Consider the following 144,179-nt stretch of genomic DNA (forward strand, 5'->3'; position numbering starts at 1 on the left):
CAAGACAATACTGTACTAGAAAAAAAAGAAACCCTCGTGCGTGGTGGTTGACAATGTCCTTCTTTTTGATCCTCATATAGGAGGATGACAGAGTGTCAGCATTTACCATCCTCTCAATCTTAAGAGGGGGCCGATGCAAATATATTTGAATTTCGGAAGGACCTTTATAAATGTCGCTTTAAATGTTGGAGCAGCGCATGCAAGAGGGACTCGGTGCATCCGACTATTATTCGGAGTAAGTGTAGACAGCCTGCTCCCTGCGATGCTGATCAACGCGCGGCTTAAAAACAGAAATAGAACGTGAACGGCCGTTGGGACCAGCGCCAGTCACGCGCACATCTCGTCACCTGGCCCATCAAGGAGGTCAGTTGGATGAAGCATTGAGGGAAATCAGCTGCAAATGAATTTTACGCGACACATATCACATACCTGGGAAGATAATCGGCAGACAATGCAATTCTCCGCAGATTGAAAGGCGTTATTAAGTATTATGATAGCAACTGCACGTCTGACTGTACTCTCAGCCTGAACAGCAGAACCAGCTGCCGCCAACAATTGGTGACATTAATTGCTCGCGCGCTTTCTTTACGGGGAAGTTAGCAAAAGCAGTGGCTAGGAGGCAAACTACTAATATGAATATGGAAATCTACCTCTATTCATCTACCAGATTTTGTGAAAATGCTTCTTTAACCGGTGTAGTGCTAGATTGTACTGTGGATATCCATGACTAGTTAAAGGTTGAATAGCAAGGCTATTACGCAGTTGGAATTATAACAAATTATGGGGAATACTTAACTGTATGATGTGAGGCTATAAGAAGCTTTAATTCAATGTAAACAATGTGTTGTTCTTTATCTACATCCACTTTTTTGAGCCCAGAGTAATCTGGTAGCTATGACTTCTGAGCAGTGCACAAGTCCTAAAAACAAGCATTTGCAATGCAATAGGTATCGCATTTACGCAAGTTTAAGCTATTGGCATTGTAAATGACAATGCCTTTCATTTATGTTTTAAAAACCATAACATAAATGAAAGGCATTGTCATTTACAATGTCAATAGCTCAAAATCGCTTAAATGCGAGATTTATTGCATTGCAAATGCAAGGCATCATGGACAACAGGGGGCGGGCGGGAGAAGGCACGGACAGCGGGCGGGTGGGGGACGGGGAAAGAGAAGGCACTGACAACGGGAGGTAAACAAGGCACGGCAACAGGAGAGAGGGGGAGGTAAAGAAGGCACCAAATCACGTTGTGCCTGCAGTAAGAGAAACTGAATAAAGAAAAAGGTGCTCACAGGCTAAATAACACATACCATGAAACAACTGAAGTAAAGGGGCCAGTCGCCATGGGAGGTGGCAAAGGAAGAGGAGGCGGTACTAAGGAGGGACTAACAAACCTATTTTCGAATCAGAAGCCAGCATTTAGGATTGACAATGACACAAGCCAGTGGCAATATGGGCTGAGAGCGGACTGGGCTTCTATTCGCTACTCCACCACAACAAGTCTCACAGAGCAGTGCATGCGTGCTGACTCAGGCTCAACCTAAAAAGCAGTAGTTGCTTAAACGAAAGGGCTGCTGTACCACCACAAGGGCATAAATCAAACTTAGAACATGTATTTCTAGTCCCACTGAAACTGTAGTCCGAAATAAAGGCAGAGCAAGAAAGTGGAATGTCTACATTTCGCAGCCTAGTTACATTTCAGAGATCTGTCCAATCAGAAGTCAGGAATGAGAGAAGTATCCAAGTGACACGCAATCAATGGGGTAGAGTTTTCAGATAATACACGTTACTCGGTGAGGTAATGTAATCCAATGTATATGTATTGAACTGAAACAAATATCGGAAAAATATTTTAAAAAATGTATTCAAAATTGTGTCTTGATAGTTTGGTGGACGCACGGACCAAGCTCGGATCTCTGTTTCTCTGACTTTAGACTACTCAATGTCATCTCACTCTCCAACCAATGCCATATGAAGCTGTAACTACAATTTAGGGATAAAGCAGTTTGTCCCTCTCCCTTCATGCCACCTCATCTGAGGACCACCCATACCTCACTTTGCCCTAAGACACACGTCATCACGATCAGGGTTCATATTAACTGCCCCCAAATTGTCTAGCGATGGAGCCCTATGCATCCACAACCAGCTGACGAAGAAGGCCAGACACCTTCACCCATCTCCCCACATACTACTCTCTTCTATGGACCAATGAAAGTGAAGAGCAACAGACTTCCTGGTGTTGTGGCGGGATGGGATTGTAACCATCCATTGGCGTAGTTTATTCCTAACATCACTTTCAAGGGTAGTAGTTCTTAGTTTCCACTGTCCACACCAGCTTCTGGATATTTGAAAATAGTAAAAAGACTTTAACCAGAAGCCACACAAACCTACTTGTTATTTAGGAGAACTACTGCTAAATGCAGTTGTCCACTTGTATTCATTTTCAGAGTGGATTAGTGATCTAGGTTTCTAGGTCCAAAATAAAAACCTTCTAAAAAATCCCAGTTAAGGAGTTCTCTCGAAAACCCTACCCAGTTACCTTTAATTTGTCACTCACTTCTTCAAAGCTGCAGATCTGAGGCATACATTGCTCTGGCTCTCTAGGTCACCCTCCAAGCTATTTATGCTTGGTCTTTAAGATTGCCTCCCAAGGGCAGCCACCTTTGTGCTCAGGGGTCACTCGGTCTGTTGTATGCGAGCTGTACATCTGAAAGTGAATCACATGTGTAGGATAAACATTTCAACTATTCACTCACTAAAAAGCTGCACCGGGTTCCTCCTAGGCCACACCACCAGTACCATTGATATCACAACCTTAATGGTCAGTGAAGGTTCACTATAACAATCTCGAAAGTAGTGACAAGCCACTACAATGCAACAGTCAGAGCTTCTCAAGTTGGTGCATCACCGACAAACAAGGATGGTACATTATGAGTCCTACGCAACCGCACAGTTGATGGATGATGCACTCGTGTGTATAAAGTATATAAACAACCCCTGCGCACAACAGTCTGCACAGAACCGGTCCATGCATCCTTCCCAATGTCCTCTCCTGACCACTGCTGCTGCCGCCTAGCATTGCCATAATGCACCTCAGACTAGTCTAGATCCTACAGGGTACGGGCAAAGGCCGAGATGAGTCCCCTTCACATAGTACTGACAGCTCTCTCCTGAGGTTCTAGGTCGCCCTCAGTCTGGGGATACCTCTTTATTCAAGTTGGAGAGGGAGGTCTAAATTGGCAGTTTTTACAGTCCCATATCTCCACCCAACGGATTTCATTAGTAGGCCTATAGCACAGAGACAGAGAATAACCAAGCAGCCAACCTTCTGTGGGCCCTGCCGTTTAGAAAGGATTGCTTCTTTTGGAATAGTAAAACAAACTTGGTTTATTCTAGACCCTCTACCCGCATGGCTCCAGGCAGCAGAGTGCAATTCTCTGTTACTTTGGAACAGAAGGAAGTTCTAGTGAAGAGTAGACAGCGGAGACGTCATTGTTTTTCCGCTATGCAAGCAGGGTGTGCTGTAGGCGCTCTGCAGCGAGGGTGTAGTATGTGCACAGGCGTTTCCAGCTCAGGATGCCCCCTGCCCAGGAGGATTCACGTGCTTCCACCAACAGAAGTGGGATTCGCAGCAACCGGTCCAGTGCACTGTTTGCATGCCTGCCCCTGTGCCTGACGTAAAGATCAGGCACAGCGTCGAATCTGCTTCATGCTAATCAAGGTGTTGAGAAGAGATTATGTGGGCGAGAGCTGTGTTCCAAAGTTTGAACCACATAGCCACAACTTCCTAGTGTGTATTGAGTCTCCATCGGGTACTAATTAACCGCTGCCTCCTAAGTTGCCTGACCCTTAAAGGAAGGCCACATTTTTTCATAGTAAGTTTGCAAGGTTTCGTTTTCATACATGATGTAGCCTTCTAACAAGATGGCTTACTTACCCTGCGTGGTCATTTCTGTCTTTGTCTCTACAGGAGCCTGTGGGCCCACCTATCAATTTACAGCCAGCTGCGTCTTGCTCCTTTCAAATTTGTAATTACCCTCAAGGTTTCCTACCTAATTGATACATTCCTTCTTACACATCACCTTATTACTTCTTTACATTTCCATTGTTGATAGGTGCCACTCCCCCTACCTACCTGTTCATCTCGGTCCTGATGAAGACCCCCCCCCCCAAGGCACAAATTACCTGTATATCCATAGGGGCTGTAACGTCGACATGTTTTTTCTACTTTGTCAAGCCTAGGTGTCAGAGAATATTTATCTGTATCTGCATTTACATGTATGATTTTTCGAATGTATGTTGGCCAAAGGTTTTTGGCTGGATAGGGTAAAATTGATATTTTCTGATATATATAATGCACAAAACCATCCCTTTCCCCTTCACTAGCACGACTCCTCCCCATACGCTTGTCACTTCACTTTCTGTACACCAATTTTAATGCAAAGTTTGGATATGTATGGTCCTCTGTATAGGATTTACTCCTGTGTTTTTTGAGTATGTGATGAAATTAAATCATAATCATTTTTTAAACCGACATGGTGATGTTCATTTTCTATCAGTCTTTCTAGATTTAATCTATCAATGTTTACTATCTTTTGTATAAACTGGATGCCACTGTGACACTGTTTTTTATACCACAGAGGAAAAAGACAAGGCTGTTCTCTCTTTCCCTTGCTTTATGTGATTATGTTTGAGCCCTAGGCTGTATAGCTGAGGGTGGATTCCCAGACCAAAGGCCTGAGGGTGTGGCTCTGTATGCAGATGTCGTCCTTGTGCTCTTGAGTGACCTGGAGAGGTCTGGGCCAAGGGTTTTACAGATTCTTCAGATTTTTGGTAATTTCACAGGTCTTCATGTAAATAGGGCCAAGTTAAATGCATGATTAAAACTAATATAGTAAACATGTAAGTTACACTAAAATGTTAAAACTTCAGTCCCTTCTTCCTCCACATTAGACTCAAAGCAAACAATAATATACCAACCCCAAACACTATCAGCTGTGTAGTAGCTGTTTTTAGACTTCTTAGAGCCTATGCAAATGTCCTGGCTCCCAATCTTAAACACAGTGGTTTGGTCCATTTTCTTCTCGTAGCAGCATATGCTGAAAATAAAAAAAAAACAATATCTTCTTCGGCATTCAAGGTGCATAAAGTGCAATTAGTTTCCCTCTCTGTATTCGGCCATGAGACCACCTAGCTGTAATCAAATTGATCTGCAGGGTCTCAAAACGGAATTTCATAAAACGTTTCTTTGTTAGCTGGGGTTGAATTTCATTAAGATAACATTTCAAAAGTGGCAGTGACTTAAAACGTAAAAACTGTGAGGAGAGTCTTCCCAGTTAGGAATCCAAATGAGCATTATTTGAAACAAATTCCCAATAAGAGCATTTTAGCTCTTTCTTAGAACGAGCAGTCAATGAACCAGGGTCAGTAAAACAGCTACTCAAATCCAGTTTGCAAAACCAGGTCCGCACATAGAGTAACCAGGGAAAAGGGAGCTGACTGTCTAGTTCCATGAGCTCCTCCAGTCCTTGTCTGTAGGGGCTAAGTTCTTGCGAGGCCCAAATTCCAATCCAATGTAATAAAAGTCTCAAGGCAGCTAAATGTTCAAGTCTCTTGATGCCAATATCATAGAACAATGGAATCAAAGGTGTATTGTTGGGGAGACACTATAGCATCTCTATTGTTTTATCTTCTCATACAACGCAGACTCAAGTTCTCCCTACCCCTTAGTTCTGCTCCTTAAAGGGCGGCTGATTGAGCCCTTCACCTATAAACCTACAATGCTGGGGAAATCCCCTTGGACTTAGTAGCTTGATGCTGTTTTACAATTGGCACAGAATTTTGGAGTAAAAAATCGTTTTCCTTCTTTGCCTTACTTGAATAGAAGTTTTGAATTGATTGTTATTCCAAGGTAACTAAAGCTCGACAAATGCTCCAATAGATGTTGGCTAATAGAGATGTCTTTCTAAAAACCCTTATGCGGCCTCATGGTCATATATTTGGTCTGACAAGAATTTATTTAAAGACCCTTCAATCTGCAGTAATTACTAAAACAGTCAAGTAACCTTTGTAACCCCCTCGAGGTCTGTGACAATAAGATGATATCATTGGCGAACAACAATGCTGATCCTAAATAATTTAAATGAATCATAGTTGCATTTCTGTAAGCAATGAGCAATGCCATTAACATATAATGAAAAGAAGGTGGGTGCCAGTAAGCACCCCAGTCTCACACCCCTCATAACGGAAATGGCCTCCGTAAGTTCACCACCCGGACCCCAGGGGACTTTTGCATAGTTGTCTTGGTGGAGCTTGATTATCTGTGCCAGAATTTCATTGGGTACTCCTTGTTGTCTTAATGGTTCCCATAAGAGGTCGCTTGGCACAAGATCAAAAGCAGCCTTCAAGTCAATGAAGGCTATATGCGGATACCCCTTCTTCAGTTTAACATATTTCCAAGCTATACATGAAAGCCTTAACACCTAGTCAATCGTGCTGTCTTAATCCCACCTGGAACAGAGAGAGGATGTAAGTCTCATTCTTCCAGTCGCTAAGTTTATCTAATATCTGCTTTGCATAAACTTTTGCAGGATATAAATTCAGCTGATAGGCCTATAATTGTCCGGATCTTGCTTGCTACCTTTTTTATGGATTGGCATAATTTCAGCCCCTTTCCAAGAGTTAGGCACTTATGCTCCAGAGGCCACAGCATTGAATGGCAAATTTACATATGGCACCCAAACTTCCAGGTCATGTTTCAGAAGATCCTCTGGTATTGTATCTGGCTCAATGCCTTCCCTGCTTTGATCAAATCTATGGGTACCTTAGTCTCTTCTGTACTAAAGTATAAAGTAGATACTGTTGCTTGGTTTGAAGAAGCCTGGTTGCGGGGGCGGGGGGGTGTTCAGTGGCATTAAGAGAGTGCTCTGGTGCCCTGGAGTACAGTTTCGAAAACTGTCTACACCAGGTATCTCGATCCAGGTAATGATCTGTATTAGTGTTACCATCTTTGCAGCCATGTGCTTTATTTTCCAGAAGGTGGTATGGTCTTTAGTTCTGGCTGCAATAATGAGGTCATTCTAATTTGCATTATCCCAACTCCTTGCCCCCATATTAAGCGCCTTCTTGTATTCTGCCCCAAGGTGCCTTACTTGTTCCATACATTAGCCTTAAGTGCCACTATTAATCTTCTCTTGGCTAACAGACAATCTTTATTGTACCAGGGAGTATTCAACAGATTACTAGGAACACCTAAGTTGGTCGCAATACCTCTAGGTAAATCTTCCTCCTCTAATAATGCTTCCAAACTCGCTATGGGCTCAAATCTACAATTGAGATCTCCATCTATGAAAACAGCTCCACCAGCTCACAAGGTCAAGGGTTCTATCTAGCGGACCCATCACAGGAGACTCCACAGTGGACAAATGGTCTTAAAAAGCTATACGTCCACTAAATTGGGCGTTCTTATTTTTAGTCCTAGGATATCTGGCAAAGGGATATTCATAAAATCTATGGTTATTTTAAAATTAACTTTGACGCACACAACCAATCCACCAGAAGGTCTCCCTCATTTAGAGGAAATTGCACCAACGTTAAATGTCCTATATCCCAATTTGTGTGGAGGCTCAATAAACCAAGTCTCTTGGAGCATACACAGATTATATTTTCCCATGTAATCCTGCCAGTCTGAATCAATCAATTTTTGCTTTAGCCCCACATTATTTCAGGAGATTATTGAGACATGTGGCACTCATGACTTACGGTGTGAGTGTCAGACGTAAACTCAACTTGATTGCTCCATGGGAATTTGGCTTAAGGTCGCTTTAATATCTACTAGTAACCTGCCTTGTTAGTCAGTCAGCCAAACCCAAATTGTCAGTAGGTTGGGAAAGGGAAAGAGAGTTGTGTGCTTCTGACTTTATCCCCTGAAAACTCTTTGTCACCCTATTAACTTTTTATGGCTTAAATCTTATCCCTGACTCTGTAGGTGGATTAGTCTGTCGATCAAGATCTATCAGATCATCCACAATGCACTGATTTCTAGCTGTATATCGTCAGTATCCCCACCAACGTTCTGTATATGTTCAGCCTTAACTATATCAGATCGAACTATAGATAAGCATTGGCAGTGGTGCCTGATCCAGTGGAACGCTTTGTTCTTAAGAGAGTCCTCATCCTCTCATCCACCCGATTTTAGTTTAGGAACGTTGGTCATATATATCTTATGTTCTCCACTTCTTTGTAATCGACTGTTGGTATGCACTATTCGGTGCTGGATGGGTACATATCTATTGGCTGTGTACAATTGTGTTCTTAATGGTCTAATGGGCACAGGCCTTAGATTCAAACTTCTTCCAGTGTCCACAGGGCGATAGAAATGAGCTAGTGGTCAAATGGACGTACTTGCCCCAAATATATCAGAACCCCTGGACTTATCCGGCACCTTTGTCGGCAGCAATCTCTCAGTGGTTTTGGTCCTGCATTCATGTTCAACCTTCTATTTTGAGTTAAATTACCTATGTATGTGTGTTGTCATTTGTGGGTACTTGATTGGCTGAAGCTTTGTAAGAGTGAGGTTGATACAGTATGTGTGATCGCTGATTAGATATTTTAGCAACTTGATCTTTCTCAGTGTTTATAGTGGTGCATTTATGAGTTGCACCCTTAAGTCAAGCCCCTGTATTGTTAGCCTGTATTATTCGTTTACCGATTCATTTTTTTAAAATCTGCAACCTCTTTGGTCAGATTCCAGTCGAAATTTGCTTTTGCATCAACATGCCACTGATCCTCGCTAAGATACATTAACCAAATTGTAATAACCAATACATTTGTTTCAAAAGATTCAATTTCTGACAAAGCCAATCTATTTGTAAAAAATTAGTTTCAAGATAAAAGCAGATCTGCACATTTCAAGCTGCTGGGGAGATGTGAGCTTTGCTGCAGAGGGAGAGCCGTGCAGTAAGAATGGGTGAGGAGTAGGGTTTGGCACCACAGGACACTCTAAATAGCTCTTTCAGCATGAAAAGCAGCAGCAGAGAGTAGTCAGGGCCCATCCTGCTGTCAATACTGTGGGCTTCGAAGAATGGACCTACTCATTAACATAAATGCAGACTGCAACAACGAGAAAGTAAAGTGGCTTTTGGGTAAAGTACAATTTGGGGTGATTTGGAGACAACAAGGGCAGCAGTCCATTATGTAAAGATGGCGCAACATTTTACTTAAAATTTAAGCCTGGGCATAGTTGCAGAGTTTTGCTACTTGGAACTCCACAAAGTTACAAATAAACTCAGCGAAGTTCCCACGAGTGGCAGGGTGCAGTGCGAACTGCAGTTTGTGCTGGTATTTCTGCCGCTCTGGTTGAAATTCTAAACGAGCGGCAGCTCACGCTCGCAAAATTAGTGTTCGTGATTGCAAATCTACCCCTCGCGAGCAGGGAAAAAACTCCGCTGCACATCGCAAAGCGGAGTTTTCTTCACTCTGCAAGCTCCGCGGAGTGCAGAGTGCAGAAAACTCTGCAAACTCCGCGAACGGAGCGAAGTTCACCGCCCAGGCCTACTTAAATCCTGTTGACCGTTTTGAATTGATACCCGGTGTGGCATCACAATATTAAACTATTTGGTGACTCTCGCTTTTGGGCGTGTTTAATGCTGCTGAATGCATAAATTCCCAGAGATACGCACTTCTTTTCAATTGGGGCTCCGTGTGGAATAAATGAGAATTCTTCAATAACATGGATGGAGTTAGAACCCATGCTGCTGGAGTATAAGGAGCGCACCTTTTATTCTGTTTGGGAGCGAAACATTCCCCTTCTCCTCCTAGTTGCCCAACAGGTGAATACTTGCGACACGAGGAAGTCCAGAGCAGTGCTTGGAAATTACCTTTTACTGAGAACGTACTTACTGACGCACAATAATCTATATATATATAAAAACGAATGTTTGTCCGTCTGTCTGTCTGTCTGTCTTTTTGTCCTTTATGCATTACTACACCATTCATCCGATCGCCATGAAACTTTGGGAAGTTGTTGAGTACACTCCCGCAAAGGTTTCTGGCATAAAAATATTTTAAATATCGGCCTGCAGGGGCCTCATAATCTTTCGAATACTGATGTACGCACCAGACGGAAAAACAACAAATCGTGTATCCACAAGCACTCGAATAAATAAATAGATTTAAAACACCATTCATCCGATCGCCATGAAACTTTGGGAAGTTGTTGAGTACAGTCCCGCAAAGGTTTCTGGCATAAATTCTTTTTAAATATCGGCCCCACAGGGCCCTTATAATCTTTTGAATACTGATGTACGCACCAGACAGAAAATCAAAAAATCGTGTTTCCACAAACACTCGAATAAATAAATATAATTAAAACGACACTTTGAAATGTTTTTCATATTAAAATGAATAAGTTTCAATAAAAATGACACAATGTAAATTGAATGTTATCATAACGAGTTTCCTTGAATTTCCTTTCTTCGGAGATCGCAGCAACGCGTGACGGGTAAGCTAGTTATGTATAAAAAGCCATCTCCAGCACCTGATGCAGCTAGAACACTGTCCAGTTTGTGTTTTCAGTTCGTGCGAGGACACAAACGTATTCAGAACACGTGCAGCAGTTCAAAGCTAGCTATAGACCTATGTGGGGAAACAGTAAACATGCACAAGTCATACTCTGTTCACGGGAGTCCCTCTCTGCTGCATGCCTGGACATCTGGACAAGAAGCCTCTGGTGTGCCCTTCTGTGCACGTGCTGCCGGCGCACTGCACCCGGACACTTATATATACAATTCTGAGTGCGCAACCTCGTCACCCGAACCGGTGCACCTAAGGCAAACTAAAGGGGTAGTTAGGGACAGACATACTTCTACAAGTACAGGAGCAGTCACCATCTTAGAGACAGAAGTGGTGGAGAGGAGGGAGGGGGGTCTGGCCGACCAAAATATTCTCTCAGTGAAATCCCGGGAAAGAGAGCTTAGCACACAAAGGAGGGACATTTACAGAAATGCGCAAATAACAAGCCAGGATTTCTAAATGCCATATGAAACAATAAATGGCAAATGATGGGTGTTTCAAACCCCACAGAACAGATACAACAGGTAGAAGCTCGACCTAACAAGCGTTAAGAGGAGGATAGTGCAGCACCTCAGGCAAATTAATCATATTGTAGTCCCATGTTGACTGGTAGTAGTAAATCTTGCTGTAATGTTGTTTCAGATTCTTTCAGATTGAGAATGCTATACAGACATTGATTTACACCAATGCTAATTTTCCATTCCCCTGCATAAGGATAGTCAATATATTTTCTTTTTTCTTCCCAAAATGAAGTCATCATTGGTGTCAAATCCCACAGGGGCATACTGAATATCCCTTAATTTCTAGTCAGATTCAAAAGAAAGATTTAGAAATGTGCAATTGCGCTGTAACTCAGTATTAGTACAATATATTTATGACCTGTAGGTGGCATCAAGGACAAAGCAAGACTGCAAATTATATAGAATTGCACCACCCAATAGTCAAAAGATTTCACCTTCACAGCTGCAGTACTGTAAAAGAGAAGTGAGGAGGAATTTCAAGTATTTTATTATGATTTGGAACTCAAAGAGGTCCATATAAATACAAGCAGAAACATAAATAGGATAAAAAATTACCCATAATAAATAATACAAAAGGAAGCCATTCTGCATCCAATCATACTTCAATAAGAAAACCCCAAGGTCCGTAAAGGTGCAAATGCGCAATTGAGACAGTCAAACAATATAATGCAATTCTAAGCAATACAGACAACTATGCATTCTTAATACAGTACAATAGATACATAGTGCAAAATGGCACGAGCAAACTTAAACACAGGAAAAGGAAAATTCATTCAGCTTTACAAAGTGAAAACAAACACAATGCTTATATTACATAATCTTTAAGGGACCAATATTGCCCTATTTCACAAGGAAACTTTCAAAAGATGTTTCTGTAGTCCTGAAGATTAAGCCTTCCCTCGGTCTCCAAATCATTTGTACAACTGACTCTATGAGAATGGCGTATACTAAGGGGTGATGAGTTTAGGAGTTCATTACCCCTTGTGAAAGTGGTCCACCAGGTCCCACACTGGTTAAAAAAAAAGTAAGAGGAAGGAGGAAAGCACTGGCAATCTCCAGTACCTTAAAGAGGCTAGAGATTATAGTATCAGAGTTGTCTCTGTAGGTAGAGAACTCATTTGGGAATCCCAAAGGGTTGTAAATACTGCCCTCACCCACTCAATGAGTGGCATGCTTTATCATAGGGCCACTATGACTGCCTGACGCTGACCAACGTGCAGGCAGTAGCGCAAAGAAAAAAACAGAATATAGAAAAGAAAGAATTCGACAGCTAGGGATCCCTAACGCAGAGAAGAAATCTAAAACTATCTAAGTGGGTATCCAAAACCTTTACTGTGGTTCCCACTAGGCAGGATTAAAAGAAAATAATACACTGGGTATATGGGAAAGTAACAACACCATTACCCTGTCTGCTGTATCAACATGTTTCTGTCGTAGATTGCCACGCGGTTGGGTCGTGGCATTCATCAGGATACAGATCCCTAAAGAAATTTTTAGTAATGTTTCCTCCTAGTCTGGTAAGGGACTTGTAAATGGCTATACTTGCCCTTTCTGTAGACACACACTGTCTGCGTACCCGAGTTTCATCAATGATGATCCTAACTTGGGGACAGAGTGGGGACACCGTCCTATAGTCATACTTACCCCAAGGTATGGGTGTTGAGCCACTCTGATCCCTCCAAATGTCAGTATGTACTCCCAGACTCCATGTTACATTCAGGGCCCGTACTTGCATGGCCATACACAAATAGTGATAAATGCTGTGATGAGGACTTGAACAGGACTTTCAAAAAGTAGTGGTACAACATGAAATGTAGAAGTTGAAAAACAATTGCGAACAACGGCGGACACATTGAAATTGACGTAATGACACCACCTCTCTCCTAAGGTGCTGGCATCCGCACAGCGAGCATAATTTAAACAGGAATGCCTCCCGACAACTAGAGCCGCCCTCAGCAAAATGGCAGCCTAGATTGTCCCACCGGGATTCCTTGAGTTGCGTGGTGTGTGAATGAGGGGGAGCAATTGTTTCTGTTTAAGTTCAAAAAGTTTAATATTCAGGTTTCAGGAACAGCATCAGTAATAAAAGCACAATAGCAGCACACAAAAAAAGCACAATACAGTTTATATCCAATGTCTCACACACTCGGACCAGAAGAAGCGGCGTACTGACACCACCTCTCTCCTAAGGCGCTGGCGTCTACGCAGCGTGCATCATTTAAGCAGGAATGTCTCCGACAACTAGAGCACGCTGTCGGCAAAATAGCAGCCTAGATTGTCCCACCGATTCCGAGAGTTGCGTGGTGCATGATTGATGGTGAGCGATCGTTTTTTGTTTAAGTTAAAAAGGTTTAAAAATCAGAAGTAATTAATTGCCTGATATTTGTAGACGTCCCTCCTCAAAAATTGGACTGGCTGATTTTAGTAGAGACTCGGGTGGAACATTTTATTTGTATTTTTAATCCTTATCATAGAGAGAGTTTCCAGATGGGACCAGGAATAGTGGAACCAGATTTTATGGATCAAGTTATTAAATTTAGTGAATCAATTTTAGATGAAGAGGTGGAGGCTGATATTGCACAGGGTTCCCGTCTTAAAGCCCCACGTCCAGACGGGACTCCACTTGATCTTTTTAAAGAAAACGTTGCCTTGTGGGCGCCTCTCATGACAAATATACTAAAAGATGACATTGTTAGCCCCCTTCCAATGTCATTGAAAGAGACAACAGTGGTTCCTTAAAAAAAGGGGATAAAAATAACCCAGGTATTATAGGCCCATATCATTAATTGATTCAACGGTTAAGATATTGGTGACGGTTTGTTTAGCTCGGCTAGAAGACTGGGCCTCAAAGAACAATTTATTATTAAATACCTACTATGGTTTTAGACGAGGTATGGGCACAGTAGAACTGCCTCAATGTGTCACTGATTGTTAGCAAATATACTAAGTCCATGAAGTACTCAGTTCATCTTGCCTTCATGGACTTATCTTGCACATTTGATTCTGTCAATCAAGACAAATTGTGGTCCATGCTGGGAGTCATGGGAGTAGAGCCACCTCTGGTTCTTTTATTACATAGGGTCCACTCAATTACTATAGTGAAGATCCGACATGGTAACAATAAGGAGACAACACGGTCTATATTATCCACAGAAAGCACCAAACAAGGGTGTATCCTTCCCCCATTTTTATTTCTCATTTATATGAACAAGTTGGAGGCTTACCTGCAATAGAAAAATATTGATGTTGTCAAGATTGGAAGAAGTTTCATTGCATCACTTTTATATGTGGATGATGCTGTCCTTATTGCAAGGACAGCAAACAGTCCCCAGAAATCTTTGGACGCTTTAGTAGGTTTTATGGCCTCTTTGGATCTTAAGGTAAATCATAAAAAGTCATTTGTAATGGTGGGTGGCCCGAAAAGAACAAAAACGAACGTATTTGTGCTCCAGGGGAATGAGATTGAGAAGGTCAATAATTTCTCTTATCTGGGAATTGTTTTTAATGCTGAACTAACTTGGGATTCACTATTAACATTAAGAACTCTGCAAACAGCAAGAGTAGTAGAGGCACTGTCTAGAGTTGCAGCACAGCTTGGCCAGAAGCCAGTGAAAGAGCTACTAACTCTGAACTGGGCAAAGTGTTTATCAATCACCACTTATGGGGTGGGAGTGTAGGGTTCTGCTAATTAATGGTCCCATACAGTGCTTCAATGCTCTTTTGTCATCCTGAACTGGGTTTAGAGCCAGTGAATTAATGAGTAGGTCTTGCCCCCTTATTGCTATGTGCTAAGATCTGGAACACACCAGAAATAGATTTGACTAGAACCATTATATTGGATTGCCTGGCGCATGCTAACGTTCAAAGTATTCCACGGTTTATTTATCTCAGGAGTATGTTTTTGAAGCTGGGTTTGAACAAATTCTTCCATAACCCTATAAATATTCCTCATCAAGCCAAAGCTGTTATAAAAAATGCCCACGGTACTTCAAGAAATACATGTAATTTACAGGCACTGAATCGGTTGAAATCAGTGGGCCATTTAGATTTAGCTATTAGGTCCCATCATCCCCGTTTTTATCTTATTAACCTGATGAACTATCTGACGATATTTCATCTTTCCCTGGTCCATTTTCTGGTGGTTTTTCCACAGCAATGAACTTGGTCGAATAACTTTTATCTCTGTCCTTGTTTCAATCTTACAGCCCAGAGAACTTTGCACTTTATTCTTTTTTGTCCATTGCATAAATCTGTTAGAGTTAAATACCTGTTTCCAATTTTAAAGCCTTTACGGCCCTATTCTTTTATTGCAGGTTATAGGTTTTTATTTGTTTGGATTCAATGGACATTTGCTATGAAATATGATTAAGATGTTGGTACCACACCATATATGGTTTGATTTAAAATATAAGTGGCGATTGTCAAACACATTTTTATTTTGAAGATTCTTTGTTTTAAATGTTTTATGATGACATTTTGTAGTGTGTGCTTTTATGATTTATCTAAATCGAATAAAGCTCGATTAACTGCTTCACAGAAGCCTTTATCAAACTGTAAGAAAAAGCACTCAATGTCCAATTGACATACTGTCATTGGTCATTAGGTAGCAAAGGAATACTTTTACGGATTTTATTTATTCCTAAATGCTAATGTAATTTAATTAACAGGCAAATGCAATTATTTAGACAATTTCAGACAATATTAAAGTATTTTAAAAATAATTATAACCATAATTCAAATACTGTTGAATATAATATTTTGACATCGAATTCATTCATTTATCGCACCATCGGAACCTGGTTTATCAAGTAATAATATAACTGTATATAGTAAGTAGTTTCTAGTAAGTGACTGAATGTATAGGTGCTCCTGTAGCTGTTTAATTAGGGTGCAGAGAGGGTCTATGCTTTTGTAAACATGTATATCAGTTTCTTTGGGGGTGCATACTCTATGTAGTATTTCGCATAGTGGCCTACAAGCTCTCAAGTAATTAATTCAACTCAAAGGAACATCTGTCAATGTCTTAGGCACAAAATGGCATTCTTTATGGTATACCTACAGAATATCTTAGAAGTGTGTTATGTGCATTAAAGAGTGGGGTTGACACTTCAGAAACACCTATAACATGCCAAGTGAAGTTTGAAGGGACAGTGCACAGACAGGGTCGGCACTAGTAGCCATCACCTATATAGAAATATTATTTCTCTGCATGGTTGAGAAGATTGTGTCAGTATTTGCCTACATATCTGAAAGTATAGAATTAAACCTCTAATAGTGCCATGAGATGTTTAAGTAAGTGTGCTGATATGTAACTGCTTGCTATAACACCTCCATGGCTGTCTAAATGTGTATGTAAGTGGCTTCAGAAATACTTCAGTTCATGTGTTAGGCAATACAGAGCTACGAAGATGTGACTGCAAATAAGTTTGAGTCTGCTGCATGTAATTAATAGTTTCTGGTGAGTGACCGAATCTATATGTGCTTCTGTAGTTGTCTCAATAGCTGACAAAAAGGCTTTATGTTTTTCTGAACATGTATCTTAGTTGCTTTAGGGATGGCATACTCTACATAGTACTTGGCATAAGCGCATCCAAGTGGACAAGGAACTTAGAGAACTGAAAAGAACATCTCCCATTATTTAAGCACAAACTAGCATGCTTAGCACACCTACATTATCTCTTGCATGTGACTTGTGCATACTGAAACGTGGATTCAAGATTTAACAAACAGTTTTAGCATGGCACATCAAGCTGCAATTGAAAGTCCACACACAGTACCTTTACTACCAAGCTTCATCCATGGTTGATTGAGTATTTCTCTACATGAATGAGAAAGTTATGTCAGTATTTACGAACATATCTGAGGAATTGTGGGAGTAAATTTGTAACAGTGTCATGAGATGTTAAAGTAAATGTGCTGGTATGTGACTGTCTATTTTAGTATCTCTATGACTCTTTAAATATCTATGTAAGTGGCTATAAAGAAACACCTCAGTGCCGGTGTTAAGGAAAAGAAAGCAACATAGATGCGACTACATCCATGTTTGAATCTGTTGCATGCGCAAGTATTTCTGGGTAAGTGACTCAATGTATGTGTGCTTCAGTAGCTATCTGACAACGCAGGTTAACAGATCTACAATCCCTACATTCTAAAGAAAACCACTGTTTAAGAACAGCACATCATATATACACATGTCAATATGTCAACATCTTCTAATGCCCTGCTAACAAAAAGCTTAACTCTTAATCAACAGTTCTTTTACTACCAATTACACACTGTAGTAAGCAGCAAATGTACAACCTACTAATTCAAAGCAACAGATTGTGAACCAACTTCTCACACACCTAGTCTGCAAATCAGTCATACTGTCATTCTCATACACTTATAAATCATCTTACTCCCCTGTTGTTAAACATATAAAGCCACTCACAAAACCACTCATGCATTATCTCCTATAGCACCAATATTTTCTCAATAATATTTGATTTTCTCTTATAATATTCACACATACACATATGCCTTTTCGATCATTTTGTTTCGCCAAATTAAATGTAATTCACATACCTGAAAATTGAATTAGTTAATCAAATATAACTTTTGGGTTTTATCAGATTGATACTATCCTGTCAGGAAATGTAATACTAAGCATAAGAATGGTGCACCACTTTCACACAAAGCAACCATTAATGGCAGCATTTTCAAATGTGCATCCTCTGATAGTGCGGAAGGCAACAAATAAAAACATATCTTTCCATTTTTATTTTGTCACTCCATTCCTGAATGGTTGGTATGTACTAACTCTTTCATACACTTTTATAAAGAAGCCCAATATGTGTGAGTGTTTTGCACATTTCTGACACTGGCCAATACTTGGACTGCATTTGGGTATTAGTTGTGGTACATAGTGGCTCTTTTCTCTCTGCTGGCCATCTTGGGAGACTTGTTTGTTATGAAACTCCCTAAACTCCTCATTAAGTTTAGCATCCTCAGTAAAAAACTTGATATCATCAAGATGGCAGTCAGATGCGCTACACCTGTGGCTTAAAATCATAATGTTAGCACTCTAGTTGTTCATCAGAACACTGTAGTAAACTGCTATATAAATAGTCATATTCAAAGCTCCTGTGGGAGTTAACATGGGAAATCGCATTTTTTAAAACCCTCTTTTTCTCGTCCCCGCTTGCCTCATTACACCAAAACTTTCCATGCACAATAAGACTCACTATGACTCACTATGACACTTTTTTTTCCTTTTTTTTTTCCTCATATACCATTATTGGAAATCTTGATGGGAAGCTGGCCGCCTCTATACAGTTGGTCATCCTGGTCCAGCCCTAGTTTCGTATACCACTGGTAAGATAGCAGGCATGATCCCTCAAGTAGCCATTGCTTTCCCAGTTCAACTCCATTTCACACCATGATTTTTTAGGGGCCCTGTGTTACTTTGGAGGCAAGGGAACTATCAGTGCTCCAGATAAATCATAGGAAAAGGAAAAAAAAGAAACCATTTAAATCATAAAAAATCCATTCACTTATCCTGCCAAGCCACTAGGGCTGCCCAGGTCTTAACGAAACTTGTAGGATCACATACCATATCTGATTTACTTGTAAGAATAATATGTTTTAGACAAGTTGAAAAGGAAGAGGGGATTGGATCCTTCCAAGCTCTGCAGATTTCACGCCTAGCTAGAAGAATAACATAAAAGACAAATCTCGTACGAGATTCATTTACCCCATATTCCATGCACAGCCCAGAAAAAATGGTTCTTGTGTTGAGATCCAAGGGTACCTGAAGGACTTCTTCCAAAAATTCCTGAATCTTGATCCAGTATTCTCTGATCTCTATACAGTCTACAAACATATGGACATCGTCCGCTGCAGAATATTTACATCTTGGACAATGGTACTCCAAGTTAGAAAATTTAGCCAATTCTTTTGGGGTAATGTAGGCCCTATACATTGTGTACAGGTGGTTCCTTTTCAATGTTGCAGGTTTTACCACTGATTGTAAGGTAACAAAAGAATCAGACCATAGATCTTTAATATTCCCACTATTTGTGTTTAGAACATTACCCCATAGCAACTATGACACTTTTTTGGACAGTTTCGTGAAGATTTGTCAAAGGACGGCAATATATATAGGCATGTCACAAAACACTTTTTCTATAGAAACGTGGTGCTAACTATAACTACCTACTGGCAACTGCCAGTAGGAATGTATATATATCTATACTACTATTATAAAGAGAGAGCTGAAACCTTTGAGGCGGGTAAACTCAAGAAGTACAGCACCAATCACAACACCCAATACAGCATTGTAAAGGGGAGTTGCAGCAGATGGACATAGGCTATACAGCTGCCCACCATATACATTAGAAAGGTCAAAGTACCATAGGGGTAAAGTAGTCCCTTGTGGGCGTTGGCGTTGTGCTGTCAGCGATGGGCATGCAGCGTTGTCAGAGGGGGCGAGGCATTCACTGTGCGCGCACATTCACGATCCGTCGTTTGTGGGCGTGCAGCGTTGTCAGAGGGGGCGCAGGATTGACTGTGCGCGCCCATTCACGATACAACGTTTGTGGGCATGCAGCGTTGTCAGAGGGGGCGTGGCATTGACTGTGCGCGCCCATTCATGATCCGTCGTTTGTGGCTGTGCAGCGTTGTCACAGGGGGCATGGCATTGACTGTGCGCGCCCATTCACGATACAACGTTTGTGGGCGTGCAGCGTTGTCAGCGCGGCTTTCCAAGCACGCCATTGACTCGGGAGAGGCATCTCCAAACAACAAGGTGCGCCGCATTCACGGACCTTCACATTGAGGCGGAATTACTGCTATATGGTCAGGAGAACACATCACGGACAACGTGCAGCGTTGTCAGCGCGGGTTTCCAAGCGCGGCATTAACTCGGCAGAGGTGACTCCAAACAACAAGGTGCGCTGCATTCACAGACCTTCCCATTGAGGCGGAATATTCACAGACCTTCCCATTGAGGCGGAATTACTGCTATATGGCAAGGAGAACACATCACGGACAAAGTGCAGCGTTGTCAGCGCGGCTTTCCAAGCGCGGCATTCACTCGGCAGAGGCTTCTCCAAACAACAAGGTGCGCCGCATTCACAGACCTTCCCATTGAGGCGGAAAATTCACAGACCTTCCCATTGAGGCGGAATTGCTGCTCTATGGGAAGGAGAACACATTCCGGACAACGTCGGGACGGGCTGCTAGTATATATATATATATATATATATGCAAAACTACATGGTTACAACCACAGGATGTCTTTACTGTTGCAGCAGATGCAAAGCCTGTAGGAATGGAGAAAATCATAAAGAGGTAGTTTTAAACAAGAGGATACACTTTATAAAAGGTCATTACACATGCAAAAGTGATTATGAGGTATACATGTTGAAATGTGGATGCAACAAAGTGTATGTGGGCAGCACCACTCTGCAGGTGCACAAAAGAATATTACAGCACCTGAGGGCAATTAAGAACAATTACACCAGTTAGGCAGTAGCCAGACATTGCCAGATTAGCCATAATGGAGATATTAAAGAACTGACTTATAGCGAGATCGACAGAATCAGGGTAGATGAAAGAGGTGGTAACTGAGAGGAAAAATTAAGGATCATAAAAACCAATTATATTTTGGCTTTCGATAATAAGGAGCTGAGAGGGCTGAATGCAGATGAAGAATTGCATGTACATTTATGAGTTCTCTTAGAGTAATGCATATTGTTTTAGAATAATCAGTACAAGATTGAGTAGTGACTTTCTCTAAACTGTCAGTAGCTTCTGTTAGCCGCTTTGGTTGAAATGTTCTCTAAGTAGGACTCTACAGTGAAATGTTTTTTTTCCATTTACAGGGCAGAAAGAGTTGTAATATTTAGAGTAGACTGAGAAGAACATTTAAATCCATGTTAAACTACAGGACCACTGGGGCGTGATGTCTGCAGCAAGTGGTATGGGTACTCGACAACTGGAACGTATCCAGGGCATCAATTTAGTATGCATTTTTGTACTACAGCTTAAGAGTGAAAAATATTTTCATTCTATTACTACATAATAGGTAATTAGTTATTTGTGTTAGAGAAGACAATTATTTTGTTAATTATTGGTTGGTCGTTATGTCTATACGTATACATGCTTTGAATGAAAATGAGGGGGACTAGCCCATTTGGGTGGAAAACTTTGGGGATAGTAGTTATAACTACATTTCCAACTCTACCTTTCCATTGAGAAAATGTGCCCTGGAATGTGTATGGGAGCATAAATACCTTGTTCAAAATGGCATTTTGGAATTTTGATGAAGGCATAAGCCGAAATGCGTCTAGTGAGACCGCTGTTGTGACCTGTTAAATAATCTTGAAGAAGCATCGAGTGCCTGGCCCGCCTTTATCCATGGGAAGGGATTGTGTTAATATATATATATATATATATATATATATATATATATATATATATATATATATATATATATATATATATATCACTAGTATGAGGCATGCTGACGGAATCACATCTGTAAATACTTTTTTAGCTCGGAGGAGCGCCCTCTTTAGGGATCATAATACCATGCTGGAAGAGATGTTAAGGATTTGTCTAGAAAACAATGTGTTTATGTACAACAACCTGCTGTACAGACAACTGCAAGGGGTAGCAATGGGGGCCAGTTTCTCTCCAAGTTATGCCTGTTTGCACATGGGCGCTTGGGAGGAACTGGTCCTCAGAGCAAAATATGATGATTTTTTCAGGACACATGTGATTGCTTGGTATCGTTTCATTGAAGATTTATTTGTTGTGTGGAGAGGGATACAGGAGGAAGCATTGAATTTCGTATCCATGCTGAATGATAACCATTGCAATTTGAAATTCACTGAAACACTCAGTCAAACCAATGTCCCCTTTTTAGACACGGAAGTCTATGTCCACAATAACCAACTAGAGACTAGACGATTTCGAAAGGCCACCTCCAGGAATACTATTCTTCATGTGGGTAGCGGTCATCCACCACATTTAATTATGAGTATTCCCTATGGCGAGATGTTATGCCTGAGAAGAGTCTGCAGTAACGACTATAACCTGAATCAAGCCCAGGAAGTCAGTAAAAATCGATTCCTCGAAAGGGGCTATTCTAACCAGATCATCAACAAGGCTAGATTTAAAACTATGCTAGTTAGCCGTGAAGCCCTACTTAAGCAATATGATGTCAGTACGGTATCTACTGCAACCACTATTCCTGAACACCCTGTGACGCAGACCCAAACCATGAATCAGGTCACTCCATTTAGAGTAATTGTAGGTTATAATAGACAACACAGTGAACTACGGAGGATCATTAACAGAAATTGGCCCATCATTCTCAATGACCCTGTCATTGGAGCAACTCCCCACAAAGCCATCCATTACGTTCAGCAGGGCTCCTTCTATGAGGGACAAGCTGGTTAACACCAACCCTGAGGTTATTGGAAAGACCACTTGGTTGCAAACCAATAGTGGGTTCTTTAAATGTAAGACATGTAAATCTTGTACCCACGGGATCAACAAAAAATCTTACACTGATGGTTTTGGCCCGAAGGAACATCGGATTGACAAAGTACTCACGTGCAAAATGGAGTTTGCTGTCTACATTTTGAGGTGTCCATGTTCACTTAAATATGTAAGTAGTACGAAACTTGCTGTACATAAGCGAATTCTACAACACCTTAGGGCGATTACTAACCAAGATAATACATATCCTGTGGCTAGGCACTTTAGAAAACACCACCAAAGTAACAACAAAGGTCTTAAATTCTATGTAATTGATGCAGTAAGTGCCAGTAGACGGGAGGCAACAGGGAGTCAAAACTCGGCAAGTTGGAAACCAAATATATACTCCAACTCGACACCAAGCAGCCAGGGGGGCTTAACTTTACAGAGGACTTACATACTAGTCTGTATTAGGTTTGAAATCATTGGCGACTTTTTATTCATGTGTTGTTATACATTAGGTGTTGTCGTATACAGGTATTTTAACCGACTGATAATATTTATTGTTTTATTGATAAATGTGTTCTAATACATATCTCCCTTACTGTTTTCAGCCACCAGGCTCATTGCGGGCATACCCATGTAGCTACATGGGAACTTTGAGTATGCAAAGAACTATTTCGATATGATGGACCATGATTGAAATTTATGAAGACTGTCGATCCTGGATCTATGTCTTTTCCATCTATGAAGTGTTTCTGATTTGATTTAATTATTATTCTCAATGCATTACTGGATCAACATTTCTTTTGTTGAAGCTTCTCAGAGTCACTGTCTCAGTTATTGATTTACATGAGTTAGGGTTAGGTATGACTGGGCTCAGTCCACCGTAGGCCCCGATAATATTATGTGTTTTTACTAGTATGCACTTTGGCACTTTATCATTGCACTGTATAGGTTTTAGTTGCACTTCTTAGTTTTGACATGGTGCCCTGCAACTGCGGCAGTAATTAGCAATTTCGTATGGGATTTAGCCCGAAATCCAACCTAGGATGGTCAGGATGTAAATATATGCTATTTTGCACATGAGAGAAATATATTCATTTTTCTTTTTGGCTAATTTTGCACTATGTAAATCTGTATATGCTGATTTTAGTGTGATAACAATGATGTTTTCAGCCAAATAACTTGACCTGCTCTTATATGGATATTTATATGTATATCTATATTTATATATATGTTCTATATTTGAAACTATATATTGTATTTATTTGCTGCTCAGTTTTTACTCTGTCTTCAGAGTCTATGCCATGTGACCTAGGATTGTGTATGGACGGGCACTTTAAATATGGGTGGTTTATATTCACACGTTGTCATGTGAACAAGGCTCCTTGGAGCCGAAACGTAATGGCGACAGGAATTGCACAAATAAAATAACTGCATTTTGAAACTTTCGTCCGTGTCCGTACCTTTTGTGCTGAGGACGACGAGCAAAGCACAGGTTTGACGGTGTTATTCATATATATATATATCTCGTTTCACAAAGTGATCCAGCAGAACATGAGAGCGCTCAACAGCGTGTGCTGCGCTCAGGGGTCGGATCCAGACCCATATATTGATTTTTTGCGCAAAAGGAGCTGCACAACCAGGATATATTTCAAAAGCTTTTTATTAGAGCTTCACCCCACCAACGCGTTTCAGCCTCAACAGGCTTTGTTCACGTGAACAAAGCCTGTTGAGGCTGAAACGCGTTGGTGGGGTGAAGCTCTAATAAAAAGCTTTTGAAATATATCCTGGTTGTGCAGCTCCTTTTGCGCAAAAAAAATATATATATATATATATATATATATATATATATATATATATATATTAATATATATTACCTACTGGCGGTCGCCAGTAGGTATATATAGTTAGGATTTTTTCTCTATGGGATTTTTGAAAATTCTATGTCTAATAACTTTGGCGTTTGTGGACGGAATTGGCTGAAATTTTCAGGAAAATGGCACATTTTGTTTCTGAGCAGCCCTAGAAAATTTGGGGGGGGTTTGTCAAGGGGGGGCCGAGAAAAAAGGGGGGTCCCAAAACGTGTTTTTAACATTGAGTTTTCCATAGGGCGGTTGGCCTCACTTTTAGCCCGAACGGCTGAATGGATTTGCACGAAACTTGGCAAAATTGTAGGGACTGGTAGCCCGATGTGCCTTTGCTAGGTCTCAATATATGTGCTTCAGTGGATTTTGAGAAATTAACGTTCAAAAACAAGATATATATCTGTAACAGCGCTCCGCTTCGCGGAGATAAAATTATCTCTGTATTACCTAGCTGTTGCTAACACCAGTTAGCGACGGCTAGTAGGAGATAGCGACCATCTTGGGCCCCACTTTGCATGTGAGTGATATTTATCACTAATGACATGCAAAGTGGGCATGCCAAGATGTTAGCGACTGGAAACAGTCGCTAACATCGCTATCTTTTATTACCAACTTTTGGAAATATTCGCGATAAGCGCGAATATCTCCAAAAGCTACCACCTGCCCTGAGCAGTTCTTAGCCATGTTATCCAATGGGAGGTGGATAACATGGCTAAGAGCATTAGCTCGGTAATGCATGAATATCGCTGAGTTTTCAGCGATATTAATGCATTGCGGTCGTTTTTTATCGTATTTGCGATAAACCTTGATAATAGCAAGGTTTATCTGCGATAATTTCTGAAGATGCTTAGCGGTAAAAAATTCGTTGCTAAGCATCGTTAGGGATAAATATCGCTTAACTTTGGTAATATGCCCCAACGTCTGTTAACGTTCGATTCGAAGGAAATCAGGAAGTGTTGAAAAACATTGTCTGCGCCATCTTGCCTTTTTTCAAATGCCACACTTTTGTCGTGCACGGCAGTCATTTTAGATGCCTTGACCAGACCCACTCTCTGCACGCTGTCGATCCTTAGCATGGCTCCCCACCCTCGCAAGGATCTCCCCCAGGCAGTGGTCACCCCCGCTCTCTGTCTTATGCATGGGTAATAAACCACCCCCCATCTGCGCTGCTCTTCCCTGAGAATCACACCCTGTGCCCGCCCGACACCTCCCTTTTGCCCTATTCACTACCGCACCCTCTGACACTCCTTTTCCTCTGTGTCCGATTGTCCAGGCCGGTTCTAGGGTATCAGCTAGCCCTGCAGATGTAGTTTATGGCCCCAGCTGTAAAGAATCACCCCTCTTCAAAGGAGTTATAGTAGATCAAGGCCCACACTCGATGAGATCCGTCACAGCAGACGCGTTCCTATTATCTGAAAACCATCCTGTATTGTGATTGGGGAGGGGACCGAGCCTGAAGCGGAAGATTCCAGGGATGACTCTTTGTACATCAAAGTTTTTACAATTATGTGTCACATTAAAAATATATAGCACTCCAACAAAGTAGTAAGATTATAAAACTTTAATAACTTATAAATATATACAAGAAAACAAAAACAGTAATAACATATAAACATTTTTAGGGAAAAACAACGAAGTAGCGGTCGGCTGTGCGAATAGTCCCAACGCAGCACAACGTCCAGATTTCACTGATTTCGGAATCCGGCGTGGGGCGTCGCGGGGGGTGGGTCATCAGTAGCAAACTGTTGTGCGAATAGTTCCAAGGCAGCAGAACGATGGCACCAAGGTGATGTCCAGTAAGTTGCCGCACTGGTTTTGGTATCCTACAATGCTGCTCCGAATAACGGCGTGGGGCGCCCCGGGGGAGGCGGCGTGAACGGGCCTCTCCAGGTGGAGTCTCGTCTGTTGTAGTGGGGCGCCCCTTTACCGTTTCAGTTGCCATTCCGTCCGCTTTTGGTCCACTGTGTCAAAAGCCGCAATTCAGCTGAGTTGCGCCCACTCTTGCGGTGCAGCGATAGGCGGCTGTCACAGGATTCTCAAAATGGCGGCAGGCTGTTTCCTTTTTGGGCCTGGTCCACTGAAATGGCCCTGGGACACCTTGGAAATCGGACGCTTGTCTGCTAGGTCTTGGACCCCATTCTCGAAAGCGTCCCCTCCGCCTTGAGGATTCATCAAAAGTTTTGGGGGCCCCCGACTCCTGCAGGCTTCTGGTGGGGAGCGGCTGCCATGATTGCTCGCGGAATGACTACGACGGAGCCACGAGATGGTGGTGCTTTCATGGTGACGCCAGCTTCAGTCTGAAACATCCAGAAACAAGGTGGGGCTTTCATCGTTTGGGGAAAAAAAAAGTTTTCATCCAATGAAAAGTGTTGTTTTTAGGTCATATGATCAAGCCTTCCATCATTAGGAAACCAAAAGTAAAATGAACCAATGAAAAGTTTTATAAACAAGTCACATGACCTGTTATGCGGCATAGGGTATAAAATGCGGAGAAAATACGTTGGCACGTGAGGCGGCGTCAGTAGCGGACCGATGTGCGAATAGGCCGAAGGCAACACAACGCGCCAAGACCAGGATGGCACCGAGGTGGTGTCCAGCAAGTTGCAGCACTGGTGTGGCCATCCTACAATGTTGAAAGTCGGCGTGGGGCGCCCTGTTGGCCTGTGAGTTCGCGTCAGTAGCGGACCGATGTGCGAATGGGGCCAAAGGCAGCGCAACAATATTTTCTGAATAGAAGACACCACAAGGCGCTGAGATGCCAAGATCCGGATGGCACCGAGGTGGTGTCTAGCAAGTTGTGGCACTGGTGTGGCCATCCTACAATGGTAAAAGTCGGCGTGGGGCGCCCTGTTGGCCTGTGAGATGGTGTCAGTAGCGGACCGATGGGCGAATGGGGCCAAAGGCAGCGCAACAATATTTTCTGTATGGAAGATACCACTAGGTGTTGAGATGCGAAGATCCGGATGGCACCGAGGTGATGTCTAGCAAGTTGCTGTACTGCTGTGGTCATCCTACAATGCTGAAACTCGGCGTGGGGCGCCCCATTAGCCTGTGAGATGGCGTCAGTAGCGGACCGATGTGCGAATGGGGCCAAAGGCAGCGCAACAATATTTTCTGAAGAGAAGACACCAAAAGGCGCTGAGATTCGGTTACCACCGAGGTGATGTCTAGCAAGTTGCCGCACTGGTGTGGCCATCCTACAATACTGCTCCGAATAACGGCGTGGGGTGCCCAAAGGGGGGGGGGGGAGGCGGCGTGAACGGGCCTTCCTAGGTGGAGGCTCGTCTGCTGTAGTGGGGCGCCCCTTTACCGTTTCAGTTGCCATTCAGCTGAGTTTCGGCTGCTCTTGATGCTACAGCAACAGGCGGCTGCAACAGGACTCTCAAAATGGCGGCTTGTTCTTTGGATTTGGGCCTGGTCTACTAAAATGGCCCTGGGACACTTTAGAACTCGGACGCTCGATTTTTTTTTTCCTTTCCTGTACATGCAAAAAAATGTAAATGCCCGGTACGTTACACGCTTCATCTGCCACGATGTACTCTCCAGAGGAACCGAAAAAAAATATAGTTATGGTAACTATACCATGCATCGTCATATGGAGAGGTGGCACCAATTAATTATAGTGCTGCATAAAAGAGAGATTTGGAGGAGAACCCCCGACCTGCCAGTACATTCATCAAAGAAGTGGCACTGACAGCATCAGAGGCAAGGGAAATGGTCCCAAATATTTAGAACTTTGGAAAGATTAAAATGACATGTTTAGATTGTGGCAAATTAATTTTATTAAAATGTGAGGAGATGCATTGTATTGTCACATGAATGATATCATCAGTGATGTGGTCATTGATGTCAAATGAGATGTCATCAGTGATGTCATCAGTGATGTCATTTGAGATGTCATCAGTGATGTCATCAGTGATGTCACTGACCATGTCATGAATGATGTAATATGTGACATCATCAGCAGTGGATTGCGGGTGCGCGATATATAGTTAGTGCAACTAACTATATATGGAATTTCAATGGTTTTGTGTGAGTAAAATAAGGTTTTTTAAATGCTAGTTCCTAACTATATATGGTCTATAACCTATGGTTTTTTCAGTGAATTTTCAAGGTTTTGTAAATGCTAATTCCTAACTATATATGGTCTATAACCTATGGTTTTTTCAGTGAATATATATATATATATATATATATATATATATATATATATATCCAAGTAACGATCTCGAACCTCCATCCAGTGGCGAACAAAGACCAGCGAATCCCAAAGTAAGGCAAGATGTTTATTTTATTGCACCAATTTTCAAAAAAGCACACAGCGGACTGACGCGTTTCGGGCGGATGCCCTTGATCACAGTGAAATGCAAATCTAAAAGCCTTATTCTTATATGTTGTGAAATACACCATGTGATTAGTGAAAATAGACAACATACTATAGAGTAAACATGGTTCCCCTAATGGACATTGGAAAGGTCACTTGTAATTGGAAATTATTCCAAATCGGTTCCACATTGGTCATTTAACATATTGTTGAATAAATTCAGTAAAACAATATATGTCTGCATAAATGCAATATGACTGTTAAATATGACAGGCCCGGTGAATACAGTACAAATTGATCAAAAGACATTGTATGAAAGCAGCATGAATAATACGTGCAAAATATCGCATTATGTAAACAGTTGTGCAAAGTGCAAATAGAATGGCATGTGTTAAAAGTAATGATATAAATACTTAAAAACCACATTGAAATATCAAAAATTTCTAAAAACCATTCTTTCCATTGTTGAAATGTGCAAAATGTCGCAATGTAAACCAATCATTAAATACAATGTCTCTTATTTGATCTGAGTACTGTCATGAATAAATAAATCCATCTGCATAATGTTTTTTGGGGACATCTTAAATAGATGGCAGCCCCATAGTATTGTAGGGCCCACAAAAAGAGGGGGACCTAAACTGAAGAGGATAAATCCACATGGTGGAACCGAAAATAGTGTAGGGAAAAACTAAGCATAATTGACCCTATAGAAGTGAAATGTGCCCATACAGCTGGATTTAATAAACCAAATCTGTATACCCATGTGATTCAAAAAAGTACAATTGAAAAGGTGATTTTCCAAGAATAAAATAGATGTCATGGATCATTTCAGTTAGTAATGTTACACCATAGTATCTAATCGGGTACAGGAGGTCCCGAACCAAGGAATAATAATGTTGCAGCATATACCCCCAATGAACCAGGCTGAGCAACCCCTCATTCTTCATAGAGCCCTATAAAAAATGGTAAAGATCCTCTGTCGTATTGAGCCCGTTAGGGACCTTACTGTCTAGTTCCAATATGGTTTTGGATTCAAGTTGGCGAAGCATTTTGTCCCTGTCACCACCTCTTCGGGGTTTAGGTACAGAGGTGAGTACAAAGTAGGTGAGACACTTGAGATTGTTATCGTGTATACTTTTAAAGTGTCTCGCGACAGGGTAGGGACTGTCATTGTTGACAATTGCCCGGAGATGCTGCAATATTCTGGCATGCACCTGTAGCCTGGTGCTGCCAACATATCTCAGGCCACAGGTGCACCCCAGAACGTATACAGCATATTCCGTCTTGCAATTGTAATTTTCCCTAATGGGCAAAGGAACGGCACTGAAAGGGGTGCTGTAATGGTTCTTGTTGTTATGCCGAATTTGCATGCTCTGCAACTCGAACATTTGTAAAACCCCGGCCGGGGTTTAAACCAGGATGTACTTTTGGGGAGTTCAGGAAAAGGGTTAGACACTAAAGTCCGCATAGAAGGACCTCTGCGAAATGTAATAATAGGATTGCTGGGGAGGTGGGATGACAGAACTCCGTCTGTCTTAATAATAGGCCAACTCTTAGCAAGGATAGCCCTAATTTTTCTTTCCTGACAACTAAACAATGTAATAAACCTGATGTTGCAGTTAGCTAGATCTGTATTGCTGTTCGTAGTAGAGGATTTTGGCAAGAACAGTGATTCTCTAGATTTTTGTTTAGTTTTGTTTATTGCCATGTTGAGGATTTTTTCGTTATATCCTCTGGCCTTAAATCTAGTCACTGCATCAGAGGTGCATTTATCAAATTCTTTTTCATCATTACAGATGCGTTTCAGACGAAGTAATTCGCCATAGGGTATGCTATCTATGACGTGACGTGGGTGGGAACTACTTGCGTGAAGCGTTGAGTTCCCGGCTGTGTCCTTTCTATGGAGGGTAGTTGACAATTTTTGTTCTTGGAGGAAACCCTGACATCTAAAAAGTCTACATAATCTTTGCTGATATTAGATGTAAACTTTAAATTTACAGAATTGATGTTAAGGCCTGAGATAAAAGATCTAGCACTCTCCTCATCGCCCTTCCAAATTAAAAACACGTCGTCTATATAACGAACCCATAAAATAACATGTTCCAAAAATGTTTGAAAGTGCTACCCCATGAGGACCCACCTCTCCCACCAGCCTACGTGTAAGCACGCCTAGCTGGGGGAAAAGCAGGCCCCCATGGCAACACCTCCCTTCTGTAGGTATACATCTTTCCCAAAGACAAAATAATTGTGATGGAGACACCATGTTACAAATTCTAAAATCATTTTTTTATGGTTATAACGATGGAGAGGTCTTGTACCCAAAAAATATTCTAGTGCTCTTAGACCTGCTTGATGTTCTATGCTCGTATATAGAGTTTCTATATCCAGAGTTATAAAAAGCAAATTTGATGACCATGGAATGTCTTTGATTTTAGTCAAAAAATCCCCAGTGTCTTTGATAAACGTAGGTAGTTTAGTCACCAGTTCTTGTAGGAAATAGTCAATAAACTGCGCCAAATGTTCTGCCATACTGCCAATTGCAGAGATTATTGGTCTGCCCGGAGTTGGTAATGTACCCTTATGTATTTTTGGTATTAAATAAAACCTGGGCATGATAGGTTGGTCGACATTTAGGAATTTGAATTCCTGCATTGATATCAGTCCTTCTCTTTTAAACTTGTGGAGCATCTTTTTTAGGGAATCTCTAGCGTGTTCATATTGTTTTATGTTAGAGATTTGGTAACAAGCGATATCTGACAACTGTCTATTGGCCTCAGCAATGTATTGTGCTTATGGCCAAATCACTATGTTTCCCCCTTTGTCGGAGCTACACACAATATTCTTGTGGTCATTCTTAAGTTTTGAGATAAGGGCCCAATATTGCTTTTCTTTATGACTTTTTATCCTTTTCCGATGTTTGACTTGGTGATAAAGCTTTTTTAAATCAGATGTAACTACCTCATGAAAGGAATCGATGGAGTCCTTAGGCATGATTGGCATGAAACATGAAGTAGGCTTGAACGGGCTCATGCCTGAACCAGATTGTGTAATATCTGCTTCCACAAGTTCTTGTTGTGTGGTCAGGTTGCAATCCATTTGGCTATTGTCATTACCCATTTGTTGCAGAGTGAGCAAAGTTCTTGCATCCCGGGCTTGAAGTGCACTCATAGATGTTTCTGTGGTTGTTGCCATGTTGTTATCGAGACCATCTTTTATATTGAAAAATGTGCGTAGCTTCAATTTGCGTATGTATCTAAAAATGTCTATTCTGGTGGAAGCATAATTAAAGTCTGTCAAAGGACAATGCGATAATCCTAGGCTGAGTAGTTGTTTTTCAGCTGCAGTTAGTATTGTAGTTGAAAGATTAACAATTGTTTTATCCTTTAGTTCTTTTTGCGCCAATATTGATTCCTCTTTTTGTTTTTTTTGTTGCTGTTTACATTTGTGTTTGTTCCGGCGCTCTTTGCGTCTTCTGTTGATTCTGGCCCTTTTTGTTGCTGTTGTTGACGCCGATTGAGAGGGCGCAGGGTTTGAAGGCGCGCACTTACTAAAAAATCAACTTCTTCGCCCAGGTCGAGCACCATTTGTGGACCTCCGGTAGCTGTGTTAGTCGAACTGCTGTCATCCGAATATATACTACTATTGACTGAGTCAGTGTCGCTAACACCAGGGGCAGCTTCTGCCTGAGCATCTTGGTGATTGCCCACTGAGGTAGATGGTATGTTTGTGGGTGCAAGTTTCTGACTCATTTTCATTTGTTTGGCACTTTCAAATTTACGTGCGAATGTGTAAATTCTTCTTTGCTCGTAATCATTCTTATCGCGAGCGAATTTGTAGGCCTTACGCGCTTTGATTTTATCTTCATGTTGGATTAATCGTTCCTGTATTGCTTTTTTGGAAGACGCTATCATGTCATTTGGTTCAACTTTTTGCAAATCTGTATTGATTTCTTCCAATTCCTTAAGCAATTCCAAACGATCAATCTCCGCGTATTCAATGAGTAACTTTACCAGATTGGCTGATGCATCCAAATTGCTTTGGCCCCATCTTTTTAGCATTTCGGGATGTGGTTTTTCGTAGCTTGATGTCAGGAGAATTCGTAAACCTCGAGGGACACGACCTTCCTCTATGTACATCGACTGCGATTTATGTTCCCACCATTTAGTACACTCGCTACGCATACACTTTTCCATGCGCTTTAGGAGATGTTTTATTTGAGCTTCGTTTGTTGAGGCAGCCGCCTGAACGCCCGATGTTGTGGCAATACCCCTGTTGGTTACTTTGGGCAAATTGTTGAATAGCTCCTTGGAAGCGGCCTCCCGCCCTCGTACTATGTCTTCCGACATACTGCCGCTGTCACTTTAAGAAAATATAACTTGTGGTGCGATATATGTTTCACAATGGGATATATCGATTGTCCTTAATAGCCCCTTGTTTGTGCCTCAAGTCCTCCCCACCGCCTGAAATGCGAGAACCGACAAACACTCCACTTACTTGCCGCTGCTCTATTGACTGCTTTCCGGTCCCGTACTGCTTTCCGGCAAGACTCCGAGCGTTGAATGCAGCGCGGCAAAAGTATATGTGAGTGTAGGACTTGGCCCTTTCCCCAGAATTTTTCGTTTTTTATTCCTTTAATTTAGGGTGCCCCCTATTGTAACAAAAGGGTATAGGCCTTGTGTAGTGAAGAAAGCCCTGTGTATGTCAAACTAATGTTAAGGTGCAGGTGCTTACTTCCCCTAACATGGCCGCCACTGACCCCTGCTACTGCAGCGTGGTCTTTGTGGGCGCATTCTAGTAGTCAGGAGCAGGCTAGAACCCTCAAACAATGTATCCATACTAGCCTGCCAGCCTGTCCATAGCCATAATGGTGGAACCTCCTAGAACCTCCTGGAACCTTCTGGAACAGGTGAGGTTGCCGCAACTGCCACTGCCAACTGTCAACTGGGACTAAATAAGGAAAGGGAGGGAAACTTTCCTGTCAGACTGAGGGAGCACAGACCTGGGGGAGAACCTACGCAGGAGCTTTAGGCAGTGGGGCCTAGACAGGGACCTATGACACTGGTAGAGACAGAGCCTAGGTGCTGCCTATCAAGTGTTGAGGGATCCTGAATTTGCCCCCCTGACCTGGCCCGGCGGAAGGGGAACCCCAGGTCTGCTTGAAGGGAACTAGCGGAGGAGACTTGATATCAACCATCAACTTCAACATCACCCCCCTTTCAAGGAACCCAGAGACTGCCATTTACAAGGGCGCAAGAAATATAAAGCGCCAAGAAGAAACCAAATCACCACAGGACTTTTGAGAAATCAACCAGGTATTGGCGCTGTAACACTCCCTGCGCTCCCCGACGCCACCTGGGATCCCTTTTTCTGGATTGCCACTGTTGTGTGAACTGTCCTGTGGAACCTGCTGATCTGACTCCAACTAATATAAACTGTCTGCTGGCTAAGCGCTCTTATTCCCTGGCGCAAGCACCCTGCACTACCTGTCCTGAGGAAAGTGCTCCACTGAAGTGAATGCTAAGCGCTATCTCTGCGTAGCGCTAGCCTCCTGAACTGCTAGCCTAACTGAATTGCCTGAGGCTTAAGCACTGTAACTGCCTGCAGAAGCGCTAGAACCCTGAAGCGCTATATCTGTCTGAATTGCTAACCTGCACCATCTGAACTGACTAATTTACTTCAGCGTGCTAAACTGGACAGAGCGCTGTGTCCCAGGAGCTATCCCTCCGATCACCTGTTGAAGAGCTGTGCCTCCTTGAGAAGCGCTTATGTCCTGCAGACTGTTGTGCCCTGAAGCGCTATACTCTTAAAGCGCCACGAAGCTCCTTGGCGCTATTCCTGCCTGAAGCGCTTTTGCCCTGATGAGCGCTGACTCTGCCTGAGACGGCTGTTGTGCCTTCAAGCGCTGTCGCCCCCAGAGAAGCACTGCCATTCGTGACCTGCTGACTGAGCCCAGCGCCGTGAAACCCCTGGCGCTAGGCCCCTTTGAAGAGCGCTGTGATGCCCCTACAACTGACACCAGAAAGCCATTACCTGCGCTGTTACTGCGAAGCGTTGTGAACCTGAGAGCTCGGCTGCTGCCTGGGGACCCTTGAGGTACTGTGAAGCGCTGTACATCCAGCATCTGTCATTAACTTCAAGCGCTGCATCAGCGAGGTGCTGTGTGCCCAGGACCTGAATTTGCTGCCTGGCGCTGTGTCAGAAGGCTCCCTGAACTGGGGAATAGCCCCATTGGCCCCTTCAAGTACTGGAACTGGGCCAGGGCCCCCCAAAAATACACCGTGGGGGCCTCAGCTAATAAAAGTTAACCCCTGCCTGGGGTACAGTTGCATGCCAGTTAGTGTAGCCCTATGCATGTTTATGGCTGAGTAATGCAGCGTTTATTCTCTCATGAAATGTTGAGCCTTTTTATGGGGTACTTACCTAATGGAATGTTTTATACTCCTGCCCCAGTGTTCTAACTTCTACCTACCAACAGGGATACTCTTGAATACTGAAATGTTTTATCCCTGCGTCAAGAACTGCAGAGCAAGGAATTGGTTAATTGTGCCTGTCTAATGAAAGGTTTTGTTCCAACCTGAGAATACCTGCTCATGTGCCATTGTCTAACTGGTTCTTAGGCACAGGGTTTAGATATAATTAATGGAAGGTTGATCCCTGCTTGAGGAGAATGTTATTCTGGGTAAATTAAATGTTTAGTCCTACATAAGGGGCTGTTATCTTTAAACTGCAGGAGCTAGGAAAACCTTATTACAGGCCCTGCCGATTCGAGGAGCTTGCTGCGCAAAATTGCTAATGGGGCCTGGGTTCTAATGACCTGTTTATTCCTGATTAAGGAAATGGTTGCATCTGCCAATAGAATGGTTTACCCTCATTCGAGGCACTGTTTATTCCTGCGTTTTTGGAAATGTTATTGCTGAGAAATGCAGTGTTTGTGCTCCTAATGAAATGCATAAGGAGTTAAGGCTGTAGTAACTTTGGAATTGCCTTAAGGAAATGCACATATTACAATAGGCCTATTTATTACTGCCTTATTTGAGGGAATGCTCTGCATAGGCCCAATTAAATGTGCAGGTCTGAGTCATGAAATGGTTGATCTATTATTAAATGTTTACTTCTGCTCAGAGAAAGGCTACCCTGATTGAAGGAAATGTTTGTTCTTACTTGATGAGATAGGTAATTTTGGCCTAATGAAATGTTTTACACTGGCTTCATAGGAAGTTCTACAGCTGCTCAAGGAGAATGTTCTTTCTGGCCTACACAAATGTATTGTAGCTTATAAAATGTGTAGCCCTAATCTAGGAAATGCTTATTCATACTAGGAGTGATTCCTAAAATGGTTATTCCTGATTAAGGAGTGGGTTATATCTGCACAAGGGGTTGATTATTCTTAGTGAAGTGTTTTCTCCCACTTAGTGCTGCATTTACTGAAAGCCTACAGTTACCTATTCACATGTTTACTGCTGTATAGCGGAACGTTATTTCTTTCCTGATTGGAACACTGAAATGTACCACTGAAATGTTGGTTCTTGTCAAATGAGCCGCTTACTCTTGGCTAAGTCCCTGGTTATTTTTCCTGAAATGGTTTAAGGAAATGTTCACCCTTGCTTGGTGAGAAGTGGGTAATATTCCTACAGATCTAACATGATGTAATGTCATTTAGTTGCCTTTTGTGATGTATTCCTTACAGGTGCTGACAAGAAGCAAGGACGGTCAGGCCTGTGGTTATCTACACTTGATATTATCTAATATTCTGTATTTATCTTATATTTAATATTTATTCACCTAGTATTTATTGCCAAGTGTTGAAATACATGTATTTGAAAGGAAAGCTAATAAGGTAATAATACTGTGAATTCTTGATTACCCTGACTCTGCTCAATATATAAAAGTTATTTAATTTTTATACATACTCACTGGAGTGGCGTCACTCATTGCGTGCCCAGTTTTCTGTCTCAATGGTTGCGTGTGCTGTATGGTCGCTTTACACATAAGCTTTCGGATGCCTACCCGCTCGTGCCATGCTACCCTCGGGGAGATGGTGACCCCAGTTCCAACATATTGGTGTCGAGCGGTGGGATCCAGGACCTGTGACCATGCAGCACCCTCCAGTGAGACAGGGTGCACAGCCATTAGGCTGCACACCTATTGCGTGTACAAGCCTAAGTATTTGACCCCTCCACTGTCTAGCCTGTAGAGTGTATCAAGACCTGTTTGACCTAATCCTGTCACCCACGTCCTGGTATCTCTTCCCAGATTTATCTGAGTCCCCACCTGGCATAATGGAGTTTTGTCAGGGGATGGGGGTGCCTGTTGGGCGGAGAACCAGGAAGAAGGAACTCCATACCGCTTTGAGGGCATGGGTAGGAGCCCACCCAGAGGGGAGAGGGGATGGGGAACAGGAGTGGCAGGTCACACCCAGGGAGGCGGGCACACCAGAAGACCCAGGCCTACTCAACATTGTTGTGTCTGACAATGTGCTACCGGGAAGATGTTTTGGGGCAGGGAGTAGAGTATCTGGGGGGTGTGCGTCGTCGAGGATGCTAGAGCATGAGAGGGAGAGTGAGAGTCTTGCAATGGAAGAAAGGAAGCTGGTGCACAGGCTTCAGCTAAAAGAGTTAGAGCTGGAACCCTTGGAATCATGTGTGCCAGGTACTTCTAATGGTGGCAGCGTCCCCGAGGTTCGGAGTTTAGACCAGTCACAGAGTGTAGAACCTGGACTGGGGTTTCAGGTTCAGGAGTTGCCTGACCTGGAGGGTGGGGTACCGGTAACTAAGGACCCTACCGGTGTGACTTCCAGGGGTACCTCTCCGGGTAGGAGGGTGCGGAACCCTGGGAGGGGGTGCGGAGGGAGGAAGGACTCTCCTCTGGCACTGGACCAGCCACAGGGTACAGATCCTGGGTTGGGTGGCCAGGTTCAGGGGTTGCCTGACCTGGCGGGAGGGATCTCTGTAATCAGAGTCCCCCCGGTAGTGACTCTCAGGGATACTACTCCAGTTGGGAGGGTGCAGAACTCTGAGAGGGGGTGCAGGGAGAGGGAGGACTCGCTCCTGTCACCAGTTCAACCTAAGGGTTTAGACTCTAGGTTGAGGGAAGAGTGGTCCAAAGGTACCACAGGCCTGGGGCTACTGTCCCCCACTCTGAGAGAAAGCAAGGGCCAGAGACTTCTGGATTGTCTAGAGGTCAGTCCTGGCCGCATCCCACTAGGGAACACCAGTGGGGTGGTTTGATTGGTGAAGAACTGGCGGATGCCATTGAAGTAACGGGCCTGCATCCACCTTTTTCCGCCCCAAGCAGGGAAGCTCATCAAGGTGATGATCGGTCTACCCTGGCTTTTGGCTGGGGGGGAGACGTGTAGGACTTGGCCCTTTCCCCAGAATTTTTCGTTTTTTATTCCTTTAATTTAGGGTGCCCCCTATTGTAACAAAAGGGTATAGGCCTTGTGTAGTGAAGAAAGCCCTGTGTATGTCAAACTAATGTTAAGGTGCAGGTGCTTACTTCCCCTAACATGGCCGCCACTGCCCCTGCTACTGCAGCGTGGTCTTTGTGAGCGCATTCTAGTAGTCAGGAGCAGGCTAGAACCCTCAAACAATGTATCCATACTAGCCTGCCAGCCTGTCCATAGCCATAATGCTGGAACCTCCTAGAACCTCCTGGAACCTTCTGGAACAGGTGAAGTAGCAGCAACTGCCACTGCCAACTGTCAACTGGGACTAAATAAGGAAAGGGAGGGAAACTTTCCTGTCAGACTGAGGGAGCACAGACCTGGGGGAGAACCTACGCAGGAGCTTTAGGCAGTGGGGCCTAGACAGGGGCCTATGACACTGGTAGAGACAGAGCCTAGGTGCTGCCTATCAAGTGTTGAGGGATCCTGAATTTGCCCCCCTGACCTGGCCCGGCGGAAGGGGAACCCCAGGTCTGCTTGAAGGGAACTAGCGGAGGAGACTTGATATCAACCATCAACTTCAACACCCCCCCCCCCTTTCAAGGAACCCAGAGACTGCAATTTACAAGGGCGCAAGAAATATAAAGCGCCAAGAAGAAACCAAATCACCACAGGACTTTTGAGAAATCAACCAGGTATTGGCGCTGTAACACTCCCTGCGCTCCCCGACGCCACCTGGGATCCCTTTTTCTGGATTGCAACTGTTGTGTGAACTGTCCTGTGGAACCTGCTGATCTGACTCCAACTAATATAAACTGTCTGCTGGCTAAGCGCTCTTATTCCCTGGCGCAAGCACCCTGCACTACCTGTCCTGAGGAAAGTGCTCCACTGAAGCGAATGCTAAGCGCTATCTCTGCGTAGCGCTAGCCTCCTGAACTGCTAGCCTAACTGAATTGCCTGAGGCTTAAGCACTGTAACTGCCTGCAGAAGCGCTAGAACCCTGAAGCGCTATATCTGTCTGAATTGCTAACCTGCATCATCTGAACTGACTAATTTACTTCAGCGTGCTAAACTGGACAGAGCGCTGTGTCCCAGGAGCTATCCCTCCGATCACCTGTTGAAGAGCTGTGCCTCCTTGAGAAGCGCTTAAGTCCTGCAGATTGTTGTGCCCTGAAGCGCTATACTCTTAAAGCGCCACGAAGCTCCTTGGCGCTATTCCTGCCTGGAGCGCTTTTGCCCTGATGAGCGCTGACTCTGCCTGAGACGGCTGTTGTGCCTTCAAGCGCTGTCGCCCCCAGAGAAGCACTGCCATTCGTGACCTGCTGACTGAGCCCAGCGCCGTGAAACCCCTGGCGCTAGGCCCCTTTGAAGAGCGCTGTGATGCCCCTACAACTGACACCAGAAAGCCATTACCAGCGCTGTTACTGCGAAGCGTTGTGAACCTGAGAGCTCGGCTGCTGCCTGGGGACCCTTGAGGTACTGTGAAGCGCTGTACATCCAGCATCTGTCATTAACTTCAAGCGCTGCATCAGCGAGGTGCTGTGTGCCCAGGACCTGAATTGGTGCCTGGCGCTGTGTCAGAAGGCTCCCTGAACTGGGGAATAGCCCCATTGGCCCCTTCAAGTACCGGAACTGGGCCAGGTCCCCCCAAAAGACACCGTGGGGGCCTCAGCTAATAAAAGTTAACCCCTGCCTGGGGTACAGTTGCATGCCAGTTAGTGTAGCCCTATGCATGTTTATGGCTGAGTAATGCAGCGTTTATTCTCTCATGAAATGTTGAGCCTTTTTATGGGGTACTTACCTAATGGAATGTTTTATACTCCTGCCCCAGTGTTCTAACTTCTACCTACCAACAGGGATACTCTTGAATACTGAAATGTTTTATCCCTGCGTCAAGAACTGCAGAGCAAGGAATTGGTTAATTGTGCCTGTCTAATGAAAGGTTTTGTTCCAACCTGAGAATTCCTGCTCATGTGCCATTGTCTAACTGGTTCTTAGGCACAGGGTTTAGATATAATTAATGGAAGGTTGATCCCTGCTTGAGGAGAATATTATTCTGGGTAAATTAAATGTTTAGTCCTACATAAGGGGCTGTTATCTTTAAGCTGCAGGAGCTAGGAAAACCTTATTACAGGCCCTGCCGATTCGAGGAGCGTGCTGCGCAAAATTGCTAATGGGGCCTGGGTTCTAATGACCTGTTTATTCCTGATTAAGGAAATGGTTGCATCTGCCAATAGAATGGTTTACCCTCATTCGAGGCACTGTTTATTCCTGCGTTTTTGGAAATGTTATTGCTGAGAAATGCAGTGTTTGTGCTCCTAATGAAATGCATAAGGAGTTAAGGCTGTAGTAACTTTGGAATTGCCTTAAGGAAATGCACATATTACAATAGGCCTATTTATTACTGCCTTATTTGAGGGAATGCTCTGCATAGGCCCAATTAAATGTGCAGATCTGAGTCATGAAATGGTTGATCTATTATTAAATGTTTACTTCTGCTCAGAGAAAGGCTACCCTGATTGAAGGAAATGTTTGTTCTTACTTGATGAGATAGGTAATTCTGGCCTAATGAAATGTTTTACACTGGCTTCATAGGAAGTTCTACAGCTGCTCAAGGAGAATGTTATTTCTGGCCTACACAAATGTATTGTAGCTTATAAAATGTGTAGCCCTAATCTAGGAAATGCTTATTCATACTAGGAGTGATTCCTAAAATGGTTATTCCTGATTAAGGAGTGGGTTGTATCTGCACAAGGGGTTGTTTATTCTTAATGAAGTGTTTTCTCCCACTTAGTGCTGCATTTACTGAAAGCCTACAGTTACCTATTCACATGTTTACTGCTGTATAGCGGAACGTTATTTCTTTCCTGATTGGAACACTGAAATGTACCACTGAAATGTTGGTTCTTGTCAAATGAGCCGCTTACTCTTGGCTAAGTGCCTGGTTATTTTTCCTGAAATGGTTTAAGGAAATTTTCACCCTTGCTTGGTGAGAAGTGGATAATATTCCTACAGATATAACATGATGTAATGTCATTTAGTTGCCTTTTGTGATGTATTCCTTACAGGTTCTGACAAGAAGCAAGGACGGTCAGGCCTGTGGTTATCTACACTTGATATTATCTAATATTCAGTATTTATCCTATATTTAATATTTATTCACCTAGTATTTATTGCCAAGTGTTGAAATACATGTATTTGAAAGGAAAGCTAATAAGGTAATAATACTGTGAATTCTTGATTACCCTGACCCTGCTCAATATATAAAAGTTATTTAATTTTTATACATACTCACTGGAGTGGCGTCACTCATTGCGTGCCCAGTTTTCTGTCTCAGTGGTTGCGTGTGCTGTATGGTCACTTTACACATAAGCTTTCGGATGCTACCCGCTCGTGCCATGCTACCCTCGGGGAGCTGGTGACCCCAGTTCCAACAGTGAGTGTGTCACTGCAGGCAGGGTCCGTCAACCAAACTTTGTTTTTCACAAAAACAAAGAAGAACTGGTTGATGTTGACGGACTATCTTGAAGGGAGTGGATTCACGACGGAAGCAACCACCTTCCGTGAAATGAATAAATCCAAGTAACGATCTCGAACCTCCAACCAGTGGCAAACAAAGACCAGCGAATCCCAAAGTAAGGCAAGATGTTTATTTTATTGCACCAATTTTCAAAAAAGCACGCAGCGGACTGACGCGTTTCGGGCGGATGCCCTTGATCACAGTGAAATGCAAATCTAAAAGCCTTATTCTTATATGTTGTGAAATACACCATGTGATTAGTGAAAATAGACAACATACTATAGAGTAAACATGGTTCCCCTAATGGACATTGGAAAGGTCACTTGTGATTGGAAATTATTCCAAATCGGTCCCACATTGGTCATTTAACATATTGTTGAATAAATTCAGTAAAACAATATATGTTCCTTTAACCGTGACTGCCTCTGATGAAGAGTTAACCTCGAAACGCGTCAGGTGACGGTTTTGCTGTTAAGACGGAGTGCGTTTCAACTTGCACCAATAAAGGCTTTTTAATGGGGAAAGAAGCGTCTGTGGTTTTGAGTGCGGCTTAATTTTTTGGATACCCCAACAAGCACGATGTTTTGGCCGGCGGTCCTGCCGTCGAGCTAGCACCACCCAAGAAGTATGGGGCGACGGAGCCCGATGTTACGGGGCTCGGTGTTGAACTACAGACTTGGATTGAGGCTGAAAGACACTCCGGGGCTCAATGCGAGCTTTCAATAGAATTTGCAAAAGGACAACCATCCAAGGGAAGTAAAGTTAAGACTGCATCATCCATAATGCAACGTGTTGCCTCATTCAGAGCGGTTTTGCTGTTAAGACGGAGTGCATTTCAACTTGCACCAATAAAGGCTTTTTAATGGGGAAATAAGCGTCTGAGGTTTTGAGTGCGGCGAAATTTTTGGGATACCCCAACGAGCACGATATATATATATATATATATATATATATATATATATATATATATATATATATATATATATATATATGTATATACAAACACAAAAATTCTGCTGCGGAATGGAGTGTGCTGCGACCTGCAAAATACACAGGAGATTATTATCAAAGATCCAATGCGTTATCCCAACTTTTATCACAATTGTCAAGTCACCACCTCCTTTGTGAATGGTCATACAAAATATAATCAAGTGAACACATCTAGTAATAAGTGATCAAAGTGAACATAAAGCACACTACACATATAAATGTACAAAACATTGCATACATATACCAAGCAAAAGCTTTAGACTTGTGGGTCCTCCAGTGGCTAGGAGAGCCTGCAGTCACTCTGTGGAGTGCAAGTAAATCATGGCAATCATAAATATCAATAACATTCATTCTGGGAAAACATTACTAAGTAGGTTTTGTCAACAAACAAAAACTGGCTATGATGTACCTTGTCCTCCAAGACGTCCCCCAGGTCGATTCATTTATAAACTCACACCGGGGCCAGAATGATACCAGTACTGAGTCCTGCGCTGGCTTAGAAGAAACACAAGTCTGGTAGGCAAGCGCGTGGACAGTACATCCTTGCTGCACCCTTAAGACACATTTCCCACCCTAAACGCTAATATATATATATATATATATATATATATATATATATATATATTAAAATACAAACGCCCTTGCGCTCAAGTGGGACACTCGACACTGTCCTCACGGTGTTTACCTCAAGCAGCCCGCTCTCAGTCCGCCCAAAACTGCATTCATGCTCGACGCGTTTCGAGGCACCACGCCTCTTAGTCATGAGCTTAGGTACAGAGGCACAGATAACATCACCTGTGTGCTACTTCCTTTATTTCAGTGTAGTTGCCTTTAGTGGGCGTGGCTCACAGTATTTTTCTGCCAGTATGCTGGTAATCGTAGTCCATCAGGTGAGTTCTTTAGTAATTGCCTACAGTAGGTTCAGTGTCTTTGTATCAATATTAACAGCATTAATGTCCTTTAGTAGGGAGGGGCTTCCTCAGTACGGGCTTGTTTTTCGCATTTGGACAGCGTGCTTCACACGGAGGGAACATTGTCCTCCACAGCCTTTCCAAAAGGTCTGGAAATGGTGCTCCTCTTGTTATCGCGGCTCGGGCAGCCGCGTTCCAATATTCAAAAACAAACGCCCTTGCGCTCAAGTGGGACACTCGACACTGTCCTCACAGTGTTTACCTCAAGCAGCCCGCTCTCAGTCCGGCCAAAACTGCATTCATGCTCGACGCGTTTCGAGGCACCACGCCTCTTAGTCATGAGCTTAGGTACAGAGGCACAGATAACATCACCTGTTTGCTACTTCCTTTATTTCAGTGTAGTTGCCTTTAGTGGGCGTGGCTCACAGTAGTTTTCTGCCAGTATGCTGGTAATCGTAGTCCATCAGGTGAGTTCTTTAGTAATTGCCTATAGTAGGTTCAGTGTCGAGTGTCCCACTTGAGCGCAAGGGCGTTTGTTTTTAATATATATATATATATATATATATATATATATATATATATATATATATTACCTACTGGCGGTCGCCAGTAGGTATATATAGTTAGGATTTTTTCCCTATGGGATTTTTGACAATTCTATGTCTAATAACTTTGGCGTTTGTGGACGGAATTGGCTGAAATTTTCAGGAAAATTGAACATTTTGTTTCTGAGCAGCCCCTGAAAATTTGGGGGGGGTTCGTCAAGGGGGGGCCGAGAAAAAAGGGGGGTCCCAAAACATGTTTTTCCAATGTTAATTTCCATAGGGCGGTTGGCCTCACTTTTAGCCCGAACGGCTCAATGGATTTGCACGAAACTTGGCAAAATTGTAGGGACTGTTAGCCCGATGTGCCTTTGCTAGGTCTCAATATATGTGCTCCAGTGGATTTTGAGAAATTAACGTTCAAAAAAAGATATATATCTGTAAGCGCGCTCCGGGCAGCGCTCCGGTTCGCGTACTTTACGCGTAACGGAACTTCGCGAAGCGAAGCTGATTGGCTCTCCGGTGTCTGTCAACATTCTAAACAGTCCAGAGCTGCCGCCATCTTGTCTCTCGGTAGGATCGAGAGACAAGAGGAGGCCAAAACAAAGGGGGAAATGACCATAAGGGGGCATAGTAGATCCTCCCTGACCCCCTAGGTTTGATGTGGAGGCTTTAAAAGGGCCCCACAGGGGTAAAAAAAAAAAAAAAAAAAATTTGTTTTTTTGCGTGGGCAGCGCCCGGTTCGCGTACCGGGTAGCGCCCCGGGGAGCGTACTTTGTTGAAAATTAGTGAAAAAAGTTAGAGTAAAATAATAATTGTGAGTGATCAGATGTAGGGTAGCTCTGAGAAGAGCTTTTGGGTTTATGGTACATTTAGGTACTTATAAGTAGGTACCAATTCACAGTCTTAAATTCAGAATGAAAACTCTGTTGCCCTCATCTGAGAAGTGAACTCCATCTGCTCTGTAGATATCTTGCATGTAGTAACGCAAGTTATTGTTGTACAGGGAGCCCATTCCATGGTCTCTCATGTAAGCTGAAACAGATTTGTTTACATGCTTCCTCGACTTCTCAATTTGTGGACAAAATTGGTTCGACCACCTCCATTACTGTCTTTGGCATATATTTGAATATACCAAGGCAGTCTGAGGAAAAAGTGCCATTAATTGCTCAAAGGTGTCCTTTAAAAGCATTTCCAGACCTACCCCAGTCAAAGTGCCCAAGTCATTACCTCCACAGTGCACAATTAACAGGTCAGGTTTTGGCAAATGCATAAAGGTTTTCACCAATGGTATCAATTGGTGACATTTTAATCCTCTGTGGCCAAACCACTTAATTTCCACATCTTGTAAATTGAGGTTAGGTAAATTTCTGTTATAAGCATACCTCTGAGCCCAATAGATGTAACTATGTCCAACAATCCAGACAGAAAACATGGTGAGAGAAGGTTCTGCTGCAGTCAGATGAAGTGTGGCAATGAAATGGCAGTTGAAAAAATAAGAGTTTAAAATGAAAAAAAATGAGGAGTTTCTGTGTTAATGAAGCAGTAACAGTGATTGGTGGATTTTGATTGCTGAAAACAGAAAGTTAGGTTGCATTGATGAGTTCTTTGAAAGATGTATTTTGAGTGGTCAATAAAAAATCATTAAATGAAAGATTGCACTGGATATGCAGGTGCACTGAGAGTTCAGAGTTCAATTGAAACATTGTTGTGTGAACTTGCAAACACCAGAGGTCTTCCAAGAGGTGGTTGCTATGCAAAAAAGGCAGAGAGGGCAGAGGGGGGAAAGGTTTTGATTTGAAAAAAGTGAGGGAAGAGTTTTGATTGGGTGACATGAGAGATATGTGAGAAGAATTACAGCATTTCTGTGCTTTTGATAGCTGCAGACTCTGGAGTGCATACCTTTTGCTCTGCTAAAGACAAAGTGGTGTGTTTCTGAGACTGTTTTGAAACTCATAAAGTATTTGCTAAGGTGAGAAAAGATTTATTTAATTTAGATAGAGAATAGTGTGCTTTAAGGAGAAAATTATGAAGAAAGTTGTGTTTTTAAAATGTTGCTTTGCCTCAAGTGTTTTACAAATAGATTTTTTTTCTTTGAGAAATTGTAATTGGAGAAAATGTGAAGTATTAGTACTGACAGGGTGTTTTTGTGCATAGGAGCTGTGGAGTGTTTTCAAATTATGACTTGAAAATCGTTTTTGAGGAAAAGGAATGGTTTTAAAATTTATGACAAGGACATAATGGTGTATGCTTCTTTATAAGGCATTTCAGTGTCTCTGATGTTATTTTTCCCATTTTAATGTAAGACCTTTCCCTGTGGAGCAAATTGCTTGTAAATATGCTCCCACCTGTGCATGGTAAATTTAGATTTTGATTGTTTGCATTACATAGCCATGTAAAAAGTGACCCAAACATGCTGCAAAGGCAATCAAAAAACGCTTTCATGTGTCTTAAGGACATTTTAAGTCATTTCCCCATGTGGAGTGTTTTCAAATTATGACTTGAAAATCGTTTAAGAGGTAAAGGAATGTTTTTAAAATTTATGTGCGCCATATGCCCCCAAATTTCTTTTTCAGGGGTGCAGCAGGGTGTTCTTGAGACACCCCTGCACCCTTGGAAAAATTCCTAATTTAACAGTATCTCTACTTTACTCCCCTATAGCTGTCTTTCTTTTAACATAACTGTCTGTTTCCTTCCCTTATACTTACTGTTCTTTTTTTTTTTTTTTTTTTTTTGGTTCGCTCCCGGTTCGCTCCCGGTTCGCGAACGGGGAAGCGAACTAAAAGAAATAGAGCTTGCCAGAGTGCTAAACATTCTAGCAATTTTTTTTTGAAAGGGGAGGTAGTTCTGAAAAGAACTTTTTTTTAATGTTTTTGTTGTTTTATATATATTTTTTTTTTATTCTGAACATTTTTTCTTTTTTTTGTATTTTTTGAACATTTTTATGTTTTTTTGTTGTTTTTGATGGAGGGGAAACAACAAAAAACAGGCATTGAAAAGGGCTCAACAGGAGCAAAAAAAAAATTACTGTCTGGGCGGTTAGGGCAATTGTGATTGTTAATAGCTAGGTTGATTAAATTAATGCTCATGTTACCACATGACAGCAATGCACCGCAATACAAGCAGGTATGTTTGACATGAGAAAAGTTCTCCTGAATGTTTGGCACAGTTTCCCGTGCCTCTGCTCCTGTCAACGATATTAGTGATGTTGACCTGGCCACAGGAGTTGTTGTTGGGTTATCTTGCATGTCACGTATCTCCGCCTGGCTGTAGTTCAATGGATGCCACCTGGTCATGTGACGATGCATTGTATAGTTTCCGTAGCTATATTTTTTATCAGTGCCTCTAGATAACCGGTCTTTACAAATCAAGCAGGTGACATACCTAGCATTTACTTTTTTTTGCCCTCGAGGGAGTGAAAAAAACTGCCAAATAAAGCTGGCTTTCCGACGGGAAACCCGGGGCACCTCCTGTAAGAACTGTGGTCCTTCGGTCTCCTCTTCCTCTAGTTCATCCTCTTCCTCCTCTGTCTGGCTGATAAACTGGGGAGGTGGTCCTCTCTTCCCATGAGGAGGTGGAGGTGGTGGTGGGGGTGCACCAGCTGAAGCAACTATTGAAGCCATTGCTCAACTATCAAAAATGGTCTTCCTCTCACAAAGATGAAAGTCAGAGTGAGGAAAGAAGGAGGGGTTTTCATCATTTGGGATAAACAATAGTTCTAAACCAACGAAAAGTGTTATTTTTAGGTCACCTGACCTAGCCTTACATCATTATGAAACCAAAAGTGAAATGAACCAATGAAAAGTTTTATTAACAAGTCACATGACCTCTTACGCTTAAGTTACGCGCTGCGGAACGCGCCCCGGATCGCTTCTGGGTCGCTGCGCTTGGCGCCTCGGTTCGCGCTCCGGAGCGCTTCCGGGTGCGCTAACGCGGCGCGTCATAAGACGCATTACGCGGCAACGCGATACGTCGCGCTTTCGCGACGCGCTGCGGATCGCTTCCGGGGAGCTGCGCTTCGCGTCTCAGTTCGCGTACCGGAGCACTTCCGGGTGCGCTAACGCAGCGCGTCATAAGACGCATTACGCGACAACGTGATACGTCGCGCTTCCGCGACGCGTCACGATGTTGATTTCTAACGCGGCAGTTGCGCTAACGGAACGTTTACCGGTTCGCGGACTGGGTCGCGGCATCAAGATGAGCTAACGGGAAGCTTCCCGGTTCGCGAACCGGGAGCGAACAAAAAAAAAGTATTAAAAAAAAAATTATTAATAAACATATAAAAATTTTTGGGGGATTTAAAGAAGAATACATTTTACAGCTACAGATATTAGCTTTTAAAAAACCAATGAAATTCACTGAAAAAACCATAGGTTATAGACCATTTATAGTTAGGAATTAGCATTTAAAAAACCTTATTTTACTCACACAAAACCATTGAAATTCCATATATAGTTAATTGTACTAACTATATATCGCGCACCCGCAATCCACTGCTGATGATGTCACATATTACATCATTCATGACATGGTCAGTGACATCACTGATGACATCACTGATGACATCTCAAATGACATCACTGATGACATCACTGATGACATCTCAAATGACATCACTGATGACATCACTGATGACATCTCAAATGACATCACTGATGACATCACTGATGACATCTCATTTGACATTACTGATCACATCACTGATGACATCATTCATGTGATAATACGATGAACCTCTTCAGACTCTAATATAACCTTAGATACACTCAGTGTAAACAGACACTCATAGACTGTCACTCATCCATGGAGTTACTCAGACACTTAGTCAGTCATGCAAAGAATCAATCACACCTCCATTTCCTCAACTATACAGTTATACACACCTTACTTATTCAAACATATACTAAAACATATTTACTGACTTATACAATCCTGGATACAAGTTCACAATGATCCATACAGCCACTCACACATTCACTGGCTCTTATGCACAGTTATTTATATATGTCAACTCTCACATGTACTGTATTTTACATATGTACTTACTTTAACATGTAGCACTGAGATATCCATTCACTCACCAATACACTCATGCACACAGTCAACCGCCCATACAGCTGTTTCCACATGCACTTTTGAACCCATACATCTAGTCAATCAACTGCTCACACATCTATGCAAAGAGTCATACACCTCCCAGCCACCCACACACACACTCAGTCTCCCATACAAATGCTTGGGCAACCAATCAATAACCCATACAGTTAATCATATAGCTACTGATCAACACATGCAGCAGTTTACAGAACAACAGACATAATGATGCACAAATTAAGACAGTTTAGTCACTAACCCATGCACTCAGTGAGACACATTTAATCAGTCACTCATACAGTCAGTCATGCCCCTACTAAATCCTTCATCAAGACACTTATACATCCACTCATTCTTCAATATGTAAGACATATTTTAACTTTACAGAATTATACAGTCACTGAATGTAGTCATCAGTGATGTCATCAGTGATGTCATTTGAGATGTCATCAGTGATGTCATCAGTGATGTTATTTGAGATGTCATCAGTGATGTCATCAGTGATGTCACTGACCATGTCATGAATGATGTAATATGTGACATCATCAGCAGTGGATTGCGGGTGCGCGATATATAGTTAGTACAACTAACTATATATGGAATTTCAATGGTTTTGTGTGAGTAAAATAAGGTTTTTTAAATGCTAATTCCTAACTATATATGGTCTATAACCTATGGTTTTTTCAGTGAATATATATATATATATATATATCGTCAAAGAAGATATATTTATGCCCACTGGGGCGGTATTGTGAAGATTGCATAACTCTATGGACTTTGTTGGATAAACAGCCATGGTGATATTGTTTATTGGGTTATCATTTAAGAATCTAAACATGTAGGTAAAATTGACTAAAAACAATAGGTAGCCCACTGGGGCAGGACTGTTTCAAGAAAATGATGTCTTTGGCTTCCAAAAACAATTTGATTGATTTATTTCACAATTATGTTATATGGATTATAAAAAGCAAATCAAGTTCTTTTGAAAAACGCTATTGACTTGAAAAAATGCATGGAAGTTAAACTAGAGTATGTTTACTATGTTTATGAAATTGACGTCAATTGAACCCTGTACCTTCAAAAATATGTATAGCACTTTATTGAATCACCCGTGAGAAAGCAGTGAGTTTAACTGCGAAACGCGTCGGGTTTACCCGTTGTTGAAATAAATACCGTTTGAAGAATTGAGGCCACGGTATCCAGTGAGTTTATTTCTCGTGGGACTGGAGTTGTTGGTGGGAGATATATATATATATATATATATATATATATATATATATATATATATATATATATATACGTAACCGCAAAAACAACGATGTAATAATTAAAAATGCAGACAAGGGAGGCAATACGGTGCTATGGCAAACAAAATATTATATCATTGAGGCGGAGAGACATTTATCTGACACCTCTTGTTATTTGTTGTCAACCCAATTTGCCATGACACAGAGTCATGAAAAAACACGCAAACAAATTCATGCATGGAAGAGACTAGGGTTATTGACAAAGGATGAATCCAGCTTCCTTAACAACGAGCATCCAGTCACGCCGAGTTTGTATTTCCTCCCAAAAATACACAAAAAATAAAAATAAATAAATAACACCAACTCCGGGGCACCCCATCATCCCTGCCATCGGAAGCATGAATGAAAATCTCTCCAAAAATGTGGATTATTTTTTGCAACCACATATGACAAATCTCCCATCCTACCTTAAGGACACAACGGACTTCCTTAATAAGGTCATTAATGTGAAATGATGTGCTCACTATTTGTTCCTAGTGATGGATATTGAGTCACTGTACACCTCTATTAACCATCATCAAGGTATAAACGCCTGTGAATACTATTTGAGCAAAAGGGACATTTGTTTTCGGGATCATAACAACATGTTAATTGAAATGATTAAGATTTGCCTTACTGCTAACTTTTTCCGTTTTCAGGGCCATGTGTATCAACAGTTGCGTGATGTGGCGATGGGCTCATGCTTCTCCCCCAGGTACTCATGTTTGCATGTGGGCTGGTGGGAGGAGCGCGAGCTCAGGACCACGCACCAACGTTGGTTACCTAACATTGTCAATTACTGGTGTTTTATTGACGACGTCTGTATAATTTGGAGAGGGACAGTTGAGGAGGCTAACGCATTTGTGAGGGATCTGAATGTCAATGAACTAAATCTTAAGTTCACATCTACTGTAACAACCGATGTAGCAGCATTTCTTGATGTTCAAATCTTTATAAAGAACAACAAAATTGAAACCCGTCTCCACCGCAAATCTACAGCGGGCAATGCAATTCTGCATGCTCGGAGCGCTCATCCAACTCACACCATCAGTAGTATCCCCTATGGGGAATTTGTACGCATTTGCAGAATTTGCAGTGACAAAGACTCATTAGATCTTTGTCTCAAAGAGGCCAAACAGCGCTTCCTGAATAGAGGCTATTTCAATCACACACTGGAACGGGCTCTTCAGAAAGCAAGCTCAATAGATCGCAAAACACTCCTTGCACCCAAGGTTTCTAACATGCTAATCTCTGAATGTACTGTGAGACTCATTACTACCTTTAGTGCACAGGAGCGAAAGATCAGACGTATTATATGTACAGAATGGCCGATTATACTAACGGATGTTATCCTTGGACCAGTGTTGTCAAGCACACCAACAATAACATTTAGAAGAGCGCCTCCCATGCGTGATGCATTGGATAGGCCGGCGCCTGAAAATCCACCCAAAAAAATCTTTGTTAACAAAACAGGGTTCATCAAATGCACCTCTTGCCGTGCTTGTACCTTCGCCAAAAACAGCACCCACTATGTTACAGCATTTAGTGAGACACCGATACCTATTCGTGAATATCTAACTTGCAGGTCTGAATTTGTTGTATACAAACTGAGATGCACTTACAATCTCGAATATATTGGGAGCACCAAGCTCCCGGTACATCAACACATTCTCCAGCATATTGGCGCAATCATTAACAGTGATAACAACTATCCTGTAGCGAGGCATTTTCGGGCGGTGCATGATAAGAAACTAAAAGACTTTGAATACACTGTTTTGTGTTCGGTACCTCAGCCCGGCCGGGGTGGGGACCGCATGAAGCTACTTAGACAGAAAGAATCACATTTCATACTGTCTTTAGATACTAAGGCTCCCAATGGCCTTAATTTGACGGAAGATCTAAGTAATTTTCTATGAACCTGTTTTTCAAATTTTACTTAGTCCTTAATCCTCCTGATGGTATTTTGGCCTGCTGACATACTCTTTATTTTTCATTTCTTAGCTTGCTGCTTTGGTACAATCATTTACATTTAGTCGCCGGCTGGTGTCTATTGTAATTTTTGATTAATGTAGAAAGATTATTGGAATACACTATTTTGTTTTGACATTTCTACATTCTATTTGGATATATCTAGTAAGGCTGTCATTAACGTGTCATCGAGTTTGCTGTGTGCTTTTTTAAAATTTCCCAAAAAATATATAATTTTTGTTTTGGGTCACAGCCTGAACAACTTTGGCCTTCTTTTCGTGTTATTTATTTTTGCAGTTTTTTCCTGGTCACTGTTCGTTTTGACAGCACATTCTTTTATTTAACGCAAGCATATACAAATTTTGAAATTATTGATCCATTTGGTGACTTCTCAACTTATCTGATGTTGTTTATTTCAGTGGTAGTTTATTTAATATGCAATGCACAGTCTATGAATTGGATTTCAATATATATTTGGCATTTTGTCTTTTGACGTGTGTTTTCTATTTATGTACTATCCACTGAATACCTAGGCACTATGTCGTAACATTCTGAACATGTTTTTCAATCAATTTTCATGGAAATTCTTGAAGCTTTCTATTGTCTGACACTATGTCGTTACTTTCTGAAAGTCTCTGTTTTTCTACATGTTATTTATCTTACATGTATGTTGAAGAGTTAAGCTCTAATTAGATTGTCACATTTGTTGATCAATTGCAAGCCTGTTTTGTAAATACCAGTCTGTTTGCGTTTTTATGCATCTATATAAGAGTTAGTCTGTCTATTATGTTTATCAGCAATGCAGAGAGGGCGTGCACTTTTTTCAATTGTCCCACTTTTATTTTTACTATAAATTTTCCCTGTGTTTTTGAGTGCGTTATGTGAACAAGCTCCCGAGTGGAGTGAAACGTGTCGTCTTTTCAGTGAATAAATACGTCATCCTGCAACTCACTTGAGGAGTGATTTTTCTTTTCTCTGTGATTACTACTCGCTACATTTGAAGAGGACAGTTGGAGGTCCATACCTGTTTGGTTCCGCCGAACATTGACGGAACAGAAGTGTTTTTTCATATATATATATATATATATATATATACGTAACCGCAAAATGTCTGACTATTGTGATCAAGAACAGTTTTGTTTGAAGCGCGTAGGTGGAAGAGAGAAGAAGTCCAATAAATCGAGTTTGATAAATCCAAGATGAGTGTGACGTATTTGTGGCACTGTGATAATATAAATATATATATATATATATTCACTGAAAAAAACAAAGGTTACAGGGACGTTATAGTTTGGAAATAGAATTAAAAAAAACCTTGTAAATTCACTGCCAAAAAACAAAAGTTACAGGGACGTTATATTTAGGCTCAGAGTTTAGTCATACAAAACCGGTGAAATTCAGCAGTTATAGTTAACTGATCTAACAATAACTCTGCCCCCGCAATGCACTGCTTATGACTTCACATATTACATCACTCATGACATGGTCAGTAACATCACTGATGTCATCATCTCAAATAACATCACTGATGACATCATCCAGTGACTATGAGTGTTTTTAAAAAGTTTACAAGTGTTAAATATATATACCAAGATCTATTGGTGAATCAGTGCGTATATGAGTGCTTGTATGGTAGATTCATGGGATGTGTGACTGATTGTATAAGTGAGTGACTAGGTGTCTCAGTGAATGTATGGGTGAGTGACTAGTTGTGTGAATGTTTGTATCAGTCTATCAGTTGGTGTCTAAGTGGCTGTATGGGTTTGTGAGTGGGTATGTGAGTGGCTGTATGGGGAATTAATTGGCTGTCTGAGCATCTTTATGAGTGTCTAAATGACTGTGTGGGTATTTGAGGGTGTGTGTGACTGCCTGTATGGATAAGTGAGTAGGTGAGCCAGTGGCTACATGGTTTATTGAGTGTGTGTGTGTATGAGGGGCTGTATGGGCAAATGAATGTGTGCATGTCTGTGTGAGTGAATGAGTGGATATGTCAGGGGTGTATGGGTGAGTAACTGGATATGTGAAAGGCAGTACAGGTGAGGGGTACAGAAGTCACTGTATGGATGAGTGAGTGAATGTGAGAGTAGCTGTATAGGTGAGTGTGTGCTTGTGTCAAGGACTGTATAGGTGATTGATTACTTGTTAGTATCTATATGAGTAAGTGTATGTGTTACTGTATGGGCAAGTAAGTGGCTGTGTGGTTTTATGGGTGAGTGAGTAGGTGTGTGAGTGGCTCTATGGGTGACTTACTCAGTGTGTGAGTGGTTGTATTGGTATATGAGTGAATATGTCACTGGCGGTATGGGCGAGTGAATGGATTTGTGATAGATCTATGAATCCGTGAGGGGTATGTAAAAACTGGTTTGGGAATGTGAATTGGTTTGTGAATGGTTGTGTGGGAGTGGGTGTATGAAAGGTTATATTGGGGTGGGAGTGGGTGCCTTGGTGATTGTGTGGTAATGTCATCAGTGATATCATTTGAGATGTCTTCAGTGATGTCACTGACCATGTCATGAGTGATGTAATATGTGAGGGCACAAGAAATGCATTGCAGGGTGTGAGTTATAGTCAGCTCAGCTTACTATACCTGCTGAATTTCACTGATTTTGTACAAGTGAAATCTGAGCCTGCCTATAATGTCCCTGTAACTTTTGTTTTTTTCAGGTAATTTCTAAGGTTTTTAAATTCTATTTTCTTACTATTACGTCCCTGTAACCTTTGTTTTTTTCCGTGAATTTCTGTGTTTCGTTTTAATGTGAACTAAGATGCCCATCGCAATGCACAGTGGGGTGGGGTTGAATGCAGGGCCTGGCCTGGCATTGGGCTGTCTCCACCCAAGCTTGTTGCTCCTGCCCCCTCCTCCTTGCCATCCACTGTACATGTCCATTACCCTGCTCCCTCAATACAGCTGTGTGTGTCCATTGTTCTGCTACTGTCCTTCCTGCCTGACCTAAATAGTTAGCTTTCTTGCCCATCCACCTCCCTCCTCCCTCTGTTGTCTGAGTCCATGCACCAGCCCCTTCTACCTGCCCTGCATTGTCCGATATGCTGCCACGGCCTTCCATTTAGCTCAGTGTCCCTGCCCACATCTCCTGCCCTCCGTTCCCCAATTCTATGCAGCATAATTGTCCTCCTGTTTAGCCTCTTTGCTTATCTTGCTCTACATACTCTCCTTCCCCCTGCCCTCTGATGTCTGTGTACATGTCCCTGCTCTCTCCATTCTGCCCACCATATTCAATGGACTTGCCACTCTCCTATCTACTCTGAGTGTTCTGTGGAGCTGCCAATGCCCCTCCCTACCTGCCCAGCATGGCTAGATGGCTGCCACCTGTCCTTGACACCTCTACCCTCCCTTTCCAAGTTCCATGCCCCTATCCTCTCCTACCTGTCCTCCATGGTCAATGTTGCTACCACTCTCTTTTGACCTGAATGCTCTGTTGTGCTGCAACTTCTCCTCCTGTCTGCACTGCATGGTCTGTTGTGAAGTCCTTTCCCATACCCTCTTTTGTCTGTGTTTAGTCCCTACTCCTCTCTTCTGTCCTTAATGGTCTTTTGGTCATGCCCTGACTCCTCCCACTTGCCCACAATGGCCTTTGTACTGCCCCAAACCCTCTGCTTGCCATGCATGGTCTTCTATGCAGCCACAACCCATCCCACCTGTCCTGTGTGGTCCGCTTGCTGCCTCTGACCCCCTCCCACCTTCCTCCATTGTCTCTGTGTATGCCATTATAGCAGATATATATGGACTATATATAGACTGCTATATATTTAGGTTATTTTCTCTCCGGTGACCATCTTGGGAGAATTATTTTATTTTATGTGGACCAATCCTAACTAGAGTGTTCAATACAGCTGCCACAGATATAATCCAGAAGACATGGGAAGATTCTATTCTTATACCAGTATTTAAAAAGGGGGATAAAGAGGACCCTAGAAATTATCGTCTGATCTCACTTTTAGATACTGCCATGAAAGTGATGAGTAGGGTCCTGTCGTTAAGACTGGAGGAATGGGCTATAGAATACTCTGTTTTAACCCTGGTGCAGTATGGGTCCAGAAAGCGAATAGGGACCATTGAGCAATGCACAAACTTAGCACTCCTTATCGGCAACTATACCAGGGCAAAGACAGGCTCTCTTTATCTATGCTTTGCCGATTTAAGTAGTGCTTTTGATCTGGTGGACCATAATTTGCTCTGGTCCACTTTAATCTCGACGGGGGCGCCAATAGCTATTAATGGGTTTTTCTCCCATCTGTATGAGAATTTATTTAGCCAAGTTTTCTTCGGCCAACAGGGGGAATACACATCTTAATTTAAAGTAGAACGGGGGATACAACAAGGATGCGTCCTTGCACCAATATTATTCTCCATATTTATTAATGGGATAGATGACTAGCTGCAGAAGATACAGTTGTATGCACCTATGGTGGCAGGCCGTCCAATACCTGTTTTATTATATGCGGACCACGCCGTACTTCTAGCAAGAATTCCGATAGGTCTCCAGAGATTGATGGACGCATTCTAAGCCTTTATGATACAAAAGAAAATGGTTATAAACAATTTTTGTGGGCCCAAACCAAAACCTCTTAAACATTTTTTATTGAAAAAAGCCCCATTAAGACTGTTAATTCCTTTTGCTATCTTGGTATTTCTTTCATGAATAATGGCTCTAGGACACAACACATTTCAAATACCAGAGCGAAAATGAGCAGGGCAACTCAGGAAGTATTTAAATCCTCTTCCAAATTGGGGAACAGGCCAACAAATGAGATGGTGGTCCTATACAAAGCTAAAGGAGCAAGTCTAACCCTTTATGGGGCAGGGCTTTGGGGCCATGTAAAAAGCAAGGACCTGCAAAAACTTGAAAATCTTTTCGTGAAACGCCTGTTATATCTGCCACCATCTGCTTCGAATACTATTGCGCATTATGAGGTGGGTCTTCAGTTTTTAGAAGACTTCCTACTGGCCAGACCACTGTTATTGTGGGACTCTATTTGGAAAAGGGAAGAAACTGATTTTACTAAATCGATTATTTTAGACTGTCTTGAATTGCACAACGCACTTAAAATCCCATGGTTGTTACATATAAATCTGTATAGAACATCGGTTTGGTCTGAAACATCAAAAACCTTGTCCTATACCAAGAAGGAGATCAGAGATACTTTTTTTACAACATAGGTTGGACTTGAGATCTAAGGCAGAGAAAGATAAACCTACTGTCACCCTGTATATTCATACAGCTGAGATGCAAGTACTAGTAACTTTCTGACTTATGTGTTTTACGCTCAGCACTGCTTTGTGCTAATTAGACTGAGATGTAGCATAGTTCACCATCTCGTAGCCTTCCCTAAAATGAGGTCTCATCCAACGGAATTTTTTGTATGTCCATGCGATAATAAAAACAAACAAAACACATTGCACTTTATGTTGTTTTGTAACTTTTATCAGAATTTTAGATGTTTTTATTTAAAACCATTGTTTGTCACCCACAATATTAGGTTACACAAAGCTGCTATGCCATTTTGAGTGACATTAGGTAACCCCCTGGCTTGTTATAGTGTCGCCCTGTTCATCCTGGAAGCAATCAATTTGAGGAAACAATTAAATATTGCAGAATGGAACTGATATGATTCTATCACATCTATAGCTGATGTAAAAAAAACTGTTATGTCTCTTTTCTTTGACGTCCTGATATGAGATTGTGTATGGTCATAACTCAAGAAATGGAATTTTAATACCTGTGGTCTTATCTGTTTTAAATGTAATATGACTGTACTTTTGTGACTACCTTTTGATAGTCAAATAAAGATATTGAAATGAAATGAAAATTACTTATTTGTTATTAAGCTCCCAAATTTCATCACTTACTGAGGTATCCTCAGAAGAAAATGTTTTCAGTTTTCTACTTTGATTCCATCAAGATGGTGTTCATATGTGCCACACCTTTGCCATTAATTCAGAATGTTAGCACCCTAGTTGCTCATTAGAACACCGTAGTCAAACTGCTGATAGGAAGTTAACTGGCAGTCTGCTGCTGGTGTTGAAAGTACATATTTCAGTCTGCAAGTGTTGAAAGTGTGTGCTTCGTGAGCAAGTTTCAGTCTCCATGTTTCAGTCTGCATGTCAGAATGTTTAAATCAAATATATGAGGAAGATATTTGATAACTCACTTGAAATGTGCCCTAATTTTTCTTTCTATAGCAGTAACTATAATTGCTATAACAAACTGAACTTCCTCCTGTTGTACCTTTCTAAATTAAAAGTTTTAAGTTTTAGTAGTGTGACTTAATCAACAAGGCTTCAGGTGTGCCATACTTTTGTCATAAGTAACACTGTTAGGGCTCTAGTTGTCTGCTAGAACAATCTGGGAGGCTGCAGTAAAACACTGTGGAATCATCTGTCAGACTTCATTTTCATAAGGCTTAGAAAGATTGTGTCAATTTACAGAAAATATGCTATCATTTTAGCTTCTGGAGCACCTTACATAACCTCTATGTGGAAATCAGGAGAAAACAGTTTTCTCTTAAACGTGATTCTTGCAATCACAGCTGAAGACTTTTCCACAAGTTAAAATCACCTCGGAACACACCACAATTTCTAAAATTAGTTTGGTACCATCAGCAAATGATTTATATTACAACTAAAATCTATCACCCTTTATATGTTCTCCTTTTTGTTACCCTCAAAACCTGCCATTCACTATAATGCATTTCAATGGGGTGCTCTCCTTTATAGTGGTCATGAGAAGGCTGAAAACACTTCCTGGTTGAAGTGTTGGCAGCCAATCAAATTTCAGTACGCTTTCAGTAGAATTTTGCGCTCTTAGATATCTATATTTTATTAAACTTAAATATCTCTGAAACTACTGAACGGAATTACACCAAATTACGAAAAGCATGCTTCCTAAACAAATATCTTGTTTTTTCTAAATTTCGAGTAATTCTATTCAGTGGTTCAGGCTATAGCTGTGTTCAAAAAATGAAAAATCTTAAAAGACCTAACATGGAGAATGACATGTTTTGGGACCCTTCTTTTTTCTCGGCCCCTGCTTGAAAACATTTTTTGCAAAACTTTCAACACAGCAACTGAACCAAAAAGGAACGTTTTATAAAAAGTTTGTGAAGACTCGTCAAGCGGCGGCAATGTTATTGGCAAACCAAAAAACTCTTTTCCTGTAGAAAACTTTGGTCCTAACTATAACTACTTAATGGCTATATATAGTAGGTAATGTATAGAGAATTTATATGTATATTTCCTGAAAAAAACAGAGGTTAAAGTAAAGTTATAGTTAGGTGAATTTATCAGTGACAACATGAAAGTTTTGAACTAAAAAAAACACAGAAATTCATCACTTATAGTTAGCAGCGCTAACTACAATTTGCGCCCCCACCATGCACTGCGAATGACCTCATCTATGACAGCACTCATTAGGTTATATGACATAACTTATGACATAATTGTGAGGAGCTGAATCTATGTGCGCCTATATTACAGGCAAAGAAAAGACTAACGAACTACAACTCCCAGAAGGCCTTCTGGGAGGGTCCTGACGGATATAATCACGTTTGGCACTAGGAGCGCCGTACGTGATTTTGGCAGAGAAGTTAAGCTGTTTGCTTCAGAGCGGCCGCTCTGAAGTCTCATACTTGTGTACCTTCCCCTTCGGATTCCCGTTTTTTCCTCTGTGGAGGCGAGGAAAGGATTTGTGGCTGGCTTTGACTTCGGGAGTCGGAGATCGCGTTCCGCTTGGCGGAGCGAGAACGCTTTTCGTGCATTTTCCTAGTTGTGGGCTGACGAGCTCCTTCGGGGCCATTTGGATACTTTCTGCTCGGCTGATGAGAACATTGGTGTCCCGACTATAATTCCTTCCCACTTGCGGCTACTGTGGGAACACTGAGAGGCGTCGGCCTGTATGTTCCGCTACATCCTGTTCTCTCTACTAACCGCCACTGCGGTAAGAAAAGTAATCATCGCTGGAGGCGGCCGGCTGTACTTTTCGGAGAAATCCTTATACTCCATTAGAACTACCAGCACAAGCATTCGAAAGGCCAGTAATCTCCCTAGTTGGCTGGAGTGCATGCCGGCTCTGAGACTTTTTGCTTTCATTTGTTGATTTATTCCGGAATAACAAAACTTTATTGCTGATTCAAGCTGGTTGTTATTGGAGTCCTGAGTATATATTTTCCTTTATATTTCTTTGGAGTAGTCAGGAAACAGTAATCTCTAACTCTTGGATTATCTTACTGACCTATTGAGATTCCATTCCTGGTGCTGGAGTTTGCATTTTCATTTGGGATAAAGGGTGTGTGACAGATGGTATGTATAGAGAATAGAAGTGTTCATTTACAGCTCGGGTATGTTAGCTTGTGTGTAAAAATATGTTTTGTATTATAGGTGTGAATACCTTCCCTAAGGAAAGAGAATCATCCTACCAAAGAGAGAGGAGGGGTTAACCTCTGGGACGATCCTTGATTATGGTATGTTTCTGACTCTAGTGAGAATTATATGAGAGTAGCCAGAGAGAGAGGTATTGTATTAATCCTTTGTTTGTTTCGTTACAGGTTGTCCCTTTTCCACTGCTGTCCCTACCCTAACCCTATCCCTCGCTTGATTGCCTTTATACTCTGTATATATATTATAAGTCAGAGTGTGGGAATGTCAGGAGGTGGACCCTTTTTGAGCATCGCCCTGATCCTGAGGAGTCTGTTGATCGTGACAATCATAACCCCAAATTTGGCAGAAAGCTTGATCATGGTCCGCAGATTGTGCTTTTTGTCATTTGGTGTAAATCTGTTCAGTAGTTTCTGGGAAATAAAGGGTAAAACATAATTGCATATCTGGATGGTTGGCTCCACAAAGGACTCAGGTAGTCTCCTGAGCCTTTTGTGCCAATTTAAAAATAGAGCATTCTTATTAGCCCAGTGTGATTTATATCCCTTTGGCCACTTTGCTCCACTGTGAGTCAGACTCCCTCAAGAGCTCTGATTGCCTGCCAGCAAAATGGGAAACATTTTGTTGGCAGCCATTACAGGACTCAGGGATTTAGTCCCCTGTCGGAAGTAAAAAAAGAGAGAAAACATAAGGGGCCATGGAAGGGATACCCCAACCCCCTGGGCCCCATGAATGGACCCAGAGGGACCACCTCTGGGACCAAAAACAAAACAAAAATTGGCAAGAAATGCTGTGTTCCTGTGGGGGTGAGGCAGGACCAGGAAAATGAAAATGGCGGCCGGGCAGCACTCATTCACCATAAGCCCTGGGGAACCCACCCCCAGGGGAGTGGGGCTCAATGGACCCAACGAGCCAACCCAGGGTCAAAATGTGAAAATAAGGGGAAGGGCCATGTGGCCCCCCACCCCGAGCCATTAAAGGCCCCCTGGAGCCCACCCCCGGGGCTGATCACTCTAAGGGAGGGGACCAGTGATTGTTAGTGTTTTCTAAAAGTTACTAAGCGTTAAACATATATACTAAGGTAAGTGACAATGAAAGTGCCTGTAAGGGTGAGTGAGTGGGTATGTAAGTGGTGCATAGAAGAGTGAGTAGGTATGTGAGAGACTGAATACATGAGTGAGTGGGTGTGTGAATTTGTTTACGAGTGAGGGAGTGGGTGTATCCGTGCATGTATGAGTAAGTGAGTGGTTGTGTGAGTATCTGTATATGTGAGTAAGTAGCTGTGTTGTAGTGTAGTTCCTATATTCCCAATAGGCCCTGCGCATTGGAATAATATATCCTATAGATTAGACGTAGGACTGAGGTCAACTAGGTCTCTATCAAATATATTAAACTTAATAGTGAATGCCAGCTAGCTCAGAGGTCACTAGAAACTTTCTCGAATTCACAAGAAGGGATTAGTTTCTGACAACCTCATAAACATGACAACTAACAAGTATTTTTTTTTTTATTCAATCTTTATTGGATAAAATATCCATAAAAGAGCAATTCAATCACAGTCAAACAGGAAAAACAACTGTTATATAAAAAGTCTCATTTAGATTCACAACTAAATTATTATATGAATTCGCTGTGATTGAGACTAATAAGAAACACATAGGTTTGATAAAAAGAAATTCCACGGTAAACAATGTATGAAAAAGCACAGTGAAAATGAGCACTGTCATATTAAAAGTTGACAAATAAATAAACCAATAAGATAACATTTAAAAGACAGTTGGACGGGCATTCAAAAGCAACATCATATTATAATAAAGTGCAATGAGTGTAAACAGTATTAGCCATATAGTGCACATATAGTTGAAAATAAGTACCAGCAGCAGCATCATATTAAGGTAAAGTGCAATTTGGTTGTAAACAATGTCCGCAACATAGTGCAGGATAATTAATTTTGCTTGCGCTTCCACGCCTAAAAGGTGACACCTTGGTAAATCTTCGAGTAGAGAGATGGTAATAGCTATGTACACCTCGACATTATTAAGTGCGTTTATCACATTATAAGTCACCCATGGAGGCGTGTGAGCGTACTGCCGCTTCTAAGAACAAGCTTATTTGGAAGGTCAAATCATTACTTCCGAGTTGTAAGATTTCAAGGTACGCTGTTTTGTAGTCAATAATGGTTGCTGCCTTGAAGTACGGGATCAGGTATTGCTTTGTATATTTACCGTAGTAGTTACAGAACAATAGAAAGTGTACCACCGTTTGGTTACTACCGGTGCCACACGGACAAGGCATCTGCTCAAGATTAATATTGAATCCCAAAGGGAAACAAAATGATTATTTTATTGAACCATCTCTGAGGCGAAAGAGTAGGCTCCTCTTCCAGCGCCCAACACTATTCAAATGATATTTAGGTAGCATACGGTTTTGGGGGCCAGATGCCTCCCGGAGGGAGATGTACCTGACTACTGATGGTTTGAGGCATTCGGTGGCATGTCTTTCATTGTTATATAATTCATATAATGCCCACATGAGTGATCTTTTGTTCATACCCTCAATTGCAAGTGGATGTAGAAAGACATGTTCCAGGTTCACGCTGATTAAACTTTTTCTGACAGCAGAGAGCCAGGGTATGGAACCACCATTGTCGCACTTAAGGCAGTCGTTGATGATCTCTCTTGTTAGGGATGCTGCAGGGTTCTGCCATACTTTTAGTCAGAATATCGCAGGGCGCGACCTAATAAAATCTTCTATATAAAACAAATTAAGTTCCCTAAGACAGACATAGGAAGGTGAAGAGATTTGGCCCCCAAAATGTTTCTGCAAAATCTGTTTTCTTCCCTTTGAACCCCGCTGCAGTTTGTGAATCCCCAACTTCAGTGCCATATGTGGCTGTCGGGATACACTGCGATTTATATAGCTTCATTAACGGTGATACCACCTCTGCCTGTTTTGGCTGCCAAAGGCACAGGATGGAATTGATCAATTTTGAACGTTTGCTTCTACTGTGGGCAACATGAGCTTGCCAGGATCCTGTCTATGAAAACACTAGGCCCAGATAAGGAAAAGTGCAAGTGCGTAATAGGGATTCGGTACCAGATGTTATAGAATTGATACAGTGTTTTTTCGGGCCACAGCTCATTATATTTGATTTTTTTAAATTGGTACAGAGCACCAAATCCGCCATAAACGACACAAAGTCCTTGACTAAAGTGCGGAGTACATTGGGGGTGCGGCCCATGATGACCGCATCATCTGCTTATAGAAGCGCAGGGAATATATTGCCGTTAATTTTTGGGACGTCATTAGTCAGTTTTAACAGGGTGTTGTGTAGATCGTTTATATAAAGAATAAAAAGTAGAGGGGCGAGTACACATCCCTGCCTGACCCCTCTACCAATAACAATCTCCCCTGAGACCCCCACATTGTTACTAATCCTAACCCGCGCCTTCAAATCCCCGTGCAAATGTGCCAAGAAATAGACCAGGGCCTCGTCCAACCCATAATTTAAGAGGACAGACCATAAGCATGACCTTTAAAAAAAATCAAATGCTGATGTGAGGTCCATAAAACCCAAATAAATAGGTGACTTTGGGCAATCGTGTATTTACCAAGGATTAGATTTAAATTCAGACACTGTTCAACTATACCCAATTTGCTCCTAAAACCCAGCTGTCATTGATTTAAAATTTGGTCCTTTTCTGCCCAAGTCCTAATTTTGTTGAAAACTACCCATCCTAAGATTTTCAGAGTGTTGTCTATCAAAGAAATAGGTCAGTAACAACTAGGGTCGGATCGGTCGCCTTTTTTAAAAATGGGCACAATAATACTAGTGGACCAAGTGCTCGGGATAGTTGTTTGGGTCAAATTATTAAAAACATTACATAAAAGAGGTGCCCAAAATTCCGGTTCTTGTTTGATAAGATCAATAGAAAGCCCATCTGGACTTGGGGCTTTGTTCCCTACACTTTGATGTATGGCATCCTCTACTTCTGTCACTGATATGAATACCTTAGCGGCTGGAGGGCTAATACTAATATTCGGGATCATTGATGATGCTGTATAGATCCTAGCGAAGTGTGCCTCCCAAGATTCACTCGTTATATTACAGCTTATGGGAGTGATATTTAAACCCATCGATCTCATAGCTTTAACTGCTAACCCAAATCCGTTTCCGTCATTCAGTATAGCGGCACAGGCGAGATTGTCCCAACGTTCTTTTAGGATCTCATCTGTTTGCAACCTGGTCGCTTTCTTGTAACAAGATAGTAACGATCTGACAAGAATTACATCCCTGGGTGAAGCCGCTAATGCTGCATGCAGTTCTCTATTTGCCTGCGAGCAGGTGCCATCGCACCATTTGGGGTTCGTTCTAGTTTTTAAAGCTGGTCTGGAAATCATGTGTTTAATACCTGCGCATAGGCTACTAAATGCCTCGATGATCTCTGCATCAAGAACGCTGCATGACAGATAAGTTTTGATAAGCAGTGGATACGAATTTATCATGTTGGCAAATAAAGCTTTATTATCTATTCCCTTTCAGATTACTCTTAGCTTATCAGTAGATGCCACTAGGTTATTTGTCCCAGGTTCTATCACAGGTCTAGGTTTAGGAGAAAATCTAATAGATGTTAAAATTGGGTTGTGATCTCCCAGAGTAGTATGTAAGACCTCTGCCTTTACTGAGAGATCCTCCAATGAGGCTGATATTAAGACATAATCAATTATAGAGGAGCAACCTCGGCCCCTATTCGTGGGTATTATGCAGTTCTTGTTTTGATTTGCATCAACTCTTTCCATTACATTAATTAGATTACAAATGGATAAATGTTCCGCTAGTTCCACTCCTCTTTTACACGTAGGCTCCATGGCTGAGGGAATGGCAGATGAGCCAGTGTCGCTTGAAAGTCTTGAGTTGAAATCACCACCTAAACAAATTTCGACGAGTTTATCATACATAATATTATTTTGTAAATTGACGATAAACTCAAACAGATTAATAAAATTCCTGATTGATAGGGTTGTAAAATCGTTATTATAAAAATAATAAAACAAATTGAAGTCCCCCGCGTGTAGATCGTTGCTTGAAAATTATCGTTCTTTTTTACAAGGGTTTTTATACTCCCCCCTGCTGAAATATTTATCCAGGTCGAAAGACCACCAGATGGGCGACCTACATTAGGACTAGGTACAATACTATTATTGATTCAGAAAAGGGGGTGGTGATGAACAGAGTGCCTGAATTAAGCAGACCACTCTTACCCATTCCAAAGATCAGGGCTTGATCCATCACCGTTTTTTAGCTCACTGCACAATCAAAGCTAAGAACTTGGCTATATGCAAATTAGTCTGTTCCTGTCCCAGTGCATGATGGGAACAGGGCAAACCAAACTACCAAGCCAATTCTTATACTGGGAAGGAAACAAGCTTCCGGGGACCGGTTTCTGCCATTTCAGGCGTCGTCGGCCCGGCTTGCTTGAATCCTGATGGTGCAATGAGCAAGGGACTCACATCTGAGTATACCCTTCCACGCTTATGGTGGACAAAATGATTCAGAAAAGGGGGTGGTGATGAACAGAGTGCCTGAATTAAGCAGACCACTCTTACCCAGTCCAAAGATCAGGGCTTGATCCATCACCGTTTTTTAGCTCACTGCACCATCCCAGCTAAGAACTTGGCTATATGCAAATTAGTCTGTTCCTGTCCCAGTGCATGATGGGAACAGGGCAAACCAAACTACCAAGCCAATTCTTATACTGGGAAGGAAACAAGCTTCCGGGGACCGGTTTCTGCCATTTCAGGCGTCGTCGGCCCGGCTTGCTTGAATCCTGATGGTGCAATGAGCAAGGGACTCACATCTGAGTATACCCTTCCACGCTTATGGTGGACAAAATGATTCAGAAAAGGGGGTGGTGATGAACAGAGTGCCTGAATTAAGCAGACCACTCTTACCCAGTCCAAAGATCAGGGCTTGATCCATCACCGTTTTTTAGCTCACTGCACCATCCCAGCTAAGAACTTGGCTATATGCAAATTAGTCTGTTCCTGTCCCAGTGCATGATGGGAACAGGGCAAACCAAACTACCAAGCCAATTCTTATACTGGGAAGGAAACAAGCTTCCGGGGACCGGTTTCTGCCATTTCAGGCGTCGTCGGCCCGGCTTGCTTGAATCCTGATGGTGCAATGAGCAAGGGACTCACATCTGAGTATACCCTTCCACGCTTATGGTGGACAAAATGATTCAGAAAAGGGGGTGGTGATGAACAGAGTGCCTGAATTAAGCAGACCACTCTTACCCAGTCCAAAGATCAGGGCTTGATCCATCACCGTTTTTTAGCTCACTGCACCATCCCAGCTAAGAACTTGGCTATATGCAAATTAGTCTGTTCCTGTCCCAGTGCATGATGGGAACAGGGCAAACCAAACTACCAAGCCAATTCTTATACTGGGAAGGAAACAAGCTTCCGGGGACCGGTTTCTGCCATTTCAGGCGTCGTCGGCCCGGCTTGCTTGAGGCACTCTGTTCATCACCACATCACCACCAGCCCTGGCCCCCTTTTCTGCACCTCCTGACGCTCGGGCAGCGGTGCGTGACGTGCGCGCCGCACGGGCTGATGGCGAATGTAGTTCTCCCGGTCCCGGGCCCGATCTCAAGATGCCTCCGGTGTCTCGAGATGCCTCTGGTGTCCCCAGAAAGATTGCAGCACTGGCCGGTGGGTGGACAAAACAGCTAGGATGGGCTCGGAATATACGCTTCTCCCACAGGCCATTCACCGTGCACCAGGGACCTCGAGCAACGGGACAGTCTATCAGGTAGCCAAAGGAGCAATCACAGGCTAATGCCTGGTTAGAGATGTTGCAGGCCAGTGTAGGCGTCCCAGTCCCAGCACTCTGCTGCAGGAGACAAAAGCTCAAGTGGTCACAGCAACTACACCCAAGGACGCAGTCCCAGCTCCCAAGAGGTCATCTAGCCTCAGATGCCGCCTCAGGTCGAGGATAGAAGGGGGGCCCGCAGAAAGTTACTGCCCCCAGAAGATTCACACTAAACAGTAGTCTCACCAGGTGACTGTCAGCCGCCCAGGGGTCTAGGCAGCCTGTCCCCACTCACCACGGCAAGCGCCTCCCAACCTACGCGCGGGTCATGCGGGTTCAACTTCAGCTCAGTGAGGCAGCACTCGTATGTACCCAGTAGGAGCCCTCACGCACCTTCCACCTCCAGACCAGGGGACAAGTGCAGATTTAAACACACTCGGCCCGCCTTCCCAGGCCGGACCACACTGTCAGCACTCTGCCACCCTGCGGGTGCGATCTGCAGTGTTTGCCCAGGCAGCACTCCTGTCTGCACGGGAGCAGTATGTCGATCACCTCCCTGCCATGCAGACCTTCCCCACCGGCAGCCGTCTCTCACCGGGGAGCTGAGTCAGGCACCAGGTGGAGCAGTCGACGATTGCGGCGCACAGCTCTTCACACTGTACAGGTCCCCCGGGTCGTCCTCAACGTCTAAGAAAGCTCCCGCTCCTCTAAGTGCATCAGTGGGGGTTCCGTAGAGAGACAGGAGGGCCCTCACTTCTCTGCAACGCAGGCTGTCTCTCCTCGTCAAGCCGCCATTACCGCTGCAGCGCCTCCAGGCCTCACCAGCAGCGTATCCGCAGTCCGTGGCGTGCAGGCAGAGGAAATGGGCTACCGGCCCCGAACCCACAAGAAGAAATTACATACAACTGGAAAGAGACGCCCTAAGAATGATAAGTATTTCACTCAGTCACTCGTGCATGCTTTGCTTCTACAGAGGTGCAGAGAAATAGAGAGACGGGCGTTTTCCATAAAAGGTTTATTGAACAGTCTTCTTTCTCATGCAAGAGAAGTGAACTGCTACAATCGTAATGCAGACTGCAAATTATAATGCTTATAGCGAGAACAATATTATAAAATAATACTGTAGGAGCATTGTATGGTTTCTATACCATATAAAATACACACATAAATAACAATGATTATAAATATTCAACTGGTGCTTCTAAAATACGCCTACCCCAATGTACATAACCTAACTCTAGTACGCGGGAAAAAGTAAGTATTGTGTAGCATAGGTTTAGTTTTCTTTGCTAAGAATCTATCCAAGATTTCTCTAGGTTCTAATCAGCTCCATACCTTAGTTTAGAATGAAGGAGGTCTGGTATCTCAGTCTAGGGACTCGATTTCCCAGCACCCCGCAAGGGGAGCTTTGAAACACAGGAGCTGGATTCTCACCAAGAGAAATACAGCCTCTTGATCAGTGCGTCAGCTGGAGGGTCGGCTTCCTTTAGCACTTGCTGTAGCGAGCTGCGTTGGGCAAGTAGATAGTCAAACTGCTCCGAACCACTGCGTCTTGCTAGAGCAAGTGAAGGCATATTTATACCTTGACGGTGTCTAGTATGACGTAAAGTCGGGCATAATAATGTCAGGAAAGAACCCCTAGGAAATAGTAGTTCTTTGTAAAGTACATTAGTTCTTGGACAAATCAATATTCACGCACGGGAAGGTCCCTGACTGCTTAAGCCGATTTTCCAAGAAAACGTTGTGACGTTTGGTACGGGTGGATGTAGCCATGCCTGTATTTGGTCTGCATGGCTTATGTCTAAATAAGGGATTGATTTCTATTTCTATATTAGGGCAATGTGAATTGTACCTATATAAGGGAATGAATCAGGAAAATTCACTTGGAGCCTAAAACGCCACACAACACTCACTCCACTTTATTATGGATGACATTACTACGTTCTAGAACACATAAAACATATCTAAACAAGATGTGTTAAAAACCCCACCCAAAATACATAAAAATGCATTTGAAATGTTGTACATGAAAAGAGCATTTGTGCTGTACGCATTTAAAAGCAATGTTTCATTCAAAGCATATAGACGACATTTAAAAAACGCTATACAAATGAATCATGAAAATACATTTATGAAATGGCTCTTAAATACAGAAGAAAAGGTCGAGACCATTCCATGACAGATTATATAAATTATTTGGTTGTGGACAAGGTCAAATATTGTCTCTCGGAAGTATTCAAAGAATTCTTGTTCTCTAGGAATAGTTCTACTTTAAGCAGATTACTTTGTGCCCAAAAAAGTTCAATTTTGGAAAAAAGTCAAATCATGGACAAAATAGAGTTCCAAAGTTAGAAGTTTGTTTTTAAAAAGTGAAGGTTGAGTTCAGAGTCTCACAGAACACTGTGTGCTAACTTCAAAAGTCAGTGTCATTGTTTGGAGAAAACATCAAATCTTTTAAGCAGGTAAAGAATCCATCTACCACTGTAGGTGAAAGTTGGACTACCTCGTTAAGCAGATCAATTGTACATAGATGAGAAGCATCGCCGTCAGCGCCAGTTACATTAGCAATGTTCAAAGTAGATGGTACCTGTGTGCCTGTAGCTCCACATATCTCAGCGTCTGCGGTTTGCGTCTTTGGGATCTCAACAAATGCCGTCATCAGGATTGGTAGTAGCTGGGGACAACACAGTGCATGAGCTGTTACCGGTTCAAGCAAAGCATCAACTTCCGTTGGCAGGACTGATGGGAGTGTCAGACAGATGTCTAGCAAGCATTCTTCTCCACATAGCAGGCATTGTAGAACAGGTAAGATGCAGTCTTGCCAGATTGGTCGGAATGACAGAAACCACGTGGTATTCAAATCTCTTAAACGAGTCAAGCCCAGTATTTGTATCATGCGCTCACGACACTTCATTGCCAGGAGGGTGTTCTCCAAGGTGATCTGGGTGTCGATGGTGACTTGGTCTGCCATTTCGGAGCAGAAGGAGCAAAAATAGTATCCCTGCTACGAGTCCCAAAACGAGATGCAGGCCGCCAAAAACAGAATGCACAAAGTTTGGAAATATGCCTAGGACTGCTTCAAAGGGTGCTAACAGTCCAGAAAAAATCGTCTTAAATACATGTACAATACCACTTGTATCAGACATGTTTAAGATATAACCTAACATTTCTGAGAAATGTATAGGGCAGTTTGTCCATAAAAGGGCATGTATCTCTGCAGAAGTCCTTGCAACCTGCAGATCATACATCTCTTTGGCCGAGGTCAGTGGCACAATATTTTGTAAAAGAATGGCTTTCAGTCTGCTTAAAGTATCAATTTGTATAGAAGAGATGTTCAGTGAAGGCCATGATGGCAACTCCCCGTCTGACTTGGTTTTAGGAAACAATACTTGCATACAGCAAGTGACCCTGGCTGACACAGTTACGAGATAGGGGGTTCCTGGCAACATGCCACAACAGCTGTGATCATTCATGGTCTGTGACTGCCGGCCACCCCCCGCCATAACATGCATACTACAGTTACACATTTAACAGACCAACAACAGAATTTCTTTGGAAGGCAGGGGGTTTTGAGCTCAAGACCCCCCGGCCATATTTATTAAAATATGAAACAAAATTTAAAATTTTAATAAAATAACATTTACATAATTTTAAATGCAAAACTTCAGACATTAGATTTACATCCATTTAAGACAGGTATGATGGGCTAACCTTAACAAATGTCTAATACAGCGTGGTTCCTAACCGAATCTAACATCCTGATATCAATTTTGCATTCTAATAATTTCTGGTCCTACGGCAAGGTCGCTAACCGGTGTCAGATCCTTTTACCAGCTACGCTCTCACGTCCGAGATGCACATGCGCAACCAGGGCCCGTTTACCCTCGTGCGCTCTGTGAACTCCATTTAACCATAACATGAGGGCCCTTACACTCGCGCCTCTTGATGACGTCATAGTGTATGTGAGGGGTGGCTACCAGCCTGAGGAAAGCGTGACTCCCTCCCCCGCACCCTTCCAAGCGACGAATATCCTGCCCCTGAAGTTCTGGGAGAGACCAGTGGCCCCTCCCCCTAGTCGGCCCCTTTCGTGAATGGGACCGCCCCCCCTAAGGACCTTAAATTGCTGCTCACCGATTATGACCTTACCGCCAGACCCACATAATAAATACGACATTACTAATCTAATAAGGGAAAAAGGCCTAAGGAAAAAGAGTTAATGCACCAGCAAAACACACCCAGAAAACATATACATATTAACATTGCCTGTAAACAAGGGAAAAAGGCCTAAGGAAGAAAACTTCATTCTTACGACATTGCATAGCATCTCACCGTATACCTACCAGCGTCCTTACCAGAATTCTGCTACAAGGGGATGGAGGGTGGGGAAAATTAACGGCCCCACAGCGGGGCGAGGAGCGAGCCAGGGAAGCGCGGGCACAAAGAGGCCGCTTCCCGCGCTCCCCAGGCTCTTAACCCCTTCTACGCCGCGATCCCGCCCCTTCGCCCCGGAAGCACAAAACTGCTTCCGGGTCGACGGGCGGGACGCGCGAACCAACCAGGACTGGCGAGGGGGGGGGGGCGGGCCCAGCCATGTGTGCGTGGGGGCCGATGGGCCCCCCCTTTCCTCATGGTCTGTGACTGCCGGCCAACCCCCGCCTTAACATGCATACTACAGTTACACATTTAACAGACCAACAACAGAATTTCTTTGGAAGGCAAGGGGTCTCCAGCTCGAGACCCCCCGGCCGTATTTATTAAAATATGAAACAAAATTAAAAATTTTAGTAAAATAACATTTACATAATTATTAAATGCAAAACTTCAGACATTAGATTTACATCCATTTTAGACAGGTATGATGGGCTAACCTTAACAAATGTCTAATACAGCGTGGTTCCTAACCGAATCTAACATCCTGATATCAATTTTGCATTCGAATAATTTCTGGTCCTACGGTGAGGTCGCTAACCGGTGTCAGATCCTTTTACCAGCTACGCTCTCACGTCCGAAATGCGCATGCGCAACCAGGGCCCGTTTACCCTCCTGCGCTCTGTGAACTCCATTTAACCATAACAGGAGGGCCCTTACACTCGTGCCCCTTGATGACGTCATAGTGTATGTGAGGGGTGGCTACCAGCCTGAGGAAAGCGTGACTCCCTCCCCCGCACCCTTCCAAGCGACGGATATCCTGCCCCTGAAGTTCTGGGAGAGACCAGTGGCCCCTCCCCCTGGGCGGCCCCTTTCGTGAATGGGACCGCCCCCCCTAAGGACCTTAAATTGCTGCTCACCGATTATGACCTTACCGTCACAGGCCAGCATAGTTGACCGACTATCTGCCCCCCCCAAAACCTACACTGAAAGGTCATATCTTCCTCACAAAACCTTCTACCTATGCTAAGATGTTCCTTATGAATAGGGCATTCCCTGACTCTGTCAAATGGACCCCATCCCGCACATAAAACTGTTCCCCCCAGACGCAACCATGCGGTATGCTCTGCAGATATGGAGGTCGAAACAGCTTGTCAAGTTTATTGTTGACCCTCTTTACCGAGTGATTCAACGCACTGACTGATTCCCCCCCCCTCCACTGCAGTCTTGGTATCAACTGTGACCATACAATAGTGCAATCCGGTAACAGTTTCGCCAGCCACCCTACTGCTGATATGATTTCTTCCAACAAGACCCTTCTACCCAGATCCACTAAATCATTCCCCCCAGATGCAAGATGACCGCTGAGGGTGGTGAGGTGTGTCTCTCGAGTAGATCTGACATGTAACCCCTAAGCTGACTGAGGTGAAGCCCCCCTTTGCCATGGAAGGAGACCTTGAAATCCCCGCACTCCGCCCTCCGTCTACCCGCTCCTGCAAGGTAAATTGGTTTAGCACGTTTCACATACGAATGGCCAACTACCCACACTACCAAAGTCTTCTTCGTGCCTTCCTGCCATTTCCGTGATGTTGATGGATGGCTGTGATGATCTTCAAGTAGTTTCCGTCCTGCGTCACAGGCCCGAGAAGCTAGAAATAAACAAGACAAAAACAGCAGGCGTCAGAAAAGGCGGCGACTGACCCTTACAACATGTGCAACCGCACATAACGCTTATAGGCATTGGAGGACCACCTCCCAATCCTCTTAACACTATTTGCATTCAACCCCCTTGCAGTGGCTTCCATGGCTGCCCCTATCCGGAAAGAATGTGTCCCAAATTCTTTGTGATTAAAACCTGCTTTGGCAATACTCATGGCTAAGACTCTCTGGAACTGAAACCTGGTCAAGGGGTACCATCATTATGCATTAGCAGTGCTCCACTAGGCTCACCTGCGCGCTGCTTAATTAATGCTTCCACATGTGACACCAGGCAGCATGGGTTATTCGGTGCCCGGTGTAACACCAAACTTTGACCCCTGCCTCCTGATCAGTCTTGGATTTCCGAATGGTAACCCGCATTGTGTCGTCCCGTATGCTGATGCATCACGCAGCTGAAGGCCACCTTCCCTATCTAGTTTGTTGACTACCACCAGTTCACCTACCCTGAAAGCCCCGTAGAATGCCAGGGCAAAAGCAGCACTGAATAATCCCACCTCAGCCGTAGAGCTGCATGTGTCCGGCAGGGCGAGGAGCGCCGCTGACAAACGTTCTAAACCTATCGGTTTCCTACCATCAGCGGTGGGTGCCTGCAAGCGCCACCATCCTTTCAACGCTTTTTGAACTAGGAAACTGTTTGTTGGATCCCTGGCTCCCCTAGCGCGTGCGAAAAAGGAAACTGCTGTCTTATGTCTGCTAGCTGTCGCCGCCGTGCGCCCTTCCTTGTGTAATGTGCTCATGTACCCATTGAAACTAGCCTCCTGATCCCACTTGCTCTCCCAATCATGTCCCAGAAAGTTACAGTAAGACCTGGACGCCCCTTCGTAAGCTGTCCTTGTCTTTGGCGCTAGGCTGGCTACCACGAGGTCGTGTAGTTGAGGGCACCAATCTGCCAGAGAATCGATGGGAAATGAGCTGGGGATGCTTCTGCAGCCGGTAGGTGTTCCCTGAATACCTGCATCTTAAAGCGAGAAAGGGCATCAGCTGCGGTATTTAAGACCCCTGGGACATGCTTGGCCCTGAAATGTATATTCAATCTCATGCAACTTAGCACAATTTCCTTCAACAGGCGCAGTATGAACTGACACCTCGCTGCCTGCTGATTGATGCATTCCACCATGGTCATGTTATCCGACCAGAAAATCACCGAGCGATTGGCCAATTGCTCGGGCCACACCTTCAACGCCACCCAGATTGGGAAGAGCTCTAGGAACCCAATGTTTGCAGTCAGCCCGCTCTCTTCCCACCAGCCGGGCCATTTTTTCGCCGCCCACTTCTCGCCAAGAATAGCGCCAAACCCCACACTGCCTGCAGCGTCAGTCCATAAACCTAACTCTGGTGAGGACAGCGTGGGGGCACCCCACAGCACTTTGCCATTGAAGTCCTCCAGAAATGCAATCCATATCCGCATGTCCTGGCGAACCTCAACAGACAGCCGTGTACGATGATGCTTTTCCCGCAGACCCTTCATGGCTTGTGCAATTGAGCGGGGAAAACGGGCGTGCCATGGGAATAACTCTCAATGCAAAGTTTAGCTGACCCACTGTCTGCTGCAACAGTTGTAAAGTGACTTTCTTTGTCTGCAAGCATAGTTCCAGTGTTGACTTGAACTTTTTGATTTTGTCTGTGGGTAACCTGAAACAGCCTTCCACGGAATCCAACTCAATTCCCAAAAATTCTAGACACGTTAATGGCCCAACCGTTTTCCCCTGCGCAAGCAGAACCCCAAAAGTACGCATGAGCATGCAAAACTCCTGCAATGCCCACGTGCACTCCTGTGAGCCCGCCGGACCCAGGAAAAGAAAATCGTCTAGGTAATGCATGACAGACTGGTGGCCAGTGGATTGTCTCAGGACCCACTCAAGGAAAGAGCTGAATTGTTCAAAGTAGGCACATGAAATAGAGCAGCCCATGGGCATGCACATATCCATGTAGTATTTGCCTTCGAAGGAAAAACCCAATAGGTGCTGGTCCGCCGGATGCACTGGGAGAAGTCTAAAAGCTGACTCAATATCTGATTTGGCCATCCGTGCCCCAGGGCCCAAAATCCTCAACATATCAACAGCCTGGTCAAAAGACGCATATTTCACACTACAAATTGACTCATCAATTGCATCATTCAAAGATAAGCCCTTTGGTGCCGACAAATTGTGTATGAGCCTATACTCGCCCTTTTCCTTCTTTGGTACTACTCCTAAAGGCGAGCAGACACAATTCTGTACAGGGATGTCAGGAAAAGGTCCCGCTACCCTACCTAGGCGCAGCTCCTTCTCTATTTTGTTCGCCACTACCCTGGGGTTGTTCTGAACTGACAACTGGTTCCTACACTGCGGTGTCCCGGTATAACCCCCAGCTGGAATCCGGAAACCGTACGTGAAACCCTCTTGCAACATCCTTGCGGAAGTGTGGTTAGGGTATCTATTGAGCCAGGGGATCATAGCCGTCAACAAAATAGGGGAATGCGCCATAAGGGGATGTATTCTGCTATTCTGGTTTCCTCCTCCCTCTGTTACCAGACCCATTGCCCTTTGACCGGCATGTCGTCTCCGGGTGGGAAGGGTGGCCGCATAAGTTACACGCGTCCCTGAATTTGCAAGTGCCCGGTGCCCTGTTGCACGTCTGCCTATTGAAATCCCAGCACACCCCTTTCCCCCCTGTACTACCTCTGGTCTTCTTGGCCATCTCCACGCCTTGCGCTGGTCGAAAGGGCTACTGAAAGGGCTGCTGGGGCTTGGGGGAATAACCTTTATTCCAGGTAGCGCTAGTACTTGCGGCCTGGCCCTTCTCAAACTGGGAATGCCAGGAAATAGAATCAACCTTGTCCCAGGCTAATGACCCGTTGAACTCCCTCGATTTCCTGAAAGCTATGTCGTATTCCTTCCAGGCGTCCCCCCCATGATTCTCATGATACATTGTAATCCTGATCTGATAGCAGGCCATCACAGCTTGCATACCTGGGAAGCGCTCTCCAATCACTGCACTATACACAGAAAAGGCCCTGATCCAATTGATGAGCGTTTCTTCCACCCTAAATTTGTACAGTTGAGATCGCCATTCGCTAGGCAACATCATATCCTTCTGTGATTTTGCATAGTCCCACTCCCTGTTGTCAATCAGCAATGAAAAAATATTAACATATTCGTCTGTCCAAATTAACTCCTTCACACTTTGCGATACATGCTGCGCTAAACACTCCCCCCTGGAGGGAATTGCGCCCTCGCCCAGCACGGGCAGGGCTACCTCCTTACCACTTTCGGTGGGTTGTTTTACGTCCACGGTCTTGACTGCACCACTATTGCTCGCTGGACCTGTTTGGGGAGAAATCGGTGCACCCGGCGTGCTACTCCCGCCCCTAGCCAACAATATTTGAGCAACCATTTTTTGGGCCTCTGCCGAGGGGTTTGCTGCGGCAGGTAACACTCCCCCAATCCCCAACCAAGGAAGTACCGCCGCTATCTGTGCCGCCAGTTCTGGCGGCACTGGTCCCGGAGCTGGATTGACCGGCGGGACAATGGTCGGGACAGGGCCAGTCGCTGGCGCGACTGGCGGCGGGATACCAAGGGGGACCGGGTCAGTGGATGGCACGACAGGCGCTACTGGCACACTCACTGGAGGTTGCGGGGCAGGAGCTGGAACGCTCGCAGGGGGCTCAGGGGTAGGAGTTGGTGAACTAGGTGCAACAGGCGGTACATTAGGTGTTGGACTCGGGGACCCCCCACCCTCACCGTACCTGGGGGGGCGACCACCCACTTTCTTAGTTCCTGCACGTTTGGGTGGTGTTTCAAACTCCCCCCTTGGTTTGGGGGGCACTATGGTCCGCTTAGGCCTTCCCGATGGGCCTGCCTGGGCATCTATCCTCGCACCCAATTCAGCCACAGTCTTACCCAACTTGTCTACCTTCCCCAATCGTTTGTCCATTGCTGACATCCTGCGCATCATTGTTTGAAACATTAATTCCACATTCGCACTCCCTGCACCCCGTCTGGCAGACATTATTATTATTATTATTATTTATTTTTGTAGAGCGCATAGTCACCATAAGGTATCCCAGCGCTAGGCACCCTATCTCTTTGGTTTGGGCCAGTTCAGGACGGTTAAAAAAGGAAAGGGGGGGGCAGGGGGTCAATGTTTAGAGTGGGCGTGAATCATTGGGGAAAAAGATGAGTTTTAAGCCGCTTCCTGAAGTGAAGATACCGTGTTTCTAGTCTCAGGTCGCGGGGGAGCGAGTTCCAAAGACGTGCGGTTTGGACTGAAAAGCGTCTTCCGCCTGAGCGGGTTTTCTTAAATCTGGGGGTGGTGATGAGGTTTTCTGTGTCCGACCGGAGAGATCTCGTGGGTCTATAGGGTGTGATAAGTTTACTGAGAGCGGGGGGACCTTGCTTTTGAAGTAGTTTGTAGGCTAGACACAAGGCCTTGAATTTGACCCGCTCCCTTATGGGAAGCCAGTGGAGGAGTTTGAGGGCAGGTTTGGCGGAGGTTCTGGCAGGGGTATTTGTGATAATCCGGGCCGCAGTATTCTGGATTCTTTGAAGCTTGGTGAGGGTTGCCTCAGGGGCACCTAGGTAGATCACATTACTATAGTCAAGCCTTGAGATTATCAAGCCTTGAATAAGCAATTTTTGGGAGTTAAAGGGCAAAAGGGGCAGGACTTTCCTTAGTGATTTCCTTAGTGACATGCTGCTCTTAACCTACACTACACAATGGGTTATTTATGAGCACACCGTGCTCTGTACCTGCCCCAGTTGGAGGCTCACGAGCTGGCTGTAGGCACCACACAACTGTGACCGCACACCCCAGCTAGCCTGGAGTGTTTGGGCGAGCGAACTCTAGCCCAGTGGCCCGCCAGAAGCAGTGAAATGCAGGCATGCCCGTGTCCTCGGATTCCACCGTCCACCGTCAGCTCCTCAGCTACCTGGTCCGCAGTGGCCCTTGACTTTAAGCCTAAAATGAGAAAATAGTTAAAAACCAAATTTTTGCTGCACAAAATAGAGGAGGTTGGTGGTTGGTGCTTGTCCACAAAGAATGCTGCTAGAGTTTTACCTTCGTAGCGCTATTGATCACCTTAACAAAGGCTGTCACTAGGCCGTGATAAACAATATGCCAGTGCAAAAGAGACTGTCTCATAGGTAATTTTATGCAGTGCAAGCTTGACCTAAACCGATTAACACAATGTTTCACTTAGCACCCATACATTCCTGAAGATAGTTTACTTTGTTAGGTACTATGGCATTAAGTAATTGAATCAGAATCACGACCTATCACTGCTTGTCCCGCTTCCTAAAGTGCCTTCTCCGGCTTTGCGGCTTAATTTACAATGCGGCCAGTGAGATTAAGTGATTTGCCCAGACTCACACCCTAACACAATGGCACTGCTTCAATCTTAGTGACACGAATTAACACTGACCCCCAACGTACATGTTACAACGCTCCGTTTACTCTGCACACCGGGGCCCTGTCCCTCGCGCCCGTTTTCCCGCCAATACGCTACCGGGGCCGACTCTGCTCCGCCCGTGAAAATCAGGTGCCCGGTGACAACAACCGCTCCGATAGGCCGGACCTCTATCGGCCGTACCGCGGAGCCCGCCACGTACCTTGTGGTAAAAAAAGACCTGCTCTCTACCCGCTCGTTCTGTGCGCCTGCAGCTCCCCCTCCGTTCGACCACGGTTCACCGCTGACTCGGCTCACTTGCCGTCTCCCAACTCGACGACCCGGTTCCGCTGCAGTCTCAGAAAGCGAAGTCCCGCTCTCCGACACAGCGATCCGCTGCTACCTGCAACGCCTTTAAACCTAAAAATAGAAAACAAGAAAATTAACGGCCCCACAGCGGGGCGAGGAGCGAGCCTGGGAAGCACGGGCATAAAGAGGCCGCTTCCCGCGCTCCCCAGGCTCTTAACTCCTTCTACGCCGCGATCCCGCCCCTTCGCCCCGGAAGCGCAAAACTGCTTCAGGGTCGACGGGCGGGACGCGCGAACCAACCAGGACTGGCAAAGGGGGGGTGGGGGGCCAGCCATGTGTGCGTGGGGGCCAATCGGCCCCCCCTTTCCTCAACATAATGTAACTTCCATTAGAAAGCTGCCTAAAAATTGGATCTATCACTGCAGCCAGAGAACCTTGCAGGTGGCAGGATAAGTTGTTCTAGTAACCCTGTGTAAATTAATACCCTGACATAAGAGTGAACCGCTTCGTGCATTGTTGCAATTTGTACCACTAAGAAACACTTCTTTTCCCCCACTCCAACATTTGTGTGTATAAGGTAAATCCCAGGATGTCTTGATGTATTCTTTACCCAACCTTTCATATACGCTTGCTGGTATATGTTTTAAACAATACTGAAAATGGAAAATTGTAACAGGCAGAGTGATTGCACAGTGTATTATCCATTCTGTTGCTGGTTTCTCAGAAACAGTTAATGGTAATCTTTCCGGTTTTTCAATGCACAGCACCGTATAGTCTGCTCCCCTCTGTGCCAAAGTGATTTGTTTATCTGTATGGTTAAATTCAGAAAACAATGACGTGGCATTGATTAGACGCCAAGGCACATAGCTGGAACAAAGGTTTTGTAACGTCCAGCCCAAAAGCATTATAGAACGCAATTGTGACTGACTATGTTGCAACATGACCAAGTCCTGTTCCATTATGTCTATGGCAGAGGATACTATGCTGTCCAAAGAATATATTCCGGATGCAAGAGTCGTTAACCCATTGTCAACTACAGAGAGAGATTTCTCTAAATGAATACGATCAATTTGTCGTATTCGTTCTGCAGTCTCTGCTTGCGTTGTTTTCCATGCTTCATTATAAAGAGAATAGATACCCGCGTATATAAAACGTTTATGACGCGGTTTTGCAGGTCCTTGTAAGAAGTCTGTTAAATCAATGCCATCTTTAATTAAAGATAAGTGCTGCTTCACTTCTTTTAGTGTAGATTTCTTTAGCCACTTAGGGCACAGTTTTCCCACACTGTATGGTGTTACTATCCCTGTATGAACCCTTGTGTTTTATTCAGGAATCTATCTTGACAGTTGTTTGTGTCTGTGGGCCAGATTAACAATTTCTTCCAATCAGGATCTGTTCTGTTGTTAAGTAAAATAGTTTGTACGTCAACCACCCCTTCTGTAGTGTTATTACTATCTGGTGTAGGTGTAGGTATGGACGATTTGTTTAAATCTTTTATCAACAGCTAATCCAAGACAAGATGTCTGTTGGACAGTGTCATTCAAAAACATTATTTGTTCTGGGATAATGCAGGCTCTAAATAGGGCTGCAGTCTTTTGTGCCCCAGACAGTTGTCTCAATGTTGTCTTTCCAAAAGTCGAAACCTAACGAAGACAGCTGAGCATAAAAAAATGCAGAATAAATTTGCTTTGTATTCGTCAACATACTTTTCATACCTCGTCTATTAACATTTTTTTTAAGTACAGTGTTTCTGGATTTGAAACACTAAAACATGAAAAGTATGGAAATTTGTCATTAAATGTTTTTGAGCTACCCTTCGGTGGCGTTGGACAATGTTCCCATTGGTTATAAGTTAATACATTTCTAGGATTTGCAGATTTATGCAAGAAATGATGACCATAGTGATTATAACAATGCATTTGTTCATAATCTGATGAACCTTCTAAGTATTCATGATTCGTAAATGTTGCAGACATTTCTAAGTCTGACATCATATTATTAACAGTCTCAAAGTCCCAATCATCAGAAAAGGTGCTGGGTGAAACTAAGTCACTCAAGGAAACCTTGAATTGGTGTAGAATCTTCAACAGCTCCCGCCGGACCAAAAATGTCATATTCAGTTCTGTCCCAGGCTATACCACCTGGTATAGGAATGGCTGTGATGTTCACTGCTGACAAATCTCTTTGTTCACAATGGGATGATTTGTGTGGCTTGAGCATTAAGTTGATGTTCTTTCTTACTGAGTCCTTTGTACTATATTTTCCATTGATCAGCATTCCCAAGGTAAATACCAGAGTCAACCAAAGTAGAAGAAAAAGTACACCTAAGACAATCCGTACTTCAACCTGTGGTGAAACCAGATATGCTTTTTCCAGTTGGTGAAAGAGTTCTGTTGCTTGTTCTTTAAAAGTTTTTTAGCTGGCGTCGATTCATGTTCGCTTGGATCCTCGGAAAACGTATCAAAGTTGATGAAATAGCCAGAGGCAGTTCTGTCAATTGTAGGGATTGCTTCAGGATTCAATGAAATAGCTGGAACCACTTGATCACTTGTCATATTAGTATACTTGGATGTTATATCATTGTAAACAGGTGTTTCTTGACCAATTGTTATTTGGGTCTCAAGAGGTACAAGTTCCATGGCTTTGTTACATAGTCCTTTATTCTCTACTGCAGAATCTTCAAATGTTATCAGTCTCACATTTTGGAACTCTTGGATTGTAGCCAGATTTGGGCATCTGCTACACTTTTTGGCCTACTACTTATGATTGGCCACATGATGTGGTTTTACCAGGTCGATGGATACAAACCTGTTCTCCTTTCTTCCAGCAAGGGACGGCAGTAATACTGTTCTCTATCCGTGGATTGCTAGCACAGTTACTGGTTGTCTGTAAGAAGGCCCAAATTCCTTCTTGTCCGCGATCTTTTCTCTGACTAGATCTCCAATCTTTGGAATCCAGGCAGGTCTTGCTGGGACAGGTGGTTTTTCTTCAGTGGTCATTGGCTTCTGCAATGTGTTGCTTTGACTTTCTCTTGTTTCATTTAAGTCCTGCAAAACAGCCAAATGGTCTTTGACATTAAAAGGTTTTTGTTCTACCACTGAAGGGTGACGATCAAGGTTCTGGACAATCATACTGGTTCGAAAAAGGAATTCATATGGAGTGATTCCCCCTAGAGAACTTCTTGGCAGATTGTCAAGACTACGTTGGACACTTATTAGATGTTTGATCCACCCGTTACCCGAGCCTAGCACCCTAGCTGTTATAGATTGCTTTATGTCCCGGTCTTTTCTCTCCACAACCGAATTTCCCTCTGGATGGAATGGACTAGAATACCGCAATGCAACGCCCAGATTGGCCATGGCCTCTTTTTAAGCTTTTGAGCTAAATGCTGGACCATGGTCAAAATGTAGCGTGCCGACTGTGTATGTGCCGATAAAGACTCGCAAATCTTTTGTAACAGTTCGGGCATCAGCCGAGCTCTGGGGCCACATCCAAATGAATCTTGAGCACGAATACACTGTGACCATGATATATTTATAGTTGCCATCCCTCTGTAAGGGACCGCAGTGGTCCAAATAAACATATGCTAATGGTTTATCTGAAATTAACAGGGGCGTCTGCGCTGGAAGTTTCACTGTAGAGACTTTCATCTTTTGGCAGCTTTCCCATTCCAAAGCATAGTTTCTGATTTGATTCCTCATACATGGCCACCAGTATCGCTGCTTTAGTAATGATACTGTAGCAGAAACACCTGCGTGTGCAGAAGCGAGCCCTTCATATACTGCTAAAATTAGTCCTAATCTATGTTCCATGTTTGGAATTACTCTATCCTCCACTCCAGGGATTTGAGCAAACGGAACATTATTTGCATCAGTTATAAATGAGTATTTGAGTGGAAAGCCTTTCAGTAATGTTTTACCACTGCCTTTGCTTGAAGCATTAACAGCTTGCATTATTTCGTCATCTATTTTCGTTTTAGAACAAGTGATTGCAGCTACGGAAGCCGTTTGCACAGCTGCCTTTGTGGCTTCATCAGCCAATGAATTCCCTGCAATATGAACACCATCATGTTGATGACTCAGTGTATGGATCACGTGAGCTTTTTGTAGTTCTTTTCGTAACTGAACTACTTATTCCCAAAGCAACTTATGCTTGATTGTGCCACCTTTTGCATCTTTGAAACCATTTTCAATCCAGTTCTGCAAGTTTTCATTATAAGCTTGAACGCAATAATGGGAATCACACACTATGGGTGTGGGGAATTCGCGATCAGTATTTTCAAGCGTCATCTTGAATGCTTGTAGTTCAGCTCACTGAGCTGTACAATCTCCTAGAGATTGCGTTTTAGTGACCTTTAACGATCGCGCACGCAGCACTATAAGCTTGTTTACCCCGAATTGCGGGTTGTGCTGATCCGTCTGTATAAATTATACATCCGTACTGTTCTAGAGGCAGAATCTCAGTGGGCAGAGGACATTCTTGTTTGTATTGTAGAAATTCTTGTGTTTTCAAATAGAGGTCAAAAATGTTTTCAGCGTCTGTTGCAGCAAGAGAATTAACCTATTGTATCCATCTTGGATGTAAACCCTTTGCATTTCGAATGCTCTCTTTTGTCAGTGCCTCTAAGGCAGGTACAGGAGTAATGACCAATATGCGTTTACCCTGTGTGAGGGCTCTCTCTTTTGCTACTGCAGTTTGAACCGCTGTCAGAATTTTTTCTGTAGAAGTGAATTTCATTTCTGCTTGTGTGTACAAGTGCAATTTATAAGCAATTGGTACTTTTTCTCCTTCATTAAAGGTTAAGTATGTGAATCCGAAATCTTCCTGGAATGATTCGGATCACTAGGAGTACGTTTACTCGTGTTTGTAAATGTGTTGTTTCTAACATGTCATGCCATGTAGTGTAGTTTTATATTTTTTACGCACAATGTTATTCATTAATGCTGCACGGTGTGCATTTTATACTGCAAAAGTTTAGCAACAGGAGTTTAAATGTCTGTAATCCAATACTAGACGATATGTATTGTCTGGTTTGGAGACAGGAAACAAAGGATTGCTCATGGATGAGGTGCATGCTTCAATCACCCCTTGGTATTCAAGTTGATCTAAGATCTCCCTGACCTGTTTTTTAGCTTCTTGCTTAACTGGGTACTGCCTCTGTGCAGTTGGTTGAGTTTTTACCTGGATTTTATGTTGAGGAGAATCCTCATCCCATCTTACATGATTTTTATATAATGCAGGAGCCTGGGCTACTGCCCATTTCTTGGCATATCAGGTACATGTAGAAGTGGTCGGAGTCTGATATTTGGAGTAACAAATATCTCAAAGAATCACAAGTTTTTTAGTGGATCACTTTCGCTTATATCTAAACCACAAATGTCACTAAAAATAGAACAAGTTCATACATTCGGTGCATATTTTTATTTTTGCACATCTTAATTTTTAAATTACGTGAGTTCCAAACATTAGAGCAGAAAATATTGCAATTGATGCATTGACAATATAGATCAACTCTAAGAAAGCACATTTATATACAATAGATACAAGTGATTCTTTGAGATATTTGTTACTCCAAATATCAGACTCCGACCACTTCTACATGGACCTGATTAACTGACCCAGGTCAGAGAGTTCTTAGGGTCCACCCCGTTGTAACTCACATTTCTTGGCATAAGTATGTTTTTTATGAATTGGAATATGATTGGAGAAGGCTGGCATAATGATGTCTTTGCCATGTGAGCACTGCCTGACAAATTCACGTGGCCAGTCTTGTTCAGCTAGAAGAATGTCATAACCCTCAGAGAGGTTCTCCCAAAAGAGCGCTCTTATTTTTCTAGTTATATCCCCCTCCATCCGGAGTCTTACCTCATATAACTTGTGTGGGACATTAACCATGGTATCAGCAGTTTCAACCTGGATGTATTCATTCAGGTCCACTGTCTCCAGATGATCCTTCAAGATCTTGTGAGCTACAGTTACTTCTGCTGCGCTGTCCAACATTGTCTGAGCCCACTCCCCGTTCTTGAGTTGTATCCTCAAGATCCTCGGCATGTCTGATTTTTAGGCCTGCTACTTCTTTTTGGTGAATTGGGTTTTCTTATTTTTTGGAATGTGCTGATCGTCTTTGGACTTCACGCATTCTTCCTTGTGTTCTGATTGTCCTCTTCTTTCGGATTTCTGTGATGAAGTCTGATAGGTAGGAGAGGAACGTGTATCAGTATCTTGATATCTATCAGGTTTTCTTAAATTATCCCTGTTCCTGAGGTATACCTCCTTTCAGAGGTCTCCTTTTGAGGAGACCTACCTCGGGATTGAGAACGCTTCTCTTTAAAAGTTTGTTTAGTGTTTTCCCACTTCTTTTTAGGAAGAGTGAGAGTGTTTTAAACAAACACTTTTTCCGGACTTTCAGTCAGTTGGGGTTTCACTGGTTTACCACCCAAGCTGTCTCTACCTAGTTCTTCATAGGATTTTTCTATTCTTATGGCTAGTTCCTGAGGTTGCTCAGTTACATTGAATTCTCTTAACTTTTGGCGGATCGCCACGGATGCTGCTTCACCTTTAATATTAGCTCATATTATTGTTGAGACCTGTTTGAAATCTTTCAATAATTTCATACCTAGATTTAACCCCTTCCATGCTCATGACAAGCTGAGCTCGTCATGAGTTGCGCCGCTCGCATGCTCATGACGAGCTCAGCTCGTCATGTAGCGCGGCTTTTTTAAAAAAGCCGCACAGCGCGAAAAAAGCCGCCGCACACATGCGGTTAAAGCAGGTTCTGCCCCGTATTCATTTTGAATCTGTTTCAGGACGTCTGGTATTACCACCATAGACGGAACACCATGTGTTTTGGTGTAGATTGCAGCAAAGACTGTACCCCAAGTGTCACAGTCTTCCAGATGTGGTACGATCCCCATTGGTAAACAGATTGTTAAAATCCTGTGTTTCTCATGAGGGGTAGTATCAGGAAATACTCCCTCTATGTGAGTGATTTTTTGAGCTATCCAGAATGGAATTTGTTCCCTTCTTGCTGGTAATTTACCAATGACTGATTGTATAACCTGTGGTGTAATTTTATTTGTGTTCCCCTGGTAAGAGGTGTGTTGTGGAATCCTTATAGGAGTTTGGACTGTTAGAGTCCGCATGACACATTGAACCAATTGTCTGGGTATTTTTATTAGTTATTTTAATTGAACTAATAGTTCTGCACCTGTCATTTCTTCAATGGCAGGATGTGGTATATAGCTGGCTAATACCGGCCAAGTTGCTCCTGGTCTTCCTAGTGGACCGAGCCTGGTAATGTGATTTTGATGTTGTAGGGCGCCTTTAAACCAGAGCGCATACTCTTGGTAAGTTAGTGGAATTTCAATATTCTCGAAAGGAATGTATTCCATTGGATGTTCCTCTTCTTTGTAGAAGTGAAACACATGTGATACTGAATTTGCTTCAGAGAAGATAATCCATGAATGGAACACCTCTGTCTGTCGATATTCATGTGCCTCTATCACAAAAATTACCCTACCACCTCTTGATGATAGGCCATTTGTTATGAGTTTTATAGTGATGGCTTTCCTTACATTTTCTGGGATGATTATAGCATCCGTGTCATCTTCTTGGAAACCTGTAACGTCAACGCCTGGTACGGTATTATTGCCTGTGGCTCCGCCGTTCTCGGTGCTGTTGCCGTTATTCGACATTGTTTAATGAAAGTTGCAGAGCAAGTTTCAAGGGAACAAAGATAAGGTGCACAATATTTTGGAACACTGTATCCTTCAACGTTGAACAAACTAAAAACTAATACATAGGATGTTCGTCCTACTCAGTTACGGCGGATTTTTTAAATCCTATTACCCACTCCAGACGTCTATTGGACTATTTTATGGGAAAAATGGGTCTCTGAAAAAAGCAAGACTGAGTTAAATTAGTGCCTTACCAAAAGTTGGGCGCCATGCAGTGTAGTTCCTATTTTCCCAATAGGCTCTGCGCATTGGAATAATATATCCTATAGATTAGACGTAGGACTGAGGTCAACTAGGTCTCTATCGAATATATTAAACTTAATAGTGAATGCCAGCTAGCTCAGAGGTCACTAGAAACTTTCTCGAATTCACAAGAAGGGATTAGTTTCTGACAACCGCATAAACATGATAACTTTGTTTCCCAAGAATAAGAAATATATCTCTAGCATTGTGTAAACAATAGATAAGTATTTTACTCAGTCAATCGTGCATGCTTCGTTTCTACAGAGGTGCAGAGAGACGGGCGTTTTTAATAAAAGGTTTATTGAACAGTCTTCTTTCTCATGCAAGAAAAGTGAACTGCTACAATCGTAATGCAGACTGCAAAGTATAATGGGTACAGCGAGAACAATATTATAAAATAATACTGTAAGAGCATTGTATGGTTTCTAAACCATATAAAATACATACATAAATAATAATGACTAAAAATACTCAACTGGTGCTTCTAAAATACCCCTACCCCAATATACCTAACCTAAGTCTAGTACGCGGGAAGAAGTAGGTATTGTTTAGTATAGGTTTAGTTTTCTTTGCCAAGAGTCTATCCAAGATATCTCTAGGTTCTAATCAGCTCCATACCTTAGTTTAGAATGAAGGAGGTCTGGTATCTCAGTCTAGGGACTCGATTTCCCAACACCCCGCAAGGGGAGCTTGGAAACACTGGAGCTGGATTCTCGCCAAGAGAAATGCAGCCTCTTGATCAGTGCGTCAGCTCGGGGGTCGGCTTCCTTCGGCACTTGCTGTAGCGAGCTGCGTCAGGCAAGTAGATAGTCAAACTGCTCCGAACCACCGCGTCTTCCTAGAGCAAATGAAGGCATATTTATAATTCACTCTGAGCCTAAAACGCCACACACTAGTGTAACTGGATGTAATGGTGAATGAGAGGGTGAAATAGTGGCTGTAGGGTGAGTGTGCAGATGAGTCAGTGGCTGTAAATGGTGAATGAGAGTGTGCATGAGTGGCTGTTAGGGTGACCGAGGGAGCTGCTAAATATGCAGCTCCCTGTGTATCAAATAAATTGTCTTGTTTCCCCGCCCGTATCTCTGCAGGCAGGGCAGCTCTCAGCAAGCGGGAACATAGTTCCCATTAACCTTTTGTTTTTTTCGGTACATTTATGGTATTTCTTTGGTCATATGCAATGAACTACCTCAGTGAGCACTGCTTTTGTTCATGCAGCTAATACTCTACTGTTGGCCAACCTCCCACAGACTCCCACTCCATATTTTCATTTTTTTGGGGGGTATTGTTGCAAATGCAGCGCATCAAGGTACCACAGTGCTTCGCTTTTTAACACTTGGATGGTGCTATGGTGTCCCATGGTACTTCCCCGAGACCTCAAGGTAGTCGCAATTCTTCTGTAGGACGTTGGGGGGGGGGCTGCTCTGAGTCCTACAGTCAGGGTCGGATTGGGAAGAAAAACTGGTCCGGGCTCCCAAAAATAATGGCCCACAATTGAAGTTCATAACTATTCATGCCAAAAAAGGTGATTTCTTCTCATCTGTTTCTATTCAGATTTTTTTTTAATCACAAAGTTATTTAAAACGTTTGTCTTTCTTGTTTTTTGTTTCCCTCCATTGCATGAAACGCCTAACCTCCAAACGAAAAAAGTAGCAGCAGGCACCTGAGGCTTGTCTGTCTGGTCCTTGAGACCTGCTTTGGGGGACAAAAGCTGTAGAAGTGGGTTTATAGGTTGACAGAACACTCGGGGTCACTTTGTACGATTTTAAGGTGTAATTTATTTAGAGCGCCGGGAGACGCGACCGCAATTCTCCGGCGTTCGGCCGCATACAAAATGGCCGACTTCCGGTTCCGGTAGCGTCGGCTCACCGCCAACCACTAGACCGTCACCACATATCTCCCCCCTTTAAACACACATTTAACAAACACTCTGAACATCCTTGCGGGAGCAGTCTTTTTACCCCCAGATACCGTACAGTCTTACTTGGTGTCCATTGAGAACTCTTCGAATCTTCTCGGGATCTTCACCACTCTACCCAACCTGGTTCTCACAGCTTCTCGCTCCAGTTGTCTACTTCTGGTCTGCAGGGTGTACCTGTCCTTTCTGCTTCATTCTTTTTCTCCTCCCTTGGGTTGGGGCTGTATCTGTCTGTTTCCGCGTCCTTGACAGTGAGAGTCTTGTTGACCTCCGTATGTTCCGTTCCTTTTCCTCTGCCGCTGTCTTCGCCATCTGCTCTTTGGCTCCCTCTGTCATTCCTCGGCTCTTCCTCTATCCTCTCTTGCTCCGGTGCCTCTTCTCCTTCTTCTAGATGGTGTCTCTCTTCTCCGGTCGTCTCCCATTTCAAAATCTTATTGCACCTTGCCATCCTGTCCTGCGACCATACCTTTCCATCACTGAGCAGAGCCCACCTGGTGTATGGTTCTATTACTTTAAGGGGTGGCGTGAACTTGCTTTCACCCTTCCTCTTCATCACCGCCAACTTCACTCTCACCCAATCAACCTTCTCTAAGGCCACTTCTCGAACGCTTCGCTTCTTGTTGTACTGTTCTTTGTATAAGGCCTGTGCCTTCTCCAGGTTCTGCCTCACCACCGCCGGGGACCATTTACTCTGAATCACCAGGTGTTTCCACGCTAAGTTGTCCTTGGTGAAGGGTTCTCTTCCTCTTAATACTCTGAATGGACTGTATCCCGTGCTTCCAGGGGTAATGCGATAAGCCCACAACATCTTTGGCAGCTCCCTTTCCCAATATTGTCCGGCACTGATAGCTGCCTGGATGGTTCCCATTATAACTCGATTAAAGCGCTCCGCTAGACCATTTCCTGCGGGATGGTAGATTGGGGTATGCTTTACCTCGATGCCGTTACGGGCCATGAACGCTTCCCATTTCGCAGATGTGAATTGGGGCCCGTTGTCACAGGTAATGACTTTGGGGATCCCTTCCTTCACAAACGTCGAAGTCAAAAAGGCCAACACTGCCTCCGTGTCCACAATTTCCTTCACCTCCACCTCTGGCCATTTGGAATACCTGTCCACCATCACTATGGCATACTTTTGTACTCCTTCCTTGTTTAATATGGGTCCCATGATGTCTATAGATACCATTTCCCACGGGCTGTCGGGGATGGGGAATTTTCCCAGGGGTGGACGTATCATCGTTTGGGATTTGTCTGCTCTGCTGCATACTTCGCACATCCTCACATGCCTTTCCACCGTGGCATCTATTGTCGGCCACCAGTAGGCTTGCTTCACCAACGCCTTTGTTTTCGTGATGCCTTGATGTCCTTCATGTAGAATTGTCAACAGACGTTCCACTAACTCTTGGGGAGCGACCACTTTGTCTCCTCTCAATAAGAACGTGGCATTTTCTCCAATTGAAAGCTCTCCTCGCACCTCCCAATAATTCCTTACTAGGCTGTCCAGATGCCTCTTTTCCGGCCACCCGTGCTTTACATATCCTTTTACTGCTTCCAAGATCTCGTCTTGTTTGTATGCTTCAGACCATTCCTGCACGCTTATCACCTGCTCATGATCCTGTGTCATTGCCACCATGTAGCCTTCCCATCCGGGTGGTTCCTGTTCTTCCGCTCTTTCCATGGCCGCTGCTCTACTCAAAAAATCAGCCACCTTGTTCTTGTTTCCTGGTATGTACTCCACCTCATACACATAGTCCAGTAATCTTAGAGTCATCTTGGCAATGCGCGGTGTGGCATGCGCATGCCCGCTTGAGGTGAGGACTTTCACGAGGGGTTTGTGATCTGTCCGTAGTAGGAAATCTGAGCCCCAAAGGAACTGCCTGAACCTTTCCATGGCCCATACCGCTGCGAGCATCTCCTTTTCTATTACGCTAAACTTCTCTTCGTTGGGCGCTAGTGACCTTGATGCGAAACATACGGTGGAAACTTCTCCTTCTGGCGCCTTCTGCATCAACACTGCTCCTAGGCCTCTGTCGCTGGCATCGGTCATCAGGACCCATTTGGCGGCTTGATCGAATCCCTTGAGAGGTATGGCGTCGCTTATTTCTTACTTCAACGCTTCAAATTCTGTTTGTTCTTCTATTTCCCACTTAAAGTCATTCCTTTCCTTGAGGAGTTGCCTGAGGTGATGGGTCTTTGTTGCAAAGTGAGAAATAAACTTGCTGTAAAATTCGGCCATCCCCAGGAATGACCTGACGTCTTCCTTCTTGGAGGGAGTGGCAGCATTTCTTATCGCAGAGACATTTGCCCTTTTAGGCTCAATACCTCTTTCGTTGATCTCGTGCCCTAGATAGGTTACAGATCGCACCCCGAATCTGCACTTCTCCCACTCTGCCGTGAGCCCATTTCGTTTCAAGATGGACAGGACTGCATGCAGCTTTTCGTTGTGGTCCGTCTTCGATTTTCCCATTATGAGAATGTCGTCTTGGAAGTATTGTACTCCCACCTCCTTTTGGAACAGCTTGTGCATCAGTTTCTGGAATACTGCTGCTGCAGACGCCAATCCGAAGGGCATTCTTACAAACTTGTAGCACCCAAACAGAGTGATAAATGATGTTAAATGGCTGCATGCAGGGTGCAGAGCTATCTGGTGGTATGCCGATGATAGTTCCACTGTGGAGAGCCACTTTATCCCTTTTGTCTTTGCTAACATTTCGTTGATTCTGGGTAAGGGAAACTTGTCAACCCATATATTTTTATTCAGCTCCCTGAGGTCCACACACAATCTCACCTTTCCATTCGGTTTCTGCGCCACTACCAAGGGAGACAACCATTCTGCACTTTCTATGGCCTCTATTATTCCACTTTTCTCTAGGCGATCCAATTCCTCCTGGACTGCCTCTCGGCTATTGAAGGGGATGTTCCTTGCTGTGTGGCTCACTGGACGTGCTCCTTCCTTCAACCTTATTCTGTGCGTGAACTTGGTTAACTTTCCTATAGTTCCTTTAAATACTTCCGGGTACTCCCTTCTCCATGCCTCTCTTTCATATCCTTGTTCAGTGTCAGTGAGCATCACTTTCTCCACTCCGCCAGGGTTGACCTTTATGCCTAGTACGCCTTGGTCCAAGTACTGAGGGCCCCTTCTCTGCAACATACAGCTTGCACTCCGCTTGTCGTCCCTTGAATTCAAATGGTAGGGGTAAGTAGCCTACCATTGGTATCCTTTGTCCTGTGTATGTGACTGGTCGCACGTCCGGAGGGATCAACTCTCTTTTTATCACATCCATGAAGTCTTCTTCCCATACTTTCCTTTGCACAATGGTGTAGGGAGATCCGGAGTCAACATAGATGTCTACCTCTACTCCTCCTATGTTCATTTTCAGGATAGGTTTGTTAGACCCCTTACAGTCTATGCCCAGGACTTGGTCATCTATGCATAGAACTTCCTCCCCATCTTCCTTTTCAGCTTGTGCCTCTTCCTCCACATCACTACCCTTATCTACGAACTTGACCTCTGATCTTATGGGTTTGCGTTGCGTCTGCATACTTTCTCGTAATGGCCCAATATTCCGCAATAGGAGCATTTGGCCCTAAATGCTGGACACACTTTGTCGCTACCTGCATGTGAGGGACTCCCACATCGGTAGCAGTTTTCCTTTTTCTCCCATTTGGACTTCTGCGCTCCTCCCGCCTTCTGCTGGTATTTCTTAGGATATTGGGTTTTGGGTGGTCCCGCTTGTTTGCTCTTCTCTGATTTGCTGCCTTCCATTACTCTGCACACTGTGGTTTTGCTGATGGTGTCCTTTCTTGCCGCTTCTGCGCACCTTTTTGAAAGTTCCGCCTTTTTCACCATCGCCCACACCTCTTTGAGCGGCGCATCTCCATTCACCCACAGTTTCTCCTTTACGGCCGTGTTGGATGTGTGCATGATAATCTGATCTCTCACCAGTTCGTCGTTCAATGCTCCAAATTTGCACGTTATCGATAATTTCTGTAAGGCCCCGACATACTCGTCGATGGTCTCACCACTTCCTTGTTTCCTTTGGAAGAAGTTGCATCGATCTATGGCCATGCATACTACCGGGCGATAGTGTGTGTCCAGATCCTCTATTGCGTGCTGGAACATGTCTGTGTCTGCTGCTTGTCTGGTTATTTTTACCAGGTTGTCATAAACCCTTATGCCTTCTGGTCCCAAGTTGTGTAGCAGTATTTTCTTTCTCCGGGAACTCGAGTGTTCCGTTTCACTTTCCTCCTCCAATGCCGATAAGTAGTTGAGAAAGTACCTCTTCCAGTCCTCCCACGGCATAGTTGGTTCGCCTCTTTTTGGTAGGAACGGAACCAGGTTGGTGAGGGAGGAGGATTGGGTGCTCATTTTCCCTTCGTCACGTTGGTTCCTTGCTGGTGGTCCGCTATTGCTGGGTGGGCTACCTGGTGCTTGCCTCTCGTCCTGTGTTCTCCTCTCGCCCGGGCTGCCTTCATCGCTGCCTCACACCCTTGAGGAGTCCAGGGTTGCGTCCACGTTGCGTGCACTGTGTAAAGCTCCTCCACGTGGTTTTGAGCTCAGATCCGTGCTTCCCCCTCTTTACTCCTCTTCACGTTACTGGGACCCGGCCTGCTTGTCCGATCCTTTCTCCACACTTTCCGCTGTTATACTCTTTGCACCCTTGCGCCGTGTGTATTGCCACCGTTACATGCCTTCAGTGTGCTGATGCGGCTGCCTTACTTATTGTTCATGTGCTGTCTTCTCTTCCACTGCCCTCATGGTCCGGAGTCACTGCGGTGCTTCTTTTGTTCTCCTTTTCTCTTCATGGGACCGGTCCTGCTTTCTGCTGCCTGGTCTCCCTCTGCCACGCTCATATGTCTGCCTGTTTCCCTTTCCCGGGTTTGTGTCTCCTATCCTTTCTTCATCCAGCCCTCGTCGCCATTGTAGAAGTGGGTTTATAGGTTGACAGAACACTCAGGGTCACTTTGTACGATTTTAAGTTGTAATTTATTTAGAGCGCCTGGGAGACGCGACCGCAATTCTCCGGCGTTCGGCCGCATACAAAATGGCCGGCTTCCAGTTCCGGTAGCGTCGACTCACCGCCAACCACTAGACCGTCACCACAAAAGCTACCTCCTGACACCGATGACTTGTTAATTGCACTGCCCAAAAGACACACCTCTCTCAAAGGCTCACTGACACCTTCTGGGGTCCGGGATGGAAGGAGGTGCACCACATGATGCACGTGCTCCTGATGCCCTATTGTCATTCGGAAAATAACAATTAATGGGCCTAATATGTGGCCTGCTCAGAATACCTCTCCACTGAAGTTGCAGTTCCATTGGAAAAATCAGCCCAGGTATTTAGAGTTACTTGCTCCTCAGACAAAATAAATCGGCCCACTAGCTTGCCTCTGCCACAGGCCTCTCGGGCACCGGCCGATTGTCCGCCCTGCCAATCCGACCCTGCCTACAGTACCCCCACAAGACCACATGGGAGTCCCGTAGTAGTACCCAGGAATCCACTGCACAATTGTTTTGTTTGTTGTGACCCCTCGTGGGGTCTTTTCTTTTGACCCAAACTGAATCAAATATCAATCTAGGGAAAAGTGTCGAGGAGACCGAAACCTATGTAGAATGGTCACGTCATGTGGAATGGAAATGAACTGCAAGCTTCAAAGGAGCCCTGAACTGGAGCATGTCAAGAGTCTTTGAAAAGAACAGTCTTTCACTGGAGTTCACATCACAGTCTGCAGGAAATCCTCAGAGGTGGCCCCTCTATTAGGGTAGAGTAGCGCCGCCCCAGCTGCCAGCGACGCAAAAGGTGAAAAATAAAAAGGTAATAAAATGAATTTATTAACATTTTATTTTTCCCCTTCCTCAGCCGCAGCCATGTTTGGGTGCGGACCACTGCTGACTGGCAGCAGGGGGTGGGGCTCACCCCACCATTTTACACTGCGTAGGTCACTTTGGCAGGCTGCCTTGCAAAAGCCTTCAGAAAAGGGGGTGGTGATGAACAGAGTGCCTGAATTAAGCAGACCACTCTTACCCAGTCCAAAGATCAGGGCTTGATCCATCACCGTTTTTTAGCTCACTGCACCATCCCAGCTCAGAACTTGGCTATATGCAAATTAGTCTGTTCCTGTCCCAGTGCATGATGGGAACAGGGCAAACCAAACTACCAAGCCAATTCTTATACTGGGAAGGAAACAAGCTTCCGGGGACCGGTTTCTGCCATTTCAGGCGTCGTCGGCCCGGCTTGCTTGAATCCTGATGGTGCAATGAGCAAGGGACTCACATCTGAGTATACCCTTCCACGCTTATGGTGGACAAAATGATTCAGAAAAGGGGGTGGTGATGAACAGAGTGCCTGAATTAAGCAGACCACTCTTACCCAGTCCCTTGCTCACTGCACCATTAGGATTCAAGCAAGCCGGGCCGATGACGGCTGCAATGCCAGAAACCGGTCCCCGGAAGCTTGTTTCCTTTCCGGTAAAGAATTGGCTTGGTAGTTTGGTCTGCCCTGTTCCCATGATGCACTGGGCCAGGGTCAGACTAATTTGCATGTAGCCAGGTTCTGAGCTGGGATGGTGCAGTGAGCTAAAAAACGGTGATGGATCAAGCCCTGATCTTTTGACATGGGTAGGAGTGTTTTGCTTAATTCAGATACTCTGTCCATCACCACCCCCTTTTATTAATCGTTTTGGCCACTACAGGTGTGGCAGGGTATGCTCAGACATGAGTCCCTTGCTCACTGCACCATTAGGATTCAAGCAAGCCGGGCCGATGACGGCTGCAATGCCAGAAACCGGTCCCCGGAAGCTTGTTTCCTTTCCGGTAAAGAATTGGCTTGGTAGTTTGGTCTGCCCTGTTCCCATGATGCACTGGGCCAGGGTCAGACTAATTTGCATGTAGCCAGGTTCTGAGCTGGGATGGTGCAGTGAGCTAAAAAACGGTGATGGATCAAGCCCTGATCTTTTGACATGGGTAGGAGTGTTTTACTTAATTCAGATACTCTGTCCATCACCACCCCCTTTTATTAATCGTTTTGGCCACTACACGTGTGGCAGGGTATGCTCAGACATGAGTCCCTTGCTCACTGCACCATTAGGATTCAAGCAAGCCGGGCCGATGACGGCTGCAATGCCAGAAACCGGTCCCCGGAAGCTTGTTTCCTTTCCGGTAAAGAATTGGCTTGGTAGTTTGGTCTGCCCTGTTCCCATGATGCACTGGGCCAGGGTCAGACTAATTTGCATGTAGCCAGGTTCTGAGCTGGGATGGTGCAGTGAGCTAAAAAACGGTGATGGATCAAGCCCTGATCTTTTGACATGTGTAGGAGTGTTTTGCTTAATTCAGATACTCTGTCCATCACCACCCCCTTTTTTTTAATCGTTTTGGCCACTACAGGTGTGGCAGGGTATGCTCAGACATGAGTCCCTTGCTCACTGCACCATTAGGATTCAAGCAAGCCGGGCCGATGACGGCTGCAATGCCAGAAACCGGTCCCCGGAAGCTTGTTTCCTTTCCGGTAAAGAATTGGCTTGGTAGTTTGGTCTGCCCTGTTCCCATGATGCACTGGGCCAGGGTCAGACTAATTTGCATGTAGCCAGGTTCTGAGCTGGGATGGTGCAGTGAGCTAAAAAACGGTGATGGATCAAGCCCTGATCTTTTGACATGGGTAGGAGTGTTTTGCTTAATTCAGATACTCTGTCCATCACCACCCCCTTTTATTAATCGTTTTGGCCACTACAGGTGTGGCAGGGTATGCTCAGACATGAGTCCCTTGCTCACTGCACCATTAGGATTCAAGCAAGCCGGGCCGATGACGGCTGCAATGCCAGAAACCGGTCCCCGGAAGCTTGTTTCCTTTCCGGTAAAGAATTGGCTTGGTAGTTTGGTCTGCCCTGTTCCCATGATGCACTGGGCCAGGGTCAGACTAATTTGCATGTAGCCAGGTTCAGAGCTGGGATGGTGCAGTGAGCTAAAAAACGGTGATGGATCAAGCCCTGATCTTTTGACATGGGTAGGAGTGTTTTGCTTAATTCAGATACTCTGTCCATCACCACCCCCTTTTATTAATCGTTTTGGCCACTACAGGTGTGGCAGGGTATGCTCAGACATGAGTCCCTTGCTCACTGCACCATTAGGATTCAAGCAAGCCGGGCCGATGACAGCTGCAATGCCAGAAACCGGTCCCCGGAAGCTTGTTTCCTTTCCGGTAAAGAATTGGCTTGGTAGTTTGGTCTGCCCTGTTCCCATGATGCACTGGGCCAGGGTCAGACTAATTTGCATGTAGCCAGGTTCTGAGCTGGGATGGTGCAGTGAGCTAAAAAACGGTGATGGATCAAGCCCTGATCTTTTGACATGGGTAGGAGTGTTTTGCTTAATTCAGATACTCTGTCCATCACCACCCCCTTTTATTAATCGCCTTGCAAAAGCCAGCCTGACATGCACAGTGTAAACCTCTTCACCCGGCTGTATAAGACAGGCCAGATGGAGAGAAAGCAGAGGCCCGAAGTGCATCAGTGACCGTGGAGCCAGTCCGATCCAACCAATCCTGGTGCTTCTGTGATGCTTCCAAAAACTAGGAGTCAAGAGGGAAGTAAAGAACTAGGTCGCCCTCCACTCAGTAAAGCAACAACAACGAAAAGACCTAGTCCTTTAGGCAATTTTTCTTCTAGACCTATGAACACACATGGATTTGTCAAATGATCATTCCAGCTACACCTCTAACTCTAGAGATTATTGCTGTGTTCCAGTCTATTGCCATGATAAAAAATAGCCATTCTCTGATCAATACGTTTACAAACCAGCACAGGACATACATTCACTAGAAGGACAACATTTCAAAAAAAGTGTGAAATAGCTAGAAGTCACCTCACGGGCGCACCACCAATGGGACCCCTGGTTGGTACTCACCAGGATGGCCCTGTTCTCATCATCGGTGACAACTAGCTTAACGTAAACGTGTCCGAGACCCAAAGAAAAAGAGACAGTGAATGGTGCAGTGTACAAAAGACTTATATGCGACAAGGACTAACAACATTCAACATATAACGAGCAAACAACTGTGCAAACAAGATACAAAAAACCTTTTATTCGCATTCTCTTGTTGCAAACAGTAAACACATATACATAAAAAGGAGAGATGTGAATACTACCTATCGATTCGCACTCTGCTTACAGCCGACATGTTTCATTGCCTTGGTCTTCCATCAGGCAATTTCTTCAGGGCAAACTGTATTGAGCTGCCACTGCCAAAGACACTGTGCTTTAAATGCTGTAAATCAAGATAGAAACGTACGTATGAGGGACTACCTATCATGCCATTGTGTAGTGACTACTGCTCAGATCTTGAATATTATACAGAAATGGATAATAATTACCTAGTTGGCCGGTTTTTCTTTCATACCTTTCAAGAGAAACCACTTTCTAGTGTCAACCCCAACTCCCAGGAGGTGAGTGTGGTCTTTTCTTCCTTTAATATTTTATCTAGGAAAAGGAAGAACGTCAACAGGGCAGCGATTAAAAACCGATCTATCTAATCTCACCACATTCGTCATGTATACCCCCACCGAATCTGGACGATTTGCGGCTTTTACCAGTGGAGAATACTCGCTCGGCATCTTCTCAGCACCGGAACGCCGAGCGAGTGATGTACGCTCTATTTACTTTCCAGACGTCGGCAGTGGCCGGCTCTGATTGGTCAATAGAGTCACATGACTAATGTGGCTTCGTTAAAATTATTGCCGCAGTGTTTACATTACATCGTTTACAGCGGTCCTTTCATTTCTCCCCAAAGAGTATCTCGACTCAGGAAGCGTTTCCAAATCACGACTGGTCGGCAATATATTAATATTCCAAGTGCCGATTTTACCCTGGTCTCATATGTCTCAACGGGTCAGGTGGCTGGGGCGGCCATATTGGAACGGTCTCGCTGAAGTGAAAGCTAGTGTTATGTGGCCCTGGCGCCTACTGATTTTAGTAGAGCCATTTTCGAAACATTTTCATGGGTCTATTAGATACACATCCGATGTCCCCTGAGACAGCTAGTTCAACGGGGGCCGCACTTGTAATTTTATATGGGTATTAGCTACATCGGTCTCCTCGTATATTTAGATCTTAAGGTAGACAGTGATATCATATATTTACAATGTAATAATAATCATCATTTAATAATAATCACCCCCTTTGATGTGCTCTCTCGAAGTACCATGTTAAATTTGCAAATCAGTGTGAATCATTATCACGATAAACCATGATCACTACAGTTATGTGCCCCGGTTTACAGGTTCAAGGTACATACCTACAGTGACTCGGCAATTGGTATAGGAGGTGTTAATTTTTAAAGTTGAATTATACATACTCTACGTTATGCGTTTGGGTACGGTGCATTAGATTGCTGAGGTTTCCTAGTTCAAGGTACAGACTTACGGCGACTCGGCAGTCAGTATAGGAGGTATTAATTATTAAAATTTAGTTGTACACACATTCCGATATGCGTTTACAACCCGTGCATTAGATTGCTGAGCCATGGAACATTTATGCAGGTTATTCAGCGTAACTTATTCCATTCAAGGAGTTCATTTAATCCTCTCTGTTCGCTTCTTTCCTGGTATATCCAGCGCGCTTCTTTTGTCATAAGCCGTCTTTCCATAGATTGTGGCTCCCCTACCACTCTTTCCAAAACCACCCAACTGAAAGAATGTTTATTGCGGTGGCAGTGTTGCACCAACTTGGTCGTCAGTTTCCCTTGTCGTATTGTACTCATATGCTCTTGAATGCGGAGTTTAGTCTTCCGCGTCGTGAGTCCGATATACTCAAGGCCACATTCGCATCTCAGCCTATACACTACATTAGTAGTATTACAATTACTGAAATGATTCAATGTCCATACTTTGCCAGATTGTAACACAACTGTAGTACTTTTGTTCGTAAGATGACACACCGAACAATTCCCACATGGGAAATGTCCGTTCGGTACGGTAGTTGTTTCTGATTCAGTTTTCTCCATCATCCTGGTATGGACCAGTTTGTCCTTCAGATTATTGGCCCTTCGGAAGGCGAAACGGGGTGGAGGCATCTTATAGTCTGATGTCTCAATGTCCTTGACTCTATGGCGTTCGACCCTGATACTGAATATATCGTGACCATCGATATTGAGTCCCTTTACTCCTGTATCCCCCAGGAAGCTGCACTTATGGCAATCGCAAGAGCACTAAGAAAACAGGAGTGGTTCTACAACGCACGGGTTGTAAACGCATATCGGAATGTGTGTACAACTAAATTTTAATAATTAATACCTCCTATACTGACTGCCGAGTCGCCGTAAGTCTGTACCTTGAACTAGGAAACCTCAGCAATCTAATGCACCGTACCCAAACGCATAACGTAGAGTATGTATAATTCAACTTTAAAAATTAACACCTCCTATACCAATTGCCGAGTCACTGTAGGTATGTACCTTGAACCTGTAAACCGGGGCACATAACTGTAGTGATCATGGTTTATCGTGATAATGATTCACACTGATTTGCAAATTTAACATGGTACTTCGAGAGAGCACATCAAAGGGGGTGATTATTATTAAATGATGATTAATATTACATTGTAAATATATGATATCACTGTCTACCTTAAGATCTAAATATACGAGGAGACCGATGTAGCTAATACCCATATAAAATTACAAGTGCGGCCCCCGTTGAACTAGCTGTCTCAGGGGACATCGGATGTGTATCTAATAGACCCATGAAAATGTTTTGAAAATGGCTCTACTAAAATCAGTAGGCGCCAGGGCCACATAACACTAGCTTTCACTTCAGCGAGACCGTTCCAATATGGCCGCCCCAGCCACCTGACCCGTTGAGACATATGAGACCAGGGTAAAATCGGCACTTGGAATATTAATATATTGCCGACCAGTCGTGATTTGGAAACGCTTCCTGAGTCGAGATACTCTTTGGGGAGAAATGAAAGGACCGCTGTAAACGATGTAATGTAAACACTGCGGCAATAATTTTAACGAAGCCACATTAGTCATGTGACTCTATTGACCAATCAGAGCCGGCCACTGCCGACGTCTGGAAAGTAAATAGAGCGTACATCACTCGCTCGGCGTTCCAGTGCTGAGAAGACGCCGAACGAGTATTCTCCACTGGTAAAAGCCGCAACTCGTCCAGATTCGGTGGGGGTATACACGACGAATGTGGTGAGATTAGATAGATCGGTTTTTAATCGCTGCCCTGTTGACGTTCTTCCTTTTCCTAGATAAAATATTAAAGGGAGAAAAGACCACACTCACCTCCTGGGAGTTGGGGTTGACACTAGAAAGTGGTTTCTCTTGAAAGGTATGAAAGAAAAACCGGCCAACTAGGTAATTATTATCCATTTCTGTATAATATTCAAGATCTGAGCAGTAGTCACTACACAATGGCATGATAGGTAGTCCCTCATACGTACGTTTCTATCTTGATTTACAGCATTTAAAGCACAGTGTCTTTGGCAGTGGCAGCTCAATACAGTTTGCCCTGAAGAAATTGCCTGATAAAGACCAAGGCAATGAAACATGTCGGCTGCAAGCAGAGTGCGAATCGATAGGTAGTATTCACATCTCTCCTTTTTATGTATATGTGTTTACTGTTTGCAACAAGAGAATGCGAATAAAAGGTTTTTTGTATCTTGTTTGCACAGTTGTTTGCTCGTTATATGTTGAATGTTGTTAGTCCTTGGCGCATATAAGTCTTTTGTACACTGCACCATTCACTGTCTCTTTTTCTTTGGGTCTCGGACACGTTTACGTTAAGCTAGTTGTCACCGATGATGAGAACAGGGCCATCCTGGTGAGTACCAACCAGGGGTCCCATTGGTGGTGCGCCCGTGAGGTGACTTCTAGCTATTTCACACTTTTTTTGAAATGTTGTCCTTCTAGTGAATGTATGTCCTGTGCTGGTTTGTAAACGTATTGATCAGAGAATGGCTATTTTTTATCATGGCAATAGACTGGAACACAGCAATAATCTCTAGAGTTAGAGGTGTAGCTGGAATGATCATTTGACAAATCCATGTGTGTTCATAGGTCTAGAAGAAAAATTGCCTAAAGGACATACAGCCTGATTCATGTACGGGCCGTTTTGCGTGGCCCTAATAGCGAATCATAGCGACTCGCTATTGAGGACACGCAAAACGGTATTCATGTAGGAATTGCTAAATAAATAGCGATTCCTACATGTTCTCTATTTGCGAGTAGAAATTTCCTACTCGCAAAAAAAGGAATAACTCCCCATTCATTCCTATAGGCCAAAAGGCCCATAGGAATGAATGGGGAGTATCCCTTATTTGCGAGTAGCAATTTACTACTCGCAAATAAGATAGCGATTTTAAGGGTGCCAGGGGTGTCCAAAGGACACCCTGTAGCACCCCTAAAATGCACATTTGAACAGGTGTTGCGCACACACATGTCCAAAGGACATGTGTGTGTGCAACATGCAACTTAGAAAAATGCTTTTAAAAGCATTTTTCTAAGTTTTTGCTATTTACCGAGAGGTCTGACCTCTCGGTAAATAGCGGCCCAAATTTGCAAAATCGCAATTTTTGAAAGTGTCATGAAAAGCATTTAAGGAATCTCTAATAGAGATTCCTTAAATGCTAATCCTCGCATATTAGCTAATTCTTCATTAGCGATTTTTGCATTTGGGATTGTGAATCCCAAATGCCAAAATTGCACTCGCAAAAGGCAAGATTCTGAGAATCTTGCCCTTTGCGAGTGCAATTTTGCTTCATGAATCAGGCTGTAGGTCTTTTCGTTGTTGTTGCTTCTGTGATGCTGCCTGTGCAGCATGAGAGCAGAGCCTTGATTTGGAGAGGGGAGTTGGAGCCACTGACGAGGAGACAGAGGAGCTGCGACCACTGAGGCAGAGGTAAGAGAATCTTTCATTTCGTATTTTTTTTTTTTTGAACCAATCCTCATATGATCGCCAGTTTAATTGATCAGCAGCTGCCACTGATTATCCTGCAGTTGCAAGCATCAGTATGAACGTGTTTTTTCTACTGTGCAGCATGGGAGTTTTACCTCCATCTTGCACTCTGCCTTAAGCCCTTCAGCCCCCCAAGTGGAAAAGTGTGTGTACATGTGTATATTTAATTTTGACAGCCTATCGAGGTTCAACAGGCAGTCTCCGATCAATCAGACTAATCACTCACCTTCTTTGATTGTTGCCTACCTTTTCAGAAAAACAACTTTATTCCCACAGCCTACGGAATCTCCAAGTCTCTTGGTCCAGGCATTTCCATTTCTTGCTACTCTACTCGGATGTTTCAACATCTTCTAACAGTTTGCTTTTCTAACCAGAACTCATACCTTCTCACTGTTGTAAGCCACAGCACCAGCTTCTAGGATTTTCAGGTAAAGGTGACATATGTGAAAGGTAATTTCTGTTTCGCCTTCCTGCACACCGGATGCTTTCTCATAAGTCCCAAGAGTAGTCACATCACTAACATTTTCAGCTTTCAAGGCTACCACTATCTCCAGCAGACTTTTTTCAGCTCTTGTGTTCCTGTGCTGTGAACAAGAGGTCAGTCGGATGGCCCTTGGAGACTTTTGGCTTGACTGGGCTCTGGAGACACCTGCTTCTTGAGCAGGACACAGCAGGCACAGTCCCTCTCTTCACTGGCCACTAGGTGCACCAGGTGCAGCCTTTGGCAGTGCAGCCTCCCTTTGTGGGTCCCTCAGTGCAGCAGGGTAGATGTACGACGGTACAACGCGTGGTATTACCACGCGTACCGTTACAACACGTTTTTTACAACGCAAGTCGTTACCACGACTTGCGCTGTAGGGGTGCTGGACTTAGAATAGTTAAATTTACTATTCCAACACCAGCCTACATACAGTAGGGAAGGTGTTGGAATAGTGAATCTACTATTCCTTGTCCTTGAGCGCCCTCCAGAGCAAGTCGTGGTTACGAATTGCGTTGTAAAAGACGCGTCGTAACAGTACTGCGGGGTAACATCCGCGTTGTAAAGGATGATTCCCAGCAGGGTAGCCCTTCTATAGTGCTTCTTCCAAGTAGGTTGACACCTGAGTTCTGGGTGCAAGGGGTGCCTTATTTATCTTCAGAAAATGCCCTCCAGGTAGTATGTGGTTGATAGCTAATAGGCTACTAGGTTTGTTTCCTTCCAATGACCACTTCTTGGGAAGTATGGCATTTGACTATCCCAGGCTGCACCATTCTCCCCACTCCCAACATGGCGATACCCCTCCCTTGACACTCAAAGCTCCTTACCCCACCCTTAGAGGTGTGGCTAACAAGGGGCTACATGCCCCTGGAAAAAACAGTTTGACAACTGGGTTCTCCTCTCCTGGCCCCAGAACCAGCCTGTCCGCCAATCAATAGAGGGCCGATCTCTTAAGAGTTACCCCTTTGCCTTTCAAAGGTGGCTTCTCCTTTGAAGCTCGCCTTGTGGACTAACACCCTTGTGGCTTCCTGCAGGAGGGAGGTAACACATCTCTCCCATGCAGGCCCCTATTGTGTCCTTTCCTGGGGGTCATTAGCGTATGTCCCACAGAGAACAGAAAGAAAGACAGAAAACTGTCTGCAGGACAAGCCCTATGTACATCATTAAATGGGCACTAGAAACCGTGGGAAACTAGGGTGGCAACTTCCGAAGTTGCACTCTGTTTACCAGTTACATTAAATTCGATCTAACCATTAAATCTGATTTGCACTGATTCTTTTGATACCAAACAGTACCAACCTTCGTAGTCTCATTCAGAAGATAGCAGGGCTCAGGTTCCAGCCTATAACTCTGTACTTGTCAATGGGGCTACTGTCTTTTCCACTGTAAATGCAATAATTTAGGGGTTTTACTACTAGGAACATATAAAAGTACAGGTCCCACTTTTTAACACATAGCACCCTGCAACGTCGAGTTAGCGGTTAGAAGCTGCCCATCCAGTCTGCAGTGGCAGAATGGGAGCCATGTTTTACCTTGTCCTACTCAGGGTGGCACAACAAGTGCTGCAATCCCTGGGGAACACTCTAACAAGCAGGTCCTAGGTACCACTGGGTACCATATAATAGGGGCCTACAAGTAATTTAGGCTATCAAAATTGTGGACAAGCCAATCAAAAATGCACCATTTCAGGGTCAGAACACATGCACTAAGTCCTGTTCAGCAGTGCTCAGGGACTCTCAGAGCAATTACACCAGTACCCAGTAGTCAAAATGAAGGCAAAATGTTGGGGGTGAACCTGCAAAAAACACATTCCTTGCACAACCCTCCACTCCTCATCTAATACAACCAGGAGAACACAACAAGGCTTTTCATAAGTCTCATTGACTATTCAGCAAGAAGACTGTAGGGAAACAGGCTGACTATTGCAGGGCCTACTCTACCTTACTTACATTGTTATGCCAGGGTAATTCCCACTGAGGAGCTGCCCTACATCCACTATGAAAGGCCCAACCTAAATTGGTCATTGGCTATGACTGTGTCCCTGCCAAACTTTTTTTCACTCTCTAGTAGGGACTGTGAGATACCTACCTCATCTGGCCCTTCCTTTGCTAGGGCAATATCTAGATGACCAAAAGAGGTCACTCAACACTTGAGTTACCCTACCATGAACAACCGGATTAGGCGGCCTGCCTTACTCTTCATCATGGAGTCTGACCCCCATGCCAAGTATAGTGCTGCCACAAAGGCAAGTGCCCAACAGAGGCCACTGATGCTGTCAGTGCTCAGAACCACACCCTGAACTATCTCCACTGACAGGTGGTTGTGCTGTCTTAGGGGCAAATGTGAGTTCTTAGGGCCTCTCCATCTTTTCAGAGTGGTATGCTACAACCTCAGGTTTTAGACATCCTTTCTTCTGTTAATTCAGGGGGGACTCCCTGATTCTGAGCAGTTGCCTAGCTCACCAGAACCTCTTGGGGCTCAGGAGAGGTCTCATGAGAGACAGTCTTGGGAACTACTTGGGTAGATTGCACCTGGCTCCCTAGGTTTCTTAATAAAAGTGGCCTTCCTTTCCTACCTTTAACTCGTTTTTGGGGCCTACATCTCCTAACCTTAGGGACAGGGATCCAGGGTCCCTGGGAATGGCAGCGCCTTGGGCTGCAGCCCCCTCCCCCCAGGCTCAGACCATCCTCTGAGAGGTAATTGCCTATGAGACAATCTAGGGGGAGGTGAGGATGGACGACCATCCTATTCAAAGGGTACCCCCTACCACCAGGGACACTATGGCCACAGGGGGGGGGGCGTCTCTGACCTCCCCTGGGGTTACCCTAACTCTCTTTACCTTTTCTGGCAAGTACTGATCTGGGGGCACTTACCTGTCCACCACTATTGTATGATTGGCACTGGTGTCTCTCAGGTCAGTGTTTGGGATCCAATTCACTTTGAGGTGGTGGAAGTGCCTATTCCCACCCACAGGGATCACCAGCTTATCATCTGGACCCTTCTCCCAGTTGAAAGCTAGTAGGACCTCCTCATCTGAGGTGTCCTCCTAAAAGGCTACACTAACCGCCCTAGTAACAATCTTTCTCTTGGGACACACTGCATCCCCTCTGTGGTGTCCTGGCTGCTGGCAGTCAAAACACAACCCGTTTAAGAGTTGCTTTAGCCCTGGGTCCATACTACTCTGCTTGCTAGAGGTGGGCTGGGTCTTGACACCCTTCTTAGGGGAACCTCTTTGATAGGTTTACTACTTCCCTCCTTCCCCTTCTGTGGATCTACCCCCCCCCCCCCCGTTGGGATGACCCACCTCAGTCTTCTTGTGTATGCTTGTCATCTCCTAATTAGCAGCTATCTTGCCCTGCTTCTTTGGGGATAGTTAACTTACAGTCTACTTAATGTTGGTGCACATTTTCTCAAGGACAATTTGTAAGGATGTGCTCCTTGACCACCAAATTGTAAAGCCATGCATACGTACTTAGCTAGTTAATTTTTATCCAACCATCCATTGCCTTTACATATGTATCTACAAAGTCAACCCTGGTTTGTGTTGACCCTAAGTTTCTTTCTGTACTCCTCAGGAGTGAGACCAATCAAGAAGTGCTGCCTTCATGTGTGGGTAGGATTATACTGCATCTTCCTCAAGTGTAAGTACTCTAGCCCTACCAACTTATGGCACTAACTCTCAGAGTACTGTCCCTCAGTGTTGTGTACACACCTTCCTCGTCCTGGGAGCTCTCACATATGAGGCCAGCCACTTGTCTATGTCATGTCCTGGTACATAGCTAGGGACAATCCTTTTAGGCAATCTGACCTAGCCAACCATGCCAATGCTTCAGTGTCTTTGTTGCTGCCACCATTCTCTTTGGGACTCAAGCACACCTTGGCTCTTCTTTCCTCCAGGGCCAAGGCTTTCTCCACCACCTGCAGGGCTGCCACTTCCTCTTAAAGGGAGCTTCCCACACTGCTGTATGTAGAGTGCACTCTTGGACTGGCATAGGGGTACATACTCCACCTCTTCCTCTCTTTCTTCTTTCCCACTACCTTGGGATGCCACCGTTTCCAGTGCTGGTGGGTCTCTGTGGGCTTCCTCCCATGCCTTGAGGTCCTGCAACGGATCCTTTCTCTTTGCTTTCTCCCCTACAATGATCCTTCTGTCCTTACACAAATCCTTCAGCTCCTTCCTTTTGAGGGTGGACTGATTGGCAATGTCAAGTTCCATATTCTTCTTGTGCACAGTTACTTATAGGAACTTTTCAAACATTTTGAAACTTTTGAAAACTTTGTCACAACTTTTAAAACTCTTTTAAATGTTCGGCAGCTCTTTCGAAGCAATTTCGGTGGAGCTTGACAACTACTTGATAACACAAAGAATACTTTGTTGGTGTAATTTCAGGCATATTCTCAGTGGTTTTAGCAGGTGCACTTTCCAGTTGTGCCTCCATTGTGTCACTCTTGATCCGTTCTATTTGCAATAACTAACCTCTGAGGCTGCCTTCCTGGAGTCTGCCACAAATCAGTTAGGAGAATCTGTAACACAGCAACGTGGCCATGTACCCTAATGCATGCATTGAAAATTACTCACACTTCTCTTCAATTACGTAGTAAAAAGATGGACCATATTGGTCCCACATGCACTGTTCATGGTAATGCCCCGGGCAGGAGCAGTCACTAATCTTGGTTTAGGGTCAAACATGCACCTCTGAAAAATAAACATTATCATCCAAGAACTTTAGTTAGAGCTTGATGGTCAGAAGAATCCAGTAAATCATCTGTAAGGAATCTTACACTGGCATGATAGTCACTCATACACAGACAGGTGGATGACTGACGGTGGGAGCTTATTCTTATGTGTACCTAGCAGAGCAGAGCAACATATAAGCATATAAAGGCCCCTGCTCCACCAAAGACTGTGTAACATACATTCTCATTCAGGGGCACAAAATCACACTGTGTCTCTTAGTCGAATCCCGTGTTGCTCTCTCATGTACACAAGTGTCACCTCACGCACACATGTGCAGTAATGTTACTTTTCTGCTGCACCTTCCCTTCTGGCAAATTATTGGTAGAGTCCTAAACCAACTCTATGGTGGCATCAGATTAAATGGTGAGTAGGACAGTCACGGCCGGCATGACTAGTGGGTGGGGGTTGGGTGCGGGGGTCGTGCAGGGAGGGGGGAGTCACAGGGCAGGTCGCGCATGTGGGGGGTTATTAAAAAAACAATTAAACTTACCTTGAGGCCGGGTCCCGCGTCTTCTCGGCTCCTGCTCTCCTGCCTCCAAAAGGAACAGGAAGCAGGCAACCAGGCTCCCTTCCCTAAGCCAATCACAATGCTGCATGCAGCATTGTGATTGGTCGGGACGGCACCCCGCCAGGGGCTTATGGGGTGGGCATGTTCTCCAAGCAGTCTGCATTGCAGCCTGCATGGAGATAGGCAAAGTGCGCATGACTTGTTTGGGCAGCCCAAGCGGGCCGACCAAAAAGTCTTTGCGCACTCAGGAGTGGGCACACCACACCTCTCCTGCCGAGCTTGGAGAGCACAGAAGCAACGCCCACCCGCCCGCAAGGCAACATAAAATGGTAATAACTAAAAGTTATTACCACTTTAAGATTCTGCTTCTCACACTGCGAGAAAGCACTGGGGCGATGCACCTCCGCCATAGCGGAGGAGCTGCCCCTGGAGTAGGCAAAAGTGTGTGCACAAAGGTGATAGATTACTTCCACTTGTCCACGTTATAAAGGGCTCTTGATCAGGGACGAAATAACCATTAAGCAAAATAAGCATGTGCTTAGGCCATTAAGGGAAGAGGGGCACTGCAGAAATGTTCCATTGCCGGATTTACCATGGGCCATGTGGTGCAAAACTGCCAATGGTGCAGATGAACCTTTCAATTAAGTGGAAGTATACACAAATAAACATTATTTTCCATCTTTCTGGAAATGTTTCATTTTGAAAAATAAAATTGGGTTTTACAATTTAATATTGTTTCTATTTTGAATTATATATATATGGTGGCACCCAAATCTTGTAAGTGCTTATGGCCACTAAAGGTCTTAATCTGCCCTTTCTTCGGAGAACTCGCCAAACTGATCACAGCAGTCCCTGCAGAAATTCCTGGCATAAGCCTCGGACATGATGGGTTGCTTCGTCCTTGTATCGCAAAGGATATGAGTCGCTTAACTTTTACTTGGGCATTCTAAACCAGGACTTACCCATGGATTTGCAGAACATTGAGCTTGCTATAATTGTCCTGCTCTCTGAAGACACAATGTGTAAATGGACAGTTCTCTGCTCTATCACTTGTTCATTATGCGATCCTGGGAAAATCACTGACGTTTTCTATTCTCTATTTCTCAATTCTACCAAATTTGGGAGAATATAAACAATTATGGTACATTGATGGTAACTATGCCAGTTTTCATTGATAAAGTTAGGTTGGAACGTACTAGGGAATATCCCTATTTAGGTATTTTAGTGGACGATAGACTATGTTGGAAACAAGCCCTGGTTAGTAAAAAGTTACTTTTCCAGAGAGCGACCTCAGCTCTAGTTTCCTTTTCAAGAAAACTGGGTAAGCCCGCTCCAGTAGAGTTGCTAAAAATCTATCACGCAAAGTGTCACAGCGTAGCAACCTACGGCGCAGGGGTCTGGGGTTATGCTCCCATCGACACCCTCCAAACGGTTGAGAATGGGTTTGTTAAATACTTACTAGCTGTGCCCTCAAGCGCTCCTACATACGGCTGCCACATCGAGCTGGGTATCGATTATCTAATCGATAATATTAAATGCCAGCCGATTTTGCTGTGGCACCATATTTTGACTAAATCACAGTGCCATCTAACTTGCTCACTGATAAGCGACTGTTTGGCTTTGGAAAATTGGAGTAAAATTCCATGGCTTGTGTATGTGTCCAACTTTGTTAAGGATTTATATTGTAGTTCCAATTTTTTTGAACCCTCCGTGTTGACAACCATCACGAGGAAAAATCTGAAAAAATTATGTTTAACCCATTTTAGGGGACTACGTCTTTCTCAAGAAATAAGCAAATCCTCAAATGTACAGATTCTATCAGTCCAGACTGCTCCGGGTATTCAACCATACCTAACATTCCACCTAAGTACTTTTGAAAAATATGTATTGACTAGGTTTCGATTTAATTCTTTCTTTCGCCGAGTTTCATTCCCCAAAAAACAGGACTGGTCACTTAATCCAACGAAATGCCCCTGTGATGGCATATCACCCCAGTCTACAATGCATGTAATATTGTTTTGTAGATACTACGAGCTTTCTCGTAAGCGCTGGATTATTCCCCTATTACGAAATATGGGCCTGAGAACATGTCGGCCCGCTTATTTGGCTCTGCAGTTTTTGGACTCCCAATACATTGCTAAGTGTGTAGCTTGTTTCTTAAAATCATGTGTAAAAATTTGTTGTAATTCTTGAGTGTTTTAGTTTATTTATTTTATTTTTTCTTTGTCTGCCAACGAATCACTGTTACAATTGGATAACTGTTTTAAATCGTACTTTGTCACTGTGAGTTTTTTATGTACTGCAATGTTTTATTTTTGTACTTTTTATGGTTTCGCTAAGATGTAACCGAATAAAAGTTTCATGACTAAAATTACGATTAAAACCCATGTGGGCTGGTGAGCCTGTGACTCTGGGTGTCCTCTTTTTTTGCGGCTGAGCCCAGTCGCGGAAGCTAAGCCCGCCGCTTGCTGCGGACCCGTGATTGCGCCCAACGGTGCGATCAGTACACGGGGGAGTGGTGTCCAGAAGCAGCTGACCACAGACAAGAGGACACCCAGAGTCACAGGCTCACCAGCCCACATGGGTTTTAATCGTAATTTTATTAACTGCCACAATGATGAACTCACACGAGGAACATGGTGTATGCACTACAGGACCCAGAAGGCCATTTCATCTGACCACGCCCTTGAAGGCAGGCTTTAATATCACGAGTGCATACTGCATCATCATTGCCAAGCAGGAGCCATTGAAGAAGGGATAGACTCCCGAAACCGGTCTGGCTGTACACGAACAGATGGTGACTGTTCTCTCTGCGTCTCCTGTTGCAGCTGCTCCTTAAAGAAATGGATCCAAATCTTACCATTCTTGTGGCTTCTTCCACTGAGGGCAAAACTCTTTGTTTGAATATATATATATATATATATATATATATATATATATATATATCCCAAAAACAGTCCACTCCAATCTAGCTAGACAGAATACCAGCACGCCATACCATCAGTTTCCAAAGTTGTTTAATTCAGGCCCCTACCCCCACAACAGACGCGTTTCGCCAAAAGGCTTCGTCAGTGTTCACCCGTGCTAAAGATACAAAACGCCATTTAAAGCCGACTCGTCATGAAAATCAATGACGGTTTGCCATTTTCAAGATACAAGCCGTGGCGGCCATCTTACAATGTGCAAATTTCGCAAAAATGTATACATTTCATGGCGTTATAAATACATAAAGTGCTCAGTGCAATTTAAAAACATTAGGTAAGCAATGAATTAATGTCTCTACAGTGCATGCATACTTCAGTTTCGTCAAACACAATTATACTCTTCTTGTTACAGTATGGGTGTAGTATTCATCTCATAGTATTGAGATAACAGTATTAACACCTACAGGAAATTCTCCTGAATTGAATTTACGCCCTGAATGGGCTAGTACATCCCTGCTGAATCAGTACAGTTGATTTAGCCCTGAATGGGCAAAAACCAAAAGAAGAGTATATAAATGAGAGAGTGTGTATGAGAGTGCGTAACAGCAAGGCCTGTTTCAGAAGTGTGGAGATAGTATGATGTTACACAGTATCTAGTTGTTATTCCAGATGTACCCACATTTCCTCATTGTTATTCAAACCCCAGGGAACTGTGGTTTTTAGCCCGATGATGTATTTGGACTCCAAAGTACGAAGTCTTCTTTCTCTATCACCACCCCTTTCACTGCGTTCCACCTGATCAATACAATAAAAGCTTAACAGGTCCCTGTCGCTTTTGTGGAACTCAGCGAAGTGTCTCGCTACAGGGTACGCCTTATCTCTGTTCACTATTGCCCGTAGATGTTCAAGGATCCGCATTTTTGTAGGCTTGATAGTGCTGCCTATATAGCGTTTCCCACAGGGACAAGTGAGGCAGTAGATGGTGTACTCAGAATTACAGTTGAGTAGTTTTTTAATACATCTCTCGGGTTCATTTTCATCAGTTTTACCTGGGTAAGTTTTTATTATCTTGCTATTCTTACAGGCCTTGCAGGCTCGACATGGAAAGAATCCTTTAGATTTTGATATTTGGACAGACTTCCTTTTGTTTGACACAAAATGGCTATGGACAAGATGGTCCCCCAGGGATTGACTCCGTTTGGATGTTAAAATGGGTCTTTCTGGAAGGACTTTGCTCATTATTTGATCTGTTTTGAGGATATGTCAGTTCTTTTGGAAAATGTGCATTATCCTACCTGATTTAGAATTAAATGTGGTAATCATTCTGGGATTATCCTCATTTTTCGACACCTGTTTGGTCATTAGTAGTTGGTCCCTTTGGATCTTTTTGGATTTCTCTTCTGCACTTGTTAATACGTTCCGAGAATATCCTCTAATCTGGAACCTTGTTTTAGCTTCTTCTTTTGCCCGAACGTACTCCTCCTCGTCCGAGCAGTTTCTTTTCAGGCGAAGGAATTCACCATAAGGTATGCTACCTATGAGACATTTGGGATGCTGGCTCGCTGCATGTAAAACAGCATTACCGGCCGTCGGTTTTCTATATAACTTGGTCTGTATCTTCCCATTGTCTACATAAACCTCCAGGTCCAGGTAATATACACTGATGTTACTGATTTCACAGGTGAATTTGAGGTTCCAAATGTTGTTGTTGAGTGCGGCAATATAATCCTCAGCCGAGGATCTACTGCCGCGCCAGACCACAAACAGGTCATCTATGTATCTTGTCTATAGAAGAATATTATCAGTCCAGTGTTCGTTGGCCTCCCCCCAAGCCTCGTGCTTCTCCCACCAGCCGACAAAGAGATTTGCGTAGCTGGGAGAGAAGCACGAGCCCATAGATGTTCCTCTGACCTGTCTATATAGCTGGCCTGCAAACAAAAATATGTTATTGTTGAGGCAGAAAGTTGTTATTGTATTAGCATTTCATTATGGTCCCGATATTGACCGTGTTTCCGATCAAGGAACCATTTTACTGCAGCAATACCTTTCTCATGGGCAATACAGGTATAGATGTTGACAACGTCCAAAGTTATTAAAAGAAAACCCGGTTCCCAAGCAATGTTGTCTATTAATCGAAGGAAGTCCTGTGTATCCCTCACATAGGAAGGAAGTTCTTTGACAATTGGTGCGATATACCCATCGATAAATCTTGAGGCATTCTCCAGCAAACTGCCAATCGCCGAGACGATCGGCCTTCCTGGAGGTCTCTTTGGGTCCTTATGGACTTTTGGCAAGTGGTAGAATGTTGGAAGGATAGGTGAATCACATTGTAAATACAACAGTTCGTCCATGCTCAGCATCCCTTTCTCCCTCCAAATTGCCAATAATTTGTTGAAGTCCAAAATGCTTTTGTTGTATTCCTGCCTGCTAATTGTTATATAGCAGTCTTTATCCCTATACTAGCAGCCTGTCCCGACCTTGTCCGGGAGCAATCAGGCTTTCCCGACCCCCGCCTGCCCCGACATTGACCAGCAGCCCTGGCCCCCGTCCGCCCCGTCCCCTGGCTGCCCCGACCCCCACCTGCCCTGACATTGTCCTCCGGAGGCTTACCTCACACAATTATGCCAGAGGCCCAGTGTTGCAGTGGTGGCCAGCAGCAGCGCCTGAGGCACTGGGGAGCTTTCTGCGTAAGTGGGGCTCTGACGCTCTGTTTGCACGGAGGCGAGGATGAGCAGAGGTTGCAGGGATAAGAGTAGGAGTTCACAGAGTATGGAGCGGCCGTTGGGAGTCGGGAGCTTGAGCACAATTATGCCAGAGGGTCGCCCGCCTGTCCCGACCCCCGCCTGCCGCGACATTGTCCCCCGGAGCCTTTTTGTTGTAACTCCCCGTCCCCCGCATGCCCCGACCCCCGCCTGCCCTGACATTGTTCCCCAGAGCCTTACCTCAGCCGCCGCTCCTCAGTTCAGTGCTCCTCGCCGGTCCGCTGCTGCTCACCGCCTGCGTGCCGCTCGTCAGTGCTCCTACCCCGCGCCATGTCCGCCGCTCAGCCGCCGCTCCTCAGTTCAGTGCTCCTCGCCGTTCCGCCGGTCTGCTGCTGCTCACCGCCTGTGTGCCGCTCGTCAGTGCTCCTTCCCTGCGCCATGTCCGCCGCTCCTCCTCGCGTTCCTGGACGCCGCTCCTCCTCGCGCTCCTGGACAACGTCAGCACGCAGGTCGCGGCCGGCGCTACTTCGAGGGGACTACTTTTTTTTAAATGTAAATTTTTTAAATATAATATATTTTTTTAATTTATATAGCCTATGTCCATCTGCACACCCTCAGGATTCCAACGATGTATCGGGTGTGTGGATTGGCGCTTTGGTTCCCAAGTTTACCCGCCTCAAAGCCTCAAAGTTCTTCCTTTATAATAGTAGTATAGATATATATATATATATATGTATATATTTATATATATATATATATATATATATATATATATATATATAATATGTACATATAATATGTATATGTATATATATATATATATATGTATATGTATATATATATATATGTATATATATATATATATATATATATATATATATATATATATATATATATATATATTCACTGAAAAAACCATAGGTTATAGACCATATATAGTTAGGAATTAGCATTTAAAAAACCTTATTTTACTCACACAAAACCATTGAAATTCCATATATAGTTAGTTGCACTAACTATATATCGCGCACCTGCAATCCACTGCTGATGATGTCACATATTACATCATTCATGACATGGTCAGTGACATCACTGATGACATCACTGATGACATCTCAAATGACATCACTGATGACATCACTGATGACATCTCATTTGACATCAATGACCACATCACTGATGATATCATTCATGTGACAATACAATGCATCTCCTCACATTTTAATATAACCTCTGTTTCACCCAGTGTTAAATACAGAATATAATTTTTGAAACCATTGACACACCAATACTAGTTACTACATACGCACTCACTGATTCCTACGTCTACACACACCTTCACTCATTCACCCATACTATCATTCATACATACAATCACTCATCTTTACAACACTATCATATGCACTCATACACCTATACAGACACTCACAGTCTGCCACTCATCCATGGAGTTACTCACACACCTAGTCAGTCCTGTAAAGAATCAATGACACTTCCATTTTCTTGTCTATACAGTTAAACATAGAGCACCTTACATTTTCAAACATATACTAACACATACTTACCTTGTTATACAATCATTGATACAAGTACACATTGATCTGCACAGAGTCACACACCTCCCAGCCAGCCACACACACACTCAGTCTCCCATACAAATACTTGGACAATCAATCAGTAACCCATATAGTTAATCATATAGCTACTGATCAAAACATGCAGCAGTTTACAGAACAACAGACATAATGATGCACAAATTAAGACACTTTAGTCACTAACCCATGCACTCAGTGAGACACATTTAATCACTCACTCATGCATTCAGTCATGCACCTACTAAATCCTTTGTCCAGACACTTATACTTCCACTCATTCTTCAATATGTAAGACACATTTTAACTTTACAGAAACATACAGTCACTGGATGTTGTCATCAGTGATGTCATCAGTGATGTCATTTGAGATGTCATCAGTGATGTCATCAGTGATGTCACTGACCATGTCATGAATGATGTAATATGTGACATCATCAGCAGTGGATTGCAGGTGCGCGATATATAGTTAGTGCAACTAACTATATATGGAATTTCAATGGTTTTGTGTGAGTAAAATAAGGTTTTTTAAATGCTAATTCCTAACTATATATGGTCTATAACCTATGGTTTTTTCAGTGAATTTTCAAGGTTTTGTAAATGCTAATTCCTAACTATATATGGTCTATAACCTATGGTTTTTTCAGTGAATTTCAATGGTTTTTTAATAGCAAATATCATAAGCTGTCGAATGTCAAGTACGTGGTAAGTGAAAACATTTTCGTGTTTATGCACACTGATCTGCTTTGAATGGTGCCCCCCCCCCCCTCATTTCTATTAGGAGTACTCTCTCTTTGCAGATAGTGAAAGGTAGTTAACGCAGGTCTTTGCCCCCATTGTAATCCGTCGTGCCTGCTTCTCTCTCCATTTGATTCATTGTTATCCAAGTATTTACTGTTTTAGAATTAGTTCTCTTTGGTTCATTCTCTATTTACAAACAAACACAGAGTCGCAATACTCTGTTTAGTCTTTGCAGATAACGAAAAATCGTGTAAAAAAAAAGAAAAGGAATCGAGCAAAATCAGTAGGCCACTAATGGGATCTCTTTTTGACCTCGCTAAAATAGAAACATTAGGAACAACCCCTCATGACAAATACAAAACTAGTGAGATGAACTGAACTCCACACAATGATGGCTGCAAAACAGCTCGGCTCCGCCACCCACCCCGCCCAAAATAACGATAAAGAACGGCTGCCATGATTGGTTGCGGAATGACCACGACGGAGCTACGAAATGGTGCTGCTCTCATGCTAACCCCAGCTTCAGTCTGAAACATCCAGAAACACTGTAGACTACCAATTCGATCAGTTCCGGTAGCGCCCCAATGTAACCCGGTAGAGAAGAACTAGCCCTCCCCTCTTTGACTGATGGTTCTTGTTGCCTGTCCCTTCTGTTGTCATTTAACAGAACTATTTAGCCTGCTGAAAGGGGTTGTGTTCCGACCGCTGGTTGGTGGAGACATTTTGACTATATTCTGTACCTGCGTTGTCGCGTAATGCGTCATATGACGCGCCGCGTTAGCGCATCCGGAAGTCATCCGGGGCGCGCAGCGCGTAACGTAAGCATAACAAGTCATGTGACTTGTTAATAAAACTTTTCATTGGTTCATTTTACTTTTCTTATTGTAATGATGAAAGGCTTGGTCATATGACCTAAAAATTACGCTTTTCATTACTTCCGAACATTATTTTTTCTTAAATATATGTTATAATGTTCCAGGCTAATGTACTTTCCCGGAAATTTTACAACTGTCCTGCAAGTAAAATATATTCTTTTTTCGAGAAAAAGAGCGTTTCTTCGTCCCATGACGGAGCCGTTGAGCAAAAGAGGGTCGACCTGCTGTCTTAGTCGCCGATACGCCTGAATATGAGATTCTTATCGATCACTTTATGTTGCAGGAATAGAAAACACAACAGCCCTTGACCATTTATCTTTACTGCGTTCCTTCGTATTATACCTTTTACCCTTCATGTAATTGGTCTGCTTTATTTCACTTGCCTTTTAATGATTCTAAAACAGTGACTATTATTAAAAACTTTACCAATGTATATACTACTACCATGTTTTCTTTTAAAAACCTTTATTGTGAAAATTTCATTATACAAATACGAGCCTATAACCACGTGGGCCGGCCACGGAGCAAACTGTAATCGTATATGATGAATAGACATTTACACTGTAGAGGAACGTAACGGGCGGGCCATTACGTTGCAAGAACTAAGGTGTCTAACAGTTACGGAATCGGTGGACGTACATTTTATAATTAAAATACGACAGGGCCAGTTACAATAAAATTATCTAGATATACATTTGCGGGCAAGTACCATGGGTGACGTTAATTCGAACTTTCAACAGTACAGTAATCAATAACACATCAGAACTTAATATCAATAGGGATGTCGAAATATTCAATCAATTCTCGTCCCCGCCCGCCATTTGCTTCAAAACTGCATACGTATCTCGTGATTTCAAGGTTCTGCAACCAGTACACAACAAGGAGTTACGAGTCCCATTTATTCTGGCGCCATTTTGGGCGAGGACGGGCAGGTCCAGGATATAGTCAAAATGTCTCTACCAACCATCGACTATGATGATGTTCATATGCTGTATTTATTAGAGTAACACTCATCTGTCCACATGAAATTAATTTGCCACAATCTAAACATGTCATTTTAATCTTTCCAAAGTTCTTCTAAATATTTGGGACCGTTTCCCTTGCCTCTGAAGCTCTCAGTGCCACTTCTTTGATGAATGTACTAGCAGGTCAGGGGTTCTCCTCCAAATCTCTCTTTTATGCAGCACTATAATTAATTGGTGCCACCTCTCCATATGACGATGCATGGTATAGTTACCACAACTATATTTTTTTTCGGTTCCTCTGGAGAGTTCATCGTGGCAGATGAAGCGTGTAACGTACCGGGCATTTACCTTTTTTTGCATGTACAGGAAAGGAAAAAAAAATCGAGCGTCCGAGTTCTAAGGTGTCCCAGGGCCATTTTAGTGGACCAGGCCCAAATCCAAAGAACAGGCCGCCATTTTGAGAGTCCTGTTGCAGCCGCCTGTCGCTGTAGCATCAAGAGCAGCCGAAACTCAGCTGAATGGCAACTGAAACGGTAAAGGGGCGCCCCACTAGAGCAGACGAGCCAGGCCCAAATCCAAAGAACAGCTATCTCACAGGCTAATGGGGCGACCCACGCCGAGTTTCAGCATTGTAGGATGACCACACCAGTACAGCAACTTGCTAGACATCACCTCGGTGCCATCCGGATCTCGGCGCCCCACTGCAGATGAAGTGCCTCTCAACTATGAAACCACCACGGTGACATCCGGATCTTGGCGCGTTGTGCTGCCTTCGGCCTATTCGCACATCGGTCCGCTACTGACGCCATCTCACAGGCTAATGGGGCGACCCACGCCGAGTTTCAGCATTGTAGGATGACCACACCAGTACAGCAACTTGCTAGACATCACCTCGGTGCCATCCGGATCTCGGCGCCCCACTGCAGATGAAGTGCCTCTCAACTATGAAACCACCACGGTGACATCCGGATCTTGGCGCGTTGTGCTGCCTTCGGCCTATTCGCACATCGGTCCGCTACTGACGCCATCTCACAGGCTAATGGGGTGACCCACGCCGAGTTTCAGCATTGTAGGATGACCACACCAACTTGCTAGACATCACCTCAGTGCCATCCGAATCTTGGCATCTCAACGCCTAGTGGTATCTTCCATACAAAAAATATTGTTACGCTGCCTTTGGCCCCATTCGCACATCAGTCCGCAACTTAGACATCACCTCGGTGCCATCCGGATCTTGGCATCTCAGCGCCTTGTGGTGTCAGTCAGAAAATATTGTTGTGCTGCCTTCGGCCTATTCGCACATCGGTCCGCTACTGACGCCATCTCACAGGCCAACGGGGCGCCCCACGCCGACTTTCAGCATTGTAGGATGGCCACACCAGTGCGGCAACTTGCTACACACCACCTCGGTGCCATCCGGATCTTGGCATCTCAGCGCCTTGTGGTCTCTTCTACACCGGAAATATAGTAGAAAATATTGTTGCGCTGCCTTTGGCCCCATTCACACATCAGTCCGCTACTGACACCATCTCACAGGCCAACGGGGCGCCCCACGCCGACTTTCAACATTGTAGGATGGCCACAGAAGTGCGACAACTTACTAGACACCACCTCGGTGCCATCCGGATCTTGGCGCGTTGTGCTGCCTTCGGCCTATTCGCACATCGGTCCGCTACTGACGCAAACTCACAGGCCAACGGGGCGCCCCACGCCGACTTTCAGCATTGTAGGATGGCCACACCAGTGCGGCAACTTCCTACACACCACCTCGGTGCCATCCGGATCTTGGCGCGTAGTGAAGCTGCAGCAGCTGCAAATAAGCTTCAGACAGTGTTACAACCGCTGCTCAGAACTCTCAACTATGACACCACCTCGATGCCATCCGGATCTTGGCGCGTTGTGTTGCCTTCGGCCTATTCGCACATCGGTCCGCTACTGACGCCGCCTCACGTGCCAACGTATTTTCTCCGCATTTTATACCCTATGCCGCATAACAGGTCATGTGACTTGTTTATAAAACTTTTCATTGGTTCATTTTACTTTTGGTTTCCTAATGATGGAAGGCTTGATCATATGACCTAAAAACAACACTTTTCATTGGATGAAAACTTTTTTTTTCCCCCAAACGATGAAAGCCCCACCTTGTTTCTGGATGTTTCAGACTGAAGCTGGCGTCACCATGAGAGCACCACCATCTCGTAGCTCCGTCGTGGTCATTCCGCGAGCAATCATGGCAGCCGCTCCCCACCAGAAGCCTGCAGGAGTCGGGGCCCCCAAAACTTTTGATGAATTCTCAAGGCGGAGGGGACGCTTTCGAGAATGGGGTCCAAGACCTAGCAGACAAGCGTCCGATTTCCAAGGTGTCCCAGGGCCATTTCAGTGGACCAGGCCCAAAAAGGAAACAGCCTGCCGCCATTTTGAGAGTCCTGTGACAGCCGCCTATCGCTGCACCGCAAGAGTGGGCGCAACTCAGCTGAATGGCGGATTTTGACACAGTGGACCAAAAGCGGACGGAATGGCAACTGAAACGGTAAAGGGGCGCCCCACTACAACAGACGAGACTCCACCTGGAGAGGCCCGTTCACGCCGCCTCCCCCGGGGCGCTCCACGCCGTTATTCGGAGCAGCATTGTAGGATACCAAAACCAGTGCGGCAACTTACTGGACATCACGTTGGTGCCATCGTTCTGCTGCCTTGGAACTATTCGCACAACAGTTTGCTACTGATGACCCACCCCCCGCGACGCCCCACGCCGTTATTTGCTGGGTGGCAACTTACTAGACATCACTTTTGTGTCATCTAGATTTCGGCGCGTTCTGCTGCCTTGGAACTATTCGCACAACAGTTTGCTACTGATCACCCACCCCCCGCGACGCCCCACGCCGGAAATCTGGACGTTGTGCTGCGTTGGGACTATTCGCACAGCCGACCGCTACTTCGTTGTTTTTCTCTAAAAATGTTTATATGTTATTACTATTTTTGTTTTCTTGTATATATTTATAAATTATTAAAGTTTTATAATCTTACTACTTTGTCGGAGTGCTATATATTTTTAATGTGACACATAATTGTAAAAACTTTGATGTACAAAGAGTCATCCCTGGAATCTTCCGCTTCACGCTCGGTCCCCTCCCCAATCACAATACAGGATGGTTTTCAGATAATAGCAACGCTTCTGCTGTGACGGATCTCATCGAGTGTGGGCCTTGATCTACTATAACTCCTTTGAAGACGGGTGATTCTTTACAGCTGTGGCTATAAACTACATCTGCAGGGCTAGCTGATAGCCTAGGACCGGCCTGGACAATCGGACACAGAGGAAAAGGAGTGTCAGAGGGTGCGGTAGTGAATAGGGCGAAAGGGAGGTGTCGGGCGGGCACAGGGTGTGATTCTCAGGGAAGAACAGCGCAGATGGGGGGAGGTTTATTACCCATGCATAAAACAGAGAGCGGGGGTGACCACTGCCTGGGGGAGATGCTTGCGAGGGTGGGGAGCCATGCTAAGGATCGACAGCGTGCACAGAGTGGATCTGGTCAAGGCATCTAAAATGGCTGCCGTGCACGACAAAAGTGTGGCATTTGAAAAAAGACAAGATGGCGCACACAATGTTTTTCAACAATTCCTGATTTCCTTCGAATCGAACGTTAACAGACGTTGGGGCATATTACCAAAGTTAAGCGATATTTATCCCTAACGATGCATTGCAAAGATTTTTTTACCGTCAGAAATTATCGCAGATAAACCTTGCTATTATCAAGGTTTATCGCAAATACGATAAAAAACGAGCGCAATGCATTAATATCGCTGAAAACTCCGCGATATTCATGCATTACCGAGCTAATGCTCTTAGCCATGTTATCCACCTCCCATTGGATAACATGGCTAAGAACTGCTCAGGGCAGCTGTTACTTTTTGGAGATATTCGCGCTTATCTCGAATATTTCCAAAAGTTGATAATAGGAGATAGCGATGTTAGCGACTGTTTCCAGTCGCTAACATCTTGGCATGCCCACTTTGCATGTCATTAGTGATAAATATCACTCACATGCAAAGTGGGGCCCAAGATGGTCGCTATCTCCTACTAGCCGTCGCTAACTGGTGTTAGCAACAGCTACGTAATACAGATATAATTTTATCTCCGCGAAGCGGAGCGCTGTTACAGATATATATCTTGTTTTTGAACGTTAATTTCTCAAAATGCACTGAAGCACATATATTGAGACCTAGCAAAGGCACATCGGGCTACCAGTCCCTAATATTTTACCAAGTTTCGTGCAAATCCATTCAGCCGTTCGATTATTATTATTATATTTTTTTTTTGCCCCGCGGGGCCCTTTTAAAACCTCCACATCAAACCTAGGGGATCAGCGAGGATCTACTATGCCCCCTTATGGTCATTTGCCCCTTCGCTTTGGCCTCCTCTTGTCTCTCGATCCTACCGAGAGACAAGATGGCGGCCGCTACGGACTGTTTGGAATGTTTACAGACACCGGAGAGCCAATCAGCTTCTCTTCGCAAAGCTCCGTAACGCGAAAAGTACGCGAAGCTGTCCGCTGTTACAGATATATATCTTTTTTTGAACGTTAATTTCTCAAAATCCACTGAAGCACATATATTGAGACCTAGCAAAGGCACATCGGGCTACCAGTCCCTACAATTTTGCCAAGTTTCGTGCAAATCCATTCAGCCGTAAGATTATTATTATAATTTTTTTTTTTGCCCCGCGGGGCCCTTTTAAAACCTCCACATCAAACCTAGGGGGTCAGCGAGGATCTACTATTCCCCCTTATGGTCATTTGCCCCTTCGCTTTGGCCTCCTCTTGTCTCTCGATCCTACCGAGAGACAAGATGGCGGCCGCTACGGACTTTTTGGAATGTTGACAGACGCCAGAGAACCAATCAGCTTCGCTTCACAAAGCTCCGTAACGCGAAAAGTACGCGAAGCTGTCCGCTGTTACAGATATATATCTTTTTTTGAACGTTAATTTCTCAAAATCCACTGAAGCACATATATTGAGACCTAGCAAAGGCACATCGGGCTACCAGTCCCTACAATTTTGCCAAGTTTCGTGCAAATCCATTCAGCCGTAAGATTATTATTATAATTTTTTTTTTTTGCCCCGCGGGGCCCTTTTAAAACCTCCACATCAAACCTAGGGGGTCAGCGAGGATCTACTATTCCCCCTTATGGTCATTTGCCCCTTCGCTTTGGCCTCCTCTTGTCTCTCGATCCTACCGAGAGACAAGATGGCGGCCGCTACGGACTTTTTGGAATGTTGACAGACGCCAGAGAACCAATCAGCTTCGCTTCACAAAGCTCCGTTGCGCGAAAAGTCCGCGAACCAGTGCGCTAACTGGTCCGCTGTTACAGATATATATCTTTTTTTAAACGTTAATTTCTCAAAATCCACTGGAGCACATATATTGAGACCTACAAAAGGCACATCGGGCTACCAGTCCCTACAATTTTGCCAAGTTTCGTGCAAATCCATTCAGCCGTTCGGGCTAAAAGTGAGGCCAACCGCCCTATGGAAAACTCAATGTTAAAAACACGTTTTGGGACCCCCCTTTTTTCTCGGCCCCCACTGGACGAACCCCCCCCAAATTTTCAAGGGCTGCTCAGAAACAAAATGTGCCATTTTCCTGAAAATTTCAGCCAATTCCGTCCACAAACGCCAAAGTTATTAGACATAGAATTTTCAAAAAACCCATAGAGAAAAAATCCTAACTATATATACCTACTGGCGACCGCCAGTAGGTAATATATATATATATATATATATATATATATATTCACTGAAAAAACCATAGGTTATAGACCATATATAGTTAGGAATTAGCATTTAAAAAACCTTATTTTACTCACACAAAACCATTGAAATTCCATATATAGTTAGTTGCACTAACTATATATCGCGCACCTGCAATCCACTGCTGATGATGTCACATATTACATCATTCATGACATGGTCAGTGACATCACTGATGACATCACTGATGACATCTCAAATGACATCACTGATGACATCACTGATGACATCTCATTTGACATCATTCTTGTGCTAATACGATAAACCTCTTCAGACTCTAATATAACCTTAGATGCACTCAGTGTATACAGACACTCACACACTGTCACTCATCCATGGAGTTACTCACACACCTAGTCAGTCATGCAAAGAAACAATCTCACCTCCATTTCTTCAACTATACAGTTATACACACCTTACTTATTCAAACATATACTAACACATATTTACTCTCTTATACAATCCCTGATACAAGTTCACAATGATCCATACAACCACTCACACATTCAGTGGCTCTCATGCACAGTTATTTATATATGCCAACTCTCACATGTACTGTGTTTTACATATGTACTTACTATGACATGTAGCATTGAGATATCCATTCACTCATCAATACACTCATGCACACAGTCAACTGCCCATGTAGCTGTTTCCACATGCACTCTTGAACTCATACACCTAGTGAATCAACTGCTCACACATCTATGCACAGAGTCACACACCTCCCAGCCACCCCCACACAAACTCAATCTCCCATACAAATACTTGGGCAACCAATCAATAACACATATAGCCTCTCGTATAGCTAATGATCAACACATGCAGCAGTTTACATCACAACAGACATAATGATGCACAAATTAAGACAGTTTAGTCACTAACCCATGCATTCAGTGAGACACATTTAATCACTCACTCATACAGTCAGTCACGCACCTACTAAATCCTTCATCCAGACACTTATACATCCACTCATTCTTCAATATGTAAGACATATTTTAACTTTACAGAAACATACAGTCACTGGATGTTGTCATCAGTGATGTCATCAGTGATGTCATTTGAGATGTCATCAGTGATGTCATCAGTGATGTCACTGACCATGTCATGAATGATGTAATATGTGACATCATCAGCAGTGGATTGCAGGTGCGCGATATATAGTTAGTGCAACTAACTATATATGGAATTTCAATGGTTTTGTGTGAGTAAAATAAGGTTTTTTAAATGCTAATTCCTAACTATATATGGTCTATAACCTATGGTTTTTTCAGTGAATTTTCAAGGTTTTGTAAATGCTAATTCCTAACTATATATGGTCTATAACCTATGGTTTTTTCAGTGAATTTCAATGGTTTTTTAATAGCAAATATCATAAGCTGTCGAATGTCAAGTACGTGGTAAGTGAAAACATTTTCGTGTTTATGCACACTGATCTGCTTTGAATGGTGCCCCCCCCCCTCATTTCTATTAGGAGTACTCTCTCTTTGCAGATAGTGAAAGGTAGTTAACGCAGGTCTTTGCCCCCATTGTAATCCGTCGTGCCTGCTTCTCTCTCCATTTGATTCATTGTTATCCAAGTATTTACTGTTTTAGAATTAGTTCTCTTTGGTTCATTCTCTATTTACAAACAAACACAGAGTCGCAATACTCTGTTTAGTCTTTGCAGATAACGAAAAATCGTGTAAAAAAAAAGAAAAAGAATCGAGCAAAATCAGTAGGCCACTAATGGGATCTCTTTTTGACCTCGCAAAAATAGAAACATTAGGAACAACCCCTCATGACAAATACAAAACTAGTGAGATGAACTGAACTCCACACAATGATGGCTGCAAAACAGCTCGGCTCCGCCACCCACCCCGCCCAAAATAACGATAAAGAACGGCTGCCATGATTGGTTGCGGAATGACCACGACGGAGCTACGAAATGGTGCTGCTCTCATGCTAACCCCAGCTTCAGTCTGAAACATCCAGAAACACTGTAGACTACCAATTCGATCAGTTCCGGTAGCGCCCCAATGTAACCCGGTAGAGAAGAACTAGCCCTCCCCTCTTTGACTGATGGTTCTTGTTGCCTGTCCCTTCTGTTGTCATTTAACAGAACTATTTAGCCTGCTGAAAGGGGTTGTGTTCCGACCGCTGGTTGGTGGAGACATTTTGACTATATTCTGTACCTGCGTTGTCGCGTAATGCGTCATATGACGCGCCGCGTTAGCGCATCCGGAAGTCATCCGGGGCGCGCAGCGCGTAACGTAAGCATAACAAGTCATGTGACTTGTTAATAAAACTTTTCATTGGTTCATTTTACTTTTCTTATTGTAATGATGAAAGGCTTGATCATATGACCTAAAAATTACGCTTTTCATTACTTCCGAACATTATTTTTTCTTAAATATATGTTATAATGTTCCAGGCTAATGTACTTTCCCGGAAATTTTACAACTGTCCTGCAAGTAAAATATATTCTTTTTTCGAGAAAAAGAGCGTTTCTTCGTCCCATGACGGAGCCGTTGAGCAAAAGAGGGTCGACCTGCTGTCTTAGTCGCCGATACGCCTGAATATGAGATTCTTATCGATCACTTTATGTTGCAGGAATAGAAAACACAACAGCCCTTGACCATTTATCTTTACTGCGTTCCTTCGTATTATACCTTTTACCCTTCATGTAATTGGTCTGCTTTATTTCACTTGCCTTTTAATGATTCTAAAACAGTGACTATTATTAAAAACTTTACCAATGTATATACTACTACCATGTTTTCTTTTAAAAACCTTTATTGTGAAAATTTCATTATACAAATACGAGCCTATAACCACGTGGGCCGGCCACGGAGCAAACTGTAATCGTATATGATGAATAGACATTTACACTGTAGAGGAACGTAACGGGCGGGCCATTAGGTTGCAAGAACTAAGGTGTCTAACAGTTACGGAATCGGTGGACGTACATTTTATAATTAAAATACGACAGGGCCAGTTACAATAAAATTATCTAGATATACATTTGCGGGCAAGTACCATGGGTGACGTTAATTCGAACTTTCAACAGTACAGTAATCAATAACACATCAGAACTTAATATCAATAGGGATGTCGAAATATTCAATCAATTCTCGTCCCCGCCCGCCATGTGCTTCAAAACTGCATACGTATCTCGTGATTTCAAGGTTCTGCAACCAGTACACAACAAGGAGTTACGAGTCCCATTTATTCTGGCGCCATTTTGGGCGAGGACGGGCAGGTCCAGGATATAGTCAAAATGTCTCTACCAACCATCGACTATGATGATGTTCATATGCTGTATTTATTAGAGTAACACTCAGATGTCCACATGAAATAAATTTGCCACAATCTAAACATGTCATTTTAATCTTTCCAAAGTTCTTCTAAATATTTGGGACCGTTTCCCTTGCCTCTGAAGCTCTCAGTGCCACTTCTTTGATGAATGTACTAGCAGGTCAGGGGTTCTCCTCCAAATCTCTCTTTTATGCAGCACTATAATTAATTGTTGCCACCTCTCCATATGACGATGCATGGTATAGTTACCACAACTATATTTTTTTTCGGTTCCTCTAGAGAGTTCATCGTGGCAGATGAAGCGTGTAACGTACCGGGCATTTACCTTTTTTTGCATGTACAGGAAAGGAAAAAAAAATCGAGCGTCCGAGTTCTAAGGTGTCCCAGGGCCATTTTAGTGGACCAGGCCCAAATCCAAAGAACAGGCCGCCATTTTGAGAGTCCTGTTGCAGCCGCCTGTCGCTGTAGCATCAAGAGCAGCCGAAACTCAGCTGAATGGCAACTGAAACGGTAAAGGGGCGCCCCACTACAGCAGACGAGCCAGGCCCAAATCCAAAGAACTGCTATCTCACAGGCTAATGGGGCGACCCACGCCGAGTTTCAGCATTGTAGGATGACCACACAAGTACAGCAACTTGCTAGACATCACCTCGGTGCCATCCGGATCTCGGCGCCCCACTGCAGATGAAGTGCCTCTCAACTATGAAACCACCACGGTGACATCCGGATCTTGGCGCGTTGTGCTGCCTTCGGCCTATTCGCACATCGGTCCGCTACTGACGCCATCTCACAGGCTAATGGGGTGACCCACGCCGAGTTTCAGCATTGTAGGATGACCACAGCAACTTGCTAGACATCACCTCAGTGCCATCCGAATCTTGGCATCTCAACGCCTAGTGGTATCTTCCATACAAAAAATATTGTTACGCTGCCTTTGGCCCCATTCGCACACCAGTCCGCAACTTAGACATCACCTCGGTGCCATCCGGATCTTGGCATCTCAGCGCCTTGTGGTGTCAGTCAGAAAATATTGTTGTGCTGCCTTCGGCCTATTCGCAAATCCAAAGAACTGCTATCTCACAGGCTAATGGGGCGACCCACGCCGAGTTTCAGCATTGTAGGATGACCACACAAGTACAGCAACTTGCTAGACATCACCTCGGTGCCATCCGGATCTCGGCGCCCCACTGCAGATGAAGTGCCTCTCAACTATGAAACCACCACGGTGACATCCGGATCTTGGCGCGTTGTGCTGCCTTCGGCCTATTCGCACATCGGTCCGCTACTGACGCCATCTCACAGGCTAATGGGGTGACCCACGCCGAGTTTCAGCATTGTAGGATGACCACAGCAACTTGCTAGACATCACCTCAGTGCCATCCGAATCTTGGCATCTCAACGCCTAGTGGTATCTTCCATACAAAAAATATTGTTACGCTGCCTTTGGCCCCATTCGCACACCAGTCCGCAACTTAGACATCACCTCGGTGCCATCCGGATCTTGGCATCTCAGCGCCTTGTGGTGTCAGTCAGAAAATATTGTTGTGCTGCCTTCGGCCTATTCGCAAATCCAAAGAACTGCTATCTCACAGGCTAATGGGGCGACCCACGCCGAGTTTCAGCATTGTAGGATGACCACACAAGTACAGCAACTTGCTAGACATCACCTCGGTGCCATCCGGATCTCGGCGCCCCACTGCAGATGAAGTGCCTCTCAACTATGAAACCACCACGGTGACATCCGGATCTTGGCGCGTTGTGCTGCCTTCGGCCTATTCGCACATCGGTCCGCTACTGACGCCATCTCACAGGCTAATGGGGTGACCCACGCCGAGTTTCAGCATTGTAGGATGACCACACCAACTTGCTAGACATCACCTCAGTGCCATCCGAATCTTGGCATCTCAACGCCTAGTGGTATCTTCCATACAAAAAATATTGTTACGCTGCCTTTGGCCCCATTCGCACACCAGTCCGCAACTTAGACATCACCTCGGTGCCATCCGGATCTTGGCATCTCAGCGCCTTGTGGTGTCAGTCAGAAAATATTGTTGTGCTGCCTTCGGCCTATTCGCACATCGGTCCGCTACTGACGCCATCTCACAGGCCAACGGGGCGCCCCACGCCGACTTTCAGCATTGTAGGATGGCCACACCAGTACCACAACTTGCAAGACACCACCTCGGTGCCATCCGGATCTTGGCATCTCAGCGCCTTGTGGTCTCTTCTACACCGGAAATATAGTAGAAAATATTGTTGCGCTGCCTTTAGCCCCATTCACACATCAGTCCGCTACTGACACCATCTCACAGGCCAACGGGGCGCCCCACGCCGACTTTCAACATTGTAGGATGGCCACAGAAGTGCGACAACTTACTAGACACCACCTCGGTGCCATCCGGATCTTGGCGCGTTGTGCTGCCTTCGGCCTATTCGCACATCGGTCCGCTACTGACGCAAACTCACAGGCCAACGGGGCGCCCCACGTCGACTTTCAGCATTGTAGGATGGCCACACCAGTGCGGCAACTTCCTACACACCACCTCGGTGCCATCCGGATCTTCGCGCGTAGTGAAGCTGCAGCAGCTGCAAATAAGCTTCAGACAGTGTTACAACCGCTGCTCAGAACTCTCAACTATGACACCACCTCGATGCCATCCGGATCTTGGCGCGTTGTGTTGCCTTCGGCCTATTCGCACATCGGTCCGCTACTGACACCGCCTCACGTGCCAACGTATTTTCTCCACATTTTATACCCTATGCCGCATAACAGGTCATGTGACTTCTTTATAAAACTTTTCATTGGTTCATTTTACTTTTGGTTTCCTAATGATGGAAGGCTTGATCATATGACCTAAAAACAACACTTTTCATTGGATGAAAACTTTTTTTTCCCCCCAAACGATGAAAGCCCCACCTTGTTTCTGGATGTTTCAGACTGAAGCTGGCGTCACCATGAGAGCACCACCATCTCGTAGCTCCGTCGTGGTCATTCCGCGAGCAATCATGGCAGCCGCTCCCCACCAGAAGCCTGCAGGAGTCGGGGCCCCCAAAACTTTTGATGAATTCTCAAGGCGGAGGGGACGCTTTCGAGAATGGGGTCCAAGACCTAGCAGACAAGCGTCCGATTTCCAAGGTGTCCCAGGGCCATTTCAGTGGACCAGGCCCAAAAAGGAAACAGCCTGCCGCCATTTTGAGAGTCCTGTGGCAGCCGCCTATCGCTGCACCGCAAGAGTGGGCGCAACTCAGCTGAATGGCGGATTTTGACACAGTGGACCAAAAGCGGACGGAATGGCAACTGAAACGGTAAAGGGGCGCCCCACTACAACAGATGACACTCCACCTGGAGAGGCCCGTTCACGCCGCCTCCCCCGGGGCGCCCCACGCCGTTATTCGGAGCAGCATTGTAGGATACCAAAACCAGTGCGGCAACTTACTGGACATCACCTTGGTGCCATCGTTCTGCTGCCTTGGAACTATTCGCACAACAGTTTGCTACTGATGACCCACCCCCCGCGACGCCCCACGCCGTTATTTGCTGGGTGGCAACTTACTAGACATCACTTTTGTGTCATCTAGATTTCGGCGTGTTCTGCTGCCTTGGAACTATTCGCACAACAGTTTGCTACTGATCACCCACCCCCCGCGACGCCCCACGCCGGAAATCTGGACGTTGTGCTGCGTTGGGACTATTCGCACAGCCGACCGCTACTTCGTTGTTTTTCTCTAAAAATGTTTATATGTTATTACTATTTTTGTTTTCTTGTATATATTTATAAATTATTAAAGTTTTATAATCTTACTACTTTGTCGGAGTGCTATATATTTTTAATGTGACACATAATTGTAAAAACTTTGATGTACAAAGAGTCATCCCTGGAATCTTCCGCTTCACGCTCGGTCCCCTCCCCAATCACAATACAGGATGGTTTTCAGATAATAGCAACGCTTCTGCTGTGACGGATCTCATCGAGTGTGGGCCTTGATCTACTATAACTCCTTTGAAGACGGGTGATTCTTTACAGCTGTGGCCATAAACTACATCTGCAGGGCTAGCTGATAGCCTAGGACCGGCCTGGACAATCGGACACAGAGGAAAAGGAGTGTCAGAGGGTGCGGTAGTGAATAGGGCGAAAGGGAGGTGTCGGGCGGGCACAGGGTGTGATTCTCAGGGAAGAACAGCGCAGATGGGGGGAGGTTTATTACCCATGCATAAAACAGAGAGCGGGGGTGACCACTGCCTGGGGGAGATGCTTGCGAGGGTGGGGAGCCATGGTAAGGATCGACAGCGTTCACAGAGTGGATCTGGTCAAGGCATCTAAAATGGCTGCCGTGCACGACAAAAGTGTGGCATTTGAAAAAAGACAAGATGGCGCACACAATGTTTTTCAACAATTCCTGATTTCCTTCGAATCGAACGTTAACAGACGTTGGGGCATATTACCAAAGTTAAGCGATATTTATCCCTAACGATGCATTGCAAAGATTTTTTTACCGTCAGAAATTATCGCAGATAAACCTTGCTATTATCAAGGTTTATCGCAAATACGATAAAAAACGAGCGCAATGCATTAATGTCGCTGAAAACTCCGCGATATTCATGCATTACCGAGCTAATGCTCTTAGCCATGTTATCCACCTCCCATTGGATAACATGGCTAAGAACTGCTCAGGGCAGCTGTTACTTTTTGGAGATATTCGCGCTTATCTCGAATATTTCCAAAAGTTGATAATAGGAGATAGCGATGTTAGCGACTGTTTCCAGTCGCTAACATCTTGGCATGCCCACTTTGCATGTCATTAGTGATAAATATCACTCACATGCAAAGTGGGACCCAAGATGGTCGCTATCTCCTACTAGCCGTCGCTAACTGGTGTTAGCAACAGCTAGGTAATACACATATAATTTTATCTCCGCGAAGCGGAGCGCTGTTACAGATATATATCTTGTTTTTGAACGTTAATTTCTCAAAATGCACTGAAGCACATATATTGAGACATAGCAAAGGCACATCGGGCTACCAGTCCCTAATATTTTACCAAGTTTCGTGCAAATCCATTCAGCCGTTCGATTATTATTATTATTATTTTTTTTTGCCCCGCGGGGCCCTTTTAAAACCTCCACATCAAACCTAGGGGGTCAGCGAGGATCTACTATGCCCCCTTATGGTCATCAGCCGTTCGATTATTATTATTATTTTTTTTTTTGCCCCGCGGGGCCCTTTTAAAACCTCCACATCAAACCTAGGGGGTCAGCGAGGATCTACTATGCCCCCTTATGGTCATTTGCCCCTTCGCTTTGGCCTCCTCTTGTCTCTCGATCCTACCGAGAGACAAGATGGCGGCCGCTACGTACTGTTTGGAATGTTTACAGACACCGGAGAGCCAATCAGCTTCGCTTCGCAAAGCTCCGTAACGCGAAAAGTACGCGAAGCGGTGCGCTGTTACAGATATAAATCTTTTTTTGAACGTTAATTTCTCAAAATCCACTGAAGCACATATATTGAGACCTAGCAAAGGCACATCGGGCTACCAGTCCCTACAATTTTGCCAAGTTTCGTGCAAATCCATTCAGCCGTTCGATTATTATTATTATTATTTTTTTTTGCCCCGCGGGGCCCTTTTAAAACCTCCACATCAAACCTAGGGGGTCAGCGAGGATCTACTATGCCCCCTTATAGTTATTTCCCCCTTTGTTTTGACCTCCTCTTGTCTCTCGATCCTACCGAGAGACAAGATGGCGGCCGCTACGGACTGTTTGGAATGTTGACAGACGCCGGAGAACCAATCAGCTTCGCTTCACAAAGCTCCGTTGCGCGAAAAGTACGCGTCCTGGGCCGCTGCCCAGTCCGCTGTTACAGATATATATCTTTTTTTAAACGTTAATTTCTCAAAATCCACTGGAGCACATATATTGAGACCTACAAAAGGCACATCGGGCTACCAGTCCCTACAATTTTGCCAAGTTTCGTGCAAATCCATTCAGCCGTTCGGGCTAAAAGTGAGGCCAACCGCCCTATGGAAAACTCAATGTTAAAAACACGTTTTGGGACCCCCCCTTTTTTCTCGACCCCCCCTGGACGAAACCCCCCCCAATTTTCAGGGGCTGCTCAGAAACAAAATGTGCCATTTTCCTGAAAATTTCAGCCAATTCCGTCCACAAACGCCAAAGTTATTAGACATAGAATTTTCAAAAAACCCATAGAGAAAAAATCCTAACTATATATACCTACTGGCGACCGCCAGTAGGTAATATATATATATATATATATATATATATGTATATTGTTCAACAAAGGCCCGAAAGCATTTAAAGGATGCACTTGCAGCAGTTTACCAACAGGTTCTTTATTACGGAAAAGCCAGCGTCTCCAATTAAGGTGAGTTCTTCGCCGACGCGTTTCGAGGACGAGCCTCTTCATCATGGGCAAACTCCAGCATTACACAGATGACTCCAATTAAGTTCTTTTAACATGCAGGGACCCCCAGTGGGTCATGCGCAGTGCGTTTGTTGAACAAATATAACAATATATAAAGGACAGCTTCCTGACTACTGGGGCGCTGAAGAAGGCAAACCTATGCCGAAATGCATTCGCCCGTCTTTCTCGTGAATAAATGGCTTCCTTGAACTTCCCCTGCTGTGACCTCTGCCTGCTTTCTTTTTCGTGAAGGAAGTTCTTGTTGCATACAATTCACGTCGGCCAGAGACGTGTTTCAGAGGTCTCTGCTCTACCAAATGGCCCGGACTTTAATGGCAATCAAACTTTGTTTTCCAAGTTATTGGACAGCCTGGGCCCGCCTCGCTGTGAGGGGGGAGAAGCTGGCGGTTGTGTGGTATTTACCGCGCACTGGACGGCGAGCACTGTCTCTCTGCCCCCGCTTATTGGACTCCCGTGCAGTGAGGTTGGAGCAGTTGGGGACCCGAGGAGGCTACCATCACTTGAAGTACAAGCAGGAAAATTTGGCTTTCCCTTTGCGAAGTGTCCTGTATCGAGCGCAAACCACTTGGCAGCATTTCCCCCAGCGCATCTCACCTGGATTCCTGACGGGGATTCTGGTTGTTGCAGTCCATTGCAAAATCGTAGGACAGGCAACAGGTGTGCTAACATCATTGGGGGCGGAGCCCCTTTGAACTTTCAAATGGAGGGCAGGACACTCAGCAAAGCAAAGGACAGCTTCCTGACTACTGGGGCGCTGAGGAAGGCAAACCTATGCCGAAATGCATTCGCCCGTCTTTCGCGTGAATAAATGGCTTTCTTGAACTTCCCCTGCTGTGACCTCTGCCTGCTTTCTTTTTCGTGAAGGAAGTTCTTGTCGCATACAATTCACGTCGGCCAGAGACGTGTTTCAGAGGTCCCTGCTCTACCAAGTGGCCCGGACTTTAATGGCAATCAAACTTTGTTTTCCAAGTTATTGGACAGCCTGGGCCCGCCTCGCTGTGAGGGGGGAGAAGCTGGTGGTTGTGTGGTATTTACCGCGCACTGGACGGCGAGCACTGTCTCTCTGCCCCCGCTTATTGGACTCCCGTGCAGTGAGGTTGGAGCAGTTGGGGACCCGAGGAGGCTACCATCACTTGAAGTACAAGCAGGAAAATTTGGCTTTCCCTTTGCGCAGTGTCCTGTATCGAGCGCAAACCACTTGGCAGCATTTCCCCCAGCGCATCTCACCTGGATTCCTGACGGGGGATTCTGGTTGTTGCAGTCCATTGCAAAATCGTAGGACAGGCAACAGGTGTGCTAACATCATTGGGGGCGGAGCCCCTTTGAACTTTCAAATGGAGGGCAGGACACTCAGCAAAGCAAAGGACAGCTTCCTGACTACTGGGGCGCTGAAGAAGGCAAACCTATGCCGAAATGCATTCGCCCGTCTTTCTCGTGAATAAATGGCTTCCTTGAACTTCCCCTGCTGTGACCTCTGCCTGCTTTCTTTTTCGTGAAGGAAGTTCTTGTTGCATATATATATATATATATATATATATATACTCGCTCCATATCCCGTCACATCGGACTTCCATCCTCCGGGAAAAAGGAAACACTCGCGGGGTCGTTTTAGGTTGTTTATTAATCACTAAAAACGGACACTTCAACAACAGATGCGTTTCGGTAACAGGACCCTCATCTATGATATCATAGTTGAAGGTCCTGTTACCCAAACGCGTCTGTGTCCGGAGGATGGAAGTCCGATGTGACGGGATATGGAGCGAGTATTGATTGGTGGGCGCACCCCCATCTTGGATTGCACCCGCCTGTGAGTGCCCTGCCTTGGTGTTTCTTGAAGCGGTATATATATATATATATGTCTTTACATTTGCTCCCACGAAGACCCTGGAAAGCAGTAAGTGGCACACCCAAGCTGAAACTGTGTCCTTTAATCATTGCAGCAGCACTCCCTTCATCTTCCCTATATATATAAAAAATGTAAATGTATATATAATATGCCATATATATATATATCCTATCGTCCTCCTGATGGTTAACTGAGAAGCTGTGCCACGAGACGGTCTCATGGAATGCGGCGCCAAAGGACCGAAGTACTGTGTCTCCCTACTGTAGATCTTGTCCTACAAAGGAATGAAATGTGACTAATCATACAATATCAGCAGGAACCCACTGAGGGAAAATAATTTGGCAATCTTGAAGGAACCACAACTCCCAGCATGCCATGCGGGGGGATTGAACTAATCAAGCCGGTCTCCGAAATCGAAATAAAAGAGAGCCTCCTCCTCTGAATTGTTATAAGTCAGCCTCTGATGAGATGCGAAGTGCATCGAAACGCGTAAGGCAGAAATACCTTCAAGATCACGGCGGGGAGCAGGAAAAGAAAACCAGATGGTGTTCCTTTGGCAGAGTGACCCCCCGAAACAGCTTTCGGGCAATTGGTGGACAACATAAAGAACGGCGGCCCACGTCGTGGGGGGAGCACCGTCTCTTATAACCAAAGTGATCGTCCTACTGATGGTCAACTGTTCCTTTGGCAGAGCAGTTTTCTTCTTTGTAACCGAGGTATCGGATTGCAGCAGCACACCTCTCCAGCGCCAGTCAGGCTGAGTTCACTGACAGCAGTTTCGTGACTTCACGGATAGGATTGGACATTATTCCAGCCTTGGACTCAGCAGACTTGTGCTGTGGCGGTGCAGATGAATGCGGGGACACAGGGAAGCCCGAGGACTATAATTTGCATCAACAACAGTGCGCTCCACTCTGCAGTGCACCACAGCCACATGGACGTTATTCCTTCATTCCCCTCGCAGCACCAACCCAGGGGTGTTGCATTTTGGGTGCTGTAGTACCAACAGCACTACAGCAGGTGAGCGATCACATGGCAGGGGAGGTGCTTTCTCTCACCAATAGGAGACATGCAGGTGGATTTTAAGTGGAAGCGCGGGACTGTTTGTCAATGCAGCAGGGGCGTCTGAGGAAGACTTCAATGTCGAAATGCATAATGCCTTACCTGCGTGTCCAATTAAAGGTTTATTTCCTGAGTTCCCCGCGTGTGCCTCTTCCTACAGTTCTGCTGGAGGTTGTGTGGATATATATATATATATATATTCACTCAAAAAACCATAGGTTATAGACCATATATAGTTAGGAATTAGCATTTAAAAAACCTTTTTTCACTCACACAAAACCATTGAAATTCCATATATAGTTAGTTGTACTAACTATATATCGCGCACCCGCAATCCACTGCTGATCATGTCACATATTACATCATTCATGACATGGTCAGTGACATCACTGATGACATCACTGATGACATCTCAAATGACATCACTGATGACATCACTGATGACATCTCAAATGACATCACTGATGACATCACTGATGACATCACTGATTACAACATCCAGTGACTGTATGTTTCTGTAAAGTTTAAATATGTCTTACATATTGAAGAATGAGTGGATGTATAAGTGTCTGGATGAAGGGTTTAGTAGGTGCATGACTGACTGTATGAGTGAGTGATTAAATATGTCTCACTGAGTGCATGGGTTAGTGACTAAACTGTCTTAATTTGTGCATCATTATGTCTGTTGTTCTGTAAACTGTTGCATGTGTTGATCAGTAGCTATATGAGTAAGTATATGGGTTATTGATTGGTTGCCCAAGTATTTGTATGGGAGACTGAGTGTGTGTGTGTGGGTGGCTGGGAGGTGTATGACTCTGTGCATAGATGTGTGAGCAGTTGATTCACTAGATGTATGGGTTCAAAAGTGCATGTGGAAACAGCTGTATGGGCGGTTGACTGTGTGCATGAGTGCATTGGTGAGTGAATGGATATCTCAGTGCTACATGTCAAAGTAAGTACATATGTAAAACACAGTACATGTGACAGTTGACATATATAAATAACTGTGCATAAGAGCCAGTGAATGTGTGAGTGGCTGTATTGATCATTGTGAACTTGTATCAGAGATTGTAAAAGAGAGTAAATATGTGTTAGTATATGTTTGAATAAGTAAGGTGTGTATAACTGTATAGTTGAGGAAATGGAGGTGTGATTGATTCTTTGCATGACTGACTAGGTGTGTGAGTAACTCCATGGATGAGTGACAGTCTGTGAGTGTCTGTTTACACTGAGTGTATCTAAGGTTATATTAGAGTCTGAAGAGGTTCATCGTATTATCACATGAATGATGTCAACAGTGATGTGATCAGTAATGTCAAATGAGATGTCATCAGTGATGTGATCAGTAATGTCAAATGAGATGTCATCAGTGATGTCATTTGAGATGTCATCAGTGATGTCATCAGTGATGTCATTTGAGATGTCATCAGTGATGTCATCAGTGATGTCACTGACCATGTCATGAATGATGTAATATGTGACATGATCAGCAGTGGATTGCGGGTGCGCGATATATAGTTAGTACAACTAACTATATATGGAATTTCAATGGTTTTGTGTGAGTAAAAAAAGTTTTTTTAAATGCTAATTCCTAACTATATATGGTCTATAACCTATGGTTTTTTCAGTGAATTTTCAAGGTTTTGTAAATGCTAATTCCTAACTATATATGGTCTATAACCTATGGTTTTTTCAGTGAATTTCATTGGTTTTTTAAAAGCTAATATCTATAGCTGTAAAATGTATTCTTCTTTAAATCAAAAAATATATTTTATATGTTTATTAATAATTTTTTTTTTTATTATTATGTTTTGGTTCGCTCCCGCCTTATAAGTACCTAAATGTACCATAAACCCAAAAGCTCTTCTCAGAGCTACCCTACATCTGATCACTCACAATTATTATTTTACTCTAACATTTTTCACTAATTTTCAACAAAGTACGCTCCCTGGGGCGCTTCCCGGTACGCGAACCGGGAGCTAACCTCGCTAAATTTTTTTTAAAATGTTTTTTTTTCTCGCACATATAGGCCTCCTCAGCCACCCTCAGAAAACCTAGGGGGTCAAGATAAGTCTACCGTGCCCCCTTCTACCCATTCTGAACATTATTTGCCCTCCATCTTGTATCTTAATTCGACCGAAACACAAAATGGTGGACTCCCGTAACGCTTAAGGTTCGCGAACCGGGGCGCTCACCAGTTCGCGTACCGGGTCGCTCCCTGGGAAGCGCACCATCAAAAAAGGTGGGAAAGTAGTTTACAGAAAAGCGACTGGAGACAATTTCACCAAATATAGATTAGCTCATACTACATACCAATCCCTACCATTTTCACAAATTTGATTGGAATTCCATTTAGCCATTTAGCCTGTAGACCTCTCTAAATACCCTGAGGTAAATTACTTCTCAAAACACATCTGAAGTGTTGGAATTGACAACCAATTAAAATGTTACTTTCATTTTCTACTTTTTTTACCTGACATTTGATTGGTTATGTACCTGAATATATATAAAGAAAGAGAGAGAAACACAGCCATTTTGACTACTACTTCCTGAATTACATTGCAAGATCATTTTCACTCACAACTTAAACTTGTTTTTAGAAGGTGAGATATTATTTTATAAATTTGAAAACATTTTCAGATAGTTATATACTATCCCTCTGTAAGAGTTAGACATTGAGAAAGGCTTCTTTATTATAATTATGGATTGATTTAGGTTTCTGTGGTATAATTATGAATTTACTTAGGCTTCTTCACAGGCACTTTTTAATAGTACTACTTCACGCCTGAAACCATACAGTGCCCATAGATTACTTCTCTGTTATAAACTCACAAGTACCTGTCTGAACTTAAACCCAACAGTGCCCTATCACTACTGATATATTTATTTTTTATGCAAATTACAGCAATAAAATGGAAGGTGAGCAGAATGTTTCCTTCGAAATTGTTCTGGACAGCAACAATGAACAAGTTATGGAACCCATTGATGACTTAGAATTCATGGATGAGTCACGGGACTATGAATTACTTCAATGTGTAGAATCTGTCGATCATTTACTCCATTATGATGACAGTCAAATGTGGGAACTTATGTTCACTCAACAAGAGGACATATCGGACAGTCAAATGCTAGACGTTCTATTAAATTTTGAAAAACAATCTGAAAAATAAAATTGTATGTAATATTAAAAAATTGTTTGAGTCTTTAATCATTTTTATATGTAATTCATAAACTAGTTAAATGTTAGAAATGTTATTAAATTTTGAAACACAATCACAATAATAAATAATTGCTTAAAAAATAAAAAAATTAAAAAATAATCAACAAAACCAACAATCAATTAACATACAGTATTTGAAAAGTCTATCATTCATTTTTCATTATAGTACGCTGCCCAGAACGCTTCCCGGTTCGCGAACCGGGCGCTACCCACGCAAAAAAACAAAACAAAATTATTATTTTTTTTGCCCCGCGGGGCCCTTTTAAAGCCTCCACATTAAACCTAGGGGGTCAGGGAGGATATACTATGCCCCCTTCTGGTCATTTCCCCCTTTGTTTTGGCCTCCTCTTGTCTCTCAATCCTACCGAGAGACAAGATGGCGGCCGCTCCGGACTGTTTAGAATGTTGACAGACACCGGAGAGCCAATCAGCTTCGCTACGCGAAGTTCCGGTACGCGTAAAGTCCGCGAACCGGAGCGCTGCCCGGTCCGCTGTTACAGATATATATCTTTTTTTGAACATTAATTTCTCAAAATCCACTGAAGCACATATATTGAGACCTAGCAAAGGCACATCGGGCTACCAGTCCCTACAATTTTGCCAAGTTTCGTGCAAATCCATTCAGCCGTTCGGGCTAAAAGTGAGGCCAACCGCCCTATGGAAAACTCAATGTTAAAAACACGTTTTGGGACCCCCCTTTTTTCTCGGCCCCCCCTTTACGAACCCCCCCCCCAAATTTCCAGGGGCTGCTCAGAAACAAAATGTTCCATTTTCCAGAAAGTTTCAGCCAATTCCGTCCACAAACGCCAAAGTTATTAGACATAGAATTTTCAAAAATCCCATAGGGAAAAAATCCGAACTATATATACCTACTGGCGACCGCCAGTAGGTAATATATATATATATATATATATATATATATATATATATATATATTACCTACTGGCGGTCGCCAGTAGGTATATATAGTTAGGATTTTTTCCCTATGGGATTTTTGAAAATTCTATGTCTAATAAGTTTGGCGTTTGTGGACGGAATTGGCTGAAATTTTCAGGAAAATGGAACATTTTGTTTCTGAGCAGCCACTGGAAATTTGGGGGGAGTTGGTCCAGGGGGGGCCGAGAAAAAAGGGGGGTCCCAAAACGTGTTTTTAACATTGAGTTTTCCATAGGGCGGTTAGCCTCACTTTTAGCCCAAACGGCTGAATGGATTTGCACGAAACTTGGCAAAATTGTAGGGACTGGTAGCCCGATGTGCCTTTTGTAGGTCTCAATATATGTGCTGCAGTGGATTTTGAGAAAATAACGTTCAAAAAAAGATATATATCTGTAAGCGCGGACCAGGCAGCGCCCCGGTACGCGTACTTGACGCGTAACGGAACTTCGCGTAGCGAAGTTGATTGGCTCTCCGGTGTCTGTCAACATTCTAAACAGTCCGGAGCGGCCGCCATCTTGTCTCTCGGTAGGATCGAGAGACAAGAGGAGGCAAAAGCGAAGGGGCAAATGACCTTAAGGGGGCATAGTAGATACTCCCTGACCCCCTAGGTTTGATGTGGAGGCTTTAAAGGGGCCCCGCTAAGCAAAAAAAAAAAAATATTTTTTTTTTTTTTTTTTCGTGGTTAGCGCCCGGTACGCGAACCGGGAAGCGTACTGGGGAGCGTATCACAATAAAAAATGAATGATAGACTTTTCAAATGCTGTATGTTAATTGATTGTTGGTTTTGTTGATTATTTTTTTTTTTTTTTAAACTTTTTTTATTGTGTTTCATAATTTATTAAACTTTCTAACATTTCATTGTCAGAAATTTCATAATCATGGAATATAGATTGTAGTCTCTGAGGTTGTAAAATGTCCTCATTTGCAAGGAGGTTATCTACTGCTTGTACACATTGCAGTAGTTCTTGGTCCCATGTTTCATCCATAAATTCAATCTCATTTGGATCAATGATTTCTGTGTTGGACTCTGGAAGGACAATTTCAAATGAAATGTTTTGTTCACTTTCCATTTTTCCTGAAATTTGCATAAAAAAAATATATATTAGTAGAGGTAGGGCACTGTTGGGATTAATTTTAGATAGGCAGTTTTTATCAGAGAATTTATCTTTGGGCAGTGTATAGTATCAGAGTGGAAGTAGGAATATAAAAAAGTGTATCTAAATTTATAAGTACTACAGAGGGATAGTATATAACTAACAGAAAAAGTTTGCCATATTAACTTAAAGTGCACAATATACTTCAGTTTTAAAAATAACAACTTACCTTTAAAAAGAAGTTGAAGTTATTAATGAAAATCCAAATGAAATGTACACCAGGAAGTAGTAGTCAAAATGGCTGTGTTTCCTTCTCTTCCTTTATATATATTCGGGTACATAACCAATCAAATGTCAGGTAAAAAAAGTAGAAAATGAAAGTAACATTTTAATTGGTTGTCAATTCCAACACTTCAGATGTGTTTTGTGAAGTAATTTACCTCACGGTATTTAGAGAGGTCTACAGGCTAAATGGCTAAATGGAATTCCAATCAAATTTGTGAAAATGGTAGGGATTGGTATGTAGTATGAGCTAATCTATATTTGGTGAAATTGTCTCAAGTGGCTTTTGTGTGAACTACTTTCCCACCTTTTTTGATGGTGCGCTTCCCAGGAAGCGACCCGGTACGCGAACCGGTGAGCGCCCTGGTACGCGAACCTTAAGCGTAACGGGAGTCCACCATTTTGTGTTTCGGTCGAATTATGATACAAGATGGAGGGCAAATAATGTTCAGAATAGGTAGAAGGGGGCACGGTAGACTTATCTTGACCCCCTAGGTTTTGTGAGGGTGGCTGAGGAGGCCCATATGTGCGAAAAAAAAACATTTTTTTAAAAAATTTCGCGAGGTTAGCTCCCGGTACGCGTACCGGGTAGCGCACCAGGGAGTGTACTTTGTTGAAAATTAGTGAAAAAAGTTAGAGTAAAATAATAATTGTGAGTAATTAGATGTAGGGTAGCTCTGAGAAGAGCTTTTGGGTTTATAGTACATTTTGGTACTTATAAGTAGGTACCAATGCACATTTTTAAATTCAGAGTGAAAACTCTGTTGCCCTCATCTGAGAAGTGAACTCCATCTCCTCTGTAGATATCTTGCATGTAATAACGCAAGTTATTGTTGTACAGGGAGCCCATTCCATGGTCTCTCATGTAAGCTGAAACAGATTTGTTTACATGCTTCCTCGACTTCTCAATTTGTGGACAAAACTGGTTTGACCACCTCCATTTCTGTCTTTGGCATATATTTGAATATACCAAGGCAGTCTGAGGAAAAAGTGCCATTAATTGCTCAAAGGTGTCCTTTAAAAGCATTTCCAGACCTACACCAGTCAAAGTGCCCAAGTCATTACCTCCACAGTGCACAATTAACAGGTCAGGTTTTGGCAAATGCATAAAGGTTTTCACCAATGGTATCAATTGGTGACATTTTAATCCTCTGTGGCCAAACCACTTAATTTCCACATCTTGTAAATTGAGGTTAGGTAAATTCCTGCTTTCAACGTACCTTTGAGCCCAGTGAATATAACTATGACCAACAATCCAGACAGAAAACATGGTGAGAGAAGGTTCTCCTGCAGTCAGATGAAGTGTGGCAATGAAATGGCAGTTGAAAAAATGTGAGTTTGAAATGAAAAAAACTGTGGAGTTTCTGTGTTCATGAAGTAGTAACAGTGATTGGTGGATTT

Source organism: Lissotriton helveticus, chromosome 1_1 (assembly GCF_964261635.1).
Source record: "Lissotriton helveticus chromosome 1_1, aLisHel1.1, whole genome shotgun sequence".
In the NCBI taxonomy this organism is placed as follows: Eukaryota; Metazoa; Chordata; class Amphibia; order Caudata; family Salamandridae; genus Lissotriton; species Lissotriton helveticus.